This window comes from Nothobranchius furzeri, chromosome 1, assembly GCF_043380555.1.
Source record: "Nothobranchius furzeri strain GRZ-AD chromosome 1, NfurGRZ-RIMD1, whole genome shotgun sequence".
NCBI classification, from domain to species: domain Eukaryota; kingdom Metazoa; phylum Chordata; class Actinopteri; order Cyprinodontiformes; family Nothobranchiidae; genus Nothobranchius; species Nothobranchius furzeri.
The window spans coordinates 97,814,967-97,959,145 of NC_091741.1; the positions used below are offsets into that span (position 1 = coordinate 97,814,967).

The window sequence follows — 144,179 nt, forward strand, 5'->3', positions numbered from 1 at the left end:
TGAACGGCACCAGAATCTGCAGGATGAACTGATCTTACTTTCTTCATCTGAAACAACCACGTTGTTCAGCCCACCAACGCGCCTACAAAGAGAGCATTGCTCCTCTTGTTTTCTTCTGATTTCTCCCTTAAATCATTTCTGTTGAGCACCTCAGGATTACGGCGTTACAGCGCCTATCAAGCCCTTTTGAGGTGAGTTTTCAAGAATCTCCAGCATCACCTACTAGTGATGATTTACGTGAACATTATTTTTATTCAAAGTGATTATTCACTTATGCCACTCAAATACATGTTTCATTTGCTATTTTTAAGCACTTCAACTGGCGGGCCACTTCTTGATGGAGCATATTTATATCTTATTAAAATATGTGTTGAACTTAATAAAAAAACTACTGCATTAAGTAAATTACCTATAATATGGACTCATTTCAGTAAAAAGTGAAACATTATAACCTCACAGTAATGTTGCCTTCATAATATTGCATGGGCAGCTCCTGCACTGTTTACCAGCAGTTTGTCAGGTTTCAAGGCTGAGCTGAAGCGTAGCGGAGATGGAATGTGGTGTTACTGTGTGACCCAGACGCGGAGTGGCTAGCGTTGGGTTGAACAGAGCACGCAGCTTGCGTGCCTGTCGGAGCCCTACGCAAGGACAGATAATGGCGTTGCGTGTCTCCACACTGACGCAGACGGAGAAGCATAAATCAGGCTTTAGTGTGGGACAGAGACTACTTAGTGTGGGACAAAGACTACTTAATGTGAGACAGACTACTTAGTGTGGGACAGAGACTACTGAGTGTGGGACAGAGACTACTTAGTGTGGGACAGACACTACTTAATGTTGGACAACATAAAATTCCAAAGCAACAAAAATGAAGTACAGAAATAAGTGAAAGTTTTTATCCTGCCTTTCAACATCACTGTAACATATATATCATATATCTTCCTCGCACTCGCAGAGTACAGACGCTTCTCTTTTTGCTCCCTTATCTTTTTTTCCCAAGGCTCTTTGTTCTGTCTGCCCACAGAGTGCTTCTCTGCATTTCTTCTGAAAACCCCTATTTTTAACCATGGATTTGATAAATTGGTCTTTCAACACGATTGATAAGATTTTTTCAACATGAGAACGGAGCAGGGGGCTCCCATATGCCCACAGGGGACACACCCGGCGGGGTATATGCTGGATTCCTGGAGGGAATGGAAGATCATATGCCTCTCCCAGCTGTCTATTGAGGATGTCGAAGACGTGTGGATATTCGGCCTGATGATCACTGGATTTCTCCTGATTGGAGTGGGAGGATATCTGGTTTTCTGGAAATTTGGGAAGACGGGAGCAATTGGAGGGCGACCCGCACCCACAGAAAGCACCGTCCGTGTGGAGACCTCACAGACTGGGACGTTACTCGAGGTGAATCGTAAGCTGGACAATGTTCTAGCTGCGATACCGGTATTAGTGCGCAAAATGGATATCATCTCGGAGAGGGTCACCGGACGGTATGACCAAGTTTAAAAACCCAAATTGGCTTCACTGAAGGACTGGAATGATCAGTTTAAAGACTGAAGGCAGAGGGGAAAATTATCTCAGCCTGACCCAAACAAAGTCTTGTTATCTGAATCGGACGCCATGACAGCCTTGAGAGGCTAGCAACAAACCCCCACGAAGGAATGCAGACAGATGCTGTGAACCCCACCACCACCACCACCCACCTTCAGATTGGTGGACTTCAGCCTGGCGAGGTCATCAACCTGCAGGAGTCAATGTGCTCTGCGCTTCTCCCGGGATCTCCCTCCCACCTGTGGCTACAGTGGCTGAGCGCCGTAGATGGCTGCTCTCGCTGGGGTAAACAGGATCCCACTCCTGGTGGGAGGGTAGCTGTGAAGTGCCGTTTTTTTCCCTCCTCCCGAATCAATTCCTCATGTAATCATCTTATCTCTATTAAGGTAGCGCGACTCGGGTTGCGAATGACCACAGTCACCAATTCTTGTCATGTGTCTTGCCCATGTATGTGTGATCTCTGAAATGTGTGTACTGAAACTCTAATTTCCCTCTGGGATTAATAAAGTATCTTTGATTTGATTTGATTGATAAGTTAATAATAATAATAATAATAATAATAATAATAAATAAATAAATAATAATAGTAATTTCATGTCTATATGAATTCAACTTAAACAGCAAACGTTTTAATACTATTTCACAGTTCCACGTTAACTCAGGCTCTTTGGGCCTTCCACTGTGGCTCAGAGTAACTTTAACTATAATCATTTTAAAACATTGAAATCCTTTTTTAAAATGTAAAAAGTCTTAAAAAAAGTCAGCTCTAAGGCTTCTGTTCAATCCTCTCAGCATTTCTGTAATGTGCTTTAACAGAGTTTAGCTTGAACCAGCACAACCCCAGCACCTCATCTATGTTATAATCTTTGGATTTTAGCATGAACCTGTCTAATTACTGGAACACCTGCTTTTGACCAACAAGGATGGATGAGACCTGAGCTATGAGGCTCTGGTTTTCCATAAGTGTTATTGTGTAAATCCCTTTCAGGTCTGGTCAAAAGGTCTGATTCAGGAATGAATAAAACAGGAAGTAAGAAGAAAATAAACCAAGTGGGAAGAGGCTGTCCCAAAGGCAGTGAACGACAGCTGGCTCTGAGGTGTGTGTGTCCTATTTTTAGTTCATCTCAGGCTTAAACAGCTGCTGAAGCTTTTGCACACAGGAAAACTTCTGTGTTGTCTCTGCAGACGGTAATCCACAGAAAAAGGAAGCTTAAATTTCAGCCTGCACTCCACCTCACCTCACCTCACTCGGGCTATGTGTTTTCAGTGGGGCGGAGTTTTCTTTTACACACATGCAGAAACATGGGTCACATGACCACTGATGCACAGCGCCTGCAGCCCGACAGGGAAGATATCTGTAAATAGCTTCCGTACCTGGTAATGTATAGGGGGATGACAGCCAGGCAGAGCCGTCAAAGTAGGTCATTAAAGGCACGAAGGACTCGGATGTCACTCTGCTGTCTTCTGCAGTCAGCCATGCAACAAAACTTCAGATTTCTAGAAGAAATGCTGGGATTTTCTTTGACATTCTTATTGCTACAAAATATTTTATTCAAGAGTAAATCTTAAAACTTCAAATAATAGCTCTAGCACCATTTAGGAAGAAAAAAATATGCAACTGCTAGCAGAATAAATGCATTTGATGCTTTTAAAAACAATAATAATATTAAATGAAAGTGTTCCTGAGCACAGCCTGAACTCCTACTGGAACAAAGTCAGAGCTGAGATGATAAGCTCCAGCATGAAGTAAGAAAAGAGGTTGTTTCATTTATTTATCAAATATAAAATATTCACAAGATTCAATGTGCAGGCAGAAGAGGGCCAGGCAGAACTAACTGTGGGTGGGGAGGAAAACAGTCAGTCTGCTTTATAGAGGTGTTGAGGAAAAAGGGGAGAGAAGACATATGGTGGAAGACTGCCTGGTGCTCTAAGAACATTCTAGTCCTAAATGAAATTCTCAGGCTTTGAGTCAGTGGATCCACGGTGGCAGCAAACTGAGCTATTAGCATACAACTCTGCTGTCATCACAACTTTCCCATGCAGCAAGAGACTCAGCAAAACACAATGCTGTGTTTACATGCACACTAGGAATCTTCAGATGTTCCAGTTCAGCCAGTTTGACCAGATTACTATGAATTTGACCTTCATGGTGCCACCTTACCTTGGCTTTGTGACAAAAAAACAAACAAGCAAGATGAGTCACCTGGGAACTGCTCAGACGATGACAGCTCCTAACTTTTAGGTGGAGGATTAATGCTCTCAGAAAGAGGGAAGTTAATTAAGTTGCTTCGGCGCACCTAATGCAACCGGCTGCCACATTAGTGGATTGTGACTAATCCCCACTGAACTGCAGGAGGATTATGAGTTTTGACTGACACCGTGTTCACATTAAACTGCAGAAACAAGACCTAAAAGTCAAATGATCCAACAAGACAGAGTCCTCACCCCCAAAAAAACAGAGATGTAGAGGTGATGCTGAGGCGGATCCCATTCAGGGGAATTGCAGCTCCCTAAATAAGACAGCCCATTAAATAAAACATGACAGCTGGAGAAGAACACACCCTTCTATGCAAAAAAGTTGTGGAGAGACGAGATATTTCAAGACTGTACAGCTAGCTCAGGCGTACCCCCGGGGAGACCCTTTCCTTTGCGTCTTATAGACTGTGCATCACAGCTATCAGACATGCTTCCTCAACACGCGAGCACAGAGGGCTTCTTGGTGGAGACCGAACTGACCGTGGGGCTGTGAGGAGCTGATAATGTGCTGACTTCCTCCAAACTACACAACAACCACTTTCCCTCCTCTTTATCTCTGAAAGAAAGACAGAAAATCAATTAGCTGCACATAAAACCATTACTGGCATCAGAAAGTCTCAGTGTGAAGAAAGAAAAGCATGTTTTAAAAGTTCAAATCAAGTCTTGCCTTGGCTCTAAAGCAGATTCACGGAGAGAGGCTTGATGCGAATGTCTAAATAAGTCATTGCTGTTGCTCTCAGAGTCGCTGTAAAAGCCGTGTGCACATTTTTAGAATTCCCCCAGTTCTGCTGACGTGAAGAAAGACATGAAAGATTCATGTTTGTTTGAAAAATTCAAACTGATGTTCTGAACCTTCGGTGCACCAATAAATTATTTACCCTTAAGATGCAAGTCTGGAAATTTTGAGATTTGGAATAAAAAAATATCCAGAAAACAAATTAGAACTGATGGGTAATGGCTGCAGCCTGCTCCTACAACAACCCTGGATGACTAAAGTGCTTTCATAAAAAGGTATACATAAGTGAATTATACGAGTTTTGATTTTAGAATTATTTAGGAATTGTGCAGGAGGTGGGAAAACAACAGCAGAACAGAGCCGTGAACGCACCAGCAGGGAGCGCTCGTGCTGTATTTATGTCTAAACGGAAAACGATTTTTCCTCTTTTCACGTTCACTTTTATAAAAGAAATGTATCCATAACCAGGTATAAAATATCAAAATATGTACATTGTCTGAGCAAAATGATGACATGTTTATGCTTTTAAAGTACCGCAGACAAATCCTTCACTTCTAAATTCCTGAGTGATGATGCTGGCCAGATGCACCCAGAACAGCGAAACAGGAAACACTTTTCCTGGTAAATGTTGTTGTTCGGCTGAAGAGGTGCTGAAGGGTTAAAACCAGTTCGTCATGACTGAAATCCGACCCAGTTCCCGAAGAATGAGCCGGACTGTGTTCCCGTACCCTTTTCTACCAGTTTAGCTGCAGCAGAAGCTCCACAGGTGAGGATTTGGATCCCTTCATGTCAACAGGTAGGTTTCGGCACGAGACGAGTCACGTTGGCGTAAATGGAAGAGCTCGCGCGCCCCTTCCGCGAGCCGCGCCGCCTCCTCGGGAGTCCTAATACATGGCGACAAAAACGATGAACTCGCGCATTTTCTAAAATCTGAGTTTATGGGTTATACTCCACCAGGCCGCAGACTGTGTGAGCGTTTTATGGTGTTATGACGTGGTTTGTTCGGTGAATGTGCTAATATCTGCGGAAATGCGCTGTTGTTGACGCACCTGTGCAGCCAGGTGAGCCGAGAAGAAGCCTGAGTTGTAAACAAACAAAACACAAAATAAGTTTTTAAAAGTATTTTTACTGTTTTAAACGCTTCAAATCAGATAATGTATAAATATAGAAAATGAGTTTGGTCAGTGTTATAATAAGCACTTATAACTCCTTTATTACCACTGATTTACTCTCTCTCTCTCTCTCTCTCTCTCTCCATCTCTCTCTCACTGCAGCATGGTGGATTGCAGTATCTCAGATGTGGGAGATGTCTTCTCACAGACAGGTAGTCCTTCTAAAATTGAGGAGCTGGCTCTGGCCACCTTGTTGAAGTGTCCCCTGTGTCTGAAGCAGCTGGACTCCTTAGCCAAGGTGCTGCCCTGCCAGCACACCTTCTGTGTGTCTTGCCTGCGGAGGTGGCAGGAAAAAGTTCACTCCCAGTTGCTCTGCCCGGTATGTCGTCTTCCTGTCCTGGTTAGGTCGGTGGAGGACCTTCCTGAGAACCTCCTGCTGGCGCGGCTGCTGGAGGGGCTCCAGAGCCTCTCAGGGCCTGACACATTCACACAGAGGGGCCGCTATGCCTGGTCCTCACCCATAGAGGAAGATGAGCTGTGGGCGGGTCATGACAGAGAGGAGCCAGGTCACAGTGAGGTCAGCACATACACCCTGTACGCACGTGTTCTACCTGACTTTAAACTAACATCTGTATCTGTAACGGTGCGTTTGATTCCGCTTTCACAGATTTTTTTCTAAGAACTGAGGAGTTAAACTGAGGTTTGCATTAAAGTGTTTACAGTAGTGAAAACATGCACTACATTGTGCAACCTAAAGGCGTGGCATGCTAGTAATTAAGAGTACCTGCACATTTTTAGCTCAACTGTCTTGTATGAATGCTGAAAATTTTCAGAACTAAGCTTTTCATTTTATAAATGTCTTTGTCTTTTTCCTATGAGAATCAGATTAAAAAAACATACTTAAAAAAGCAGCAGAGATGCTTCAAAAACACTCACCGGTGATCCGAATAGATTACTGAGGAATGGCCAAACTGAAACTCAAAAATCTGATTTTTTTAACAGTCCTTGAATGTCAGGCATCAATACAAAAATACAGCAAATTTCCCAGTTCATAAACTGGCCCTCCCTACGCTAAATTCAAGTGAGTAAAAACAGGTTTTTGTTCTTCCAGAATTACAATTTCAATCAGAACGTTTAAAAAAATGTGTTTTGTCAGCCCTCAATACCAGAAATGTGCATCTCTAATTGTAATTTCTTTTTACAATTCAGACACATTTTAGATTTGAGGATAAACTCTGTCACACTATTCAGTAATAAAGTTGGTTAATTACTTTTATAAAAAGATTACTGGTTTTAATAATGACTTGTATCTATGAGGTTTCTCATACCTGACTAGATGGTGTCAGGATTTGTGTCCCACATGGAAACCCACCATTAACCCAGATTCCAACCCCTCTGAGCCCTCTCCTCAAACACAGGAGCGCTCTGAGCCGATACATCTGTAAATACAGGCTGCACACGAGGACCAAAGGTGCTCACAGATGAATGCGCACAGAGATTCAGACTAAAAACAACTAAAACACACACACACACACACAATCATTTTTTACTTCAAAGAAACAAACGTAAATATTAAAAGTCAGACCAAACAAATAAAAGCCTAAAAGAAGAGTCCGGTCATTGTTAGTAGCTCATCATACCTGGTTCCGCTCATACACTTTAGCTCTGAATGTGGCCTTCCTAGTGACTTTGTGCAGCCCCTAATTGCATTTGTGGAGTGGTGACATTTTCACATGATGCCTATTTTTTGACGTTTACAAAAGTTACAAAATATTACATTTGGCCTTTTTTTAAATTGAAGATTGAAGTTCCATTAGTCGTCACACACACTGATGTGTGGTGAAATGTGTTCTCTGCATTTGACCCATCCCCTGGGGGAGCGGTGAGCTGCAGACACGGCTGTGCTCGGGAACCACTTGGTGATTTAACTCCTCAATCCAACTTCCTAATGGTGAGTGTCAAGTGGGGAGGCATTGGGTCCCATTTTTAAAGTCTTGTATGACCCAACCATGGATTTGAACCCACAATCTCCCAGTCTCAGGGCAGACACTCATACCACCAGGCCACTGAGCTGGAATGAATGAAGTCACGTTATTTGGCCTATAGATCCTTTAAACTGACAGTTTTGGTGCTTGTCATGAAAAAGTTGATCTGGTTTGTCCAGTAGAGGATCACACGTGGTTATACGCAGATGTTACTCTTTAACCAATTAAGAGAAAAACATATTAGTTAGTAATATCAAGTTAATAACAGGATTTAGACTCACTGAATTTCCAGATGCATTGTCACTTGTTTATGAAAAATGCACCAAATTGCTGGTACGTTTTGTGCTGCAGTCAATTTCCCTCTGGGATTAATAAAGTATTTTTGAATTCAACTGAATTGAACTGAATTGAATAACGCTGACTACTGCTGGGCAGACATGTCTGCTATCTCTGAGAAAAATTAAACACTAATCCTAAAATAGTTACAGAGAGAAGCTTTTGGTTTTGAAGTCTCAATCAACTCAAAATGTGACACAAAATATTAAATATGTGCTAAATTTGACATAAAAACAATCGTCAGTTTTTATTAAACAAGTTAGGCTGACAGAGAAACACATTTTTTATGATGTTGAAAGTAGAATAACATTTTTCAAATCAAAATGACAAATTTCATGGTAAATAGGATCCAGTTGATGCTTCAAGACTCATTTTTGTCCGTCAGGTTTATTTGAAAGCCTCAAACCAGCGAGCCGATTCGTCAGGAGAGCCAGTTTTCGCACCTACTAATACCGTCAGCCGGAACCTCAAACTGGATGACAGCTGGCACTATGAGGACCTGGCTGAGAGCGGTGGAGGATATGTTAGTGCTCTGCAGGCCGCCAGCCAGACGCCTCAGCTGCAGCCCCTCCAGCAGGCCCAAGTGCCACCTCTTTGCAAAGCGCTGTGTGACTTTAACCCAGCCGAGATGAATCTGGAGGACAGCAAATACTGTCTTGGCTTCCAAAAGGTCTGTCATAGATTTAACATAGCGGTGTGTGTGTGTGCGTGAGTGTGTGTACGTGTGTGTGTGTGTGTGTTCTTGGTTTATTGTGGTTATATTTTTGTTGATCATTTAAATCAGCCGTGATGTAAAAGATGTGGGAGTGCTAGGCTAGCATTTATCTTTAAAGACCAGATTCACCAAGAAACAGTTTTTTACTTGTTACTTTTGAAATATGGTCGGTCACTCTGAGTTTAACATGCTAGCCAAAAGGGAAAATAGTCTACCACCCCTATTTCCTGTTTTAGCTGCCGATGGAAAATAAACAGGAAAACGCTCGGAATAGAAAAACCAGTCAATTACACGTAACACTAAAAATTGGTATTCATGGACTCACCCAACTTGGCACGTGTCAGGGAAGGCTGTTGTTGATTTAGCGTCTAGAAGGTGAATTAGCTAAGATGTTCTAAGGAAGGTCCTGCCTTTTTTGCCTTGATCGGCTCGAGGGGCTCTCCTACAACTGGCTTTTTTTTGGCTGCTAAACATAGGTAATTCAAAAACTGAATCAGACAGAGAAACAACTGGAGTAAGCAGAAAAGTGGCCGCTGTGCTAAGCTAAATAGTTTTCTTGTAAACAAATGCACATGCTAAACTGTCAGAAAACACATAAAAGGTTTCCAGATTTTCTGTCCTACTGGTTGAAAGTGGAATTACAACCATCATGAGCAACCCTTCAGCATCCTGCTGTAGCTAGCACTAACAACAAGCTAACGCTAACATTAGCCAAATTATACTAAATAGGCCACTATGAAAGAAGATCCCCTTCCCGGGGTCACTGGGGCCCCTCACTGGAGCCCGGCCTGGAGTTGGGGCATGTTGGTGAGCGCCTGGTGGCTGGGCTTTCAACCATGGAGCCCAGTGCATGACCACTGATCAGCTGGTTGGTTTGTTTCCAGAAGGTCATGTGTTAAAAGGCCTTGGGCAGAATACTGACCTCTGAAATTTTCCTCTTGAGCTGTACTAACAGGTACACAGGCACACATGTTTAGCCTATTTGCACTGCTTTAATAATATAACCTCATTGCTTGAGAGCCAACAGATATAAATAAAGTCAATCTACCAGTGTGATAAATGAAAAGATTTTTTACAAGTTCACATTTTACATTTTAAAGTTTCTTTGATAAAGAAACAGGACATAATGGTTATTATAGTGCTAAGTTCACTTTTTTTTACACAAAACTTCCCAAAACAGCTGTTCTGTTGGTGGTAGGACAGCCTGTCCTTAGCAGGGGAAAACAGTTAGCTTCTAAATGAAATAGCCAATAGGATGTGAGAAAGGCAGGACCTTCCTAGAGCATCTGTACAAGTAGAAGCTAACCATTAGCATTAGCAACCTCACCACACGGCAGACACTCATACTGTTGAGATAAAAATCAATTTGGATAAGCAAATTGAGTCAGGGGTAGAGTCGTGCTGCTGTTAGCCAATCAGAAGCGAGATGTCCGAATATCAGGAAATTAGACTCCAAATCCTGCCGTCTGCTGCCCCTCCCCTGCTCTGACTAACGTCTTCTTCCTGAAACAGGAGCACCAGAGCATTTTTCCCACAGCGATCAACTATTTACACTTACGACCTTTGCAAATGTGTTGACGAGTGAACTTGGTCTTTAATATTTAAATAAAATTAAGTTTTTCGTCTTTTTACAGTTTCACAAAGTTTGGGCTTCCTGTCAAGTGAGAACGTAGTGTCATCCACTGTCTGATTATCACAGCTTGTAAAAACACTTTTAGCAATCAGCCTTTCAGCTTTTGTTTTCACTCTGGGAGACTCTTAGTGGGAGTTTTTATGAAATCATCTCCACAGATGATGCTTAATGTCAGGGAGGAGACGTTTAAATCCATGGAGGATTTAAAGATTGCATGTTAAAGACAGATTTTCAGGAGAAGCCCACAGATCTGTGATTACTCTGAAACAATCCACCCAACAGTTATAACATCATAAGGATCTGCATTAGGGATGGACAATATATCGGCATCTGTATCGGCCAATGTTTGTCATTTTTAACATATCTGTTCGATAAATAAAACCGGGCCATTATTAACAACCAATATTTTTTCCATCTCGTCTCCATTTGTTTGCCTGTTTCAGAGGGTGAGGGGGGTGATGTGTAATTGTTTAGTCATGTGAACAGTGAATGAAATCATCTCAGAAGCGTAAATGTGTGTGTTGTGTGTACATAATAATGCAAATTCAGCTTTAATAATTTTCATTCTATACAAAATCTGCTTATTTTAGAAGCATTAATGTCAGTATATCGGTATCGGCAAATATCGGTTATCGGCCATAAACGTGATCTTAATATCGGATATCGGTATTGGCCCAAAAATTTCATATCAGTGCATCACTAATCTGCATTCGTCTTTTATCACAGCACTTCTTTCGTTTGTGTAGCTTTTGCTCATTAATTCAGTGTATTTAATCAAATCTGACTCTACAGTAGAGGGCTGCATCAGCCCTTCATGGTTCTGTTTTTTCAACTGAATTTTTTAGGTCGTTGAAAGTTTAGAGAATTCATCATATGAGTGCTCTAACACTCGGTGGAGATTTTGTTTCTAAAATGTCACTATTCAGGTTTTTATCATTTGCATTTTTTTCCTGGTGACTAACTTATCTTACGTTTTAATCGTAAATGCCCAAACCCCTGGCAGCTTATTTCAACACACTGATTTGTGTGAGAAATAAAAAAGCCTTTCTATACACTCAATGTCCTTGACATCTTAACTCATCTTGGGTCAAATGGCACACTTTGACAAAACTTTGTCATATTTTCTGATCATGTGCGGCACAGAAAATTCCCATTTGTCCTGGTATTACATAATGTTCGTCACTTTTTTGTTCACTTGACTGTTTCCAGAGAGCGAAAACAGACTTGTGGAGCTGAGGTTACCAACCTCTGCTGCTGTGGTTGTTATTCACCCTGAAGGATTTCTGATGTAGTTACATAAGGGCCTCAGTTCTTGTCCATTAAAGCACGCTTCAGCTTGCCTTTCTTTTTAATGCAGGTGGTCAAATGTGTGTGTGTGTTCTTTTAAACTGGGTGTAGAAAGCTGAGGGCCTGCAGCCACAAACGGAGCTGATGTCACACGCCAAAGCAGAAACTTCGGCTCTTAGTGCTCAGTCTCCAGGGTTAGACATAACTCCACATCACTCAAGTCCTGCTCCATCGTTGTCTTCTGTAAATCTGTTTCTTCTTTCTGATGAACAGGGAGACATCCTAACTGTCAACAGGCGGGTGGATGAGAAATGGATTGAAGCCGAGCTGGGGGGAAAAGTTGGGGTCTGTCCGGAACAGTTCGTGGAGGTGAGTTGGGATGTTTTTTATGTAGTTTGACTCAGATAGTGCAGCCAGCTGTCGTGTCTGGATGTCGCCGAGCATTCAGGCCAGATTGTCTCGATTTTCATTTAAACCTTTTGATTCATGGGTAAAGGTCACTGTTGTGCTGCAGAGCGCCAAGGCAGAGAGCTCCTCGGTGAAGCTGTGCTGTGTCTGCAGCTGCTCATTAGTGTGTGACTATGTGGCTTACTCAGGTTTGCAGGGCTTGCTTAGCTAGCTGGCTGTCATTTGTTTTCCTCTGCATTTTCTGCCTCAAGGAATTAACATCATCCATGCTGGGGAGAATTAAGTTGCTTCCTATTTCTCATTTTACAGCCATTTATTTATTTATTTATTCTTTTTTCTAATTTAGGAGCTTTTGCTGAACTTCCTCTTCAACTCCTCTTCAACCTGCACCTGCTTTTGTCTCCACGTCTTCTCGTCCTCTTTGATGATGCTTTTTATCCGTGGCTGTCCTCCACTCCTCCCCACCCTCTCTTCCCCTCCCCTCCTCTCCTCTCTCCTAGCCTGTCTCTTTTTGTGTCGTGCAGCCAGGCGTAAAGACACGGTAATGCTTTCTCTGCTTGGGTGACATAACAGCACATCACCGTGCCGAGTGAAAGCATTAACCCTGCCATTCCTGCCTGTCTGCCCGCCCGTCTGTGCAACTCCTTTCTCAGCACCACTCAACTCTTCCTGGCTTATTGGCTGGTGCTTCTCATCTTGCCTCACCAGCATTTCCAACAAGTTGTGGGGAGGTGACGAGTAGTGATAAGTGGGTGTGCTTAGACAGCCGTTTTGCTGATCAGCAGGAGCAGAGGTTGATAAGCGCTAGTAGCAGGTAGCAGCAATTTTGAAAAGAATTTCCTTAAATGAAAATTGGCGATTTTGCATTTGTTTGTTTTATCTTGATTTATTTATTTTTTTTACTTCATGCATTTATCTCAGCCGAACTCTGCTGCTGCCAAACTGCTAAAGGGGAAGAGTCGAAGGGGGAGTGACTCAGCTGAGTTTTACCATCAGGCTGGAAGCGGGAGCAAAGACAAGACCACTGAGACATCAAACCGGACGGCTGCCCATTACGGAGTGCCAGCAAAGACGCCCATCATAAATGATTTGCTACTGCCCAGCCAGAGGAAACAGCCCACAGGTGGCAACAGGAACAGTTCTCGGACGCTCTCCAACCATCGGGGTCAGCATCAGCGCTACTCAGTGCACCCTGGCCTCCCGCGGAGCAACTCCTACCCTTCCAGAGTGAATCTTAGAGTCAGCCGACGCGCCTACTCCGACAGACACCAGCTACAGGTGAGACACTTGCTGCTTCTTCTGTCCTCGTCATCTTAAACTATGTTCATTGTTGTTTGCTTGGCACTGATTTTTTTCTAACAGTAACCACATGGCTGGTTTTCTTTGAGGGAATAGAGGAGTGTTACTTGAGTCACTGGGAGATCAAGTGGGCCTCTAGAGAGCAGGGAGAGGAGGAGTGACACTAGCTGCAGGAAAGCGTGAGAGTGGGCCCGGCTCACCCTAGTGTTGGCTGGAATGTGAGTAAGAGGTGCTGATTAAGAGAACACAGATGTGGAAAAGTACCAGATAAGAAAGATGTAAGTGGACCGTAACTTTGAAAAGATATTTAATCATCTGAGTGTTGGGAAAAAAAAGCCAGGGAGATAAATTTGGAGATAAATTAAAATCCAACAGGGTGTGTGTGTGTGTTTGTGTGTCTCATTCTGTCATCAGCTGAAGCGGGGTGTTCTCAAAAGCAAAATTCATGCAGCAAGAGAGGAAAGAATTTTTCTTAAATGACTTAAATGACAGAATTATGTTTAAAGAGACAATGTGTAGCTTTTACCGTTAATCTCTGGAAATATCAGTCAAAATGTTGTTGGAATAAATTAAATGATGCCCAGTTGTTAAAAAATATTGGCTTCATAACATATAATCATAAAAATCAGATTTAAAATACGTGGCAGTGGGTCTTAGTCTCTGGGCGACGCCATATTAGACGCCATGTTTCCTTCTACGGGAGCCCATGAGGACAAAACACACTTACTGATTTGTAACAAACGGTTACAAAACTTTCACCATTCATAAACACTGTTTTACACATTTACCTCTTCACTCGCTGCCAGTGATGAAAAGGAGTCTGATGTGATTGTCATTTTGCTGGAGGTTGCGATCCCAGAGATTTTTGACCTTAATGGCCATCCGTTGGTAAAGTCTTACTCAAACACAAAAATGCTGCTTACTTGCAATGATTTAGGTATGTACTGCCCCTATCGCCAAGGAAAATAAACATTGTTGCTTTAAGTCAAACAGAAGAGGAATCTAAGTCCTTCTATGACCTTCTAGGACACATGATGTGACAGAAATGTAGGTCTTATATGTTGTAAAGTGGTTATTTGCAGAGGTGGAAAGAGTACTAAAATTTCCTACTTAAGTACGAGTACCAGTACTTTGATAATGTTTTACTCAAGTACAAGTAAAAGTACTTGCTTAAATTTTTACTCAAGTAAAAGTAAAAAGTATCATAAATAAAATGTACTCAAAGTAAAAGTTACTAAGTTACATTTTTGTCAGTGTAAAGATGGTTACATCAGTGCAAAACACAACACCAGTTCACAACACGCTCGTGTGTGCATGCACACACACAGACACACACACAGTTTGATAGAAGGATATCTATCCAGTCAGTGAGAACAGGACGTGCACATTGATTGGACGAGGTTTTTCTAGGATTGTACGCTTCAATTGTGAATTTAAATTATTCTTTATTTTGAAAAAAAAAAAGTTAATTTTTAGATGCCATCAGTATGTGAGGTATCTCAGTGTTCTCATAACAAAACTCTAACATGAGACTGCTCTAACCTGTCACATAACAAGCTAAATGTCAATGTCAAAAGTCAAACATTTCAAATGGACCGTATGACAGCTGCTAGCAGGGTCCGAAATTAACACTTGCCACTCGCCAAATGCAAGCAAATTGCTCCATACAAATGTACGCGAAACGTGAACGCCGCATCCAACGTCATTTCCACCTATCCCATTCAATCAGTTTATCAAGTTAGCAGTTAGCTTCGTGTTAAAATTAGCGGTGAAATGTGGCGGTTTTTAACTGGAGTCAGCCAGCCTTCCAAAAGAAAACTCGTCGAACTGGAAGAAAAACCACCAGGACCAGTGGCAACCAGAAGATTTTGTGAAAAGTAGCGAACTGGAGATGGCGGAGTCGTGAGACAATGGCAACATTATGATGGCCACGTAGCGTTGCTACCTTTCACAGACAAATGTCCCTCGGCATTCTTCAAATATCCAAAAAATGCCCATACTTCCGACTTTGTCTTCTTTGAGGGATAATAAATGTCCCGAGTACTGCCGTCTCCTCCTGCCATTATTTCAGCTTTAGCTTAAAGAAAGTTTTGGTCGTAAACAACAAAGTGCGCACGTGCCGCCGACTACTTCAGCAGATGATACGGTGGCTGGTAAGGGTCACCGTGCCTACACCGCAGCCACGGTAATCCACCGAGATAATATTTTTTTTTTAAAAACAAGACGGTTATTATTATTGTCAACTTTTTTACCGGGGTGTACTGCTACACCGGTTACCGTGACAACCCTAATCCTGACACACTGTCAGATATTCTCATGGTGCAGCAGTGTTCTCCAGAGATCAAGGACTATGACCCAAATGAGGCTGTAATGCTTTGGCACAAAGACGGTGTCAGAAGCAGGAGGCCAGACTTCATGGACAGAGAAAACAAGGAGTCTGACTAGATTTCAATGAAAGAGTTCATAAAAACATCTCTAAAAATAAATAAATAAATAGTAAAAATGACAAAAGAGTTGTTTTTCTTATTAATTTATGTTTTCATTATTTTGTCACTCAGTTTGGAATCAACATAATATAGAATAACATGCTTTAGGTAGATCTAAATCATTTAGAATTTTGGCCGGTAAAAATATGCTTGGCCGGTAGATTTTCATCATCTACCAACCAACTTGGCCGGTGAGTAAAAAATTTAATTTCGGACCCTGGCTGCTAGCGTTGGCCCTGCCCTACTTTACCTGTACATTACAGTTCCTTTATCCATGTCCATCCTAGAGCTCCTCTCTGACCTTCATGCTTATTTAGAGCAGCTGATTTTTAAAGTTAGCAGAGTTCATCCTTGGTAGTGGGTTCACTCACTCAAATTCAATTCAAATTCAAATTCAAAAATACTTTTTTAATCCCAGAGGGAAATTGATTGCTGTAATAGCTCAGGATAATAATAATAATCAAGTCGTCAAAGAGTTGTTGTATATTTAAAGATATCAGCCAGAGGCAAAATTTGTTTGAACAGCATGTGTAAATGTGTATTAAAACCTTAAATGAAAAAGGTTTTTGGGTTTTGACGGCTGGAATTGTAAGAAAATCTGATGTTTGTGACTGGCGCGGGAAAAACAGAAACTAACTTCTGATCTAAGCCCTGGGCAGCTGGTGATGTTTCACATGGAGCTCTGCTGAAACAGCTGTAGTAAACAACGCCTGACTCCGGTGTTTCTGCGTTAGCGTTATAGCAGAGAACAATGTGTCATCAATCAGATGTAGCTTCTGAAGCCTCTACTAGTCGGTCAGATTTGTTTTTTTCTTTGGGGTACGGCGACGAGAACGGATATTGGATTACCGGAGAAGTTCAACTGAACTCCAACCCCGCCAGCTGGATATCACTTCCAGAGGTGCAGACATGTTTTAGACCGTTTGACTCAGAAGACCTGTGACCCAATTTGGACATAGAGGAGGATTCTGTTCATCTTCAGAACCAAAATCTGTACAGTTTGTTTACTTTTCTTAAATATTTCATTTCTGTGCTCCACTTGGAGCTCTAAGTTTTTAGTTGGTCTTAGCTCCATCATGTGTCCCAATTATACCGTATTTTTCGGACTATAAGCCACTATTTCTTTCCCTCGCTTTGAACCATTGTCAGAGTCCAAGCCCCCAGGCCGGGCTCTCCCAGATGACCGGCTTCCGCCTGGGACCATATTACCCAGCATGCCCCTCGCGGGGATTCCCTCCACGTTGCACCTGCGTCAATCCATGTCTATATATGGAAGACGCCACACCGGCTCTTCACTCAGTCATCGTTCCACTGTGATCCATGATCAGAGTATTCCGAAGCTAATACAGCTAAACCTCTACCTTTCCTCCTCAGACCTCATCCAACCGTCAGCCTTTCCAGCATCACTTTCAGCCAGCAGTCTGTAATAAAAGCTCGTACTCCCGAACCCAGTCTTCGAGTCTGGGCTTATAAAGAGGTGCGGCTTTACTGAAGATTTTCCTTCACCTGCCAGGGGGCGCTTTAGCAGAAAGTGAAACAGGTGGAAGTCAAAAGTGGAAATTGAAGAAAGTGCTCATTTTAATTTAGCACATGCAAGCAGCCGGCACGACAAAGATTTTTTTTCAAATCCATACCCCCTCATCATGGTAACTACACATATGAGTTCATATGTTGCCGCATTTAAGTTGAAGGCCATCGATCTGGCAGTAAAGGAGGGAAACAGTGCTGCCGCACGTAAGCTTGGCATGAATGAATCCATGGTTCGGCGTTGGAGACGGAAGCGGGAAGAACTCATTCAAGCCAGCTTCTCCCCGGGATGATGACAGCAACACGGACAGCGACACTGACATTGCCACAGAAAAGGTATGTGACGAAGCTCTTCTGAGGCTGTTCAACTCTGACACTGAAGAAGAGGACTTTAATGATTTCAATGCGCAGGAGGATGATGAATAAACTAATCAATAACTTTTCTGTTTTGTTTGATACTGATCAGTTCAGTTACGTTCAGTTAAACTACGTTTTCAATTCAGTAGATATCCAGTAGATATCGGCGGTTTTTAGCCCGGTGCGGCTTATATAAGTACAGTTCCATGTTTTTCTTTTTTAAACTTAGTAAGTGTGGCTTATATTGAGGTGTGCTCTATAGTTCGGAAATTACGGTAGTTCAGTAATCTACAGTTTTACTGCTGTGTGGATTTATTGATATAACAATGGAAAATATTTAACCGACAATTTACCAGAATAAATCTTCCTGATGCTGGAGTAACTCCTTAGCTCAACTCGTTGTTTGCACTAATCCAGGATGTCATGGATGTTCTAATGTTGAAATATAGAGATCATCTTTTAGATTATATCTGTGTGTGTGTGTGTGTGTGTGTGTGTGTGTGTGTGTGTGTGTGTGTGTGTGTGTGTGTGTGTCATAGCTTTCCCAAAGGACTTGTTCTTTCCTTACTGGAGTGAACACGGTTAGCAGTTTTGCTGAAGTCATGCTAACGGGACTCGTTTGGAGTCCAGAAGTAGCCGTGCGGTTCTAGATGCTCATGCAGGTGTCTCTTTCTGTTCCGATGCTGCTACACGTAATATTTTAATTTATTAGCCTATAATTTATTTTTACTCAGTAACGGATATGATTTAAAATGTAGCGAATTACAATTCTTTTTTAAAAACGTACTCAAGAAAAAGTAAACGTACAGATTTTAAAAACAACTTAAAAAGTATAAATATACAAAAAAGCTACTCAGTTACAGTACTGTGAGTAAATGTAATTCGTTACTTTCCACCTCTGGTTATTTGTCAATTGGTATTAATAAAATACCTCATTATCCACTGGATGGACTTATGTTTTTATGTTTATGACAAATTAACTTTCAAACTCATTCATTATGACCACTGTTTGACTTTAGGAAACACTGAAAGATTAGCCGGGAACTCTAGACAAATAGCAGCAGTCCTCCAAGGAGTGTACACTATTTGAAACTGATAATACCATATTAATAAACTGAAACAATGCATTTCATTTACCTGAAAAACAGGTAAAAGTTAGGTTGTAGGTCAGTGTTTTAGTTTAGTTTAAAGTTTAATGATTGAACCTGCAGCCCTGCCTTCAGAGATAATGATTTCCTTTGATTCAGTTCAAATTCCAAAGCTCTGACCTGTAGTTATACACGTCCGCACAGAAAAATGGAAAAACCTTGAAAGGTTGGAGGAAGTCGTGGGTGGAAGGAGGTGGTGGGGGGGGGGGGGGGGGGGGAATCTAAAGCTTGTGATAAGAAAGAGGAAGGTGGGGGCAATAAGGCAGGGAATCTGAGGAATTACAGGGGAATAAAATATGGTCTGGAGTAGGAAAGGAAAACATCACAGTGGTTGTTTTGTTTGCTGCAAAAAGGCAAAGTGAAGAGGGAGAAAGAAGGAGGTGGACAAATGAGAGATAGATGTATAGAGTGGGAGGACTGGAGAGTCCCTCAATGCGTCTGCATATCTCCCTCATGCTGCTGCTGCTGATGATGAGTCACTTGTGAAGTTGGTTGCATAACGAACCCCACTATCTACTGACTTCAACTCATTCCTCTTCACTAAGTAGGTAAAACTTTCACATCAGCGGGCCAGTAGCAACACGCAGATGTCCCCACGTCCCCGTTTCATAAGGAGCAGAGCAGAGGGTCGGTGTCCCTAAAGCTCAGGCTAGCTATTCTTAGCAAGCGTCCCCTTCGGTCCTCACCTCTGGCTCTGCTTCTTGACTGAGAGCTGCAGCTTCACTCCCACTGTGGATGAAATAATGTGTGTTAGTGTGAATGCTGGTGTGCTTATGTAAAAGCCTGAATAGAAATCAGCCAAAAGTCTAAAACATCAGGCTGAACCAAGACAGCGGCACATTTTTTAAATGTGTGTGTGTGTGTGTGTGTGTGTGTGTGTGTGTGTGTGTGTGTGTGTGTGTGTGTGTGTGTGTGTGTGTGTGTGTGTGTGTGTGTGATGAACATACAGTGGTGTGAAAAACCATTTGCCTCCTTCCTGATTTCTTATTCTTTTGCATGTTTGTCACACAAAATGTTTCTGATCATCAAACACATTTAACCATTAGTCAAAGATAACACAAGTAAACACAACATGCAGTTTTGAAATGATGGTTTTTATTATTTAGGGAGAGAACAAAATCCAAACCTACATTGCCCTGTGTGAAAAAGTAATTGCCCCCCTTGTTAAAAAATAACCCAACTGTGGTGTTTCACAACTGAGTTCAATTTCTGTAGCCACCCCCAAGCCTGATTACTGCCACACCTGTTTCAATCAAGAAATCACTTAAATATGAGCTGCCTGACACAGAGAAGTAGACCAAAAGCACCTCAAAAGCTAGACATCATGCCAAGATCCAAAGAAATTCAAGAACAAATGAGAACAAAAGTAATTGAGATCTATCAGCCTGGTAAAGGTTATAAAGCCATTTCCAAAGCTTTGGGACTGCAGCGAACCACAGTGAGAGCCATTATCCACAAATGGTAACAACATGGAACAGTGGTGAACCTTCCCAGGAGTGGGCGGCCGACCAAAATTACCCCAAGAGCGCAGAGACAACTCATCCGAGAGGTCACAAAAGACCCCAGGACAACTTCTAAAGAACTGCAGGCCTCACTTGCCTCAATTAAGGTCAGTGTTCACGACTGAACCATAAGAAAGAGACCGGGCAAAAATGGCCTGCGTGGCAGATTTCCAAGACGCAAACCACTGTTAAGCAAAAAGAACATTAGGGCTCGTCTCAGTTTTGCCAAGAAACATCTCAATGATTGCCAAGACTTGTGGGAAAATACCTTGTGGACTGATGAGACAAAAGTTCGAACTTTTTGGAAGGCAAATGTCCCGTTACATCTGGCGTAGAAGTAACACAGCATTTCAGACAAAGAACATCATACCAACGGTAAAATATGGTGGTGGTAGTGTGATGGTCTGGGGTTGTTTTGCTGCTTCAGGAACTGGAAGGCTTGCTGTGATAAATGGAACCATGAATTCTACTGTCTATCAAAACATCCTGAAGGAGAATGTCCGGCCGTCTGTTCATCAACTAAAGCTGAAGCGATCTTGGATGCTGCAGCAGGACAATGACCCAAAACACACCAGCAAATCCACCTCTGAATGGCCGAAGAACAATAAAATGAAGACTTTGGAGTGGCCTAGTCAAAGTCCTGACCTGAATCCTATTGAGATGCTATGGCATGACCTTAAAAAGGCGGTTCATGCTAGAAAACTCTCAAATAAAGCAAAATTACAACTATTCTGCAAAGATGAGTGGGGCTAAATTCCTCCAGAGCGCTGTAAAAGACTCGTAGCAAGTTATCGCAAACGCTTGATTGCAGTTATTGCTGCTAAGGGAGGCCCAACCAGTTATTAGGTTCAGGGGGCGATTACTTTTTTCACACAGGGTTAGGGTTTGGATTTTGTTCTCTCCCTAAATAATAAAAACCATCATTTCAAAACTGCATGTTGTGTTTACTTGTGTTATCTTTGACTAATGGTTAAATGTGTTTGATGATCAGAAACATTCTGTGTGACAAACATGCAAAAGAACAAGAAATCAGGAAGGGGGCAAATGGTTTTTCACACCACTGTAGTCCTCTAATTCAAACCCATCTTTCTGCTGCATTTTTAAAATAACTGTATGCAGAAAGAGAAAGTCTAAATGAAAGATGCAGCAAACATTTATTTTAACCCAGGCAGCTCCACTAATGCGCTAATAAAATTTATTTTTTTCATTTCATGTAACAGGAAAACCTGAGAACAACACTTTGAAACCATAGAAATAAAGTGGAGTTTTTTTCTCTTTAATCATGTTTGTAGCAAAAGGTTAAACTGATCAGCTAGTTACCATAACAACACATTATTTTTGTTATTTAATGCCTTGTGCTTAGATGTTTATGTCCATTTTCATCAACAGAACAGTAATAAAAAAATATTAGTGACATTTAAACAGTTTTTGCCCCCTGTTGTTTTAGCTATTTGAGCAGTTGAAGAAGAAGAGGAAGAAGAAAAGATATTTTCTATAGCGCCTCTGAAGATAAAATTCACGAGGCGCTTCACAAAAACAAAAAATTTAAAAATAAAGACATTAGAAAATGATTAAAATATATTTCAAATGAGCAAAAAATAGACAATTGTGATTAAAAATGTAAAGGGAGAGTGAAAAGGAAAGAGGGAAATCAGTGGATCTTGAAGAAGGTGGAATAGGTAGAAAGAGCAGAACAAGGAGAGGGTGATGAAAGTCACACAAAAGCCAGCCTGAACAAGTGAGTTTTCAGCTGCTTTTTAAAGGAGACCACTGAGTAGGCTTTGATCACTGGACCTCAGGGACCTGCTGGGGGTGTAGGGACTGAGAAGATCACCAATGTAAGATGGTGCTTGTCCATGTAGGGCCCTATAGACCAGAACCAGGATCTTGAAATGAACCCTGAAGTTGACAGGCAGCCAGTGAAGCTGGAGGAGAAGCGGGGTGATGTGGGTGTATTTGGAGGACTTGGTCAGAAGCCGAGCATAGGAATTCGGAACCACCTGTAGACGGTTCAGGGAGGTTCTGCTCAGACATGTGAAAAGAGAGTTGCAGTAGTCTAAAACCTAATTTATACATTTCCATCTGCGTCGGGATGGATGGACGCAACACCATTATCCATTCTTTCGAAGGCTCTCCGACAGGCTCGCAAGGATGGACCGATTCGAGCTCTCCTTTCTAAGCGTCCGTCCATCGAGATGGAGAACGCAAGCTTATGACTGATCAGGACGCCGCTGTCGTTTACAGTGCCATCATTGCGCCCTCAAAGACATAAAGAGAGCCAAGGATATTTAGCGGCAGACACAGAGAAGCTTGAAAAATACTTCACGGAAAATCTCTATATGAATGTTTTATTCCCCTGTGACTGGAGGAGTGAAAAGACATGCAGCAAGCGTTTTATTCGTGGATGGAAATGGTGGGAAACGTGGGTTTAGAGGTGGTAAGTGCATGAGGAAGTGGAGGAGGATGAGTGACAAATTTCTCCGTGTTAAAAAGTCTCCTAATTACAAAGAAAAACAATATCTTGGACCGTATCCAGAACAGGATACCACAAAACAGTGCAACTCCCTCTGTTGTCCTGGCGGGGAACTTCTTTGCAACGTCCCAGGAGACGGAGAAGTCTGAAACCTAATTTACACTTCTCCGTCAGCTCCACGAGGGATGAGACACACACGCGTGGACAGAGACAATTTGCCCACATACTTCTCTGTGTCTCATACTGCAATGTGTCTAAGTGATGTCGACAGGATGTCCACAATGATATCTGGGGGTCATAGAAACATCAATACTGGAGGTTCAAAAGACGCTGATGAAAGACGTCATCTGCACCTTCAGTGGCCCAAAGCTGGATGTGCAGAAATTACCTTGCTACAACGTGTCTTTGAGTAGCGAACAATATTTTTTATTTGTTACACCTGTTTTAGACTTGCCCATGACGTCCTAAACAAGTTAACCCAAGATGAAAATGTGTCACGTTATATTGACATCCAAGTGAGTTCATATTTAGAAGTTCAAGTGATGGACCCGGTTTGCACATTCAGTAGACGTCTAGAATTGGTCTAGCCTGACTCAACATATGGGCCATTCCCATCTGTACCGGGTCGGCCTGGACCGGATAGCCCCAGTCGACCCCAGCCTGGCCCGGTTGATTCCACACATCCTTGCCTTAAGCCCATGTGGGCTGATTCTACCCACCAATCAGAGGCTTGCTCTAATGGAAGTGTAACCGGATTACAGGATACAATAAGATAATTAAAAGAAAAAATAAACAAATGGGCCAATAATTAGGTTCGGGGAGAATTGGAGGTTGTTTAAGAATGACTGGAGTCACGGGTATAGCATGAAACGGTTTATATACTAAATTTTAATAATAATGGGAAATATAACACATAAAGATAACACACAAAAACAGATGAAAACAATCGACAATAGTAAAATGCTCGGTATGAGATTTGATCATATGAGTCACAAGTCAGCCGGCGTCAAGTCAAATCCCCACGCTTGGGGTGAAAGTCAGAGTCCGGTGGTGCGATTTTTTCCTACCGCACCGTTGAGATTGTTCACAGAAGAGAGCAGTCTGCTCTTCAGTTACTTGAGATGTCCTGGTTCGTTCAGTGGTTAAGGCTCGCCATCTCCCTCGTCAGGAAGAAATCCAGTTCTCGTTCCAAGTGAGTGATCATAGGAGTCGGGATCAAACCCAAGGAAAAAAAAAAACCCAGCCTGTAAACAACAGGACTGTTAGCGAGTTGGCATCGACCCTTCTCGTCACATCACAGCATAAAGTCTTACAGACTTAAACAAATGCTTCACTCTATTGGCATAGCCAATCATGTTTGGGTTCACAGTTCAACTAACATAACATCAATTTGATTGTCTATTAAAATAATTCTCAGTAGCTCTGGAAATATAATTACATATGACAACAATTGTTCAGCTCAGTAGGCTCAGTTAGATTCTATTACTCTACACTATTCAACAAGAAATACATTCATGACAACAAGGATACATTTAGTTGTGTTTCTATACAGCATTGTGACACCTTGATTATCTGTAACACAATAAATAAATAAATAAATAAATAAATAAATAAATAAATAAATAAATAAATAAATAAATAAATAAAAAAAATGTTCTATAACAAAATTCAACAAAATATAAATTCTGGTCCTTTGGTCCACCTTTGTAAAATAATTCCTCCCTAATCAGTTAGCTTTTATTTATTTTTATTTATCTATTTTTTTTATTATTAAATGTTTGGTTAAGGGACGCATTGCTAATTCTATGGCGTTAGCTATAACGCCCCTGAGGACCTTGTACATCTAGGCCGTACCACCATTAACTGGCGGTTTGAGCCGTTAACTCCTGGGAATCCCATATGCCCTACCACCGTTAACTGGCGGTTTGAGCCGTTAACTCCTATATGCCCTACCACCGTTAACTGGTAGTTTGAGATGTTAACTCCTGGGATCTAACGTCTAGCAGCCCACTGCTGTCACCTCGGTTGCTGTAATTAGCTTTTTGAATTTAATAATTTACTGAATTTAATCTCATTCACTCACCAACGCGCTCCAACGGTTCCCTCCTACAGAGGATTGGTTCACTCTGTCGTCTCCACACAAATCTATAAGAATGGAATTAATTTGATAAGCTATTTAAGTTTCCTTTTTTTTTAAGTTGCATCGTTAGCTTTTTCTCTTCTTTTTTCTTTACTCACCGCGTTGGTTCCAAGTTCCTAGCTCTTATTAGAAGGAGTCAAGTCCGCCTCTCCCTCTATCTATGCGGCACCCAAATCAGGGTTCTTCACGGCCTCGACCGTTGTTTTTTTCTCTCTCTCTCTCTCTAACCGCTCAGTCTTTGCTTTCTGTATCTGCGTGCTGCACAGCCGTTTGTCTCTCCTCTCGCTCAGCTGCGTCGCACGGTTTTATTTCGCGGAGGCGGGACTTATTTCTCTCAGCCAATGAAATTTCAGATTCCCACCTGGACCAATAGTATACAGCTTTCCTCTTCTGTTTCTGTTAGGGATGTTCAAGATTCTTGTTTTAACCGATGTTTAATATTAAACTCGTTATTTTAGTTATTCACCCTTCCAATAATTCATTATGAAATTATCTATTAGTTAATTAGATATCTATTAATTAGTATTGTTAATTTCCTTAATTTATATTTTATATTTTATCTAAATTGAGGATGGATCATATTAGTAAGCCAATTAGTTAATACCTCATTAAGGTTCTAGCTTCTGGGTTACAGAAGGTGTGAATATGCTGTCAGCAGTGGGTGTGTGAAGCAGACCCCCTCGAGAAGAGGGCTGAGAATGAGCCGTGGCTGGCCCGGAAAAATACCAGGCCACCCAGATATGTAAACAACCTACACTACCCGGCCCGGGCCGACCCGGTACAGATGGGAATGGCCCAATAGACTTGATCTGCACATATGCAACGTTGGTTGTTTGGTGGGTATAGTCATGTGGTACGTCTCCTTTTAAAATGAGCCATTCAGCTCCCAGCAACTTAAAGAATTATTATTCTATTTTTGCTTGTTGTTAATATAATTGTTTTTTAACAAAACAAGTTACACCAATATTTAACTTCCCTCTGGGATCAGTAAAGTATTACATTGAATTTGAATGGGAAACAAAATGTTGAAACTAATTTTACTTCTTGGAGCAGGTTTTTACCTTAGGAGAGAGGAGAGTAAATAACTAGAGAACTCAAAGACAGAATACATATTTAAAGGTACAATAAGTAAGTATTCTACAGTAAAATAATGACACAACAGTCTAATGTCACAATCTTGTGGGAAGGAAGGTTACATTGAAACAGATTTCATTCTCAACCCACTGGCATGCTGTTGGGGTTTTTCCTTTCAAAATAGCCAAAGCAGGACATAGCCTGTTTAAAATCTGTGTTCCTGTAGGGTTACTGAGTCTGCGCTGGCTAACGCTGCTGCAACAGCATTTGTAATTATAAATATAAGCAAGTTACTACCCGCTAGCCACCGAAGCTGCAACTAATAAGCAACTAACCAACATAGATAACTTCTTTGAATCTAAAAAAAGTTTTAAATTAGTTGGCATACATTTAAACTTCAAATTTGCCCTCGAAGTAGCTGCTGGCTTCAGAAGACACTTTGGGGGGAAATTTCAAGTTTAAATGTAAGTCAACTAATTGTAGCTATCAGGCTGATATCTGAAATTTTTTTATAGATCCAAAGAAGTTGGATATGGTTGGTTAGATGCTAGTAGTTGCAGCCTGGGTGGCTAGCAGGTAGTAACTCACTTACATATTTAGTTTAATAAATATATGCACAATTTAAAAAGTGAAAGGCTCATTATACACTCACCTAAAGGATTATTAGGAACACCTTTTTAACTTCTTCCTAATGCAATTATCTAATCAACCAACCACATGGCCGTAGAGGTGCGAATCTTCACTTGTCTCCCGATTCGATTCGATTACGATTATTGGGTCAACAATTCAATTCGATTCGATATCCCGATGCATCACGATTATTTCATATTGATTTGTTTGCATCGATAAATAGAAGATGTCAGATAATTGCTTTTTATTTTTTTATTTATTTTTTTATCAAAAACGTAATTGACACAACCTGCCATCCCTCAAAAGCTCTCCATTCACATCAGGTTAGGACAAAACATTTTAAACATTTAAGAAGATTTAACAAAGTAAAACAATCTGTTTCCTCGTTCAACACCACGCCTCAGGCTGAGAAAAACATGCTTTGCCAAAACTCACAAAATCTAAAAAAGTACTGAAAACCAACAGGACACATAATGTAATAATAAAATACACAATGGGTTCATATATGAGTGTTTAATGTCTCTGAGAAGCTTTAGAGTCAAATATTTATGTCACAGTTGAAGGGTGTCAGAAATAACACCAAATGAAATGTTTGACTTTGTTATTTTATGTGAACCCAGTGGTTCATTTCTGAAATGTTGGAGAATGAATCAAGTTCTGTTTGATGCAGAAAATAATAAAACATAAAACAAATTCTACACTTCCAATAATATTTAAGATGTGTGTTTTATTCTTCCTGATAATAACACCAGCAGAAGGCTGTGGGCTGGATTAGGATTAAATTACCCAGCTGATGGAGCTCCTTCACTAACCAGCTAACTACAAACCTTTCCACTAACCTGTCCTGTGGGACCCTCACCATGTAACCCTCGTGTCCATGCTGTCTCTGGAGGGGCAGATAGGAGACAGATCTCCTGTAACTTAAAATGGACCAAAGCTTCCTCCCAGCTTCTCTTTCAGCTGAATTTAACATCAGTTTATCATCATGAAACAAAAGAATAAGTGGAACAAGAAGTTCTATTTCTCTCTCCTTTTAACTTCTCTGTGTCCCTTAATAAAAGAGACAGATGATCACGCTGCAGCCGCCGTCATTGACCCCGCCCCCTCCCCCAAGACCGGATCTCCCAGCATCACAACACTCGGTCCGACTGAGCGCTTCCAGGAGAAATAATAATTAAACTATGAAAATAATAATGCGTGTTTGGAGCATCGGTTTGGAGGAGCGTCCTCTGATCCTCTCTCTTGTGTGAGCAGACAGTGTCTCTCTCTCTCTCTCTCAGTTGCTGTGCGAGCGAGGGGAGCGCGCCGCATGACGACCTGCTCAATTAACATAATTCACGGCCCAAATCCAGCAGAACCGGTCGGGCTGATTCGGTTCCGGTTCGGTCTCCGGTTACAACTCTAGCGCTCAGCCACATTAAGGCGGAACCACTTTGTAATTGTGGAGGACACTCACTCTGACAGATTTGGATGCTGCGCTGGTGCCGCCGATAAAAAAAACAAAACTACATTCCACTATAATCGATTATGGCATACTCTTCTACGATGCAGAATTGTTTATGTCCGCATCCCGATGCATCGATTATTTGATTTCCTCAGCTCAAGTTGCTTCAGTGCATCTAGGGGTGTGGTCCTGGTCAAGACAATCTCCTGAACTCCAAACTGAATGTCAGAATGGGAAAGAAAGATGATTTAAGTCATTTTCAGCGTGGCATGGTTGTTGGTGCTAGACGGGTCGGTCTGAGTATTTCACAGTCTGCTCAGTTACTGGGATTTTCACACACAACCATTTCTAGGGTTTACAAAGAATGGTGTGAAACGGGAAAAACATCCAGTATGCAGCAGTCCTGTGGGCAAAAATGCCTTGTTGATGCTAGAGGTCAGAGGAGAATGGGCCGACTGATTCAAGCTGATAGAAGAGCAACTTTGACTGGAATAACCACTCGTTACAACAACAAAGCATTTGTGAAGCCATAACACGCACAACCTTGAGATGGGTGGGCTGCAACAGCAGAAGACCCCACCGGGTACCACTCTTCTCCACTACAAATAGGAAAAAGAGGCTACAATTCACACAAGCTCACCCAAATTGGACAGTTGAAGACTGGAAAAATGTTGCCTGGTCTGATGAGTCTCCATTTCTCTTGAGACATTCAAATGGTAGAGTCACAGTTTGGCGTAAACAGAATGAGAACATGGATCCATCATGCCTTGTTATCATTGTGCAGGCTGGTGGTGTAATGGTGTGGGTGACGTTCTCCTGGCACACTTTAGGCCCCTTAGTTCCAACTAGGCATGGTTTAAATGCCACGGGCTACCTGAGCATTGTTTCTGACCATATCCATCCCTTCATGACCACCACGTACTAGTGGTGTCACGGTACCAAAATTTTAGTATTCGGTAAACACAAAACATCCTAACTGAACAACACACTTTTTATTAAAGTTAAACAATGTCATTCTTTATATTTCTTTAAAAAATTGGTACAAGTAGTGTTGTTAAGTGTTTAAAAAGAAATTACAAACCTGAAAAAATACAATTTTTATACATTAGGCTAAATATGCCATGCCTGAACAACAAGTAAAAGTAAAATATAAATGTAAACAACAATCAATGGCATTTCAAGCCGACAAGGATTGTAAACATTTGCGTTGTTAAATAACTAGATAAATAAGAAAACAGTAAGCCATAACTGAACACTCTTGTTATTTACAAACTTCGACATTTTTATAGAAGAACATATGCCCTGATGACCGAACAACAAGGTACTAAATAAAAATGTAAACAAAACAACAATGGCTTAATTTATTTCAAGCCGACAAGGATTGTAAACATTTGAGTCATTTCAAGCATTTTTTTCAAACAAGTTTCACTTACTCTATGCCTAAAAGTTTCTCCCAAAACAATAATGGCCTGTGGCCTACAGTTGTTTCTTTGCCATTTCCAGATTTTCAGAAAGAAACACCAACATATCAACATGTTCTTGACTCAATCGAGCGTCTTGTGCTAACAATGTACCCTGCAGTACTGAACACACTTTCTGATGAACAGCTTGATGCAGCAATGCAAAGATACTTCCTGGCAGAGGTGTGGATTTGAGTCACATGACTTGGACTCGAGCCAGACTCGAGTCATTATGTAGTGACTTCTGACTTGACTTGATAAAATCTAGAAAGACTTACTACTTGACTCAGACTTGAACGCCAGTGACTTGCGACTTGAATCGACTTGCATCTGTTGACTTGATGACGACTTCAAATCAAATCAAAGAAACTTTATTAATCCCAGAGGGAAATTAGAGTTTCAGTACACACAATTCAGAGATCAACATACATGGGCAAGACACATGACAAGAATTGGTGACTGTGGTCATTCGCAACCCTGAGTCGCGCTACCTTAATAGAAATAAGAGGGGTTACATGAGGATTGGTTCAGGTGGAGGGAAAAAATGGCACTTCAGAGTTACCCTCCACCGGGAGGGCAGCTTTGCTCTGCAAAAAAACACCTCAGACAGATATGCAACAGACTTCAGACATCATACAACATAAGTGTCCACTAGGTGGGGTGGTGGGTTGGGACTATCCCCACTTCAGCTCCTGCAGCCACGATAAGCAGCGCATGTCACCTCAGTGTGGATAGGGGGAGGAGCATTGAGGGTTGGAGGGTTGCAGTGACCCTGGAACGTTTCAGCGGCCTTCAGCCCCTCCCAGGCTGGGAAAGGATACAGAGTTGAGTTGCCATAGCGACTGCACATTCCACATATCTTCTGAGGGGGGAGTTTTCGTTGGAGCCTTGCAGGCTCAAGGACGCCAGATTCCGATTAGAAATTTTTTTGGGGCCAGACAGAGATGATTTCCTCTCTGTCTTACAGTTTGTTTGTCCTCAACCTCTCAAAATCCCAATAATGGACATTAATCTATCCCAATCTGTGCTGATTCGTCCACTCTCTCCTTGATGGCATCCATCTTTTGTGCCTGTGAAGGAATCTCGGCCAAAGTTCCAAGCTTACGATTCACGTCGACAATAATGTGAGTCTGTGAATTCACAGCGCGGTGCAAACCATCTCTGAGCTCTGGGATCAGGCCAATATCCCTTGACAGCTCGTTAATTTTCCGGTAAGCCAGGTAGCCTCCAAGGCCAATGAGCAGGAAACCTGACACCAACACCACGAATATCCACACATCTTCAGAGTCCTCCACAGACAGCTGAGATAGACAGATCAAGTTCCACTGTTTCCAGGAGTCCATGATGTGTCCAACTGGGTCTGTACCGGCGGGGCATCCGGGAGCCCCTTCTCCCGTTCTCATCGTTGAAAAAATGTTATCAATCGCGTTGAGAGACCAGCTGACGAGATCCATTTTAGTGAATTTCAGTTTCCAGTTTCCAGAAAAAATGCAGAAGCAGTACACAGCACCCAGCACACAGAGACAGACAAAGGCCTTGAGGATAAGATATAGAGGAGAGGAGGACAAAAGTGTCTGCACCCTCCAAGAGCCGGAAGAAAAGCATATTTGATATTTTAGCACAAAAGTGGCACGACATGGACAAAAATCATAAATCATTCTTCGTTCTGGGTGTGATCTTGTACTGCTAAATGCAGCAGCACTTTGTTTTTAATCAGTTTCAGTTGCACTTTCTGCTTGTTGGAGCAAATAAATGAAGCTTTATGTTGGGTATTTTCTATATGTTCCTTTTTGAGTCTTAAAGAATGTTTGCTCCTGTAAGCTCATTGTTATCTCTGTTATCTCTGGAATGTGGTGTCCTGGGAGATGAAGAGCCTGTAAGTCTGTAACTTGAGAAGGCCCGCCTTCTCTGTCCTGGATGTCAATAAAACCCCTGTGAAACTGAGGAGTGACAGAGAGACGTGGGGGCAGCTCCAGAGGGGGTTGACCCAGCGTCTTCTCTCCGCTGTGTGGCAACACAGTGCGGAATGAAATCCTCTTTGTGTGTGTGTGTGTTTGTTTCAGGGTAAAGGGTCATGGAAAAATGTGAATAATCAATCTAATTCCTCTGCGTGTGTCATCCTTTCAGGTAATATGGGACTAATAAAAAATTACCTATCACTTTAAGAAGCTTTATTTCTGGAATTTATTTATTATCATTGTCATTAAACTGAAGTTGGACAGATGACTTGAATATGACTTGAAAATTTAAAGTTAAGGACTTTGAGTTGACTTGGATTTCCACATCATTCACTTTGGACTCGACTTGGACTTGGTTGCCTTCGACTCGGACTTGACTCAAGACTTAATTGGAAAGACTTGTGCCTTGCAAAGCAGTGACTTGGTCACACCTCTGCTTCCTGGCAAACTCTGATAGTTGAGGTAGCGTACCCATGTTTGTTTTCCACCAGGAAAGTGGATCCTCCTCAGCACTGAAATGTTCCGGACTCTGTCCGTAAGACCTTTGTGTCTGAATACAAACATCCGGATAACGTTTTCCATAATTAAACCGGACGACGCCCCTAGTAACAGGTCCGGACTTGTTACGGACAAGGTGGCTGCTTCAGACTGGTGAGGTCGAGTTCCGGACAGGGAGGAGGGGGAGGAGGAGGGGACCAGGGGACGCTGTGCGCACCTAGATAGCCCGCTGCTGTAGCATGCGGCGAACCATGGCAGCTCGCCTCCTACGGTACCGTCTAGATGCGCGACGGAGCGCTTCACACCGCTTCAGTGATTCCTTTAACCATTGAGCTTCATCATCCAGGTCTCTCATGCATCTTCGTGTGCGCAGAATTATGCTTAACATAAGTCCGACCCCCCCCCCCACACACACACACACACACACACACACACACACACACACACCTCAGACATCTGGAACTTTTCCCTGCTGTGTGAAGGCAGCCAAAAGGACAAGTTCCGGTACAAAAGTGGTGTGTCTGAAAACACCGTTCCGGTTAAAAACCAGATTGAATTGTCCACACATATTCCAGAATGTCTATCTGAAAAGGGCTTGACTGTGCACCAAGACTTCACCATTTATTTAATCACTTGCAGAAAGAGACAGTTGACTTGAGGGTCTTGGTTCTCCTTTTTCTTTCTTTTCCCCTTGTATGGTGGAAAGCAGATAAACTCAGGTCGTTTTTGGTTTTCTTTGATGGCCGGACTTCATGACTTGACTCTACACCAAGCACCCTAGATGCAGATCATTTTCATTGTCCATTTTCCTTACCTCATCCAAGAGACTTTGCTTCACATCATCTTTTAGAGAGACAAAGCTGTTCTTAAATCATCGATCAAGGTAGGTTGTAGTGTTCAAAAGAATCTGCAGCCATGAATCATCAGATCGATTCTGAAGATACTCTTGAATCTTCTCCTTCATCTCTTGGGCTAAAGCAGTGTCACTTTGATCATAACTGAGACTCTCAAATATCTTCCAGAGTAATGGCAACAGTGCATCAGTAAAAGGACTGAGTGGCTCAAGAACTTCTTTTACAGTTTCTAAAACTGTAATGTCTGAGTCTTCTGGCATCAAATACCATTTTTTTCTATCTTCGGCCAGGACAGCACAGACAGCCTGCTGCTGCTCCAACAAGCGTTCCACCATATCGTATGAAGAATTCCAGCGAGTGAGTTCATCATGAATGAGTTTGTGGTCTGGAACAGGCAGATCCTGTTGTTTCTTGGTCAGCTGGTGTGAAAGTTTTGGTAATCTTCCAAAGGCAGAAATAGTTTTTCGAAGCCTTGACAGCAGCCGACCCCCGCTTTATGTCTAATGCCTTATTTACAGCAAGGTGGAGTTTATGTCCAAAACAAGGAATCCAGGTGCAGTCCTCAAAGGCTTTCTTGTTTGTGGCACTGTCTGTTGTGATGCCTGACATTTTTGCAATATCCAATTTCCAGTCTTCAAGTTTTTTTTCAAAGGCCTCCTTCAAACTTTCAGCAGTGTGATCGGTGTTGAGACAAGAACAGCCAAGACACAAGGATTGCACTTCCCACGGTTTAGTAATGCACTGCAGAGTTACAGACATGAAAGGGTCTTCAGCTCTACTTGTCCAAAGATCTGTCACGCAGCTGTAAAATGGGTTCTCTGTGAGATTCTGCATTATGACCTCTCTAGTATCATTGTAGATGCAGGGAATCTCAGTGGACACAAGAAAGTTTTGACTTGGAAGCTGGTATTTTGGGTTGAACTGATGGAGCATTTGATGGTCCACACTTTTGAACTGTATAAATGGGCATTTGATCCATACGTATGAATTCAGCAAAAGCTTGGTTCAACTTTCTTGCCTCCAGTGAGTTTATTTAATATTTTTGCTGCGGCTGAAAAGCTTATCTAACTGTTGACTGTTTATGAGTTTGCTGCTAGGCTCTATGGTCTTCCTCGGCTTGTTGCAGCTGTAAAAGGAAAATATAACAAATATTCTTAAAGAATAAAAGTCAAACAATGGACTGAGTCTGAACAAATGAAACATTAGTTTTTCTCTAAATATCTAACCTCAGCTTTTATAATAAATCTACATAAATTCAAAAATAATTTAGAAATGAAACATTTCAAAATTTACTCAGACAGTCATAAAATCATACGATTTGATCTGGGAAGCTAATTTAATGCACATTGAATGAATTGGAATGATCAAGTGTAAGTATAAAATAACATCTGCATGAGCAATAATTAGGGTTGGAAAATATATTCACACTGTAAGCTGATGCATGAGGTAGCATGCTAATGAATGGTACTATTCCTTTGTAGTAATAATAATAATAATAATAATAATCAATTCTATTCCTTCATAATAAACTTTTAAACTGAATGTAATTTGACATTAATGTTCCTGTAAAGTACTTTGAGATGACATCTTTTGTAAATCGGTTCTATATATAAGAAAAATGAATTGAATTACTATCGTACTACTATCATAACATGTTTTTAATGCACTTTTATTGCATCAAAATGTGTTTTTGTTCATACATTCTTGTAAGCCTGCTGCTAGTTATCCAGACAAAAACCTCTAGTTAGAACAGCTTTTTGGACAGACTGATTTTAGGGACGTAAACACTGACTGAGTCATACATTGTTGTTGTCATACATTGTTCAGGGTTTTTCCTGGCTCAAATTGAGGCAGAGGTGGTAAAATCCAGACCATGCGCCAGCACATGCATACTCTGTGCGTTCAACTGCTTCAGTTTTTTAAAGACAAAATATTATAAAAGGCTCAATAATATGCATTAGATTAGTGTTTAGTTCCCTTTTTCCCATCTGATATTTATAGTTAAAAATATTTTTAAATATTTGACCTACATTTCATTAACATTTTAGGTTTGTATTAATAACGCTCATCTTAGTCAACATAACACATAAATATATCCAGTAAAATATAATGAATTTCGTTAACATGCATTTGTATTTGAAATGGTAATAACATTGAATTTATATTTATATTTGTATTGGTGCCATGTCTGTTATGTACGGGTTTGGGTTGGGGGGGTGTTCCGTTTTGCCTTGGCCCCTAAAAAGCCTTGAACCTGTCAGGTTCATTGGCAGATCAGAAGCGTGACTGAGAGTTCGGTTGCCCAGACGCGGAGAGACGGAGATAACCGGCGTGGTTGTCTCCTGAAGGTGTAGTTTGGAAGGTTTTGAGGGCTGGTAAGCCTGGAGACTCGATACAAAGTCTGGTGAGAACGATGACTGAGCAATGAATGAAACGCCGGCACTTCCTTAAGTAGTGTCGGCGTGATGACGTCAGTCGCCACGTTGGTGGCAGGAATGAATGGAATGCAGTCAGCTGGAGGAGTTCGTGACAGGACCCCCCCCCTCTAGGGACGGCACCCGAAGTCCCAGGACGGCGGGCCCAGAAGTCAGTCAGCAGGGTAGGGTCGACAAACGAGCTCGTGGGCTCCCAAGAGCGTTCCTCAGGCCCGTACCCCTCCCAGTCCACGAGATACTGCCAACCTCGTCCCCAGCGGCGAGCGTCCAGAATCCTGCGGACCGTGTAGGTGCGATCCGCCTCAACACCGCGGGGCGGAGGCACCCGGACCGGCGGAGGGTGGAGAGGGGAGGAGACCACCGGCTTAAGCTGGGAGACGTGAAAGACCGGGTGGATCCGGAGAAAAGCCGGGAGGCGCAGATGGCAGGTGACTGGATTAATGACCTTGAGGACAGGGAACGGACCCAGGAAGCGAGGAGTGAGCTTCCGGGAGCCCGCCGGCATCCTCAGGTTAGCGGAGGAGAGCCACACCTGGTCGCCAGACCGGAAGACGGGGCCAGGCCGGTGGCGGCGGCGATGCTGACGGGCATACTCCGTGTTGGCCCGGGTGATGGCCGCACGGGCCCGGATCCAGGCGAGCCGACAGCGGCGGACCAGCGTCTGGGCAGCAGGGACTTCCACCTCGGGCACCTGATGGTCAAACAGAGGAGGCTGGTACCCGTAACAGGTCTCGAAGGGAGACAGACTCGTGGCAGAGGAGGTCTGGAGGTTGTGTGACAGCTCCGCCCACAGGAGGAAGCGGGGCCAGGTGATCGGCTGGGACGAAGCGAAGCAGCGCAGGTAGCGTCCAAGCTGCTGGTTAGCTCTCTCTGTCTGATCGTTTGTCTGCGGATGGTACCCAGAGGACAGACTGGTGGAAGCACCGACCAGGCGACAGAACGCTTTCCAGAAGCGTGAGACGAACTGGGGTCCTCGGTCGGAAACCACGTCCTGAGGGAAACCATGGAGTCGCACCACCTGTTCCAGGAGCAGTTCGGCCGTCCTCTTGGCAGTGGGGAGGCCGGCCAGGGCCACTAAGTGCACGGCCTTGGAGAAACGGTCCGTGATAGTCAATATAGTGTCCAGGTGGTCGACCGCCGGCAGTCCCGTGACAAAGTCCAGCCCGATGTGTGACCACGGCCGCTTGGGCACAGGGAGAGGCTGCAACTCTCCAGCGCCGGGTCGGTTGGAGGACTTGGAGCGAGCACACACATCACAAGCAGCCGTGAACTCGCGGACGTCCTTCCTCATGGACGGCCACCAGAGAGCCCGACGGAGGAACTGGAGGGTACGGGCTTGTCCTTGATGTCCTGTGAGCCGCGAACAATGCCCCCACGTGAGCGCCTCTTGCCGGCAGGAGGCGGGAACGTAGAGACGGTTCGATGGGGTCTCCGGCGGTGCTGGATCGCCAGGAAGTGCCGCCTGTATGGACTGCTCCAACGGCCATTGGAGGGAGGCCAGGAAGCGTTGAGTCGGTAGAATGGTCCGAGGCTCCGGGGGGGCGGCATCTGGTGCGAAACGCCGAGAGAGAGCGTCCGCCTTGAGGTTCTTGGAGCCGGGCCGGTAGGCGATATGGAAGTGGTACGGCTCGAAAAAGAGGGCCCACCAAGCCTGACGAGGGTTGAGCTGGCGGGCAGTCTGTAGATGAATGAGATTCTGGTGGTCGGTCCAGATCAGAAAGGGATCGGTGGTTCCCAGGAGCCACTGCCTCCATTCCTCCAGCGCCCATTTTATTGCCAGCAGCTCTCTGTCGCCGACCCGTAGTTCTGCTGTGTGGGGGAAAACTTCCGGGAGAAGTAGGCACATGGGTGGAGCTTAGAGTCTGGACCCCGTTGCGAGAGAACGGCCCCCGCTCCCACATCCGAGGCGTCCACCTCCATGACGAAGGGCCGGGTCTGGTCCGGGTGGAGGAGGATGGGTTCTTTAGTGAAACGTCCGACCAGCTCATGGAAAGCACGGACAGCCTCTGGAGTAAGGCGAAAAGGGCGAGGCTGATTGGTGGTTTTGGTGAGTGAGGTCAGAGGCGCTGCGAGGGAACTGAAGTTGCGTATAAACCTCCGGTAAAAGTTCGAGAAACCCAGGAAGCTTTGCAGCTGCTTCAGGGTCGTGGGTAGAGGCCACTGAGCTACTGCCTGAACCTTCTGGGGGTCCATCTTCAGGCCCTGGGAGGAGATGGTAAAACCCAGGAAGGAGGTGGACTCCTGGTGAAACGCACACTTCTCCAGTTTGCAGTAAAGTCCATGGTCCAGGAGGCGGGACAGAACAGCTCGAACATGCCTGATGTGCTCTTCAGCCGTGCGGGAGTAGATGAGGATGTCATCTAGATACACAAAGACCCAGCGACCCAACATGTCTCTCAGCACATCTGTAATGAACCGCTGGAAGACGGCGGGGCTGTTGCAGAGTCCAAAAGGCATCACCAGATATTCATAGTGGCCAGTGGGCGTGATAAAAGCGGTCTTCCACTCCTCACCTTCCTTAATACGGATGAGGTTATAGGCGCTGCGCAGATCCAGTTTAGTAAACACAGCGGCTTGTGTGATGGCGTCCAGAGCGGTGCCCATGAGAGGGAGAGGGTGACGGTCCCGGATCGTTATTTTATTTAACCCTCGATAGTCTATGCAGGGCCGGAGATCCCCCTCCTTCTTCTTAACAAAGAAAAACCCCGCGGCCCCGGGGGATGTTGAGGGACGGATGAATCCCTTCTGCAGGGCATCAGTTATATAATTGTCCATAGCCCGGGTTTCCGCCGGAGAGAGGGAGAACAGGCGACCCCGAGGGGGGGTGGTGCCGGGCTGGAGCCTGATCTCCAGGTCGTAGGGTCGGTGAGGAGGTAACCTGGTAGTGGGTTCTTTAGCGAAGACCTGAGTGAGGTCGTGGTAGTGAGGAGGGATGAGCGTCAGGTCTACGTCTGTGGGAGGGGCTGCTCCAGTCCGAGGTGCAGGGGAGTCCCGGTGGTTATGGCAACCCGTGCCCCAGGCCAGGACTTTACTGGTGGACCAGGAGATGTGAGGCTCATGGCGGCAGAACCAGGAATGACCCAGGATGAGAGGCGTAGCCGGAGCCTGGATGACCAGGAAGTGGAGGGTCTCCCAGTGTTTGTCAATAGTCATGTGGAGACCCTGAGTTCGGTGGGTGAGAGGGTACGGCATGATGGGCCGGCCGTCCACAGAGGTCACGGGAATGGGTCGGTCGAGGGCGGTGAGGGGTATCTTGAGCCGAGTAACCAGTCCGTGATCGATAAAACACTCCGCAGCCCCAGTGTCTAAAAGTGCCTCCAGTCTGGTCGGGCCTTGGTCAAGGTGGAGGGAGACCGGGAGAGTGGTTCGGTGTGGAGCCGGAAAAGTGGAGACTCCGGGCGGGACAGCTCCTACTCCGACCCGGAGGGACCTTTTCCCGGTCGTTTTGGGCACGTGCCACGGTGGTGACCCAAATCCCCACAGTAAGCGCATCTTCCCTCCTGGTAGCGCTGTGCCCGTTCCTCAGGGGGAAGATGTCCCAGCTGCATCGGCTCCTCCGTCGGTTGGTGAGCCGGCCGGCGGGGTGACGTCCTGGTGTGTACGGGGGCTGACATGGTGCTCGGCCGGTTCAGGATGCAGCGGTCCAGTTGGAGAGCCAGATCCACTGCCAGGTCCAGGGAGGTTGGGGCCTCGTGTCCAATCATGCCCTCCCGGATTCTAGGTGACAACCCCTCCAGGTAAACGGCCTTTAGGGCGGCGTCATCCCACCTCAACCGAGCTGCTGTTGTCCGGAAGCGAGAGGTGTACTGAGCCGCCGTCTGGGAGCCCTGGCGGAGCTGAAGCAGCCGAGTCTCGTCCGAGACCTCGCTGCTGGGGTGCACAAAAGTCTTTTTCATCTCCTTTACAAAAGTCTCATAGTCATTGCAGGCAGGAGATTTCTGATTGTAAAGAGCCGCCGCCCATTCACCGGCTCGACCTGTCAGCAGTGAGGTCAGCAGGGTGACACGAGAGCAGGATGTGGGGTAGCGTGCTGGCTGGCACTCAAAAGTCATGGCCAGGGTCGCCAACATGCCCTCCGGGGACCCCCTGGTTCCGTCCCACTTATCTGGAAGGCTGAGGCGTGGTTCCATTCTGTCAGGAACAGCTGCGGTCTGACGTTGCAGAGCGGTGGTCAGCTGGAGTACTAGATCGGTGAGTGACTCTATCTTGGTGGCTTGGCGATCAGCTATGGCACGGAGCTGGTTCATTTCTGCCGTATGCTGATCCAAGGTTGCGCGCTGTTGAGCCACTTCGGCACGCAGACGCGCGAACTCCGCTGGGTCAATTCGGGGCTCAGTCATCCTGTCAGGTTCGTTGGCAGATCAGAAGCGTGACTCAGAGTTCGGTTCCCCAGACGCGGAGAGACGGAGATAACCGGCGTGGTTGTCTCCTGAAGGTGTAGTTTGGAAGGTTTTGAGGGCTGGTAAGCCTGGAGACTCGATACAAAGTCTGGTGAGAACGATGACTGAGCAATGAATGAAACGCCGGCACTTCCTTAAGTAGTGTCGGCGTGATGACGTCAGTCGCCACGTTGGTGGCAGGAATGAATGGAATGCAGTCAGCTGGAGGAGTTCGTGACAGAAACGGCCCTGGGTGTGTGACTGAGTTTTGAAGGTGATCTGAATTGTATCAGATGTAGAAATATTACATGTACATAACGTATTGTGTTATACAGGTAAAAACGTGTAGTGGAGATAAATCCACCTACATTTTACTTTCAAGCTTTGTTTTCTTGTTTTTATTTAACTATCTTACTGTCCTGTCTGTCTCTCATCTTCCTGCATCTCCTCTAAACTCTCCAGAAAAACTGCTGCCTGGATTCTTACTTTTTTACCTCATTAGTTACTTTTAAGCAGATCAAAGGGATCTCCTGACCGCAAAGCGGAGAGCGCGTTTCGATGCTGCGTCAGTGAGGTGAAATCACCACAGCACACGATGAGTGGAGTGTGTCAGAAACGATTAAAGACAGAGTACCAGAGGATTTAAACAGATATGAATGATCATGTGTTAATAATAATGTTTTGTTGCGCCACCTTGAGAATGTGTCGTGGGCCGGACGCAGCGGGCGCACCAACGATCAGCGCTCTGCGTCCTCTCCGCTCAACAGAATCCCGCTACGCTGAGAGTCCATAAATATTGTAATATAGACAGAAGCTGGATCTGCCCCTGAAAGATATTTAGCCCCTATAATTCGATCCCTGCTCCTGGATGAAAACCCGGACATTTTGATCAGCGTAGGAATCGCTGGGACACGTGGCTCCGCTGGCGTCTTTGTTTGACGTGCGCTGTCACACGGATATTATTCAACTATTTAACCTTCCCCTCACCCCAATCCTAACCTTAAGGTCCATAAACTGTGACCTTAAGGTTAGGATTGGGGTGACGGGAAAGTTAAGTAGTTCACAAGTAGTTCTAATGTCTGGCTCACCACCGGTGTCGGATACCGACGCTCTGGTATGCTGCGTCACCAGTTTGTCCCTGATCGTTGTCTCCTGACGCGGTGGGGCATCCCGAATCGTCATATATTGAGGCTTGGTCACACGCGTCATATTTTGATGCCTTGGGTGTGAGAATGTGTTGCCTCTTTCACTCACAAAGGATGCAGAGGTACTAGTTTGCGACGGGCGACGTTACCTCAGTGAGACGCTGTAATTGACGCACAGGGGAACAGCGCCAAAAGACAAGCTAAAGCTAGCGTTACTTTTTCGTGGCTGGATTTTGTTGCTTTGAAGCTTGGAAAACAGCAAAAGTCAAATATGATTATATGTAACTCATAACAGAGGCTGTAAGTTTGTTTGAAACGTACCTGCTTGAACTCTCTCATCAGGTCCAGATGTTGGTCTTTAACTCACTCACTGCCAGCCGTTTCCTGATCACTAACGCCTTCGCTGCCAGCGTTTCTCACCGTTTTTACTGTTTTTTTAAGAGTCACAGAACGTTGCGCGCTAGCATAATGTCGATGCTAAAACAACCAAAACAAAGAGGAGACTCACCTCTTACATCAGGAAGAAGCCGCGTGTTTCGAGCGTTATCCGTTCTTTCATAATCCGTTGTCGAATTGTGATCGGCAGACGCTTTTCCGGTTCGCGCCTCTTTTTTTTTACAGGAACGGCCCAAAATGATCTCCAAACACATGGATGTGTTGCTTCCTGATCATGTGATCTGGGAAGTATGCGGATGAAGATCGGCTTCAGGGCTGAGATGTTTGTTCTCTCAGCGCGGGGGCTCGTTGCGATGCTCAAACAGTAAAAAAATGCAAATGACGACTTTAGTCGTCAATGGCAGTGAATGAGTTAAGGTGTTTTATTAAGTTAGATGTGTTTCCTTTCATTGAGATAAAACTTCGATGATATCGTTTGCAAATGGGATTCTGCTTGTCAGTAAGGTTCCCCTCTTCATCGGCCTCAAATCCAAAGTACTTCCACACATTGCTCTTTGCTCCTTTTTTGTCAACAAGTGGATTTACCATATCAGCTGGTCCATCGCTTGCCATAACTGCGTTCTGAAGTGTTGCTTTGGAAGTGACTGCATGCGCTGAGTGAATGCACGAGTCATGCGCATCAAGGACCCGGGTTAAGACGGGTCCTCGGTACTACCGGTACCTTGGAAATCTTGGTGCCTTGACGTTAGCATTTTTTTAGTATCGGGTTGGCACCGAAGTACCGGTTTTTTGACAACACTACCATGTACCCATCCTGTGATGGCTACTTCCAGCAGGAGCATGCACCATGTCATAAATCTCCAATCATTTCAAACTAATTTCTTGAACATGACAATGAGTTCACTGTACTACAACGACCCCCACAGTCACCAGATCTCAACCCGATAAAGCATCTTTGGTATGTGGTGGAACGGGAGCTTCGTGCCCTGGACGTGCTTCCCACAAAACTGCATCAACTGCAAAATGCTATCCTATCAGTATGGGCCAACATTTCTAAAGAGTCCTTTCAGCACCTTGTTGAATCAATGCCACGTAGAATTAAGGCAGTTCTGAAGGCGAAAGAGGGTCAAACACCGTATTAGTATGGTGTTCCTAATAATCCTTTAGTTGAGTGTATATTTATATTGAAAGTTATACGTACAAAATATAACGTTATCTCCTGTGTCACATGATGTTACGTCACCGCTGTGGTCACGTGACACAAGTCTGTTCTATTTAACCTTTTTTTTTTTTTTTACTAAGGAAGAACAGTGACATACAAAACAATGCTGACATACGACAATGGACCGACAAAACATTGAGATGCAGACAGGGTTATATAAACAGGGCTGGGTGATTAGGAGACGAGGAGCAGGTGCGTGGGAGAGAGAACTAAGGAGAGAACGGGGAGATCAGTTAACTAAGGCCTAGTCCACACGTAGCCGGGTTTTAAAAAAAAAAAAACGAATATCCGCCCCTCCAAAAACTTGCATCCACACCACCTCGTTTTAAAAAAAACTGTCCACACGTACCCGGATAAATACGTTGTTAAGGACATGCCAGACCTGTAGGCGGCAGTACTTCCCCCGTTCTTAACCTCGTCCTTCGTCTGTGGTCTTCCGCAAGGAGCAGTAATTCCGCTTGCAAAAACAAACAAGCAAAAAGCACTTGGACAATTGATAAAGCGAGCGCAGCTCTGAGGGCATCCATGCTGTCGGCTAGTGTAAACACAGGTCGCACATGTGATGTCAGCATTTTTTTGTCGCAGAAAGTGACGTTGCGGACCTTAAAACTCCGGTTTTGTCTGTCCACACACAGACACCCAAGACGGAGAAAACGCAGATCTTCACTTTGGCCGGAGTTTTTAAAAAGATCAGTTTTCGTGTGAAAAAACTCCGTTTTCGTGTGATGACAGGCCAAAACGTAGAAAAATATCTACGTTTTGGCAGATCCCCGGCTACGTGTGGACAGGGCCTAAATGGGAAGGGAAAACCAAGCAGAGGAGGGGAGTGTGAACCAAAGTGACCAGGAGAGACTAATTAACTAAGTGGGAGAGAAACATATTGTACAAAAGGAAGATACTGACTGAATAAGATAAATGTACAGAAAACTAAAGATAAGCAAACTAATAAACCTGAAACTAGAGACACCTGGGGGGGAAACCAGGAGGGAGCTGGTGACCAAAAGAGAGAGAGGAACCTGGAGGAGAACCTGGAGGGGGCTGGGGACCACAAGGGCACAGAACATGACACACAGATTTACTCATGTAAATGATGGTGCCTTCAATGACAAATGGTAAATCAGAACTTCCACTGAGGAAAATGGATTGCAAGGAAAGACACAGATTTATAGTCAATATAGAAGAAACTTACCAAAGTGGTGATAGATATATTATTACCCAATAAGTTATAACTACAGTTTTTATTTAGTGATTAATCATTGTCTGGAGTCTTTATTTTAGTATTTCATTCTTATGTCTGGTTTTGTTCTTGTTATTCTTATGACCACTAGATGTCCTCAGTCACCCTTGTTCTATCTCCTTTCTCTCCCGTTTCTAATTAGCACACCTGTTTCCATTTTCTCATCAGTTCACCCAATTTGCTCCATGTTTCCCACCATCCACAGTCACAGCCTCCTGTTATCCCCAGTATTTCATCATGCTAACTTTTCATGGATTGGCCTTGAGTTTTTGTGTTTTAAGAATCCTGTCTTGGTGCTGATGCTGCTCCTTGTTTGTCTACATTTGAATCCTACTTTAACAACTTTCCTGAGCAGAGGTAAAGATAAGGAAACTAGTTCTACTCTAAGATTAAAAGCTCGACAGCAGTAAATAATAAATTTTTTGGGCACATGAATATATTTTAGAAATATAAAATAAAAGCTTCTGTCTGTTTTAATCTTAAATAAAATGTGTACTTTAGATAACAGACTCAGCATCTTAGCACACACCAACCTGAAGAGCCAGTATGTGTACCACAAAAAGATCATGGTTTGACTCGACATCAGTTTAATCTGACTTGTCTTCCTCACATCCTGTTTCTTCCCAGCAGCTTTGGGTTTCGCGGCAGTGATAACGTAAGGTCACAGCAGGCTTCTTTTAGTCTGAACTTCTATGGTGAATCTTTCGTGCATAAAGAGAAACATTCATTGTTTTTATGAAAAGCAGTGAATGTAAATAATAAAGTCAAAATACTAACAATAAAACTCATGTTTCTGCACAGCCTTTTAGCTGTAATAAATAAGGCTTATTATTGCTGGTTATTTGCTTTAACCCAATCAGAAGATGGGATTGTGCTTTCCCATCGTCCCCTGAGGGTGTAAGGAGAGACGAGACTAAAAAATGCTGAAACGTACGTAGCAGCTGTGACCTTAATGTTGATAAGTTCAGCCTTGCTGTTTCAGTAAATGATGGATGAAGTTGTTATAAACATCGCTAATATCAGCAGCAAGCGCAGCACTACAGAGGTGCTGAACATGAAGCCCAGTTAGCCATGCAAGTGGAAGCAGCTGCAGCTGAGCAGGAGTCTTACATCACTTCTGGGCACGTTTTCCTCCTATCAGTGTCACGGGTTTAGTAACAAACACATAAGCTAATCTTCTATCTGCTCATGCTCATGTTGGGAAAAACAGCCTCCTCATGCACTAGTTTTCAAGCCTGATGCTAAAATGTTAACAAAAAACACACAATAGCTTTGAATAGAAGTCTTTCTTGCATTAATCCATTTTACCAACTTATATTTATTTATGTATATAAACTTTTTTTAACTGCAGAGCCAAAACTCCCGGTTGTTGCGTTACTCGAGCGGCTCACCGAAGCATCAAGGAAGGGCAGAGAGCTTTGAAAGGAGATGAATAATTAAATACATGAAAAAGTGTATTGTTCAGTTTTACGGGATGTCACAACCTCGCCGATAAAAGTTTGTGATTAATTGGACGTAAAAAGACTAGTTTGTTCTTGCATGAGGGGTGACACGCTATACTTGTTTGGTTTAATTATGTGTAATCTATAACACATGCTGAAGATTAAATACGACATGTTTTCGCCTACATGAAGGCTGACTCACGCGCCTGCAGGACATGATGCATGTGTCCTAACTTTCTCCTTTCACAGCCTTTGACAAATGACACTAGAGTTCTTGCACCGGCAACGACTTAATCATTACTTTGTGATTTTGAATTACAGTGTAAACTCAGTGTGGTGTAATAGAGCGAGAGATCCAGACACAGCAAACTGGGAACATCGTGCCCACAGGCCAGCGTTAATGCTTGAAGTAGAAGTTGAGTGGTGATGCTATAAATAGCAGCGATGAACGTCATGACGAGGATGAAGAGCAGAAGGGAAGGCTTTTTTTCTTGCTTCTTTAAAATGACTGGACTCTAAGAACAATATGTCTGTTTGTTGCACAGAGGAAGTGGCACGTTCTCAAGGCTCATTAAATCACTCCTCAGTGATTAGAGGGATCAATCTCCTGACTGGATTTTTGACGGTTGAAAGACTCACCTTTTGTGGTGCTCCCTGTCACTCTCTGTCTCTCTCACTCACAGTCTGCTGACTTCAGCCCTGTCAAACGTTTGCTAGTTATCTTCCTCCTGTCGACAAGCCTTGATGGCAAAAATAAAACACCAGAGGAGAGTGTTTATCTATTTTTCATGCTTATCTAAATCACTTTGACTGTGTACATCATCTTTGCATCAGCCAGTTGAAAGCAACACACTTCTGCACTTCAGAGAGTAAAACCAACTAATGATAACTATAGAGATGTAAGTAAAGGAAGAGGAGGCTAGAGGTTTCACTGGAAGAGGAAAGGTTTTTCATGTGTGAATGCGTCTGTGGTACGCTGTTGCTTCTCTGATCTCAGATCACACAACATGCTGGTACAATATTAAAAGATTCAAGTGAGTAGGGATAAATTATTATTTCGTTTTTGTCCCATTGTATTGTTTATATCACCTCCTGTAACTTTGGAAAAACCCATAGAAAAAAGGACATTATTACTCATGTAAAATTTGCAGCTTCGCTCAGATGGAGGAGATAAAATCCCATTAAAAGCAAAAGTTACCCCACACAGACCAGTAGTTTTGGTGAAAGGGGTGAGGACACCCAGCTCTCTTTGGAGAGTTAACTTGTCATATACATAAAACCCCTAAACTACTTTTGTATTGCAACTTATAGTTTTCACACATATTTTCATTTCTATGGCCACCATGGTTACCCTATTGAGGCATTTGCAGCAGCTTTAACATTTCTGTTGTTTTCAAATTTAGTCATAGTTTAGATTATTACTAAATAAATTGTCAACTCTTTGTTGGGCTTCATAGAAGAAAACTGATTCATGTTGGAATTTCCCTTTTTATTTAAATGACGTTGAGAGAAGATTTCCCTGGCATCATCCACATTCCTAAAGTACACAAACATTCTCAGACTTTTTTCTTGCTGTAGTGCCTCCTTGTTCATATGAGTCATGAAGACCTCAAACCCCCCTGCAGTTGATCTCACCCCTCGAACCCCTTTGTGAGACGATTCTTATATAAATAAACTGAACTGAATTGAATCGAACTTATTCTGAAGTTTATTTCAAACGAAAAGAAGATGCTGTAGCAAGATCTAAAGCTGATGTTGATTATATTTTGTTTGCTTTTTTCTGAGCCTGAACTAAAAGGAAAAGAGCATCTAATTTATCAAAATGTTCTTGGTTTCTAAACTTAAATTTCCTCTGAAAAAGGAAAATCACTTGTATCTAGTCTTGATTTAGTTTACAGATTAGTGCATTTCCAGGACAATGATGTAACTTCTTAGCTGATTGTCTTCTTCAGAAGTAGAATTTTAGATTAAAGAGATAATTTGTAGTTTTTACCATTAATTTCTGGAAATATCCATAAAAATGTTGTTGAAAATGAATTAAATGATGCCCAGTTGTTGGAAAATATTGGCAATGTCTTAACATATAACCATAAAAATCAGGTCTAAAATACACGGAAGCAGGTCTAAGGGTGTTTCTCAATGTCAAGGCGCCTGGCCTTGCGAGGACACTGCCCTTCCTTGGTCAAAGAAAAGGGTTAAATGGAACAGACTTGCATCACGTGACCGCGGCTTCTACGGAGTTCACGTAATGTCACGTGATACGGGAGATAACGTTATATTTTTTACGTATTAGTTTCAATATAAATATATAACGAGCGTTTTACTTTTTAAATTGTGTATATGTTAAATTAAATATATAGTTGAGTTTCTACCTGCTAGCCACCGAAGCTGCAACTAATAAGCATTTAACCAACCATAGCTAACTTCTTTGGTTCTAAAAAAATGTTAAAAATTAGTTAACTTTCTTTTAAACTTGAAATTTGCCCCCGAAGTAGCTGCCAGGTTCTGATCCGCCATCCTTTTGAAAATACAGCGGTGTATTCTGGGAAATTTTTGACCAAGGCTAGGTTACAAGACACCTCCCGTGTATCCTTGCTCAGCTAGCTAAATGGCTAACAAACGGAGAACAGATGCCTCTGATGACATATCTCCTAAGCAACCGGGGCAGGACCAAGACATCAAGGCAAGGTTCCTTGTTGTGATGCACCGATATGAGGTTTTTGGGCCGATACCGATATTCGATACTAAGATCACTGTTATGGCCGATGACCGATGTTTGCCGATACCGATATACTGACATTATTGCTTCTAAAATCAGCAGATTTTGTATAGAATGAAAATTATTAAAGCTGAATTTACGTTATTATGTACACACAACACACACATGTATGGTTCTGAGATGATTTCATTCACTGTTCACATGACTAAACAAACACACATCACCCCCCTCATCTTCTGAAACAGGCAAACAAATGAAGACGAGATGGAAAAAATATATTGGTTGTTAATATCGGCCCGGTTTTATTTATCAAACCGATACCGATATGTTAAAAAATGACTAACATTGGCTGATACCGATATTGATGCCGATATATTGTCCATAGTTCTGTGACATTGAGAAACACCCATCTACGGGAATCCATGAGGACAAAATGCATTAACTGATTTATAACAAACGGTTACAAAACTTTCGTCATTCTTAACTGTTGTTTTACACATTTACCTCTTCACTTGTTGCCAGTGATGGAAGGGAATCTGAATTGCTTGTTATTTTGCTGAAGTTTGCACTCCTCAGGGCTTTTTGAACCTAATGGGCATCCGTTGGTAAGGTCTTACTCCAACACAAAAATACTGCTTGCTTGCAACGATTTAGCTATCTGCTGCCCCCTATGGCCAGAAAAAAATCACACTGTCACTTTAACACTTATCTTAATTTAAAAATCTACTCTTCGTTTTGAAACGAGTTCCTATCGTGCATTCAGTAGGAACATAATTTTTTGGACCTGGTTTCATTTAAAAATACAAACACAACATTGTGCCAAAGTTTCAAATCTTTTTTGTTTGCTTCCAAAAAGTCAAACTTTTTTTTTTTTTTAGATAATCTGTCAAAGTGGTATTGAGCAATAGCTCTTCAGACTTTCTGAAGGTTTGGTTGCTTTTTATAGCATGTTGTGCGATTTGTGCTCTAAAAATATAATAAAAAATCATATTTGCTAATTCATCTGTTATGTGTTGACACACCTCTGATTCATCCTCATAGTTTAGAAACATTTTTACATGAACGATTCAAAGACAACGAGTGAAAAAACAGTCGTATTTCAAAAGGGAACTTCAGAAGATCTTCAGAAAGTCAGAAGAACTATTTATATACTTTTATATTACTTTAAAATATAAACAATTTTATAGACCCTTGTAACAGATTACATAAAAATCTAAGGAAAATGAGTATGCCAACCATTGTGAAAAAATAATGATGTCATGGGTTGGTGTAGGAGGATGTTTAGGACCCAAAATGCACAGAACCAGATGAACCAGGAGGTAGATGATGAAAATAAATCCTTTATTTAGGAGTAATCCAAAGGCAGGGAGCCAAAAACCAAAAATTAAAAATCCAATAATCTAAACTGAGTCATAAAAAACACTAGAGGACTAGAGACACTGGAAACACTAGATGCTATAGGAACAAGACTGACAAGAACAACAAACAAACAACCAATGGACCAACACAAGACAGAGACAAGACCAGGCTTATATAGACTGGGAAGATGAGGGAGATGAATTGCAGGTGCGCGGGGAGAGGGACCAGGTGAATACAATTACCAAATCAGGGAGGAGGAAGAAAACACTGGTGGGGGGAAAACTCACTAAAAACTGAAAGGCTGTAACAAAGACAAATGACCTAAGGGAAAAAAACAAAAGACCAGAAGGCATGAACCATAACTAAAATACTAAGGGGAAGCTGACACTAAAGGAAGACACTACAGCAAGAAAACTACAGGGGCGTGGCTAAGAGGGGGCCAAGAGAGCACAGGACCTGGGAGGGGCATGTCTGAGGGAAGGGTTCACACAGACACACACACACACACATTCACACCGAACTGGGCAAGATACACACACACATACACGCGCGCGCACACACACACACACACACACACACACACACACACACACACACACACACACACACACACACATATACTGAGCTGGGGGAACAAGAGGCTGGAGCTAATATTGGAGGGGCTGAGGATGACCAAATGAACTCCGAACCAGAGGGAAGGAAACGAAGGCCTAAAAACAGGAAACACATAAATGAGACGCAGACAAAGGACACATGAGGGCGCTATGAAACACAAAAGGAGGACCTGGAGTGGGAACTGGAGGGGTTGGGGAACAAAGGAACACAGAACATGACATATGAGCAATCTGAGCTGGAGATCTTAAATACCAAGTAGACATATTTAGCACATAATCCCCCACATTTCTATTACAAAGATTAACATTATTTTCTCTAAATAAGTCATCAAACTCATTGGATGAATGTTAATGATGCCATCTGCACTTCTTAACTGGTCAGTTTCTTGTCGACTCATTAGGAAACAGAAATGTGATTCCCCCCAGAGCAGACGTGCACTCGTGTTATTGGCTGTTTGCTTTCATAATGTTCCATGCATCATTCTCTTGCACATGATAATAATAACACAGTAATTAAACATGATATAAATTTCAGGGTGAGAAGAAGATGACCAGCGAGACGCCGCCCACTCCCTCCATGACTGTGCCCTCAGCCTCTGCAGACAGCCGAAACTCCTCCACACAGCAGCTCTCCATCAGCGTGTGAGTCACAGCTGAACCTTAATGGCATAATGATGAGGGACTAAAACTTCTTTTTAAAAATGCCATATTTGAATATGTATTATAAGAAGTGTGGTGATGATAACTTTAAAAATGACTCCAGGTGTGCTGTCCTGTACTCCTACAATCCTCGACGGCCAGAGGAGCTGGAGTTAAGGAAAGGAGAGATGGTGGGAGTGTATGCAAAGTTCAAAGAGGGCTGGCTGCGTGGGTTATCGCTCAGAACGGGCAAAGTGGGCATTCTTCCCAGCAACTACATCACCCCTGTCCTCAGGTGAGAGGTTGTGACCTCCATGTGTAGAAAGTGGGAGGTAAATGATACTTGGATTCAGACACAGACGGTTATTTAATACGGGTGAGAAGACTCGCTGTCCCTGACTCACATGAAAAATGTATGAATCAGAAAGAGAAAGCAGTGCTGCAGCAGCTGGTGCCTGATTGATACGTACATGAAAGGCACTCCTGATGCATCAAAAGATGAATGCTATTTTTATTATAATAACTTGTCTCTTTGCTTAAATACAGAACCTCAGCCAGAATTGTGGAGACCAAAGCAGCTAACCAGCCCTTACTTCATAACATCATAGCTGGAAAGAAAACCACAGCTCCAAAGAACCCTGCTGTGGTCCTTGCACTTGATAGGGTGAATGATGATGGAGCGATTTACTCAACAGGACAAGTCTTGTCTGTGCCAAATGAAGCACAGCACTCAATGTCATTCACTGGTGCTGCAAAACCGTCCTTCCATGGGAGTACACAAGGTTGGGACACTGTGAGACGTGCTTTCAACCCACATAGAAGTGAGTGTAGGACAGCTGATGAATCATGGCTTGATTCAGTTAGAGGGTGAAGAATAAAAATGTTTTCTTTGACATCTTTTCCAGGCTCAAACCGTTCCTTACATGTGCACTCCTTCAACATGGCGTCCAACTCACAGCCTTTTGCACAAGTGCAGGCGTCGGGTTACTCACCTGCCCTGCAGAGAAAGAAAAGCAGCAGCATCCCATCCAGCTCCAGCAAAGTACACAGCTGGCTGACTGAGTCAGCAGCACCCTCTGCTGTAGCAATGAAGGAAAGGGACTTCACTACATCACATAAAACCACATTTCACTATCCCAGACAGCCCACCAACACACCACAGTCAATTCTGGTCAAACCCGATGTGCATAAAAACACCACAGAGAAGGTAGTGTTACACCTAACAAAGCCTGTAGTCATCTATACGTTAATGTGTTTAAACCTTTCTCGTGGTTAAGTGTGAACTTTGTTCTTCCACAGCCTCAGAAATCGGTGCGGTTCTTAACAGATGAGGATTCCCCTCCTCCACGTTATCGCACCTCCTCCTGGTCAGCAGGAACTAAGTTTCACCCCAACTGCCATCCTGGGCCCCCTCCTTTAGAGGTGTGGGCCCCATCGCTCACCATGGGAAGAGACGGTCCAGGGATTATTCTCAAAGAAGGAAAGGGTCTAGTTCTGAGGAAAGACCTTGAAACAGCTATCTCAGATCTATCACTTAACCCTCAGAAGTCACCACACTCACAGCCATCACTAGCAGCCCTGTCGGCTCAGTTCAGCCCCATCAGGTACGCTGGGTGTTCAGACTCCCAAACAAAAAGCAATGATGGATTTTAAGGTATAAAATACTGAGATGACTGACTCACTGGTATTTTATGCTTTTTTTTTAGATACAGAGTAAGTACGACACATTTAGCACAGACGGACTCGGAGCTCACTCTGCTTCAAGGAGAGCTGGTCCTCGTCCACAAGCCCCGCCCTGATGGACGGGTTCTTGTTACACAGGAAAGCAGCGGACAGACAGGATTATTCCACAGCAGTATTCTTCAAGCCCTTGACAGGCTCAGCTGACTGTGAATTTCTGCTGTAGTAAATGTATACTTCTGTATTCAATCTACCAAATGAACCAATGGACCAATGTGTGTTGGAGTCCAAGAGTTCACTTTGACAGAAGGCAATCCAATGAAAGACGTTTATTTTGGTTCTGGGTGTACATGATCTAGAGATATATTTTGTGTTTGTTAATGTGTGCACATGTTTATGACACTTAATATAAATACTTTGCACTTCAACCCACTTCTTGACTGTTTGTTGTTTAAAACCCATGTTTCACACGATGGTGAGTGCCTTCTCAAAACCCACCAAGACACCTAATATGAGACTAATAATCTATTCAGTCTGCTTGTTAATAAAATATAAGTCATGAACATGTAATACTTTGTGTTGTCTATATGTTGTCAACTTAAAGCATTGATTAACATAAATGCATCATTCTGCAACCTTTAATTGTTCTACAAGACTAGAATCACTGGGGTGCAGTGGCAGAGGAGTTAGGAACCTGGCCTGTAACTGGAGGGTTGCAACGTTGAGCCTTAGTCTATCCCAATCGTGTCCTTGGGCAAGGCACTTAACCCTCCTTACCCCCTGGTGGTGATCGGTAGGACAGGTGTAAAGCACCTCCACTGGGAGGGGGATTGTAGGGTACTAAATGATGCTTTATAAATACAGGGCATTTACCTACAGTTAAGAAAGAAAACAATATTTTATATAGCACCTCTCAAGATAAAATTCACAAGGCGCTTGGTTCTGGTTTCACAGACTCAGTCTGTCACACAGAATATGGCACTCTCCTAATAGTATGGTTAGTGCTAAAAGTCAAGTCAACTCTTATAAGGGATGATTTTTATCTCTGGCCCCACTCCCACCATGGGCAGAGGAATTGGCCGTTTTAGCAGACTTTTATCACTTGGCTTTCCTCTGCCACTGTGATCCATAATGTTGGTTTTATAGACAATTTTAATATTTTCTGGGGCAGAAGACACCTGTTAAGAGCGGACGGGCTTCACCTAAATAAACAGGGGACCCGTACTCTTAACAATGAGCCTGGCCTGCCCACGACCCCCCTTCTACTCCACTGGCCCCATCTGGTCCTACATCCTGATGTGTAGCTGGTCCCTGCTCCTACCTACTAAGCCCTGATTTTAACAGTAAATCACGTATCAGACTTGGACCTTGCCATACTTCATGCATACCTGTTGTTATCAGCAGAGAGCGGACAAACAACAATAAACCAAACAAAAGCAACCCCATTAATCTAAAACAGTTACCAACGTCCAATCTTCAGTTAATACAGTCACTCCTTCACCAGTTACTATTGATATGGCTCTTTTAAATGTTCGCTCTCTGCTGAACAAAACGTTTTTAATAAATGACCTGATTTTAGATCATAATCTTCACTGTCTGCTTTTAACAGAAACGTGGCTGAGTTCAGATGCACCTGTTGTTCTCACAGAGGCCTCTCCGCCAGATTTTTATTTTTATTTTTCAATGAGTAGCAAAAGGGGAGGCGGTACTGCTTTTGAAAGTTCATCAATACTTTCTGTCAAACCTGTTTTATTTGATCGTTTTACCACTTTTGAATATACAGCAGCAGTTTTTAGCTCTCCTCAGATTTTATGTGTCACAGTTTATCGGCCTCCTAAGCAGAGTGCCATTTTTATTCAAGAATTTTCAGAGTTTTTTCAATCCTGCACAAGTCCTTTGAAAGGATCATTTTAGCCAGTGATTTTAATCTACATATAGATAATCCTTCTGATCCTTTTTCAAAGGAGTTTTTAAATATTCTGAATTACATGGATTTTAGTCAACATGTCATGCAGCTGACTAACAATAGTGGACACACCCAGGACTTGGTCATCACCCATGACCTGCCCACCACTGTGCCCCCTGTTGTTGACTTGGCTGTCTCTGACCACTACTGTGTTTTCTCCAGCTGGAACCCTCTGTGACAACTGTAAGGAAGCATCATCTCACCCCTGAAGTGACTGCTGGTTTTCCTGAAGTTTTTAGAAAGATCCCTCACACTCCGCTAACTGCCTCTTGTGATTTTACTGTCAATGATTTTAACAGTAGTCTGAAATCCGCTCTCAACCTGCTCACTCCACTTAGAATCAAAAATCTATGTTCAAAACGTGCTTCACCGTGGAGAAATGATAATCTAAAGAAACTAAAGAGAAATTGCAGGGTTGCAGAGCGGAGATGGAGAAAGAACAAAATAACTATAAATTATCAAATATATGCAGAGCCACTTAAATCATATAATAACGCAGTGAGAAATTCAAGAAATGCATACCTTTCCAAACTCATTCTAGACCATAAACACAATCCCAGAATACTTTTTTCCACCATAAACAACATTTTAAACCGTACATCCAATTCACTTCAGAAAAACCCCGCAATTGCACTCTGTGAGGAGTTTGCAGTCCACTTCAGAGGGAAGGTAGACACCATCAGAAGGAATATTTTGTCCTCCCTAAGTAATAAGCTTTAGATAAATCTGAATGTGTGTCTATACCAGAGGAAACACTCTGCAGTTTTGTCCTGGTAGAAGCTAAGACTCTTGATAAAGTTTTCTCCTCAGTGAGACCCACCACACGTGTCCTGGACCCAATTCCAACTTCGTTTTTTAAACAATTTTATGGATCTTTTAGTGATGAGATTTTAACCCTGAAGAATTGCTCCCTTCAGACGGGGGTCTTTCCTGCTGCCTTTAAAGGGGCGGTGGTGAGGCCCCTGTTGAAGAAGAGCAATTTAGATTTTAATTATTTAAACAATTATCAACTGGCATCTAACTTACCATTTTTAATCAAAAATTTTGAAAAGTTGGTTTTAAATCAACTAAATTATTTTATAAACACTCATAATGTCCTAGAGAAAGTTCAGTCTGGTTTTAGGGTGAATCACAGCACAGAGACGGCCCTTTTGAAGATTTCAAATGATTTTAGACTGAATGATGATAAACGGAAGGTGACTGTGTTGGCTCTACTTAATCTAATGGGCCATTCCCATCTGTACCGGGTCGGCCCGGGCCAGGTAGCATAGGTTGTTTACATATCTGGGTGGCCTGGTATTTTTCCGGGCCAACCAAGGCTCATTCTCAGCCCTCTTCTCGAGGGTGTCTGCTTCAGGCCGACCAGGGCCAACACACCCACTGCTGACAGCAAATTCACACCTTCCATTAGAGCAAGCCTCTGATTGGTGGGTAGAATCAGCCCACATGGGCCTAAGACAAGGATGTGTGGAATCAACCGGGCCAGGCTGGGGCCGACTGGGGCTACCCGGCCCGGGCCGACCCGGTACAGATGGGAATGGCCCATTAGTGCTGCCTTTGACACAGTAGACCACACTATTCTTTTAACTCGTTTAAAACAGATCAGTCTCTCTGGTGCTGTCCACAAATGGATCACAATCACATCTCACAGACAGGACTTTTATGGTGAGTTTAGATACCTGTTCCTCGAAGGTCCATGGGATTACATGTGGTGTGCACCAGGGTTCAATTTTTGGCCCAGTGCTTTTTAACCTTTGTATGGTCCCTCTTGGCGGAGTCATCAGGAGACATGGAGTCAACTTTCACAGTTACGCTGATGATACACAGTTGGACATCTCCGTGTTTCCTGATGACTGTCGGCCAATGGATGCACTTTTTAACTGCATTTTAGACATCAAATCCTGGATGGCAGAGAACTTTCTCCAGCTCAACCAGGATAAAACTGAAATTTTAGTCATCAGTCCTGAAGCCCAGAGAGAGAAACTTTTACCAAAATTACAATCTTTGTCTTTTTAATCCTTCTGAACAAGTGAAGAACCTGGGTGTCATCTTTGACTCTGAGTTGACTTTTATCCTGCACATTAAAAAAATCACAAAAATAGTTTTTTATCATCTAAAGAATGTTGCCAGAGTCCGCTCTATTCTCTCTCGGGCCAATACGGAGATGCTGATGCATGCTTGTATCACCAGTAGACTAGACTACTGTAATACCCTGCTTTTTGGTCTTCCCAAAAAGAGCATCTCGGGTTTACAACTTCTACAAAATTCGGCGGTACGTGTCCTGATGAAGACCAGGAGGCGGGGGCACATTACACCAGTTTTAGAATCATTGCATTGGCCCCCTGTATGTTTCAGGATCAATTTTAAGGTTCTTTTAATGGTTTTTAAGTGTCTTAATGGTCTTGGGCTTTCTTATCTCTCAGAATTGCATTTACCATATGAACCCTCACGGCCTATGCGCTCCTCTGGCAGGTGTCTCCTGGTTATCCCTAAAGTCAGGACACATACTCATGGCGAGGCTTCCTTGGAGTATTACGGCCCTTGCCTCTGGAACGTTCTGCCGGAGGACCTCAGGGCCGCAGAGAGCGTTCATGTTTTTAAGTCCAGGCTCAAGGCCCACCTATTTAGGTTAGCATTCATCTAATTACTTATTATAGTTTTATTTTACATGATTTTATTTTTCTTGCCGGGGATTGGACCGCCAAGGCTCCCGCCTTGGTCTGCCACCCGATTCGCATTGCACCGGACCCTTCATGTTCCTCCTGCGGGTGGTGGGTCCACAGTTGGACGAGCCCATGTATCCGGTTCGGGCTGGGCCCAGCCGGGCCCCATGGGCGAAAGCCCGGCCACTAGGCGCTCGCTCACGGGCCCCAACCCCAGGCCTGGCTCCAGGGTGGGACCCCGGTAACCCTCCGGGCCGGGTACTCTGACTCTTCGTTTTAACCGCCATGAAAGATCCTTCGAACCGTTCTTTGTCTCACCCTTCACCTAAGACCAATTTGTCATGGGAGACCCTACCAGGGGCACTAAGTGCCCCAGACAACATAGCTCCTAGGATCATTAGGGCACTCAAACTCCTCCACCACGATAAGGTGACGGTTCAAGGGTGATGGAGGGGGCATGGAAGTTTGCCCAACCAATCCACATGTGCTTTGTGGATTTGGAGAAGGCTTATGACCGTGTCCCCAGGGGCACCCTGTGGGGGACGCTCCAGGAGTATGGGGTGGGTGGCTTTCTGTTAAAGGCCATTCAGTCCCTTTACCAGAGGAGCGTGAGTTTGGTCCGCATAGCCGGTAGTAAGTCGGACCTGTTCCCAGTGAGGGTTGGACTCCGCCAGGGCTGCCCTTTGTCACCGGTTCTGTTCATCACTTTTATGGACAGAATTTCTAGACGCAGCCGTGGTGTGGAGTGTGTCGAGTTTGGTGGCAGGAGAATCTCGTCTCTGCTTTTTGCGGATGATGTGGTCCTCCTAGCTTCATCCAGCTCTAACCTTCAGCTCTTGCTGGGTAGGTTCGCGGCCGAATGTGAAGCGGCTGGGATGAGGATCAGCACCTCCAAATCTGAGACCATGGTTCTCGACCGGAAAAGGGTGGCTTGCCACCTCCGGGTCGGGGGAGAGGTCCTACCTCAAGTGGAGGAGTTTAAGTATCTCGGGGTCTTGTTCACGAGTGAGGGTAGGAGGGATCGGGAGATCGACAGGCGGATTGGTTCGGCGTCTGCAGTGATGCGGACGCTGAGCCGATCTGTCGTGGGGAAGAGGGAGCTGAGCCAGAAAGCCAGGCTCTCGATTTACCGGTCGATCTACGTCCCAATCCTCACCTATGGTCATGAGCTTTGGATAATGACCGAAAGAACGAGATCGCGGATACAAGCGGCCAAAATGAGTTTCCTCCGTAGGGTGGCCGGGCTCAGCCTTAGAGATAGGGTGAGGAGCTCGGACATTCGGGAGGGACTCGGAGTAGAACCGCTGCTCCTCCGGATCGAAAGGAGCCAGTTGAGGTGGTTTGGGCATCTGGTCAGGATGCCTCCTGGACGCCTCCCCGGGGAGGTGTTTCAGGCATGTCCTGCCGGCAGAAGGCCCCCGAGTCGAACCAGGACACGTTGGAGAGGTTACATCTCCAATCTGGTCCGGGAACGCCTTGGGGTCCTGCCGGAGGAGCTGGTGGACAAGGCCGGGGAGAGGACGGCCTGGAGCTCCCTAGTTGGGATGCTGCCCCCGCGACCCGGACCCGGATAAGCGGAGGAAGACGAAGACGAAGACGAAGATGATTTTATTTTTATACTTGCTTTGCCTGTGTTATATGACTATATTTTAGCACAGTTTCATTATTTAATCATAGTATTATTTTACTGTCCATATGATTTTGTTCATTATTTAATTTCTTACTTAAGTTATTTATATTAGCTCTTTTATTTTCATATTTTTACTCATTTTAATCCAGTGTTTTCTCTGTGGGGGCCCTCTGCCCCATGGGTGGTGGTCGACTGTTGCTGCCTGGGTGCTCAACAGGTAGTGTTTGAGTGGAGGTCTATGCTCTCCCTCCTCTGAGTGCCCTGACTTGGTTGCTGTGGAATACCTGATGCTACCGGGGCAGATGGCTCCTCTGATGCCGTTTCCTTGCCTTACCTTACTTGGCTCATCTGGACTCAGCCAAATATACATTTTTACTGATGTGATTGTGTTAGTGTGTGCACATATGTGTTAATGCTTTTAAACTATTATAGAAATGTGGGGTAATTTTACTTCTGTAAAGCACTTTGAGTCCCACTTTGCTTGAAAGCGCTTTATAAATAAAATCTGATTGATTGATTGATTGATTGATTGATTGATTGATTGATTGATTGATTGATTGATTGATTGATTGATTGATTGATTGAAAGGAGAAAATAATTGGCCACCGTATTAGCAGAGGTCACAAACTGAGAAATGACAAGGTCATTTACAGAAAGGTCAAGATGTCTGTGCGCAAACCCTTCAAATGGTAAGACGGCCACGTTTGGAGGCCACAAATGCTTCACGGTGGCTGATGCTTTCATCGCGCCCCGAGAAACAAGTTGGTTTGTGTATGATGCGGACCGACGATTAAAGCAGACCTCTGACTGAAGCGGTGGGTCACAGCTTGAGAAATTCACACCCATGCTGGAGAGATGGTCAGCCCCTAACATAGTGGAAAGAGAAAATACATCGGGAACCAAAGGGTTAAGCACAACCTGTTTGTCAGAGAGGTTAACCATAGGTTCAAGAGATTTATTTAGCATTAAATTAGCAGAGAAAGTGTCGTTAATTCCAAACCTTGATGTTATTGATGGGTTTTTGACCCCCTGGAAGGAACAAAGGCTAAGAAATAGCAATGTGACTGTAAACATCATGTTGCTTGAATTCACTTCAGGAAGTGCAAAACAGAACCACCCCCGACCCAGTTTAGCTTGTGCCCTTTTGCCAACACTCGTCCCTCGCTCCGGTCCGTTGGGTTCCAAAAGCAACTTCCCCACCGCGTTCCGGCGCCCGACTAATGCGGGTTGGCCGTTCTGAAACACGGCAGGACCAAGTGGTTTTATCGGCTGGCGAACAGCATCCTGTGTCTGGGTGTGTTCTGAAAGCAGAACGTTTGAGAACCTTACATCAGGTGTAACAGTGCAAGAAAGATTTTGTCATGTCTCGTCCATCTCTCATTAAGTTCAGAGCAACTCGCGTTTTTACCTTCTGAGTCGACGTAAAACTCCGGGCAAATTCCTTAATTCATCTCACAATCAAGGACTGTCCGTAGCGTAACTTAACTTTATGACACAGGGTAAAACAAGGAGCTGTTGATAGAGAAATGAATGCACACAACTTCACAAGATGGAAGAAAAAGGCATGGATCCGAGCAACGGAGGCTGTGAAAGCCGACCCGTACAGCGGTCCAAAATAAAAATAAAAAAAATAATAAAACCTACGCTGCCGTGTTGGTATCAGACGGACAAACGTAGCAAAATGTAGATTCTACACACCGTAGTGATTTACAGGAACCACCGCCAATGCGGGTTTTGTGAGGACACTGAACTTATTGTGTCAGAAATGGTTTGACAATTTAATGGGACGCGTTCCCGTTTTGTCTAACTGTGGCTCGCTAGCTTAGCTCTCCGGCTAGGTCTAGCTTTTCGTCTGTAGCGACCAGACTTAAATTTGCCCGATTACCCAAGCAGGCATCTCGCTCCGCGGCTAAAACGGACTTTAAAGCGTACGCAATCTGGATGCAGTAACGCCTCCGGCATATATAACCCGAATTACAGCGGTTACCTAGCAAGTGAAGCTAACGGTAGTTGCTAACGAGTCGTCCGGGAAAGATTCGGCGTTGATCAGTCGCCTATGTAACGGAAGTATCTTCCACAATAGCTCGCCCACAGTGTCAACACACTGAGACGAAGGGTGTCCGAGAATTCGGAGAATTTAGTCTTAATTTTAGGATTGAGGATAAGCTGCTCACGGTAGCTCACCCAGCAATTTTCAGAGCGGAAATGTAGCTTTCCGACCTGAAGAGATTAGAGGCGCGGCGTCGCGTCAAAATGGGCAGAATTTAGTCAAAAGCACAATTCACACGTTTGCTCCGAAGGCGAAGATGGGATAAATCAAAGTACTGTCTGTAATTTGCGGACAATTTGAGATCGGAGATCTTCCACCGTCAAGTTTCCACCAGGACGTCTCCCGGAAGAGTGGCTTCAGCGGAATAATTTCCGGTTTTTTTCAAAATAAGACATCAAAGTGAAACACAGAGAAAAGGCGTAATTTGTGAAAAATTAGCTTTTAGATGTTTGAAATCAGATATAGCGCAGATATAAAACTCCTGGCTGGCTCGCCATATTGTAACGTTGTGGTTTTAGGCTCTTTTATGAAAGAGGAACCATGCTACGTATTAATTCGGAATATTAATTTTTAATAAATCAATAACCAAATTTTATATTGTTAAGAAGACTCAAAGGTTGTTTTCATCGATAAACTGACGATAATATCTGTGTTTCTGTGTTTCAGTTCAATGAACAAACAAGTTTGGAAATTAAAAGTTTTAATTCTTCAAACTAGACTAATGATTTTGAAATTGACAAACATGGGTATAACAATCAGCATTGGCAACTTGTGGGACAATCGTTAACAGTTGATATGATCAAATAGACCTTGTGGTGAATTTATGAAGATTGAGAATATTGTGATATGAACGCGTGTGTGAGTCTGATTTTGCTTCAGGAAGAAACAGGTGTCTGAGTGAAGTGATGGTTTGGATAAACTTAGGTCTTATCAGAGAACTGCATCAAACGCTAAATACCGTGTTCTGTCTCACCGAACTCTTGTGGACCCTCTTTCGGATCCGGGCCGTGGAGGATGGTGATGGTTCATCCAGATGACACGAGCGGCTGACAGGGGAGACGTAGGTGTCGAATGGAACCGGTCCAGAGTTGCCCTCGGTACACGTCGATGGAAAAGCGTTTTGTCGATGCGCTTGTTAAGTTTAGTTCACTCAGAAATCAAAAGACTCGGGATGAGTCTGCGTTAGAAGTTGCGATTCAGCTATTCTGTCTGGCTTGGCAGGAACAGCGTGAGGGGGGGGGGGGGAGAAACGAGCCGACCGGCTCTGTCCCCCCTTTAGCGTTTATTCAGGTCCTCTCTCTTTCGTTGTCAAGCACGAACTGAATCAATAATGGAAAAGCTTAACAAGAAACTCTTTCTTTCTCAAAGCAAAAACGTGTACGTCAGCAAATGTGTTTGGAAGTTAACTGTGAGCAGATGTGCGTGGGCGTGTTTGGGTGTGTGAAGAAGCAGGAGTGTGAAGGTCGTTACCAAACATTCTCAACATCAACATTTAATTAAGAATGGATTAATTAAATCTCTTATAATTACCCAAAGCATAATAATCATTCATTTGATTAAAACACATTTATAATGAGCAAATTGATTATTAAACTTTTAACATTCAAAACAAGAAAAGGAAGTTTAAACTTTATGTTTTGACTTGTTCTGGGTACAACTCATGGAAACACGTCTTCTGGACGCTGCAGGTGGCTGATGTTATGGCTTCTTCCAGACTCTCGCAGACTTCATGTCTGCAAAGGTCCCAATCTGTGTGTTAAAGTTCTGAGCGACCCAGTCGGGTCAAACACCAGCTTTGTGACAGAAAACCCACACTTCCTCACGTTACAATGATAAATGTTGACTTTTAAGTAAAGGCATACAATGAAACATTTTTCATATTTTTTAATAATTTTCTTGAGCCAGCATGTGCTAAAATGACATTTAACAGGGTTAATGAAAAGTCACTCAGAATCCCACCACCCTCTGTAGCCAGAATATTGCACTTCCAACTTCAAAGTGCCGGTCCGGTCCCTGTAGGACTTAGTAAAGATTTAGTTGACATGCCAGTGCTGCAGTCTGCTTCCAGCCTGTTTCCTGCATGTTTCAGATCGTAAACACAGCTGATTTGTTTCAGTTAGAGATGAATCACTCCTGTAGACAGTAATGATGAGATATGCGAAGGTTCTCAGTCATCCAGGTCATGGTAATACAAAAGGGTTCAAATGAAGGCAACTGGTTTCTTGAAGACATTTTGCTTCTCATCCGGGGAGTTTTGTCCATTCTAACTGGAAAATGGGAGAGTCAATTTATAAGCTGTTGCTGTCTATTGCTGTTTAACGTTTGACATAGAGAAAGAGAGGAGTAAAGGAAGCTATCTATGTCAAATGTGAAAACCCTACTTTAAATAGGGCAGGGGGGCTTACTTTTAATCAACCAATGCAGCCCAACAACATCCAGAGACTTAAGGAACTCCGGGTGGTTCTCATCCACCCCCGAGGCCTTGCCACTGAGGAGTTTTATGACCACCTTAGTAACCTCGGCCCCAGAGATTGGAGAGAGTCCAACTCAAAGTCCCCAGCCTCTGCTTCCTCACTGTCAGGCTTGCCGGTGGGATTGAGGAGGTCTTCTAAGTATTCCGTCCACCGATCCTCAATGTCCTGAGTAGAGGTCAGCAGCACACCGTCACCACTGTAAACAGTGTTGGTAATGCACTGCTTTCCGTCCTGAGATGCCGGATGGTTGACCAGAATCTCCACAAAACCATATGGAAGTCTTGGTCCATTGTCTCACCGAACTCACCTTGGTCAGTTGACAGCTCCTCCCATCTCTTCACCTGAGTGTTCAAGACATGCGGCCACAGATCAGATGAAATGACAACAAAGTCAATCATCGAACTGCGACCTAAGCTATCCTGGTGCCAAGAACACATATGGACACTTTTATGCTTGAACATGGTGTTCGTTATGGACAATCCATTACGAGCACAGAAGTCCAATAACAAAACACTGCTCCAATTCAGATGGGGGGGGGGGGGGGGGGGGAGCATTCCTCCCAACCAAACCTCCCCAGGTCTCACTGTTGTTGCCCACATGAGCTTTAAAGTCCCCCAGCAGAACGAGGGAGTCACTTGAAGGAGCGCTCTCCAGTACCCCTCCAAGGACTCCAAAAAGGGTGGGTAGTCTGAGCTGCAGTTTGGTTCATAAGCACATTAAGGCGGAGGGAGGTTTCCCTCTCATTCACCGGGGTAAACCCCAACGTACAGGCACCAAGATGTGGGGCAACATGTATGCCGACCCCTGCTTGGCACCTCTCAGTGGGAGCAACTCCAGAGTGGTAGAAAGTCCAACCCCTTTCAAGGAAACTCGTTCTGGAGTTTTCCCCTTTTAAGAGTTCTCTATGAATTTTCAGAAATCCATATAAGTCAAATTACTGTGATTAAATGTAGGCAATACATCTTTTTTTTGTTTATTGCTAAGCCCACCCCCTGTCCTGTAGATCTCCATTCAATATGAACTGAATGCTAGTCAGCACTAACCAATAGCGTTAGACTATTGGTTACGTACAGACATCAATCACAGAGCATGCTCTAGCACAGTAAAGGACGAACCTCAGTTGATACAGAGTTAGTGACCTTTCTCATGGACAAGTAAGTCTTTAAAATATAAATATATGAAAACACAACATAACATGAGCATGAAAATTGTAAAACAATGTGTTTTGGCTCTGTTTTGTCGACTAGAGGAGCACGTTCATGAAAGGGAGGCATTGCTTTCAGGCAACGGTAGCACAGAAGTTAAGTGCTCACCCCGTAATCAAAAGGTTGCAGGTTTGAGCCCCAGCTCAGTCTGTCACTGTTGTCGTGTCCTTGGGCAAGACACTTAACCCACCTTGCCTGGTGGTGTTTGGAGGGACGGGTGGCACCTGTGTACAGCAGACTCGTCTCTGCCATTTTGCCCTGTGCAACTGTGACTACACACCAGGGTGTGAATGTGTGTGTGAATGGGTGAATGACTGATTGTGTTGTGAAGCGCTTTGGGGGTTCCAGAATTCTAGAAGGATGTCATTTACCATAAATACAGAATTAAAACGTCTTGGTGTGATACGCTTGTCAGCCACTAGATGTTGCCATCAGATACAAGATGCACAGTGTTGAGATGAGTTTAACTTTTGCTTTCACTAATGGAACACTAGGAGTGCTAAAATCGAGCCAAAATTGCCTAGTATCACTTTAATTGACAAATGTGTGCATGTTTTCAACATTTAATATGCATTTAATTTGTCTCAAAAACAAAGCACAAGTGAAAGGACAAAATACTGCTAAGCATCTACAAAAAGTGTACTTACGTTTCTGACTAAGTCTTTAAGTGAGAAAAAATATCAAAACTGCACAACAATCCTCTGTTTTCTGATTAAAACAGAGGAGGCATCTAATGCTAAATCCCAATACAGGGAGTCTAAAAGTTTTCACAGTCAACATTTGATGTATTTGTTCAATGCATGGAATAATTTTAAGATTTTGTAAATCTAATGTATTCCAGTGTGTGTCAATAATAGTAGGGCCCTACGTTGCCTTCGCGTTATGTTCAACTCTGCAAGGCAAGAATTTGGTCTAGTTCACAAGTCTTTGTAACATTTGTAACGCGTAAATAATTATCTGATTTCTTGTCAGCCAGCGCCTTTCATCAGCATGACATTTATTATTCATCATGATTTTTTCAGTTGTACCATAAGATTTATGCATATTTATCTTAATATTAAAATATGACAGTGATGCCATGAAGCGTTAGCCTGGCAAGCCAGACTGAATACATTTTTATTTAAACTTTGCAATGCAAGAATATGATCTACTTCGCTAGGTTAATGAAGCGTGCCCTGTCACAGCTTCTCCACGGTGCGCATGCGCAGACGGACAGACAAACCTGACAACAAGCCGTAGGATGTGAGCAGCAGAAGCGGCCACATCGCTTCAATTCTTCAAATAACCGAGAGTCAAATGAACAAAGCATCCCCATCATTTCATCTTCATCTCACGTAAAATATAACCGGCTTTCTACGTTGTCATTATGCCGGTAAGTCGCCACATCTGTTATTTTTTTGCTCGTAAATATGGTTCCTCCCTTCTTCAGTTGATGTGATGCTAACCGGGGTTAGCTCCGCTAGCATAACTGTTTTCGTTCATTAAGCATACAACGCAAATGCAACCGTCACTAAAGTAGAGGTTGTTTAGCTAGCCACCGTACGTTAGCGTTATCACCGTGATATACGAAAGTGGATGTTTTTTTAAGTGACTGTCACTGTTAGCCTTCCTAGAGCATCTTCGTTTTGTGAACCTTTTTTGTTTCCAGTTTCTCATATTTTTAAGTGCTGGCTCCGCCTCTATCAATATCCACCGTCATTCACCTTAAACGACACATGAATTGTATTCTGACATTTGTATGTTCTGTCCTATTTCAGAGCAGTAAGCCTGAAAAACAGGAGGCCAGCGATAATGTCAAAGTTGTGGTGCGATGCCGTCCCCTCAATCAGAAAGAAAAGGTGATGGGCAGCAAGCAGGCCGTCGTAGTGGACGAGATCCGTGGGACCATCACGGTGAACAAGCTGGAGACTCCCCATGAGCTTCCTAAAACCTTCACTTTCGACACTGTGTTTGGCCCTGACAGCAAACAGTTGGATGTGTACAATCTCACTGCCCGCCCTATCATTGACTCAGTGCTGGAGGGCTATAATGGTACAGATTATAGCATTAGGCACAACAAAACAAACACCCTCACCTCATCACACTTAATTACATTTTATACGATATATGCATTTTATTTGTAATGGTCATTTTCAGTTTGATAACCTTTATTTTTTTTTACTGCTACTGCTTTCAGGCACAATCTTTGCCTACGGACAAACTGGCACAGGAAAAACATTCACCATGGAAGGAGTGAGAGCCGTGCCTGAACTCAGAGGGATAATCCCAAATTCCTTTGCTCATATTTTTGGTCACATAGCCAAGGCAGAGGGTGACACCAGGTATGTGATCAACCTGTCTGCAGACACAAATGTAATAAATTTAAGTTAAGAACTTACTTTGTGTGATTTAAATCATCTTCTCACACCCAATCCCTTATTGGTTAGTGAGCTCTGAAAATACATCAGTTTTGTTGTCAGCCATACTTAAAATTGTTAGAACTACATATTTATAGTATTTAGGGATGCACCGATGGATCGGCATTTGATCCCAATCGGCCAATAGCGCCCCTATCGGTTTTGATCGGAGTTTTCAAAATAGATCAAAGCAGACCGATCAGGTAGGGTTGTCACTGTAACCGGGTAGCGGTAAATCCCGGTAAAAAAGTTGACAATAATAATAACCGCCTTGTTTTAAAAAAAAACTATATTATCTCGGTGGGTTTACCGTGGCTGCGGTGTAGGCGCGGTGACCCTTACCAGCCACCGTATCATCTGCTGAAGTTGCCGGTGTTCTGAGAAAACGTCCTACTTTGGCAAAACGTCCTACCCGTAGGAGAATTTTACGGTGTTTTACATGACACAACCCCTATCCTTCACCCTAACCCTAACCAAAGAAAAAAAGTACTAATACTTACAACGTATCTATTTTCCTGCAAATATGACAGCGGAGTAGCATTCCCCTTTTGCGTTGTGCGCAAGCGCGCACATGCTCAGTAACAACGGGTAGGACGGCTTACCGGGTAGGAGAAATTGCGTGCTTTGTTGTTTACAGCCAAAACTTTCTTGAAGCTAAAGCTGAAATAATGACCAAAGGAGGAGATGGCAGCGCTCAGGAGGACATTTTTTACCCCTCAAAGAAGACAAAGTCGGAAGTACGGGCATCTTTTAGATATTTGAAGAATGCCGAGGGACAGTTGATAGAAGACGGCTATCCTGTTTGCAGCACGTGCAGAAAAAGTGTCTGTGAAAGGCAGCAACGCTTCAAATCTCATGACACATCTGCGTGACCGTCACCCACAACTCTACAGTCAACGCAAGGCAAGCTAACGTTAGCGTTTTAGCTAAAATGTGTGATCCGAGGATTTGGGTTGAGGGAGAATGCAACGAGTCGCTATATAAAGCAGCCGCAGCGCCGCTACTTGCATATAAACCGTGTCGCGGACACCCCCATGTTGAAATGACGCTATGCATTACGGGGCTCCCAGGGGCAGATAAGAGTTGGTCTCTCTCCGAGAATAATTATGAATTTAACAATGATTACTGCCTGATGACATTTTCCAAAACCTGCAAAGCTCACTGGAACACAAACTGAGGACAATAGGGTTTATTACTCAAGTAAAGGTAAAATAAAGTATCTGATTAGAAGGCTACTTGAGTATTGAGTATCATCTGGTCTAATATTCTTAAAATGATGACATCAAACAGACATAAAATAAGAAGTTATGGGCAAATATTGGTATTTTAAAGACTAAAGGGAAAAAATGTAAACAAACAACATAATTACAAAATAACACATTTTAGGCAAAATTTAGACACAAACTGAGGACAATATTTCCTGACATACAGGGCTTATTTATTTGTGTGAAAATGTAGCACATTTAAAAAAAATACCGTGATAATACCGAAAACCGTGGTAATTTTGGTCACAATAACCGTGAGGTTAAATTTCCACACCGTGACAACCCTAATACAGACCATTTTAGATTAGGTTACATTTCTATGGCGTCAGAGGCGTGCCACAACCCGTGCACGCGGATTGGGTCCACATCGCGCGTGTGAACGGGACTCTCGAGTGAAAATATACATAGCGAGAGGTCATTTGTGCACTGAGAGGGAGCAAACTGTGTCTGTGAGCGCACAAGGACGTGCACAAGTGACAAACCTGCGTGCGCGCGTTGCCAACGAGCACACGGCAGAGGAAAACGTGCGCGCGCGGCAGCCCCTCTGCGCGCTCGGCAGCCTCTCTGCGCGCTCGGTTTCTGACTCCGCTCGCTCGGCTGTAAGGGGTTTTGGCACTCTGGAGGCGTGGCCTGTGGCAGATCTTCTCTGTCCTCTGATTGGTTAGTTTACCCCGCACTTTACCCTCTACCTATCTATATAAAAGAATCTGGTATTCAGTAGTTGCTGTCATAGCTCAGCTGGGAGAGCGGGTGACTCTCCCCCTGGAGGATCCAGGTTCGAGTCCAGGCAAGGCAAATAGAGTAGATGTTGTGTTATTTTTTTCCTAATTCCTGTGATATTATTTTACAGTTGTGACCGTTCAACTGTCATTAAACGTCCGAATGTTTGCTGGGCAGTGTTTTAAAAAGTGCACATAAGCTAGATGATTTTAACCATATAAAATTATATTTTTTGTGATATTGGAAAAATACATACTGAAATAAAACTACTGATTGAAAACTTTATGACTGTGGTTGTACAATATATGACTCACTAATACACTGCAAACGCCCTTAGAGTGGGGCTTCCAGAGAGAGAGAGAGAGGGAATTTGTATTCTGTCAAAGTTGTAATATTACTTCAGCCACTCATATAAATAATTTAAATGTTAATTTAATGAAATATTTCTATTTTTTCATTACCTCACCCTTGTTTTGACAAAAACGGGACCTTGCTGAATAATATCATGGAGAAACTATTTGTTCACAGTACTTGGCTCAGTGAGGATCTGTATACCAGAAATCTGTCTGCAGATTGTTACAACCCAGACTGGAAGTGGTGGGCTGTAATAAGAAAGGAGACCAAACAGAGGAGTGGGGGGTTCAACAACTGATTTATTTAACCAAAGTAAGGATTTACTAAAGCAAGTTAGTAAACAGAAAATGGCCAGTGAGGACTCTCCACCACACAGGAGAGACCTAGTGAAAGCAGAAAAACAGTAGGCTTTGTAGGCAGCACCACACCCTGAGCCCAGGTGCCTCCAAGGCTGCTTAACGAGCTGCCTACAACAGAAGAAAAACACAATTAAACACAAATGAAAACCCAATGAGACGGTGGGGGCATCACAACACGTTCAGGACTACCCAAACACCAGTAATTCTTGACTGCACTGATTTGAGGTGTCAATGGCCATATTCCCCTCTCTTCCAGAGTCATATATTTTCCTCAAGTTCAACTGCACTCTGAAGAGGCTCATTTGGATTGTGCCACATAGGCCAGTGACCTTTGTCTCAGCACTGTATGCTGGAACTATCAGCGACCAACCTGGGAATCTGGTGTGTTGAACATGCTACAACTAGAGATGGTCATCATGGTAGACAGGGGTTTCTTCATTGATGACATTGTGCCCTGCAAAGTGTACAGGCCAGCTTTTCTTTCTGGCAAACCTCAAATGTCTGCATGTGAAGTTATAGAAACAGAAGCCATAACATCTCTGAGTGCATGTGGAGCGCTCCATTCATCTGGTCCACGAACACAAGCTTTTTGATTGTTATTCCCCTCCTTGCATTTGTAAACAATCAGCTATATGCTGTGGTTTTTCTCCTTACCAACTTTTAAAATAGCCCACTAGTGAAGGCCTGGGCAAAGAAGCCTGATGTCTGAGAACCTCAACATATGTACGGCAACCACACTGTATATTTACACACTTTCATAAAGAAACTGCATATCAAGCTTTCATTCAGATGACCTTCAACAGTGCTGCACCCTGCTGAGGGACATCCGAGTAAAACCTTGAGATGGCCATTTTCTGTTCACTAACTTGCTTTAGTAAATCCTTACTTTGGTTAAATAAATCAGTTGTTGAACCCCCACTCCTCTGTTTGGTCTCCTTTCTTATTACAGCCCACCACTTCCAGTCTGGGTTGTAACAATCTGCAGACAGATTTCTGGTATACAGATCCTCACTGAGCCAAGTACTGTGAACAAATAGTTTCTCCATGATATTATCCAGCAAGGTCCCGTTTCTGTCAAAACAAGGGTGAGGTAATGAAAAAATAGAAATATTTCATTAAATTAACATTTAAATTATTTATATGAGTGGCTGAAGTAATATTACAACTTTGACAGAATACAAATTCCCTCTCTCTCTCTCTCTGGAAGCCCCACTCTAAGGGCGTTTGCAGTGTATTAGTGAGTCATATATTGTACAACCACAGTCATAAAGTTTTCAATCAGTAGTTTTATTTCAGTATGTATTTTTCCAATATCACAAAAAATATAATTTTATATGGTTAAAATCATCTAGCTTATGTGCACTTTTTAAAACACTGCCCAGCAAACATTCGGACGTTTAATGACAGTTGAACGGTCACAACTGTAAAATAATATCACAGGAATTAGGAAAAAAATAACACAACATCTACTCTATTTGCCTTGCCTGGACTCGAACCTGGATCCTCCAGGGGAAGAGTCACCCGCTCTCCCAGCTGAGCTATGACAGCAACTACTGAATACCAGATTCTTTTATATAGATAGGTAGAGGGTAAAGTGCGGGGTAAACTAACCAATCAGAGGACAGAGAAGATCTGCCACAGGCCACGCCTCCAGAGTGCCAAAACCCCTTACAGCCGAGCGAGCGGAGTCAGAAACCGAGCGCGCAGAGAGGCTGCCGAGCGCGCACGTTTTCCTCTGCCGTGTGCTCGTTGGCAACGCGCGCACGCAGGTTTGTCACTTGTGCACGTCCTTGTGCGCTCACAGACACAGTTTGCTCCCTCTCAGTGCACAAATGACCTCTCACTATGTATATTTTCACTCGCGAGTCCCGTTCACACGCGCGATGTGGACCCAATCCGCGTGCACGGGTTGTGGCACGCCTCTGACGCTATACATTTCCTTTATTCCCAGATTATGTAGTTTGTACCACTCATTATAATGTTGTAGAAAATTTCTGGCCAATCCACGTGATCTGTATCGGTGGTCGGTATCGGTGATCAGCATTCTTTGATATCGGTATGGGTGATCGGCAGCAAAAAACCTGATCGGTGCATCCCTAATAGTATTATGTATCGTATCTGAGCTGTTATGAGCTAAACTCTCCTGGTGTCAGGAATGAGTAAAATTCATATAGTTTGTCAGTAGCAGTGAACAATACTTTTAAGTTTTACAGATTTTTACAGTGGAAAGACATTTTTGGTTTTCTCCATGGACTTAAATTAGGAAATTGAATTGTTTTTGTTAAAACCCAGCTGACATGAATGTGATTGAGATTTTGGGAGCAACGTAAAAAAAAAATCTTATGAGCCACGATTAAAACATATAATAATACGTTTTGTTTTTGACAGAAATCTAATTTTCTTTCTTCGTTTGCCTTCCAACAGATTTTTGGTACGGGTTTCGTACCTGGAGATTTACAACGAAGAAGTGCGGGACTTGTTGGGCAAAGATCAGATGCAGAGGCTTGAGGTAACAGGATGTTTAAATGTAGTGACTTATAACAGAACTGATGACTTGTTTTAAACGGCCCTGTAATCATTTTGTGAGCTGGAAAGTTGCAGAAGTAGCACAACTTTGTTTTCAGCAGCTCTTTTTCTCAGAATGATTTCAGATCTCTGCTGTGATATCTGTGACAGGTCAAAGAAAGACCAGATGTAGGCGTGTACATCAAGGACCTCTCTGGTTACGTTGTGAACAATGCTGATGACATGGACAGGATCATGACTCTTGGTCATAAAAACCGTAAGCACTACAGCTGACAAAATACACAAATATAACCAAAAAGACGAAGTTCAGTGAGGAACCTTTTTTACTTGTTGGTTAAAAACATGATGCAGGCTGAATGGGAAAAGTATCTTCTACCACTGTTTCCTGCGTTAGCCACAGATAGAAAATAGACAGGGAAAGGCTCAGATTAGAAAAGCCACACAGATCTATGTTAGGCTGTAAATTAACATTCATGGACTCACCCATCTTGGCTCACCATGGACAAGGCTGTTTTTGACCTAAGCCATTTTTCAACAACATCCATAAACAGATTGGTACAGCTTGGCTTGGGTTAACTCAGCTCACCTCAGAATAGTTTCTTTTCTCTGTCAGGTCCGGTGTGCCCCTAACCTTGTGCTGCAAGATGAATTCTCGCGAGATTTGGAGTTTTCCAAACTCAGGAAAATCCATCTTGTATCGCTCCAGTTCAAACCGTCTGACCTCCGGCCTAAAATAGGTCGGACCAATCGTGTGTTAGTACTGTGCTGTAGGGTGGGAGTTAGTTTTGACGATAGTATCAAGCGCCTGGCTAAGCATAACAAACATGGCTGTGATGTATGACGCTAACAGCAAACAACAGTCACGACAGAAGTGCGGGGTCCACGGCCAAAAATTGTCACGGTCTGAGGTCTTAAATTTGTTAAAACATATGTAACAGAAAATTCCCTAAAAATCTATTCAGATATATTTGCACGTGTCTACAGCTACATGTATAATTATTATTTTGACAACTAGTTACGCGTTGTTTAACATACAAGTAAGTAAAATTTATTTATATAGCACTCATTACAGACATAGAATCACTAAGTGCTTCATGTAGATCAAAACAAAATAAATGATAAAGCCATAAAATCATAATGTCATTGATTAACATCAGAAAAATTAAAGTCCTAAAATGATAACATTTCATAAACAGATGAATGATTTCAGCCATTACAGAACGTCTCGGTTTGACATTGATTGGACAGTGATTAAACGTCTGAATGTTTGCTGCATCTCTTTAGCAGGTTTGAATAACATAACTCCGTGACTTAAAACACCTTATGGGTTTTCCGCAGAAAACTTGATAAACCTTGCGGTAGGGCTGCACAATACTGGGAAAACCTGCGATATTCGATAAGTGATTAATGTTGCGATGACGATATTACTTGCGAAAAATAAAAACTCTGTGTGTGTGGGGGTGGGGGGGTTGCTGTGCTCTGATACCGTTTCTCGTCAGTATCAGTGGAGGGGAGGCCCGCGGTTTGTTTTGCTGCCGTGCGTCGTTCATGTCAGCGGAGAAGGTAGGGCTGCAGAGGAGGGGTAGGAGGACCATGCTTAGCCTGGAGTGATGCACTGCGTCCGCCAGGCTTGCAAAACGCTGTGGGAAGCCCTGCCCTTTATGCACATATTCTTCTCACAAAACCGGCATAAATCACCTGAAGGCATGGTAATTGCCGTGTGAGTGAATGAAGCTTGAGCGAGTCGTTGTTTTCCCAGCTCACATGGTATACACCATTTGAGTTGTTACTGTGATATGCTAAAGGTAAAATATGGTAGCCAGTGCCAGCTGGGCACTACCTTGCACATCCTCCAATCAGCTAAAAATATTCTACCAGATGGCCCTCCCTCTTTCAGACGGTTTCTGCTGCAGAGATTCCAGATCGAAATGTGTTGACTCGACACAGGGCGGGGCTACACATAGAGATCTGGCTGCTGCCAGGTTATTGTGCACCCTCATAGCGCATACGGGTGGGGAGGGGGACCCACAACACTTGCGGGGGGAGGGGGTTGTGATCTTTGGTGTGTTCTTACTGTCTAATTTCTAATTCCATTTTTAGTTATTTTTTATAACACAGATAAGGTTTTTTTTACCTTGCTGACAATTTCGTTTGCCGACTGCAAAAGTTCTTCAGAGCTGACGCTGATGGTGGCGTCACTTCCTACTCCGTTTATCTACGGGCAGCAGAGGGCGACAACGTCCTCTGCTGCCCGCTGTCCCCTCCCCTTTGATGCAGTCCCATGCACGATCCAATGTGTAAACTAGGGATGAGCCGGATACTCGTTTCAGACGAGTATCCGGTACGGATAAAGCATTTTTGACGAGTACGAGCATGACACGAGTAAAACTGGTAAATATCTGTAATCATGCTGAAGGAAAATCCTCATTGGGTAACTGACTGTCTTCACGCTCTGTGATTGGCCAGTCACATAGAGTGCCCGCCCCTCCCTACACACAAAACTCTCTAGCCGGCCGGGAGCGCAGTCCGTCCGGCTCATCCAGGCACACACAGACAGTTAAGGATCTCACTGTGATTGCTTCACTGTTGCTCACGTTTCTTCAGTTTTACCTAGGTTTTCTTCAGCTCGCCTCTTTTTCGGTTGAATATTTAAAGTTACTTTTTTCGTAACTTACATGGTGCAATTGACAAGACAGAGCTGACGTGCTGCATCAGTCACTCACTACCTCCGCTCCGGTCGGGTTTTTTATTTATTTTTTACTCCCTCTCTCTCCCTCTCTATCTCTCTCAGACACACACACCTCAATCAACATTGTTTTGTTTAACTTTGTGTGGGGCAAAATGCCAAGAACGTTAAGAAAAAAATCAGTTTAATCAAATTAAAATTAAAAAATATATATAAAGTTGTGTCTGGTTCTAGCATTTCATATTTCCTAGTTCCTACTGCATGAGTTCAGATGTATTAATCCATGCACTTAAATATTAATGTTCTAATTTTATTGAAAAACTTGTTCTGTAATAGTTTCTTTACTATTATGATCAAATATTTAATCTCAATTCTGAGGCTGCTCTGTAAATAGTTTTCAAATAAACAATAGACATATCAACTTCTGATCAATCCATATCAATTTCAGACTTCAAATAATGTACTGATGTAAACCACACCCACTTCCGGGTTAAACCACGCCCATTCCGAGTACAGATACAGATACAGATAATTTAGTTGGTTGAACAGATACAGATACAGATATTGGTGTACTCGCTCATCCCTAGTGTAAACCCAATCGTCTCTGTTCATGGTCCCGCATCCACGTCTCCTTATCTCTACGGCTTCCTTTATCCATCTTTTGTATTTCTGTTGTTCAGCGTCAGCTCTGAGAAAGTTTTGCAGTCTGCAAACGAAACTGTCAGCAAGGTAAAAAAAAAACCTTTTCTGTGCTATAAGAAAGAACTAAAAAGGGGGTTGTGATCTTTACTTGAGACAAAAATAGCAAGAGGTGATCAGTAAACAGTGTGATTTGATCTGTACGCTACACAGAAAAAACTCAGCACAAAAATGGTCGTGATGTTGAACATTCTGCTCAGTTTTATGGCTTTTTATATTTACATATTTTTATGGCACTCTGAACCAGGAAATGGCAGTAGCCAGAAAGCGCTGAAGCAACAAGTGACTCCAAACCCTAGTCAATTAGAGGCCGACATTTGTTCTGGCCTGGGTCAGCGTGCAAGGAACGACAAAGTAGGGACTGAAACGTAGAGGCAAAGCAGGGGCAAAATACCGTGCTGTTGGAAAACGCGGCCGGACCGAACCTCGCTCACCTCAGTCACGCTTAGTTGTACTGCTGGAAAAGATGTTACTTTTTTCTGTAGATAAAACATCAATGTTGCAGAATATCAGGAAATGAGACCCCAAATCCTGCCATCTTCTGCTCATCTCATCTATGGCTCACTTCTAGTTCCTGAAACAGGAGCACCAGAGTTTTTCTTCCCTCAGAGATTGACTCACAAGGCATCCATTTATACTAGAGACCACTGCAAATGTCTTGAAAAAACAAGTGAATTTGGACTTTTAAAACACATAACAACAGACTTTATTTTGCTCTGTCGTTGTTAAAAGTATAAATATGAATACATTTAACAAGCATTAAACCCAGTAATAACATTGCAAAATCTTTTATTAGCATTTAAAACTTTCTTTTTGATCATGACTTGATGTTTTATTTGTTGTGTTTAGGATCTGTTGGTGCTACAAACATGAATGAGCACAGCTCTCGTTCTCATGCTATCTTCACCATCACTATTGAGTGCAGTGAGAAGGGTGTAGATGGGAACCAGCATGTTCGAATGGGGAAGTTGCACCTGGTTGATCTGGCAGTACGTATGAGCACAAAATACTACTTTCTAAATAAAATGGAAATAGATTACACTAATATATTCTCTTTTTTAGCGTTATTAGCACACAACTTTACAAATAATGACAATCTTTTTCATTTATCATCTCGCAGGGTTCAGAGAGACAGGGAAAGACCGGAGCCACAGGGCAACGTTTGAAGGAAGCAACAAAGATCAATCTTTCCCTCAGCACACTGGGGAATGTCATCTCTGCCCTGGTGGATGGCAAGAGCACCCATGTTCCATACAGAAATTCAAAGCTGACCCGTCTGCTGCAGGATTCACTTGGAGGAAACTCAAAGACGATGATGGTACAGCTGAAGTTTGAAGACAGGGCTGGAAGCTTTTGTGCTGATTCCATAGAGTAGCATGTCTTTAATACCATGGCTTAAGCAGTTCATAAGGAAGAATTTTAAAAAGTGTTGCAAGTGAAGATGTTTTATTATTCTTTATTAATGGAAAGCTCCTTGAGGTGTAGCATCTCATTTTCAAAGTGGTTCATAAAACAAAAGTTACAAAGTAACAGAAACAAGCACATACAGAAAATTTACCGAGATCAGCGTTTAAATTAGACAAGTCTGATGTTGACACCTACTCAGCAGCGCATTCATTAACAACAGGCGTGTTCCCACTATTGGAACTTAAGGGTAATTTTACCATGATGCGTCTCCGGTTCACCAACTTTTGGAGTAACTAAACGGGTAGGGACTAGAAAAGGCCCAAGAGAGAGGCTGAGCTGAACCTTTGGTTAACTCATTCTGATTGGTTGTAATTCAGTAGGACATGACATCAGCAGACTTCCAAAACACCTGGCATAAATAAAACTAGAAGAGTTGCTTGTGCAGCAGAATGGAAGCACAAGCAAATAAGCGGCATACGGTATGTGCTGCTAGAAAATAGTTGTAACTAAACTCCCAAATGAAGCGTAAATCGGTATCGGATGTTAAGCACTATTTGTCTCTTCCCCGTCCCAGAAATCACCCCCTAAGTTCTGACGGAATACCAGCCTATTGTGCACTGCATGTATAATTGCACATTTATTACTAAAAGACCTGCAGCAAGTTCATTAAGCAAATAGTGCTAAATATATAATGGTACCGATATGCATCTCAGCATCGGCAAGATTGAGCAATTTTCTTTCGTTGAGCATCTGATGATGCTGCAGAGTCTTAAGATGGAAACCACAAAGACAAAAGCTGAAGAGAAAAGAGGCGTTCTCTGTAAAGATAATGAAATATATCGGTTGACAAAATTAAAACTTCTTGGTGTCAAGGCTCCGGGGTGGGGGTTGAGAGAGAGATCCGCCCGGAGTTCCTTAAGGCTCTGGATGTGGTAGGGCTGTGTTGGCTTACACCCACTGCAATATCTCATGGGCAGTTCCACTGGACTGGAGGACCGGGGTGGCGGTCCCCCTGTTTAAAAGGTGTTAGACTGCTTCCCTCGGGGGACCCTGGTGGAGGGTACTCCGGGAGTATGGGGTACCAGGCCCTCTGATACGGGCTGTTAGGTCCCTGCATGACCGGTGTCAGAGCTTGGTCTGCATTGCTGGCAGTAAGTCGGGCTCATTCCCAGTGAGAGTTGGACTCCGCCAAGGCTTCCCTTTGTCACAGATTCTGTTCATAACCTTTATGGACAGGATTTCTAGGCGCAGCCAAGGTGTGGAGGGCATCTGTTTTGGTGGCCTGAGGATCAGGTCTCTGCTTTTTGCAGATGATGTGGTCCTGTTGGCTTCATCAGAACGTGATCTTCAGCTTTCGCTGGAGCGGTTTGCAGCTGAGTGTGAAGCAGCTGGGATGAGAATCTGCTCCTCTAAATCTGAGACCATGGTCTTGATTCGGTAAAGTGTAGAATGCCTTCTCCGGGTCAGGGATGAGGTCCTGCCCCAAGTGGAGGAGTTTAAGTATTTTGGGGTCTTGTTCACGAGTGAGGGAAAACTGGAGCGTGAGATCGATAGGCGGATTGGTGCTGCATCTGCAGTGATGCAGGCGTTGTACCGGTCTGTCGTGGTGAAGAGAGAGCTGAGCCAGAAGGCAAAGCTCTTTATTTACCGGTCGATCTACGTTCCTACCCTCTCCTATGGTCACGAGCTTTGGGTAGTGACTGAAAGAAAAAGATTATGGACACAAGCGGCCAAAATGAGTGTTCTCCTTAGGGTGGCTGGGCTCTCCCTTAGTGATAGGGTGAGAAGCTCGGTCATCTGGGAGGGGCTCGGAGTAGACCCGCTGCTCCTCCACATCAATAGGAGCTAGTTGAGGTGGCTCTGGCATCTGATTAAGATGCCTCCTGGACGCCTCCCTGATGAGCTTTTCTGGGCACATCCCACTGGGAGGAGAAATTAAGGAAGACCCAGGACACACTGGAAGGACTATGTCTCTCGCCTGGCCAGGCAATGCCTTGGGATTTCCCCGGAGGAGTTGATCCATGTGACCGGGAAGAGGGAAGTCTGGACCTCTCAACTTAGGCTGTTTGCCCCGCAACAGCCTAAGTTTCAAATAAGTCACACATTCATTTACATATTGGTGTCATCATCTGTGGCCATATATTTGCATTAGTCGTCATGTGAGTGAACAGAGCTGGTAGCAAATAGAAGTAAGACCCAAAGTACTTTTCAATGGTGAAACCGTCTCTGCTCTAACAGAAGAACCTAAACTAATATTCACCATCGGATGTAAAGCACTACTGAATAATTTTTAATGTCATTCTTATTAATTGAACAAAGTCTGACACTCATCACTGGAAGAGAAGAAGAATATTTCTCTCCACAAACCTTTTGTGCAGTACAGCAGAAGCTGAGACACAGATATCACCAGCTCTCAGGAGACTAAATATGTATTTAAATATTTACCCTCGGATGCTTTTTACTGCATAAACAAATGCGGAATACCACAGTGCTGTTTAGCTGGCAGCACAGTTTATGGAGCAGATTTCAGGGTTGAGAATTTGACAGAAAAGATGAAAGTGCTCATCAGCTGACACCTGACCCTGTTGTAATTCATGCTCCTGTGTTGATGTGGTCGGGTCAAGCCTCATTTTATGTGACATACTTTCCTCTGTCAGTGTGCAAATATCGGCCCTGCTGACTACAACTACGATGAGACCATCAGCACCCTGCGCTATGCTAACAGAGCTAAGAACATCAAGAATAAAGCCAGAATCAACGAAGATCCAAAGGATGCTTTACTACGGCAGTTTCAGAAGGAGATCGAGGAGCTGAAAAAGAAACTGGAAGAAGGTAAAAAAAAATGTTAAACTAGTGACCAAAAAGTTTGCTGTGCAGTTGTTTTAAGGCTCATGTGTATCTTTGTTAAATTTGGACAATCCAAGGTGAAGAGATCTCTGGTTCTGACGGCAGTGGGTCAGAGGAAATTGATGAAGGTGATGAGGAAGTGAGCGATGTAGGAGGACGCAGGAGGAGGAGGGGTAAGACTTTGCAATGAAATTAATCTTTGGAGCAAAATGAGCAGTGTGTGGACAAAAATCAGTTGTTGCAGTTTAATGTCTGGTTTCGACTCAGGGTGTGATAACCATCTGCTTTAATTGTGATCTGAGTCATTATTTAGTTGCTTCAGTGAAATCCTGTAGAAGATTTCTTGAGGTTTCTCACATGCCTTCTATTAAGCATTTATTTATCAGAGTGTTCTCATTTAGGAGTTCCCCTGCTCTTCTCACCTACTACTCTTTCCTGCAAACAGGAAGTCTTATAAATGAGCAAGATCCTTCATCTCTGTTGCTGTGCTGACTCTAGTATTCCACATCATGCAGTGTTTTAAATTTGTGTCTTCATTTAAATCTTTTCACTTGTTCGGATTCTTTTATTAACCAGCTACTCTGACCAGCTTGGCCTGCATGCTTTGGTGATCTGCAGCGTACATGCCTGCTCCCAAAGTAGCCTTTTTTAACACCCACATATCATCTTTGCATTTCCCCAAAACCACAACCAAATAATTTCTACAGCTGTTCATTTCTCACCTTTAGTTTTTCATTTTATGTTTTTGGGGTTTGCTGCCTTTCGTGCTTCAGCACAATTATAATACACACAAATTAATTTTAGATTTAAGGATAAAACAAGAGACAAAGTTAAAGGGTGAACAGTTACAATACAGAAGGTTCAGTATAAAAAACAACAAAAAACAGAAATAACTTCTGGGTTGCTCTGGTTTACTGGCTTCAGTTCTTTAAACAACTTCGGAGCTTTTTGCTTGCCAGTGTCGAATTACAAATGCCTGCGCTGCAGCGTGAAACATAATTTATACATCTCCGTCAGCTCCGTGAGGTAGAGGCGCACACACATTGACATTGTCGTGACATTTGCTCTCAGACTTATCCATCAGCTGGGGATTGTTGCAGAATTATTCCCCACCAGGACAACAGAGGGCATAGCGCCGTTCTGAGATATCCAGCCACAATTACAGTCATGCATCTGGTCCACGACTATGTTTACATTGTTTTAATGTATTTCAGAGACTTTTGAACATGTACAAATTTGTTCCTCATTCCCCTCCACCTCTTCATGCAATCGGCATGTCTAAACCCACGTTTGTCATCTTTTCTGTCCATGAATAAAACACTTGCTGCATATCTTTGTACTTCGTCAGTCATGGGTGAATAAACGTTCATATTTTCAGACTTTTTCCGCGATGCATTCTTCAATCTGTTCCATGCCTGCCGCTAAATATCTCTATTTTTGAAGCGGCAAAGACTGTGCTGATGACGAATGAAAAAATGAAGCCACGTCCTGATTGTTAACAGTGGCTACGTTAACAATCGTAACAAACAGTGGCTATGTTAACTGTGTGCGTCTTTAGTGTTTTGAAAGGAGAAAAATGGACACCCACCCTCTGACCGGTTCTGTTTCAATGTAACCTCCTTCCAACATGATATATTATTTTTTTGTTTTAGTTTCTGTCAGTGACTTGCGTTAGGGGTTTCCCTAATGTGTTAATGCTAAATCTACAGCTTGACTCATTCATAAGTTGTCCTTTTTTGACGGTATTCAGTTCCTTGATGATGACAGAGTGTAAAAATGAACAAAGTGAATCACAAGATCTAAAGTGTAGGAGATTATGGGTTTAATAAACCTTTTATCAGGAAGCTTGATTTTAATTTTAAATGGAGCTATTACAGTCATAGTGGCTAAAGGAGACCTGGATAGTTTTGGGTGCAGATTAAGAAGCAGATTTTCAGTTTGTCGAACAATCACTTAATAACCGATCAGTACATATTTTAAATCAGTGTTTTTTGCCTGTTTGTTAGATTCATCTCCTTGGTTATCTACTAACAGTGTCTTACTATAAAATCCAATCTAAATGTAGATTACATCTCAGACATGTCTGTTTTACATTCAAATAGATTACTACTAATAAAAATAGCAATCAAAGGCTTAGGATTCTTTGAATGAATGAGCATCACCCACCTGCTGCCTTCCAACTCTTAGTTTCAGCGAGAGATCATCTTGTGCTGAGACATGAGGAAATTATATTCACTTTGGAAAAATCTTGAACATTACTTACAATTGTACAAAATGATTTGAAGTCTGTTAGCACACATCAGTGTGAGATGTTAAAGCTGTGGTTCACAGAAAAAACATTTTTTAATGATTATTTCTGATAATAATCTGTCACTCTGAGTTTTTCATGCAGGCTGACATGAAAGCAGTTTCCTACACTTATCTCCTGCATTAGCTTCTGATAGAAAATAGACAATGAAACTCTGGGATTTGATAATCCTGATAGATCTACATCAAACTGTCACTTAACATTCATGGACTCACCTATCTTGACTCATGACAGGGAAGGCTGTTTTTGGTTCTCTTTCTTAACATTCGTTTCAATGTCTCACTATGGGATACGCCCCTCCGCGGATTCCTCAGAAGCACTTATCTCAATACGCCAATCCTGATTGGCCAGTGACCGTGACGTACGCGTCCCCCTGCTACTATAAGTAGCAAGCGTCCCAACGTACGCACTATTCAATCACCTCTTCTCGCTTCGGTGGTCGCTTATCTCTGAGGTAAGTTAGCTCAACTGTTCACAGACGGAGCCTTCTAATATTCTCTCCGTCGCCGAACGTTAACTTACCGTCCTTCTGTCCTGACCTTCACCATAGGCTCGGGGCATAACGAGCAGCTTCACACTCCAGTGCATCTGTTCGTTCTATGCTAACACACCAGTTAGCCAACATGGAAGCCGCTCCTCCCACCAGAGGAGTCGACGGCGCAGGAGCTCGCTTCTGTACCTGTGGGAACAAAATCTCAAGCAAAGACCCGCACAGGGTCTGCTCGAGCTGCCTCGGGCTGGAACACGCCCAGCTGGCATTGGAAGTCCCCGGGTCATGTGAGAGCTGTGCTTGCTTCACCCTTCGCCGGCGGCTAGCGCGCCAAGCTAGCCTGTCGGGGAAGGACCCTTGCCTGCCGGCCCCTGGGCCACCGCCTGGGGACGCCAGCGAACATGTCCTCCCGGAGCCGGAACCGTGTGCCGAACTCAGCTGGGGCTCACAGCTCGAACCGGCCGGTCCGAGCCACCCCGCCGAGGACGTGTTGGAGTTGGACTACGGAGACGACGAGGACACCTCGGAACTCCTCATTTCAGAGGAGGACGACGTCTTTCTCCCCATCGCTCAGGCCTCCATGCCTAGCTTTCCGTCCTCTCCCAGGGATGGAGCGGCTTCTCCGGCCGCCCACCTGGACATGCAGTCAGTCTGCCGACGCGCTGCGACCAGGCTCAACATCCCTTGGCCCACCGGGGTCACTGAGGCTGTCAGATCCCGCTACGAGGGAAAGAAGCTGCCTCAGGCCACGAGGGCGGCAAAGCCCCTCCTTCCCGCCTTCCCGGAGCTACTCCAAGAAGTGAGGTCCTCCTGGGACAAACACCCGTTCAGCTCCAGGTCTCCTGTCCAAGGAGCCTCCTCGCTGGACTTCGAAGGGATGGAGAAGGCTGGCATGCTTCGCATGCCGCCGATGGAACCGCTGGTTGCAGCCCACCTGCACCCACGGCTCTCGGCGACTTCCTCCAGGCCTCCAGCTCTCCCTGCGAAGGCGGACCGCTTCCAGTCGGCGCTGAACGAAAGGGCGTACAAGGCTGCCGCCATCTCGGTCCGAGCTTTGAATGTCTCCTCCATGCTCTCGGCGTACCAAGCCGAGCTCTGTGAGGACATGAATACGAAGCCGGACCCGGAGGTGTGGGAGGAAATCACCGTACTGACCGACATCTGCCTGCGTGTGCAGCGCTGCGCGGTCCATGCTACGGCTAAAGCTATGGGCAAGATGGTGCTTCAAGAACGTGCACAATGGCTGAACCTCACCAACCTCTCTGAGAGAGAGAAGGAGGACATTTTGGACATGCCAATCGTGCCTGAAGGCATTTTTGGCTCTGCCCTGGCATCAATGCAGCAACGGTGTGCGGCCAAAAAGAAAGAGGATGAAGCCCTTCATCTCTACCTTCCCCGTAAACCCTCACCGGCGCTGCCGGCTCGGCCGAACCTGCCTCAGGCAGCTGCCCGAGCCCAGCCTCAGTTCCGGATCCCAAAGCGCCCGAAGCCTCAAGCTGTCCAACCAGCTCCTTCGGGCTCAGCGCCTCGACCAGTTTGGCCTCAGGGATCCGGCAACCAAGCTGCTCCGCCGCCGGGACAATCCACCAGACACGGCGGTCAGCAGGTGAGGAGGAAGTGGGCAGCCTGTCGGAGTTCTTCCCTCCCGACGCTGCAGCTGGCGGTTCCCCGTTCGCCAGCTCCTCCTGTTCGATGTTGCCATGGTGCTTTCTCCCCCCCCCCCCCCCCCTCACGGAACCCCTCCGGCAGAGTTCCCGAGCGGTCCAGGGTGGGGCCAGGACGTGCAGCCGGCGGTGCCGGCTCAAAACACACGTCACAAGCACTCACATTGTTTTTCACAAACATGTCACGCTCAAGGAGCATTAAAAGGTTCGCTGTCGCATCCAGACAAGATGTCAAGGGCGCAGCAAAAATCAATAAAAATGTCACCCATGAGCGGTTCCAGGTGGGGGCGGCCCCTGGCGGACTTTCCCGCCAGTCACGGGTCGTCCCCGTAAGCCTGGGCCGTCAAAGCACAAAGCCCCCGCGCATGCGCAGTGGCTGCCACGAGCACCGCTGCCCCACAACCTCTGGAGGAAGCTGCTGCTCCGTGTGTCATGGCTGTGTCACCGCTCTCCACTCACATGGAGGAATGGACAGCGGTTTCTGCTTCACGTTGGGTGCTGAGAACTATTTCGAGGGGTTACAGGCTCCAATTCGCTTCTGTTCCTCCTCGATTCTCCGGCGTAGTGTTCTCCCACGCCCAGGGGACGTCAGCTCACATCCTTCAGGGAGAAATCTCCTCCCTGCTGGAGAAAGGAGCGATATGCATTGTGCTTCCCGATCGGTCTCAGAGCAGTTTCTACTCCAGGTACTTCCTGGTCCCGAAGCGGGGAGGGACCGGGATTCGCTCGATCCTGGATCTGAGGGCCCTGAACCGATGCCTCAGAAAGTACAGATTCAAAATGCTCACGCTCTCATCCCTTTTGCGTCTGATTCACCAGAGCAACTGGTTCACCTCAATCGACCTGAGGGACGCATACTTTCATATTCCCGTGTACCCTCCACACAGGAAATTTGCGAGGTTTGCCTTTCAGGGAGTGTGTTACGAATACACCGTGCTCCCATTCGGCCTCTCGCTGAGCCCGAGGGTGTTTGTCAGGTGTACGGAGGTGGCGATCGCCCCTCTGAGAGGGAGGGGCATTCGGCTGGCCACGTATTTAGACGACTGGCTCCTGCTGGCACGGTCCAGAGAGGAGGCAGCGTCAAACACGCTGGTTGTGATCCCTCACTTGTGTGGTCTAGGTTTCAGAATAAACTGGCAGAAAAGCGCTTTACTCCCCTCCCAGAAAATAACCTTTCTAGGTCTGAATCTGGACTCAGGGGCGTTCACGGCCCGTCTCTCGGCACCGCGCGTGAACGCGCTCTCGTTCTGCCTGGCGCGCTTCCGCCTACACAGTTCGGTGCGGTTTGCGTTATGCCTCAGGCTTTTGGGTCTCATGGCGTCGGCTATTTCAGTGGTACCACTCGGCCGTCTACACATGAGAGATTCTCAACGCTGGGTGGCTTCTCTGGGTCTCTCTCCAGTGCGCCACAGAGCGCGCAGGGTGACGGTCTCTGCAGCGTGCGTCGCGGCGCTCCGCTGTTGGCGTCACCCCTCCCTCTTGGCACAGGGAGTGCCTTTGGGGTTGAGTAGCCCCTGGCTGCATCCCGGAGATCGGGGCGGGGCTAAATGTGGGCGGGGTTAAACGTTTAGAGGTGGGTGGAGACAACTATTTGACTCCTGCCCCTCTCTCAATGGAACCAGGAAACCGCGAGTAGCCCCTTTCTAAGGATTAGAAAGCCCTAAAAACCCACAAAACCCATGTAAAGCATAACATTGGTAATCAAATGACTTGTTTGCTGGATGTCATGATAATTTTAAAGAGCAGATAATTGCAGGCGCCATTTTTGATCCAATCTGTTCTGATATTTTTATTCTTTTTTCTACTTTTGTATGGTATGTGTATTTATAGCACATAGGTATTTGTGTCTTTTAGCTATACTTTTGGTACCTATATAAAAGGTTCAGGCATTTGACAGACTATTCTTTAAACCTGTCAAAACCATTTTAATAGTTGATTTTATCAATGCCGCCTTTATTTTAATAGTCATTTCCCAAGTGAGTGTAAAACAGTACAGACACGGGTACATTTGTTGTACACTCAGTTATATCAGCTACATTAAGAGGACCAGAGACTTAAATTGTGCTGATACTTCTTAAAACATGCCAGGGTTTGAGGCGGGGTGGTGAGACATTGTGTGAGACACCCAAGAATGCAGACTAAATTTTTCAAAAAAGGTAAATTTAATAGAGCAAACAACAGCCAACACAGGAATAAAAAAAAGTACAAACAAATGAACCAAAAAGCACACAAAAAACAAGAGAACCTCCAAAAAAACAATGTGAGGAGGAAAAAGAATGCAAAAACTGTGACACCGCTGTACTATGGCATTTCAAAGCCAGAAAACACCCTGATCTTCCTTTTTTCCTCAATTTCTCTGCAGAACTCCTCATAGTCTGACTGAAAACTAAACATGAACAGGAACGGTTCCCTGCAATCGTTCATCTCCTCTTCATCTAGGCCATCACAGAAGCATAACCTCTCCACTGCCCTCCGGCAAGCTTCCCTGTCCATGGTGATGACCTGGGGAAGGGAAAGGCTTCTTTTGAAGGACCTTGTGGTACACCACCTTGCTGCCTCAAAGGTGTCCTCAAGCAGAGACTTCTCCTAATCAAAAATAAAGACAATATTAAAATTACTGCTGTCAAGAGATTAAAAACATATTTTACATTAATTATGTATGATCTGAAAGTAATCTAATCTTTTAATTTAATCTAATAACTGTACATAATATAAGCCTTATTTTCAATGCTAACAGCTAACCAAACAGCTGATGCTGTGGTCTTTCCAAACTGCAGCACGGATGTGCGTCTGATACAGGAGAGAAGCTGTCAGCAGCCTTGATGCTCAGTGACACACCCGTTACATCCAAATGGTAACAATAACTTTGGAAAAAGTTGCAAGAAGGGTGAAAAAAACAGAGTAAAGATAACAAGGTCGCTGAAATAAACACTGCTGCAGCTAATCTCTCACCGGTCTTGTCACTGTAACGTCAACCCTTCAACTTATGAGTTTACATCAACCCTTCAAGAACACCAGCAAGAAGCGTAAAAGAAAAGAAATTGGTTTATTTAAAAGTCCCATAAAGAAGCAGTAGATTAAAAATGATTAACATAATTAAAATATATAACATGTTAATCATGGCTGTAAAAAATTAATTGCAAGTAATGGAATTATTTGACACCTCTAATTAAAATAGAGGTTGGAGAAGAAACAATGACACAAGAAAAGCCAACAATATAAAACATACTCTGTTCCCTGTGTCCAGTTCCAGCAAGTTCTCAGCCTCTGCTAGAAAGGAAAAAGATTGTGGTTCATAAAAAGCATATTAACAGTGAAAGTTGTAAAAAAGATCAGTTGCTTAGTATTCTGGTTTAATGAAAATAGAGAAATGACTGAAAAACTTGCTTTGAAAAAAAAAGTGCTCGTCTGGAACGGTCTTAATTTTCTAATCTTGGCAAAGTAAGAATTTCATTGTGCAGAAAGCGTGTTTTTCTAGCTGTACATATGACAAAAAGTTGAATCTTGATTCTTCCCACATCCCATTTCGACAACCTAGGGGGCTGTGTACAATAATACTTGTTTGAACAATACCTGATGCTGCACAGACTCATTCAGTATGGCAGGACTTCTTAGGAGGGACCACTTCCAGGCCCTGAAATAAGTGAAGGAATTATGCTTTAGTCTGCAAGCAACAGTTAAACTACAAGAATTAATCAAATTGTCTCTCACCTGTTTTACTCTTTCCTCTCTCCGTCTTTTTCGTGCCTGCACCCTGTCTTCCTCAGACCTTGGTGATACAATGACAACATTCATTCACTATGAAAACATTAATGTTATTCTGTTGACACTTGACTGAGCAAAACATTTATATAATTACACGTATCAGATTAGCACTCTAACCATAATAATAAAGCCCATCAGGTGTAGAACTCAGATACAAACATAAAAAGCTTAAAAAACTAACATTTCCCCCTGTAAAATATATTTTCCACCAAAAAGTAATCACGACCACACAACATATCTCCCCAAAGCTATAAAAGTGTTCCTACAGGTTTCTTCAACTTAAAATTAAGTCTGTTTAAGATCTTTCTAAAGCCATATAGAAAATTAATACCTATTTCACAGCACTATCAGCAAAAAAGTAAATAAATAAAATAAAATTCTTGAACTAGTTTTCATTTATTTATCTATACAACTTTACCAATATATTTTGACAAAACACTGGGTGGGCACTTGGTAGAAGATCGGTGATATTTTTAAACAAATGGTTAAAAATATAACCGGATCTCTGGTTTTACATTAGAACCTTAACAATAATTTTTGTTGCCTATATTTTAGTTTAATTTTAAGACGTTTTTTTTATTATTGTTAATTTTATTACCCTAATTTCTTGCAGTATTTCTATTGTATAAAAGCAACAGTGCAAACAGTAAAGACACAAAATTGAAATAAATGTCTAAAAATAGCCTTTATTAATACTAGTGCTTCTCTTCATGTCATCACTTGTTTGGAATATTTTGATGAACTTCAGAAGAAAAATGCAGTACAGAAAACTTACATCCAACACAAATTTTAAGACCCAGATGCCAAAATTGAAGGGTTTCTCTAGTCTTTTAAAGGTATTACTTTCAAATTCATAAATTCAATGCTTTTAAGACTCCGCGGGAACCCTGTAAACATTTCTCCTCAAAAGTAAGTCACCCCGCATGTGTAAAATAGGCTATATGTATCATCTAAAACTCATAATGGGGAAAAAACCTTTAATTTCCAAGTTCATAAAACGTTCGCCCAACATTGGTCCTCGATATTGTTAAAACAGAGAAAGAAAAATCCTGGCTTACCTTGATTTTGGCAGCTACTTCCCTTTGTCCCGGCTACAGCATTGCACACACACAGCGGTTTCCTGGTTCCATTGAGAGAGGGGCAGGACGCAGGAGTCAAATAGTTGTCTCCACCCACCTCTAAACGTTTGACCCCGCCCACATTTAGCCCCGCCCCAATCTCCGGGATGCAGTCAGGGGTAGTTGTTGGGGTTGGTTCTCGTGAGGAAAGTGGTCACGACAGATGCGAGCCTGTCAGGTTGGTGGGGGGGGGGCGCTCCTGGAGGGTCGCTCTGTCAGGGGTGTGTGGAGCAGAGAGCTCTGGGGGACACACATAAATTATCTGACTCCTCGCCGTCTTTCTAGCCCTGAGGCGCTTCCTGCCTTTTCTCTCCGGCCATCATGTCCTAGGGAGAACAGACACCATGACTGTGGCTTATATAAACCACCAGGGGGGGCTGCGCTCCATGCGGTTACACACGCTGGCACGCAGACTGATCCTATGGTGCAGCAGGCATCTCCTCTCAATCAGAGCCACCCATGTCCCGGGTGTTCTGAATCGGGGGGCGTATCTGTTGTCCAGAGGGACACCCCTGTACGGGGATTGGAGCCTGCATCCAGCAGTGTTGGAACAGATTTGGATCCGGTTCGGCAGAGCCGTAGTGGATCTTTTTGCCTCCAAGGAGAATGCTCACTGTCCTCTGCGCGACCGAGACGCTCCACTCGGCGTGGACGCGCTGGCGCACGACTGGCCACGGGGACTGCTTTACGCTTTTCCCCCAGTGGCCCTGATACCACCCACCTTGCTGAGGGTACGAACCCAGCTCCACACTCTCATTCTGGTGGCCCCATACTGGCCAGCCATGCATTGGGTGGCGGACATTTTCCAGCTCCTGGAGGGCCAACCTTGGAAACTTCCGCTTCGCAGGGACCTGGTGTCCCAAGCGGGAGGCTCGATCTTCCACCCTCATCCAGAACGGCTGGCCCTGTGGGCCTGGCCCCTGAGGGGTGCGGGCTAGTGTCAGCAGAGCTGCCCCAGGCAGTCATTCGAACCATTCAGAATGCTAGGGCCCCCTCCACTAGGTCCCTATATGACTGTAAATGGAGGGTGTTTGAAGCCTGGTGTCAGGGCAGGGAGGTCTCACCCTTCCAATGCCCGGTGAACGTCATTCTGTCTTTCCTGCAAGACTTGTTGGATGGGAAGAAGGCTTTCTCCACCATTAAAATGTACCTAGCAGCCATTTCCGCCCGACACTTGGGTTTTGGGAAGAAATTGGCAGGTCAACACCCCCTGGTGTGTAGCTTCATGAGGGGCGAGCTGGCTTCTCCCTGTGTCTCGACCCCTGGTGCCCTCATGGGATCTGTCCTTGGTGCTGTCGGCCCTCTCCGGGCCTCCATTTGAACCTATGGACGGCCTGGACCTTAAAATCCTGTCTTTTAAGGTGGTGCTACTCCTGGCTTTGGTATCTGCAAAGCGAGTTAGTGACTTACAGGCTCTCTCTGTGCACCCATCCTGCACCCAGTTTGCACCCGGTGACATGAAGGTGTCCTTGAAGCCCAACCCTGCCTTTGTGCCTAAGGTGGTGGGCTCCTTTTCTCCTATTATCCTCACAGCTTTCTACCCGCCACCCTTCTCCTCTCCTGAGGAGGAGCGGTGGCACAAGCTGTGTCCGATTCGCACGCTCAAGGAGTATGTGAATCGGACGGAGAACCTTTGCAGGGGGGACCAGCTTTTTGTGTTATGGGGTGGGCCTCGTAAGGGGAAACCCGTCACAAAGCAGAGGCTTTCCCACTGGATTGTGGAGGCTATTTCTATGGCTTACTCCTGTCAGGGCATTCAGGCTCCTGTTGGGCTCAGGGCCCATTCTACTAGGGGCCTGTCTGCTTCTTGGGCCCTTTTTCGGGGGCAGTCAATCCAGGAGATTTGTGCTGCAGCAAGTTGGGCTTCTCCACTTGCATTTGCACGCTTCTATAAGCTTGATGTTTCGGTCCCTGCAATGACTCACACGATTCTGAGTGTGGGGTCTTTGGCGGGCCAAGACGTATCCCTGTAGGTTGGTGATCGCTGGATAAGCTGTCTGGCAATACGGGAGTCTCCATATCCCATAGTGAGACATCGAAACGAATGTTAAGAAAGAGAACTTTAGGTTACTGTCGTAACCCCGGTTCTCTGAGTAACATGAGTGAGATGTCTCACCAGACAACCCTTCTTGCTGGGCGAAGCGAGAAGAGGTGTTTATCTTGAATAGTGCGTACGTTGGGACGCTTGCTACTTATAGTAGCAGGGGGACGCGTACGTCACGGTCACTGGCCAATCAGGATTGGCGTATTGAGATAAGTGCTTCTGAGAAATCCGCGGAGGGGCGTATCCCATAGTGAGACATCTCACTCATGTTACTCAGAGAACCGGGGTTACGACAGTAACCTAAAGTTTCGCATCCAGGAAACGGCAGAGAACGTCTCTGCTGGTAAAAGCTAACCATTAGCATTGTAACTACCATATGGCATAAATCCTCCAGTCTTTTGTTATTTGGGAAGATAAAACATCAAAGTTGCAAAGTAAACAAAGTCAGTGGTAGAGTCACGTTTCTGTTAGCCAATCAGAGGTGAGATGTCTAAATATCAGGAAATAAGATCCCAAATCCTGTCTACTGATGCCCTCGAACAGGCCCACCAGAGCTGTTTGTACTCAGAGCACAACTTACAAGGCCTTCATTCCTACTAGAGACCACTGCAAATGTATTGATGAAACAAGTGAACCACATCTTTAATGATTCTCAGGTTGATGTGCAGCTACAGACGTTCCTTACTATTATGGAACAAAGAGCGTTTTATTTCTTCTTATAGGTGGTTTTCCAGACCACCCAAGTCATTCATTGATGGCACCACGTGTGTGAAAAGTATTTTTGATGTCTTTGACACCCCTGTGGTCCCACAGTAAAGCCCCCTCACACACACGCACACACTGATCTATCTGAAGAGATCCCTTGTTGATCCGTGATCAAATATCTACTCAATTATTATTTTAAAGATATCAAGGAGCTCCCATTCTGAAATGCCTTTCCTAGAAATACTTGTGTAACACTTTTGACGTCATGTCACTTCCTTTGTGTCTTTCTGTGTCTGACATATATTCTGTCTGGCGCATCAGCTGAACATCAAAGACTCAGTTCAACCACCAAATCTCATTGTGAGAAATTGTTTTCTCTGCTTGTCTCTGTCTGATTTCTGCTGGCTGTTGTTTTGTTGTTTTTATTTTTGGTAGTTTTCTTTCTTTCTCACACTCCAAGGTCCTCGGTTATCAACCATACTTACGGACAGATTTGTAAGGAGGAACAATTTTACATGTTGTGTGGTATTTTCCATTTTCTGCTTGTGTGTAGAAATGTTCCTAAATATAAGAACAGCTCTGACCATGTGTACAAACTGCATCTAGTGGTAGAACGAGGGAACTGCAATGCTGAAGATCTCAGTCATCCACATGTGCTCCTCACCCACAAATTGTTTAAGTAATTGTATCTGTTGAGAAACGTTTTATTTATTTTTTCACATGCTGATCTGCTCGGGTTTGCCAAGGCAACCAAACTGGCTGACAGCTTTGTAGTCGTCAGAAAAGGCTGGAGTGCACTCAGGCAACAAATGTTTCCAAACAGAACTAAACTAACTCCGAACAGAAAATTCATGCAACTCTTTAAAGGTGCAATTTGTAAAAATTCTACTGTGAAATAATCACAAAAAATCTAATCTCTCAATTAAGTTGGAAGGAAGGTTACACTGAAATATGTCATTCTCAGCCAGCTGAGTGTTCAGTTTTCTCTCCTTTTAAAAGAAAAATGAAAGCAGGAAGTAGTTACCATTTAAACAGAGTTTGTGTGGTATTTTCCATTTTCTGCTTGTGTGTAGAAATGTTCCTAAATATAAGAACAGCTCTGACCATGTGTACAAACTGCATCTAGTGGTGTTAGCTCACTGCCGATTCAGCAACCTCGCAAACTCACAATGTGTAAACAAGTACACAACCTGAGTTTCAGTCTGCAACAAAACAGTGAGGTAGGTTGGTGCCAAAGAGTTAAAGCTTTAAAAACAAATAAAATAATTTCTATTTTCATCTTAAGTGATGAGTAGCCAGTGAAGTGATCCCAGCTCTGGAGTAGTCAACAAACACGAAGGTGGCTGCTGTCTGCTTCAGTCGCTCTGATATAAGCATGATCTCGGTTCTCTCTTCAATTTTTCTAAATCGTGAGAAGACATTTTTGAACATTTTGTATTTTTTGTCATTTTCTTCAATCAGGAAAGAAGAAGGTTTCTCCAGGCAAGATGGTGGAGATGCAGGCAAAGATAGAAGAAGAGAGAAAAGCGTTAGAGGCCAAGTTGGACATGGAGGAGGAGGAGAGGAACAAGGCCAGAGCAGAGCTGGAGAAAAGGGAGAAGGACCTCTTTAAAGCCCAGTGAGTTGACAAAAATAAACCAACATGTTGTTGAATACTTGTGGAAGTTACTCATTAATAATCTAAACTTCTCAGGCAGGAGCATCAGCTTCTCTTAGAGAAATTATCTGCCTTAGAGAAGAAGGTGATAGTGGGAGGAGTGGACCTTCTGGCCAAGGCTGAGGAGCAGGAGAGGCTCCTGGATGAATCGAACAATGAACTCGAAGAACGTCGCAAGAGAGCCGAGCAGCTGCGTAAGGAGCTTGAAGAGAAGGAGGTATGAAACCAGCTGTCTGCTCGGTAAATGCAAATTCATTTACACAATAATCTACAGATTAGAAATCTGAGCAGGTGACCAAATAGTCATTTATTAATAACGCCAACTTTAAGCTGCATTTTACAGTAAAGCTTATTAAAACGTTGACTTGTTTACCGGTAATAATTATCTTGCTAAATCTAGACAAACCCATGTCTTCTACCATAAGCCTGCTGCCTCACCACCATCCTGCACAGGAGCAGACAGGATGTGATACCATGCTGCCACAGACCACACAGTTCAGTCAAATTGCTTTCACATTTTGGTTAGAAAAGGGGTTAAAACCTTTGTTTCATTTAATAACGATGGAGAATGGTGCAGTGGTGCAAGGTTGTAATAGTTTGTAATGGAATCTTGTTTTTGGTGTGATCTGTGACTTTTGTTCCTCTTAAAACAGCAAGAACGTTTAGACATAGAAGAGAAGTACACCAGCCTGCAGGAGGAGGCTCAAGGGAAGACCAAGAAGCTGAAGAAAGTCTGGACCATGCTTATGGCTGCTAAATCAGAAGTAAGCAAAACAGATAAAACCTCATTTCATGTAGCTTAACTTTCACCTCATCATCTTCAAATCAACACCTCAGCTGGGATACCACTCAATGTCAGCCCCTACCAGCTCTAAATGCTCACGCCAGACCATAACTGTGCTACATTATAAAACACAGAGGAACCAAATGTGCTCAGACTCAGTGGCGCAAAAAGTGGGTGTTCAACGTATGTGATGCATAGGGGACCCAGGCTGGAGGGGGTGCCAAAGCAATGATGCTAAAAATATTTTTAGTCTGCATGTCCTGTGCTTAATAACAAGTGTGTACTTGTTCCTTTTGGTGTGTGTGTGTGGGGGGGGGGGTCAGACCTTCTCCCCAGTGGACAGACTGGGACCGAGGCGACACTACCGACTGATTGGCAGGCTGAAATTACACCCATGGGGGGGGGTTCCCATGCGCGATTCATTTTCATGCTGGATGCTGTTGAGTAAACCTCTCTCTCTCTCTCTCTCTCTCCCTCCCTCTCCCTCTCTCTCCTCTGTGTGTGTGTGTGTGTGTGTGTGTGTGTGTGTCACAAGATTATGAGGACACACAGCAAATAATGTGGTTCCGAGTTTCCAAAAGCAACGCAGCTCATGCCTGCCTTTGTTTAACTTATAATGGCGGGTATCGTGGACTTTCCCGCGTGTATTAAATGTCGCCCGCAGGCATTCCTGAGAAGTCCCTCAGATTTATATGTGAATACCACACCGCCCGTTCAAGACCGCACTCATGCCATCTAGCCAGACCAAACCCCGACCGTGCCAACGCTAATGTGTAAGAGCCATAGGTTCCTCAGTACCAGAGAGCAGTGCTGACCTTTTTATTATGTATAGTTTTGATTGATCAGGGATGAATTCATGTGGATTCATCGATAACTTAATTTATGTTATCTATTATTTGTTTGTCAGATGGCAGATCTGCGACAAGAGAACAGCAGAGAGATCGAGGGCCTCCTGGAAAACATCCGCCAGCTGAGCCGAGAGCTGCGGCTCCAGATGCTCGTCATAGACAACTTTACCCCCCAGGAATACCAGGTGTGTGTGTTTTCCTGACGTGCACTTTTTGAAATGCCTGAATGACTTTAGTTTGCAACAGGAACGCATCTAAAGTATTTAGCATTGTTGCTATTAAAACACCATTACTAGCTGGTGGAAAACCACATAGAGGGTGATTAAGGCCGACAAATATGAAGGCGACCAGAGGCAAAATTCCTTTGAGTGGCATGTGTAAAACCGTATTAAAGTGGCAGGGTGTAGTTTCCTGCCACTAGGATGCAGTAATACAAACAGTTCAGGGTAATATTACACCATATCTTCCCAACTGTCACTAGTTTAAAAAACATTCCAGTTGAATGTTACCTGTGGAGCAGAAAGCATGCAACGTTGGCGTGACTCCTCAGACTTTGATAGTCCTTCAGTTAAGTCCATAAAGCTGGGCGGACACTGTGCAACTTTTTCACTCGTAGCACTCAGCTTCAGCTCAAACTGTACGACTTCCTCGCAGAGCAGATCTCACGAGTCATGTGCTCACACTGCACGACCCACTTCTCGGTTGCGACCTGACTGCTCACACTGTACGTCTGGAAGCAACACGTCGGCCCTAAAAATGTGCTAAAAATAGCAGTTTTTACTCAACACGTCAGACTTTTTTGTCTTGTTTTGCCTGTTGTCCTTCAGGAGTGCTGCAGGAGGACACACAGGGATTTATGGGGTTGGATGACGAAAACGAAATAAAGAAAGTAAATCTGTGTTATGTGATCAGTTTAATTTGACATGAACACGACAAACACGCTTTCTTGACAATCTTTGTGAGTAAAAAAACGTGTAGAAATAAAAACAAACAGCGTGTGTTATTAGGGAAATAGCGGGTGAGCGGTGTTGATGCAGGATTGCGCATTCGCCATGAGCGGTTCTGATACTTTTTGGGTCGCAGCTGCTCGCAGCACCGCTTCAACAGTGCGATGCCCTCACGAGGGACGAGCAAAATTTCAAACACGCCAGAAGTTTGTGCGAGCTCACGACTGCTGGTTGGTAGCTGGTCACGTGGTGTTAATCGCCTCTCGTTACCCCCTGTACACTACACGACGCTCGGCGCAAAACTCGCCCCGATCTCGTGGATTCTCGCACGACTGGAAAATCGGCTCAAAAAAGTGAAAAAGTCGCACAGTGTACGCCCAGCTTTAGAGATTGCAGTGCAATTGTAGTCTATTGCATCTCTTTTTCAATTCTATTTTATGTATGTTTTGGAATGAGTTTAGCAGTTTTGTTATTAAATTCATGTTTCTTAGTACTTCAATGGTTTTGAACATGGTAAAATAACTTCCGTAAGTCGCATGTCCATCCAATCAGCTAGTGTGATGTCATCGACAGGCGCAGGACCCAAGCTGGCCAGAAGAAAACATTGACAGGTGACGCTAGACCTGCACCCTATGCACTTTAGGCCCGATTTTTATAGTTAAATGGTATGGTTTTGGGGGGGGGGGTGCTGCTGCTGTTTGGATCGCTGGCTGTAATGCACATAACACACAAGCTTGCAATATAAAGGACAACACCGGTCCCCCTCCAGCTCGGCTGTGTGACTGCACTAACCTTCACCATGTAACCCTCATGTCCATGCTGTCTCTGGAGGAGCAGGTAGGAGACAGATCTCCTGTAACTTAAAATGAACCAAAGCTTCCTCCCAGTTTCTATTTAAACTGAATTTAACATCAGTTTATTTGTCTCTCCTTTTAACTTCTCCGTGTCCCTAAATAAAAGAGACAGATGATCACGCTGCAGCCGCCGTCACTGACCCCGCTTCCTCCCCAAGACCGGATCTCCCGACATCACAGCATTTGGTCTGACTGAGCGCTTCGTGGAGAAATAATAATGAAATTATGATAATAATAATGAGTGTTTGGAGGAGCGTCCTCTGATCCGCTCTCTTGTGTGAGCAGAAAATCCCTCTCTCTCTCTCTCTCTCTCTCTCTCTCTCTCTCTCTCTCTCTCTCTCTCTCTCGCTCTCTCTCACTCACTCACTCATTCACAGTCGCTGATCGAGCGAGCAGAGAGTGCTTCGCGACAACCCGCTCAATTCACAGCCCAAATCCAACAGAACCGATCGGGCTGAATCGGTTCGGTCTCAGGTTATAACTCCAGCGCTCAGCCCTGCAGTACCACATAAAGGCAGACCAAAATTTCCTACCCGGTAAATGTGGAGAACACCGCTCTGACGGATGTGGATGCTACGCTGGTGCCGCCGTTAAAATAGCAAAACTACATTCCACTATAATTGATTATGGTACACTTATATGATGCAAAATCGTTTATGCCCGCATCTCGATGCATTGATTATTGATTATTTTCCTCAGCTCTATCCTACACTTCCCAGTCGGCCTTCGGGGGTGGGGGTGGGGGGTGCACGCGGGGTTTGGGGGCCACAAAGAGAGGACTCGCGGGCTGTACGTGGCCCACGGGACCCCATTTGCGGACCACTGCAGTAGAGGATCTCCAGTGTTTTTGCTTCAGCATTATAGCAGACAACAATGTGTCATCAGTCAGACGTAGCTTCTGAAACCTCTGCTAGTCGGTCAGATAATTTTCCTCTGGAATACAGCGAGGAGAACGAATATCTGAGACTTCCGGAGGAGTGCAGCTGGGTCACCCAACTTTCATTATCCGCAAGCCCGCTAGCCGATGAGGTGAACACACAGCTGGACAGACAACATGCAAGTCAATCGGATTTTCTGATGGTAAATCCAGCGTGGAAGAATGGTGAACATTTCCAGAACCAAAATCTGCATCATTTATTTACTTTAATTGTGTGTTTCATTTCTGTGCTCGCACATATAGCTTACCAAAATAATCTCTGCTGATTGTAGTTGCCCTGTAGCCGGCTATTGTTGTTCAGGAGGACTTTGGTCAAGTGAGCCAACGCTTAAAAGCCAGTCCACGCTGGAGCTCCGTTCAGTGTCTCTGCAGGCTCCACAGTAGCAACGACAGCCAGCTGGTTTGATCCATTGATCAGAATTTGCAGATCACATTTTTTAAAAGGAGATTGGGCGTGTGCAGTGTAGTGAACCTGATTAGGCTCTGTCAATTATGTAGAGTAATGGTTTATGCTCTTTTATGAAAGAGGAACCATTCTACATATTAATTTGATAGAAGACTCAAAGGTTGTTTTCATCGATAAACTGTCGATAATATCCGTGGGTCTGTGTTTCAGTTCAATGAAGAGACAAGTTTGAAAGTTAAAAGATTTAATTCTTCAAATCAAACTAATGATTTTGAAATGACAAGCATAGGAAACAACAATCAACATTGGCAACTTTGTTGAACAATCTTTAACAGTTGATATTGTAAACTTGCTCAAATAGACCTTGTGTTGGATGTGCTGAAGATTCAGAGTGATGTGATTATGGATGCGTGTGTGCAAAATGTAGTGAAAATTGAGAATAAGGTGAGATGAATGCGTGTGTGCGTCTGATTTTGCTTCAGGAAGAAACAGGTGTCTGAGTGAAAAGTGATGGTTTGAATAAACTTAGGTTTTGTTGGAAAAGATGCATCAGACGCTATCTCTCGTGGACTGCCTCACCGTATTCGGACCCTCTTTTAGACCCGGGACGTCAAAGGACGATGTTTCATCCAGGGCACCTTGGCTGACAGAGAAGACGAAGGTGTGCTCCGACCCGGTCCAGAGATGACCTCGGTACACGTGATGATAAAGCGTTTGCAGATGCGCTTTCTTAAGTTTAATTTACTCAGAAAATCAAAGACTCTGGACGAGTCTGCGTTAGCGGTTGCAATTCAGCTATTCCTGTCTGGCTTGACAAGAATAGCGTGGGGACAGGAGGCTCCGCAGGCTCCCTTCCCCGGGTGCGTGTTCAACACGTCCGAACTCTCTCGTTGACAAACTCGAACTGAATCATGAGACTGAAACTTACCAAACCCAGTTCTCTTCTCAAAGCAAAACTTGTGCGTCAGCAAATGTGTTTGGAGTTTACTGTGAGAGTTTGTGTGTGTGTGAGTGTTTGAGTGAGTGTTTGAGTGTGTGAAGGTCACCACTAAAACATCTTCAAACATTATTTAATTAAGCATTGATTCATTAGTTATTATGATTACCCAAAGCATAATAATCATTCATTTGATTAAAACACATTTATAATGAGCAAAGTGATCAAATGATTATTTAACATTTAAAATAAAGGAAAGGAAGTTTTAAGACTTTGTTATGTTATGACTAGCTTTTCCATGAGAACACATCTTCTGGCACTGCAGGTGTTCAGATGTTATGGTTTCTCCCAGACTCGCTGGCGTTCAGGTCTTAATCTGTGGGTGAAAGTTCTCAGCGACCCAGCTCTTGACCCAGCCGGGCAAAGTATAACCTTTTGCACAGAAAACCCATATTTCCTCACGTTACAGCAGCCATCATGCGTCATTCAACACAGCGTCTGTGCGAAAACTTATTTTCCAGTTTCACTTGTTTGTATTAGTGGGTGTTTTTATTAGCATTTCTATTACGCATAATGTAGTAAAAAAATATATATATATTATATATATATATATTAAAAATGACAGAACAGACACAAATATGATTTGTGTCAATATTAACTTATTGAAGTAAAGTGTACCAATCCTGCTTATGGATCACCTCAGAGATGGCTTGTCGATGTGAATATTTATTTATTTGTTTATTTATTTACCGAGAACAAGAGATTAAATTATTATTAAAAGCAAAAAAAGACACACCAGATGAAGCTGAAGTTAGTTTCCTATTTTAGTTTCAGAGTCAGAGAGGGCAATTCCAACAAATATTTCCTCTCCCTGAGCATCTTTGCTCGGCTCTCATTAAAAATTTACCAAACTTAGACTGGACTGGGTTTTTCTGCACTAATAACAGAATCCTTAAGACATTTTCTGTTTTCTAAAACCTTTATTTCGTTTGTGAAAGTTCAAAGCAAGCAGATTTCATCACATTTCTTCGCCACATTAAAACTGGCTCAGCTCAAAATCTACAACATCTAGACTCTTCAGACTTTAACTAGATTATTTAAAACTAATAGTCATTAAAACCTAGTTTGTCCTTTGTGAAACTTTTGATTTGTTACAATTCACAAAATACACAAGTTTCATCTGGTCCACCTTAGATCTGGTCCAGCTCAAAACTACAACCTTTAGACTCATCAAACCTGGACTAGTTTATACTACGTTACCAGCAAAATCCATAAAAGACAGTTGGTAAATTGTGAAACCTTTAGTAGATTTGTGAAACAGAGTTGAAAATATCTGCAAATAAACGCAGCGCATTTGGTACTCAAAATATCTTGACATGGTTGGCAGGTCTGTAGCATGTTTGAAAAAATTCTTGTCTTAATGGAAACTAGTCACTGTGGTAAATAGAATGGAGTTTCACTTTCAGTCAGTTCTCATCATTGTTTCTATTTTTATTTCTGGTATTTTCTTTTTAGGAAATGATCGAAAATTATGTCCACTGGAATGAAGATATTGGCGAATGGCAGCTGGTGAGCTCGTTTTGCACCTTTAATCCACTCAGTGGTGTTCACTTTATTTCTTTGTGATTGAAGGACTTTCTTTTTTTCTTTTAGAAATGTGTGGCTTACACTGGAAACAACATGAGAAAACAGACCCCCGCGCCAGACAAAAAGGAAAAAGACGTGAGTGGCAGAGGGATGTTTTCATCCAATCATTTTTATTTACAGGATTCATTTTCTTTTATGACAATGCTAACACATTTTCTTCTTCTGGTCCTTTAACTTGTAGCCCTTTGAGGTGGATCTGTCCTACGTGTATCTAGCATATACAGAGGAGAGCATGCGGCAGTCACTGATGAAACTAGAGAGGCCCAGAACCTCAAAAAGTAGCAAGAGTGGCAGACCTAAAACAGGAAGAAGGTATGTTACTTTATACAAAAATGGCAGAAAGTCTGCCTTTTGGGTCTTTTTGGCCTGTGGGACTCCAGAGGCAGCTGATGGGTACCGGCAGCGGAATTTGGCTCGGGTGGTGGCAGAGACAAAAACCCGGGCGTGGAAGGAGTTCAGTGAGATCATGGAACAAGACTTTTGTACGACTTGGAAGAGATTCTGGTCCACCGTCCGGCGCCTCAAAGCAGTGCGCCACCAACACTGTTTATAGTGAGGACGATGTGCTGTTGACCTCAACTCGGGACGTTGTGGATCAGTGGGCAGAGTACTTCAAAGACCTTCTCAATCCCACCGGCCTGTCATCCAGTGAGGAAGCAGAGTCTGGGGAATTTGGGTTGAGCTTTCTAATCTCTGGTGCTGAGGTCACTGAGGTGGTAAGCGCCTTGGTGGCAAGGCTTCAGGTGTGGATGCGATCCACCCAGAGTTCCTTAGGGTTGTGGATGTTGTAGGGGCGTGCTGGTTGACGTGGTTCTACAATATCTCGTGGAAATTGGGGGTAGTTCCACTGGATTGGCAGACTGGGGACCACAGGATGTGTTCCAAATACAGGGGGATCACACTGCTGAGCCTCCCTGGTAATGTGTATTCAGGGGTTCTGGAGAGGAGGGTCCGTCGGATTGTCGAACCTCAGATTCAGGAGGAGCAATGTGGTTTTTGTCCTAGCCGTGGAGCACTGGACCAGCTCTATACCCTTAGGGGGGTCCTGGAGGTTGCCCAACCAAGCGACATGTGTTTGGTGGATTTGGAGAAGGTGTTCAACCTCGTGCTGAGGGGGGTACTCCGGGAGTATGGGGTACCAGACCCTCTGATACAGGCTGTTAGGTCCCTGTATGACCGGTGTCAGAACTTGGTCCGCATTGCCTGCAGCAAGTCGGGCTCGCTCCCACTGAGAGTTGGACTCCGCCAAGGCTGCCCTTTGTCACAGATTCTGTTCATAACTTTTATGGACAGGATTTCTAGGTGCAGCCAAGGTGTGGAGGGCATCTGTTTTGATAGACTAAGGATCAGGTCTCTGCTTTTTGCAGATGATGTGGTCCTGTTGGCTTCATCAGACCGTGATCTTCAGCTTTCGCTGGAGCGGTTCGCAGCCGAGTGTGAAGCATCTGGGATGAGAATCAGCTCCTCTAAATCAGAGTACATGGTCGAGAGTCGGAAAAGGGTAGAATGCCTTCTCCGGGTCAGGGATGAGGTCCTGCACCAAGTGGAGGAGTTTAAGTATCTCTGGGTCTTGTTCACAGGTGAGGGAGAGGGAGCGTGAGACAGACAGGCAGATTGATGCTGCGTCTGCAGTGATGTGGGGGTTGTACCAATCTGTCTTGGTGGAAAAAGAGCTGAGCTTGAAGGCAAAGCTCTTGATTTACCGGCCGATCTACGTTCCTACCCTCACCTATGGTTACAAGCTTTGGTTTGTGACTGAAAGAATGAGATCGCAGATACAAGCGGCCGAAATGAGTTTTCACCACAGAGTGGCTGGTCTCTCCCTTAGAGATAGGGTGAGAAGCTCGTTCATCTGGGAGGGGCTCGGAGCAGACCCGCTGCTCTTCCACATCAAGAGAAGCCAGTTGAGGTGGCTCGAGCATCTGTTCAGGGTGCCTCATGGATGCCTCTCTGGTGAGGTTTTCCGGGCACGTACCACCGGGAGAAGATCTAAAGGAAGACCCAGGACACGCTGGAGAAACCATGTCTCTCGGCTGGTATGTGAACGTCAGGGTTCCACGGAGAAGCTGACCCAAGTGGCTGGGGAGAGGGAAGTCTGAGCCTCCCTGCTTAGGCTACTGCCCCAGTGACCTGACCCTGGATAAGCAGCCGAGGATGGATGGCATAAAATCTGAAGCTGACCTTTTTCTTTACAGATCTGTCCACAATAATAGTCTTATGTTGGTCATTTAATGTATTTAGTTATTGGAAATGGACAGCCCTAGTAACTCTTTATTTTCATTACATTTTATTAGGAAGCTGAAGACCAATACAGCACATTAAACAGTCAACAATAATCTTCTTGTTTATGACACGTTATTCAGTCCATCCCACTCTAGTCAGCAAGGACACTCCTAAGGTTTCCTATTGAGTTCATCCTATATGGCGTGGTATCTGAAGTTCCATTATTCATCCTTGCTGATGATGGTTCTACATACATAGGCAATGTCCAGATATGCTGAACTGAACCTCCATTTTAGAATCAATTTTTGCATCATTTTTGTATCAGTTAGTCATTTTGTTAAGAATAACAAAACTTTATATAATCTTGCACTAGATAAATAACAGAAAATCTCTCATAAACCAAACCCAGCTTTGATGGTTAGGGTTTGATCATTCCTGCAGCACAAAGTTCATGTGTTGATCGATCATCATCATTTTTTATTATACCAGAATTTAATGTTCATTTACTCCTGTTGTTTGCGGAGTAAACTTTGAGTAAATATGACTTTTGTACAGTAAAGTGATGTTTTTGTTTAGTTCTCTTCCTCAGTCTTTAAAGCTCCAAGTTTCTCAAACTTGTGTTTTTGTGGAAAAGACAGAACTGTCCAATAAAACATTCATCTAAGATCCTCCGTCTGAACTTAAAACCACTAACACAAAATAAAAAGACATTTTTGTGTTGTTCCCCTTTCAGTTGGTCCTTGTTTAATGCACACAACACACCTGAGAATTATTCATGTCCACTAGTTTTGTGAAATGTTTGTGTATTTAAATAACATTTAAGCTGAGTTGATATGAATCAGTTGCGAGCTGAATGAGCTGTTAGCTGATCTGTGCTTCTGAGAAGTGAGGATATTAAAAGCATCTCACAGTTGTTGATAACTGTTATCTGTCATCCATCTTCTGACAGGAAAAGATCAGCAAAGCCAGACGCAGCGAATGAGTCCCTTCTGCAGTGATGAAGTGGTCCACGTTTCACAGCAGCATTCATGTTAACCCAAACGGAACGTATTTAGTCTCACTTCTGGGTGACCAGTAGAGCATTTCTGTGTACACTGTAACAAGGTTTTAAATGTGAAAGAGGCACACCTTTAGTATGGTGGCGGGGGCGTCACGTGCAGAGGAACACTACTTTGACCATTCTTTGGAGCACTTTTCAGAGTACAGCTTCATGAAAATCACAATAAATATGAAGGAACTGATGAAGACGAGCTTGTTTGTCTACAAACTTCAAAGTGTTTTTCTGAGATGTGGTGGGCTGCATTAACACACGGTTAAACGTTCACAAAGAATGACTAATGTTCTCTTCATTTCCTGCAGCCTGACAGATTCGAGTCTAAGGAAACACTAAATACATGCAATTAAATTCCACTAATTATTCTCTAAATTACAAAGCTCTATTGATGGGTTCAGTTGGCATCTAAAAAACAGGAGAAAAGGAAACGTAATGTAACTCTGTAAATAAAAAAACGTGCTTTCCTTTAAGTCAGAAAGCAGAAGCATGCTGTCCAGCTCGTCCATCGGTGCCATTTGTTACTCTGAGCAGGTCATCTTTATTTTTAAGTGTTAACACGCTTGTGGGAATGCATTTTCATTTGATGGTGTTCTGTAGTGGTTGCAAACTGAATTCATGTTCTGTCAAATGTTTACACCAACAAACCTCTGGATTTTATTTATTAAATTATTATATCTGTCTATCAGACTTTCTAGTTGCTCATTTTTTGAAAAGAATAAAAAAATGTGAATAATGATTATATATACACTGACTTTGATGCTGTAGGAGTTACCCAAGCTCATCATTAACCCTTCCCTGCATATTAGTTACCACAGTGGACACCAAACTATATTCTTGAAGATTAACAAGCCATGTCAGCCACCAGCAGTAATGGTTAAACTCAGATTTCTGTCACATTTTCATTTATTGCAGTTGCAAATGCAAAAGAAGCACACACAAATTCACAAATTAATGCAAAACCTGAAATAAATACTGAAATAAAAAAATAAATATAATAAATAACTAATATATTAGTTGTGTTTGATCCATTCATGTTCTGTGGTTTTGGTGTGGTCCACACACCACACTGTCTATTTCAGAAGATCTGGTAGTGGATACTCAGACTAGGATTTGAATTTGTGGAGTCTGAGAAAGTCCTTTTGAGCCTAAACATTTAGCTTTGTCAGAATTCAGCACAAATATTTCTGAACAAAAGTTAATTTGCTATACCACAGATGTATTTAGGATCACACATCGTTCAATGTTTTAGTTCAAAGCAACAAACTACAAATGACCTCCTCTGTATGTTGGGTTGGTCCAAAATGGGGTGTGTTTAAGCATCCTACGTTTTTGTTTTATTGATGTAGAAGCCATCAGATGCCAAATAAAATAAATACAATGGAAACATAGAATAAATAATGTTTACATATTAGATGTGTTTTACTTTTTTCTTCATGTTCAGCCTTGTGCTGGTTTTGTTGTTTATGGCGTAATCGACACACGTCGTCACCTCTCCCAGAAACTTTTCTATTGGATACCAAAGGTCCCGTGTATCCTTACAGTGGGCATCGTGAGCCTGTAACACAATCATTTGCAAAATTATATTTGAACCTGATAAAACGCTTGTTAAAGCCCATCTGTTTAAACATATACTTAACGAAGCTGAAGTTCACCCAAGACAACGGAATAAAGAAGAAAAGCAATACCAGACAGAAACTGCTGATCTACTGGAATTTTCACCCACAACCCTCTCTAGGATTTACAGAAAATGGTCCAAAATTGGTTCTCAGCGACTGAAGGCTCTCAAATAACCACTGGACCAACCCAACGTGATAAACCTTGAAGCAGATGGACTTGAGCAGATCAGACCACACTGGTTCAAATCCACACTTGGGTCAAACCAAAGACTTGGATCCAATGCCTCCCAGCTTGATATGCATTAAGGGGTTTATATTGGGGGTTAAACCACTAAATAGTATTGGAGCGTGGCCGTGTCTGCAGCTCACTGCTCCACCAGGGGATGGGTCAAATGCAGAGAACAAATTTCACCAGTGTGACAAGTAAAGGTACTTTAAACTAACGTCTACTGACTCTTGATCTCAGCTGTAACATCAAGACTCAAGGACAGTAGTGTCAATAATTATGACAGTACAAGAACATTAGAGGACCCAAGATGTAGACTGCCCCTGAGAAAGTCCAGCACACAGCAGCAGGATGTAGGACACAAGCAGCCAATTGCGTCTGTATGTTTTAAAAAGGAAAGAAGAGTTCTGTACCTGCTTGTTGTATTGAATCATAAGTCTGTGAAGTTTATCCAGCCCAAAGTTCTCTGGTTTGGCATTTTCCAGTTCCAACAGAGCCTTCTCAGCCAAACAGAAGAAGTGCCGCTATGAGGAGATGTTGACAGTTAATGGCATCCTGCTGCATTAGTCATTCATGGTTATTACATCTCTAAACTCATTCAGAGTTCAAAGGCTTTAAAATAACAAGTCTCTCTGTTCGATCAGGTCTGAATGAGCTGACCCAAAACATAAATAAATAAAGTTTCCAACGTACCACACACTTGGTTGGACCTGGTGAAATCCACTTCACTTGCATCTCCAACTATGATGACATCATTTGGTTATTGGAAACCAAACCAGCAACAAATAAAACCAACCAGTGAAGTAAGTTTCTGCTTTTCTTACCTTTTCATTTAACACATCCAAAGCTTCCTGTTTAATTAGTTTCAGCATCCGTTTGCATTCATTTTCATTTGGGCATCTTTTTGCAGGAGCTGAGTTCACTGAGACGCCCATCACCACCACCATTATGAGTGTAAACCACTGGCTTCTGAAGTTCCACATCTCTTAATGAGAGGCTCTTTGACACAGCGACTTCACACTTTCTACTGTCACTTATGTAGGTGCACATCGACATCATCACCACAGACACGTCACTGCTGGGGGGTTACGCTCCAAATTAGGAAAGTGTGATGTATGGAAGTTTATCTGCTTCACTATCAAATGTTCCAGGATGCAGGTACCTATTTTCTTTTTCTAATAAAAAAGTCTTAACATTTTACAGGCAATGTTTCCTGCAGGAAATGTGGTCATTTGATCTGTAGTTACATCTGTGTGTATTTGTTTACATTTTCACAGGTTGAGTGCATGTTTCTTCACATGAAATATTTCAACTTATAAAAATGAACTCAATAAACACACTTTGACTGATAAATTATCAGCAAGGAAGTTGACCTAATTTAGGAATATTAGTTGATGAGGAATCCCTGAAGTAGCTTGTATGATTTTCCCATGTGACATGGAGGTGACTGGTGTGCGTGGGCACATGGGAAACCGTTAGTCAAGATTTGAACTCAGAGGAGGAAGATGTGGCCTAAAAATAAAGGATTTACTGTCAGCTTCAGTTTGTTTTTTAACCCCGAACAGCTGATTTAATGAAATACATCACTAAAGAGAAAACACTGAAACGTTCAGTCATTTCCACACAACGCTTCTCAAAGTTGGTGCCAATTTTTACTTGATGCAACAAATTTTTGTGTGATTTGCTGACTTTCAAAAAGCAAAAGATGACTCGCACACAGCCGTGAAATGATGAAACCAACATTTTGACGCCTTATCTTTGCGGGCTCTAACACTTCTTTTTTGTCTTTGCATCTTAGTCCTTTTTGATCTGTGAGCACTTTTGCACCACCAAGTGAAGAAGAAGAAATCATCTTTTCTATAGCACCTCTCAAGAAAACAAACAAGAGGCACTTAAAATTTTTTAAAATATGTATATAAATAAAGGAACAAAAACATAAAAATAAGAAAAGTTAAAAATTGTCATTAAATGTGAGGAAAGTGAAAAAGAAAATGAATGAGAAAGAGGTAATCAGTGGATCCAGAGAAAGGCAGAACTGGTAGAAAAAGCAGAATAAGGAGAGGGTGGTGATGAAAGTCACACCAAAGCCTGAACAGGTGAGTTTTCAGCTGCTTCTTAAAGGAGACCACTGAGTCCACTGATCTCAGGCTCAGGGGGAGAATTCCAGAGTCTGGGGGCCACAGCAGCAGATCATCTGTCACCTTTGGTCTTTAGCCTGGTGCGCTGCACAACCAGAAGGCTTTGGTTACTGGACCTGCTGGGGGTGTAGGGACTGAGAAGATCACCAATGTATAATGGTGTTGTTTGTAATACAGTACCATAAAGGCCTGTTTTGCTTGTACTGATTTGTGATAATTTGTGGTGCATTTACAGTGGGGCAAAAAAGTATTTAGTCAGCCACCGATTGTGCAAGTTCTCCCACTTAAAATAATGACAGAGGTCAGTAATTTACATCATAGGTACACTTCAACTGTGAGAGACAGAATGTGAAAAAAAATCCATGAATTCACATGGCAGGATTTTTAAAGAATTTATTTGTAAATCAGGGTGGAAAATAAGTATTTGGTCAATAACAAAAATTCAACTCAGTACTTTGTAACATAACCTTTGTTGGCAATAACAGAGGTCAAACGATTACTATAGGTCTTTACCAGGTTTGCACACACAGTAGCTGGTATTTTGGCCCATTCCTCCATGCAGATCTTCTCGAGAGCAGTGATGTTTTGGGGCTGTCGCCGAGCAACACGGACTTTCAACTCCCTCCACAGATTTTCTATGGGGTTGAGGTCTGGAGACTGGCTAGGCCACTCCAGGACTTTCAAATGCTTCTTACGGAGCCACTCCTTTGTTGCCCGGGCGGTGTGTTTGGGATCATTGTCGTGTTGGAAGACCCAGCCACGTTTCATCTTCAAAGCTCTCACTGATGGAAGGAGGTTTTGGCTCAGAATCTCACGATACATGGCCCCATTCATTCTGTCCTTAACACGGATCAGTCGTCCTGTCCCCTAAGCAGAAAAACAGCCCCAACGCATGATGTTCCCACCCCCATGCTTCACAGTAGGTATGGTGTTCTTGGGATGCAACTCAGTATTCTTCTCCCTCTAAACACGACGAGTTGAGTTTATAGCAAAAAGTTCTACTTTGGTTTCATCTGACCACATGACCTTCTCCCAATCCTCTGCTGTATCATCCATGTGCTCTCTGGCAAATTTCAGACGGGCCTGGACATGCACTGGCTTCAGCAGCGGAACACGTCTGGCACTGCAGGATTTGATTCCCTGCCGTTGTAGTGTGTTACTGATGGTGAACTTTGTTACTGTGGTCCCAGCTCTCTGCAGGTCATTCACCAGGTCCCCCCGTGTGGTTCTGGGATTCTTGCTCACCGTTCTCATGATCATTTTGACCCCACGGGATGAGATCTTGCGTGGAGCCCCAGATCGAGGGAGATTATCAGTGGTCTTGTATGTCTTCCATTTTCTGATAATTGCTCCCACAGTTGATTTTTTCACACCAAGCTGCTTGCCTATTGTAGATTCACTCTTCCCAGTCTGGTGCAGGTCTACAATTCTTTTCCTGGTGTCCTTCGAAAGCTCTTTGGTCTTGGCCATAGTGGAGTTTGGAGTCTGCTTGTTTGAAGCTGTGGACAGGTGTCTTTTATACAGATAATGAGTTCAAACAGGTGCCATTGATACAGGTAACGAGTGGAGAACAGAAAAGCTTCTTAAAGAAGATGTTACAGGTCTGTGAGAGCCAGAGATTGTCCTTGTTTGAAGTGACCAAATACTTATTTTCCACCCTGATTTACAAATAAATTCTTTAAAAATCCTGCCATGTGAATTCATGGATTTTTTTTCACATTCTGTCTTTTACAGTTGAAGTGTACCTATGATGTAAATTACTGACCTCTGTCATCATTTTAAGTGGGAGAACTTGCACAATCGGTGGCTGACTAAATGCTTTTTTGCCCCACTGTATAAATACTCTAATGTATGGTGGTTCAACTGTAGTTTGCCAAGATGAGGAACAGCATCGCCCCCACAAAGCTAAAAATGACTCTGATTCCACCCAAAATCGAAATCTGGTCTGTTCACATATTTCCCAGCATTAGATAAACCCTAACCCTTTAGCCAGCCCAGTCATTCTCCTGACTCAGCTATACTCCTGTTGCTTTAGCTTAGCATAAAACACAGTAAGCCAATGGATCCAACTAGTAAAGAAGTCCTTAAAATCACTCCGTAGGCATTCCAATTCTGCTTGGTGACTTAATCAGACTGACTGCAAGTGAAATAATTAGTGACATAAAGGAATAATTTTATTTAGACTTGGGACTACTTTCTGACAAAGTACAGCTGTAAGTCTCTGCTAAAAAGTGCAAGGCAGCCCCAAAGACACCGGCATAAAACACACATACACTGAACTAAAGGATTATTAGGAACACCATACTAATACGGTGTTTGACCCCCTTTCGCCTTCAGAACTGCCTTAATTCTATGTGGCATTGATTAAACAAGGTGCTGAAAGCATTCTTTAGAAATGTTGGCCCATACTGATAGGATAGCATCTTGCAGTTGATGGAGATTTGTGGGATGCACGTCCAGGGCACGAAGCTCCCGTTCCACCACATCCCAAAGAAGCTCTATCAGGTTGATATCTGGTGACTGTGGGGGTCGTTGTAGTACAGTGAACTCATTGTCATGTTCAAGAAACCAATTTAAAAGGATTGGAGCTTTATGACATGATGCATTATCCTGCTGGAAGTAGCCATCAAATGTCAAGAATTAGACCACTATGGGTACATGGTGGTCATGAAGGGATGGACATGGTCAGAAACAATGCTCAGGTAGCTCGTGGCATTTAAACGATGCCCAATTGGCATCAAGGGGCCTAAAGTGTGCCAAAAAAAAAAAACCCACACCATTACACCCCCACCACCACTAGCCTGCACAATGGTAACAAGGCATGATGGATCCATGTTCTCATTCTGTTTACACCAAATTCTGACTACCATTTGAATGTCTCAACAGAAATCAATATTCATCAGACAAGGCAACATTTTTCCAGTCTTCAACTGTCCAATTGTGGTGAGCTGGTGCACATTGTAGCCTCTTTTTCCTATTTGTAGTGGAGAAGAGTGGTACCTGGGGTCTTCTGCTGTTGTAGCCCATCTGCCTCAAGGTTGCGCGTGTTGTGGCTTCACAAATGCTTTGTTGTTGTAACGAGTGGTTATTCCAGTCAAAATTGCTCTTCTATCAGCTTGAATCAGTCGGCCCATTCTCCTCTGACCTCTAGCATCAACAAGGCATTTTCGCCCAGAGGACTGCCGCATACTGGATGTTTTTTCCCATTTCACACCATTCTTTGTAAACCCCAGAGATGGCTGTGTGTGAAAATCCCAGTAACTGAGCAGATTGTGAAATACTCAGACCGGCCCGTCTGGCACCAACATCAATGCCACGCTCTTGACCAGGACCACATCCCTAAAAGCACTGAAGCAACTGCCATGTGGCTGGTTGATTAGATAATTGCATTAAGGAGAAGTTGAACAGGTGTTCCCAATAATCATTTAGGTGACTGTACAGTGGTAGTGGTTCTCTCTCTCTCTCTCTCTCTCTCTCTCTCTCTCTCTCTCTCTCTCTCTCTCTCTCTCTCTCTCTCTCTCTCTCTCTCTCTCTCTCTCTCTCTCTCTCTCTCTCTCTCTCTCTCTCTCTCCCTCTCTCTCTCTCTCTGGATCAGGGACTTGGTGTGGTGTTCTGTGATGGAGCAGGCACCCAATAGCTGGGCTGTACTTTTACCCCTCAAGGCTCTGGTTATCTCCATAAACTAACCTCCTGGTTTGTTTATGGAGTGTCCTCTTCATCGTGTTAACTGGACAAGGCTGGATTCATGTGGCGTTGTGCTCACAGCGTTCTCCATCCGCTGTTTGACTCTACAGCTCAAGTCTCCATGGTAACTAGCACTCAGGAACATTAGCAAGGAGAGGTGAACACCTATTGCCAATATCCAGCCTGGCGTTGGGTGTGGACATGACAGCTTCACTGATGGCGGACAGCATATACCAGCCAGCATCGGACTACATCGGTCTCTCAAACAGAAGACACTGTCTACCCAAGCCGTCCTGCTGCAGGCTGGAGAGACACAGAGAAACACAACAGAGTTCTTTTATAAAGATTCATGAGGATTAGAGCAAACAGCTCTGAGACGGCCGGTTTGCTGTGTTTTAACTCTACTAAATGAAGTGAAGTGTTTAGCTTCTGTTTTTGATCCTTGAAAAGCAGCAGAGACTTAATTTAAAAAGAAGTATATGGTACCAAATGGACCTATTTCCTCCTCACAGATAAACCTATTACGCACTGGACTTGTGGACTGAATAATGACATCATCATTGATCCAGTTTTAAACACTGATGGTCGGTGTTGGGCAAGTTACTTCAAAACTGTAATGCATTATTTATTACTTGTTACCCTCATTTTAAAGTAATTCATTACATTACAATATTACTGATTTTAAAATGTAAGGCATTACACTACTTTTGCATTACTTTAAGTTACTTTCATCAAAACAACTTCAATATGAATCTGGTAATGTGACGCTCAGTGAGCTCATGACATATATGTGGAAGGTGATGTGGTGTCTGAGCTAGGGTTGCTGTTAAAAACAGTCAGATATACTAACAGTGCTTTAAAATGATTGCTTATTAAATAAAAGCAACAACAATCCGTACTCTCAGCACGCTGCCATCTTATATTACCTGAGCAGTGAGTGAGGTGGTGGGGGCTCCAAGCCTATATTTGCTTTGGTCCCCAAATGCCTTATACGGCCCTGGATGTGGGACTGACTTCTGGGGTGATCTGATTCTATCACATGTATAAATATTAAATGCTTATATATTATTGCTTTTCACTGGTAAAAATGTGTATTGGGGATAAATCTACCTACTTTTTTCTTTTCAAGCACTTTGTTTTGTTTTCTTGATTTTATTAGAATAATTTCCTGCCCTTTCTCTCTCTAACCTTCCTGCATGCTGCATGTTTTCTCCACCTTCCAGAAAAACTGTTTCCTAGATTTCCTAACTAATCAGCCAAAGGGATCTACCGAACGCAAAAAAAAAAAAAAAACCTAAATAAAAAAAGCTTAATATGCACTGCGCTCCAGAGTTGAAATCACCGGGGCACAGATTATGAACTCAGCTGACAAGTACATGAAGTACCAGAGAGTATGGGCTGATATAAACGATCACAAACAAATGACTTTGTTTTGGTGGAGCGATTTTGTGAATATAACAGCGGCCACGCGCAGGACGCAGCTGGAGTATTTGAGCCATCACCACTGCGTCCTCTCTGCTCATAGAATGCCCACAAAGCTGAGTCCATAAATGATGTAATATATGTGGATACTGGATCTTTTTTCAGGCTTCCCGCAATTTGAATTTTTAGGAAACCCACATCTTGATTCTGGGTTTAAAAATGCATTGTAATTACCGCGTTACTGACAATTGTACCGAGTAAATATTACCATTTACTTTCCCTGTAATGCCTTACATTACCACATTACAGCAAAAAGCAATGCATTACAGTAATTAATTACTTTTGTACCGCGTTACTCCCAACATTGCTGATGGTGACTGAATCTAATGGCTTCAACTCTAGATTGTATTCAGCCGCACAGAAAAGTGATGTTTGATGTGTTTCTGTAAATCCTATAAACTTTGTTTCACTTCTCAAATATCACTGTGTGTGTCTCCTATATGATATATTTAACTGAATTTTTATCGTAACAACCAACGATTTATACAGGAAAATCATGACGATTAACAAGGTTGCCCAAAACGTTTGCATCCCTCTTTAGTTAGGGTTCGACATAGTAAAGTCACAAAAATGAATGCAAGTCAATGAAAGGTCCTGACAAGTACAGATATACCACACACAAAAACACAGATACACCACAAACACACACACACACGGGACAACATGTTCTCACTCCGTACTCGTCACACATCAACACATCTGGACCCCCTTTCTCAACTTAAATCTGAAAGCAAACTACCAGAAAAAGGCACTTTTCCACAGCTGAGGTGGAGTTTGTCTCCCCCTGCTGGTTGATAGTGTCAGAACTGATGAGGAAAAGAAGCTTTCCAGATGCCTGCAGCTTGATCCAAGTCTGCGTCTGTAACTGCAGAAAATAATTCCTCCTGACCAGCTGATGATTTATATTTAAATACAGAAACAACTGGAGTAAGTGTGAAATTTTCTCTTTCAGAATAGACTTTACTGATCCCACAGAGAGAAAATTCACTTGTTACAGCAGCACACTCAGAGAATAATACAAAGACAAAAATAGTAAGTATATACACATAGGCAGTAAGCTAGTATTGTAACCTTTGACAACTAAAAAAAAGAAACGGGTTCCAGAACTATGCAGCGTACTGTAGGAGACACAAACATACATAAATGAACCCCTCCACTGCCTGCAGCAAACTGAAAGCTATATGAAAACAAAACAACTGTCTGAGTAACATCTAAACATAGCAGAGTCAGATCCACTCAACCACAGGACACCTGCTTTAAAACTGGGGGCATCCTTGACAAAAGTCAGTAGACTGACTTTACCGTGGCCCTCTCTCAGAAATGCTCCTGATTCTTCCTCCTTCTGGAAACCTTTGATGAGGTACAAAGTATAACCGACATCATTTTGCAGAAACCATGAAGGACTTGCATTTGTATATGCTAAACTGTAGGACCTTGTCCCCCAATAACACACTAAGATCAGCGGCTTCCCCTCCTTTTTGACGGACAAGAGCCAAAGATTTTGAAAGAGGTTGAATTTCTTCAACTGCCTCAGGAAGTACATCCTCTTCTGGGCCTTTTTCATGATGGAGGTGATGGTGGCATCCCACTTGAGGTCTTGGGTGACGGTGGTGCCCAGGAAGTGACATGAGTCCACCATCGTGATGAGTCTCAGACAGGGTTATGGGGGAGTGGTGCTGTGTGCTTCCTAAAGTCCACAAAAACCTCCACTGTCTTCTGGGTGTTTAGCACCAGGTTGTTGTGGCTGCACCAGGACACCAGCCATTCAACCTCTATTCTGTAGGCAGACTCATCATCCTCGTCAGAGATGTGTCCGATGATGGTGGTGTCATCTGCAAACTTGATAAGCTTGACAGACTTGTAGTTGGATGTCAGCTGTTGGTGTTTACAGGGAGAAGAGCAGAGGGGAGACAACACAACGTTGAGGGGAACCGGTGCTGATGGTCTGCAGGTCTGAGAAATTTTTCCCCAGCCTGACTTGTTGTTTCCTGTCCATCAGGAAGTCGGTGATCCACCTGCAGATGGGGTCAGGCACATTCATCTGGGACAGTTTATCTTGGAGGAAGTCTGGCAGGATTGTGTTGAAGGGAGAGCTGAAATTCACAAACAGGATCCTGTCAGAGGTACCCGGCGAGTCCAGATGCTGCAGGATGAAGTGTAGAGCTCTAAAGTTTTAGCCTAGTGAACTAGACCAAATACTTGCTTTGCAAAGTTTGGTCTAGGCATGCTCCATAGAGCTCCGGACCCCACGTGACTCTCAGTTAGTGGACGCCATTTTGGCATGCAAAAAAGGTAAACAAACACGGATGTAACCATGAACATGAACGGGATCCGCTTGGATTTTACTTCGTCGGAGTTTACTTCACACTTTAAAACAGAAGAAATCGTTTTATATAGTCAGAAATTAAATAGACTAAACATCTCCGACCCTTACCGAGCCCCTGGGATACTTTTTAAAAACGCCAGAAGTTGTCGGAGCGGACTTCTTACCGGCACAACACCGGACCTGGTCGGGGGAACCCCTTGGGATTCCCCCGGCCGGAGGAGCTGGGGAGAAGGTCTGGGACTCTCGACTCTACTGCCCGCTCCGACGCCAGAAGCTGTCGGAGCGGTCTTCTTACCGGCACAACACCGGACCTGACCGGGGAACCCCTTGGGATTTACCCGGAGGAGCTGGCTCCGGCGGCTGGGGAGAGGGAAGTCACGCTACTGCCCCCGCAACCCGACTCCGGATACGCGGATGAAAATGGACGGACAAATAACAGATTTACACGTAAGTAGTCTCGGTGTGTGATCTGACAATTGATCAACCATTGCTTAAAAATTAAATACAGCTTAGCCGGTTAGTTGCTGTGATCATAAAACACGGAAACGGCAGCACGCAGAACTCACGAGGCAACGTTTTACGTGATGTTTACTTGTTGCTATGAGTAATAAGACAGAAAAAGCCACGCCAAAATAAGTTTAGGAAGCCCACTAAGAATCATAATAAAAGCATTTAAAATAAATACCACACACAGTTGAGGAAACGTTGGTTTAAGTACCTGATATGAAGCGGTCGCTGCATAAGCGAAAACCTTTACTCTCGGGATCCCACAGCTTCATTTTCGCCCGGTCACTAACGCGTTTTATTACAATAATCCAACGTTTGCGGCGCTCCGGATCTTGGGGAATCCTGTAGATCGCTCATTCCTTATGTCGTCCGCGTCTGTTCTGCATCCTGGGGCACAACAGGAATCTACCATATTTCCCGTTTGATTGAGTTTTCTGACAATTACAAATAGTCCAGCTGCCGGCTTCTACCTGCCAAGATGGCGCCGTTTCGATTTGAACTGTTGCATGCCGGGAAAAGTGACGTCAACTCCCGGAGCTCTATCCTCAGCAGCTCCTACCAGGACTCTGGCTAGCCAATCACAGCTCTCTAGAGGGGTTTCAAACACATAAAGAGCTGTGATTGGTCCATAATGGTGGGCCAATCATAGTGCTCTATCTGCTTAGTGAACAAATCACAGAGCTTTATCCGCTTTGTGGGCCAATCAGGGCACTCTATATGCCTGGTGGGTGGGATAATGCAACAGAGTGAAACAAGAGTATGTCACATTCATTGTCCAGTAGCATGCGGAGATCATTTGAAAGACAACGGTAGAACCCGCCCCACAAACGAGAGCCGTCAATGGAGCGTGGCCAGACTAAATAATACATTTATTTAGTCTGGCTTGCCAGGCTACTAAAGTTTGGCTTCACTTTACTAAATGCGACGGGTGATTGGGTGAAGATGAAACCAGCGACAACGATTTAAGTGTGAGGCATCATCGTTTTAATCTGCTCCAGCAGTAAAATAAACTGTTTAGATAACGTTAGCTTGATATGTTAGCTTCCTATGCCACCATTGTTATCATCTAATGGTGCGTTCGCTTTCTCCTGGGAAATTCTAACTTCCCAGTAGGAAAAATCAATTGAAAAAGGACGGCAAAAGGAATGAAGATACACAGTAAATTTAGTTCACAGTAAGGATGTTTGCTTCAGTTTAATTATCAGCTTATAAAACTACAAGGACGATGTTAATACAAACAGTTGAATGTTGTTTATCGTGATATATATCAAATATTGTTGAATATTGAGAAAATATATATTTAATTATAAAAGAGAATTAAAGTAATAAACACTCAAAAGTATCAAAAATTGGTACCGTTAAGTACCGGTATCGATTCGTAGGTACCGGGAATTAGTACCGGATCGATTCAAATGTCAAAGGTACCCATCCCTAGTCCAGGAGGAAGGCTGTGAGGGTCTTTTTGGTGAGGGAGAACCAGGTACTCAAATGACTTCATGACCACTGGATCATAGGATCTCTCCTATGATCGCCAGACTCTTTTGTCCTTCCGTTCCTTCACGATCACCAAAGATGCACCGAGGACGTACCTCCCTATTTGTTTATCTAAGTGGCGCACTGGCCTGGAGCCAAACGTCGATTCCAACCGTGGCGCTTCCAGCGATGTTTATCCGGTCCCGGGAAAACGTCGGAGGAAAAGAGGTAAACGAGCAGGAATCCAGGTGAGAATAAGACTTCTCTTAAAGCGTGGTTTATCTGGTAAACATCGGTGTGATCTTCTAGCTTCTTGTCCTTTGTTTGGCGACCTGAGCGCCACTTCCGCATTCCCGCCAGGCCGCGTTGCGGCGCGGTTTCTCCGTCCAAGTTTTTTAAGGTCGGTTTATCCTCATTCCTCTGTGGTTTCTCCTCCTGTTCCCTCCATAAGTGGTTTTTATAAACACCATGGATCTAACCCTGCTAACTTACGTCCACTAACTCTAGCAGTTTCTGATTCCTCCACCTCACTCAGCGTGGCCCTATTGAACACCCGCTCTGTTAACAATAAGAACTTCCTGCTCAATGATTTAATTCTCTCTAAAAACCTGGATTTTCTGTTTCTGACTGAAGTTTGGCAGCACACATGTGATTATTCTGCTCTGATTGAACTCTGCCCGAGTGGTTATTCTTTTCTTAGCCAGCCCCGGGGTTCTGGTCGTGGTGGAGGCCTAGCTGTTGTTTTCAGAGACCATCTTCTATGTAGCTCTACAACCTCTGGTCACTTTGCTTCCTTTGAACTGCCGCTGATTAAAGTCGGGCGTAAGGACCCGTTCTACTGTGTTGTGGTCTATCGTCCACCTGGTCCAAACAGTTCTTTCCTTCAGGAGTTTAGTGACTTTCTATCCTCCACTGTGAAGCTGTCCAGATTGGTGATTGTTGGTGACTTTAACATCCATGTTGATGATCCCTCTGATCACTTTTCCATGAATTTCTCCAGCCTTATGGACACCTTCAGCTTTACCCAGCATGTTTCTGGCCCCACACACACCAGGGGGCACACTCTAGACCTTGTTTTTACCCTGAGTCTAAATGCTGACAGTGTTTGTCTTGAGAACGTTTATATTTCAGATCACCACTGCATTTTCTTTAACTTGTCAGTTTCTGCGTCCCCACCTCCTGCTCGCCGTATGGTTAGTTCTCGTTTTCTTAATGAGAGCACAGATAGCAATTTTTCTGCTGCTTTTGATCCACCCTGTTCTTCTGATAACGACCCAGATTCCTTAACTTCTCAATTTAACGAGCACTGCCTCTCCATTCTGGACAACATCTGTCCTGTCAGAACCAGATCAGTTCCTGCAGTGATCCCTACTCCCTGGTTTACTGACAGCCTGAAGCACCAATGCAGAAAAATTGAGCGTTTGTGGAAGAAAACCCGTCTCCACGTCCATCTGCTGCACCTAAAGGATCTTCTGACATCCTTTAACTTTGCAGTCAGAGATGCTAGGGTTTCCTATTTCTCCAACCTGGTGTCCCAAAGCAAAGGGAACCCCAAGGTGCTGTTTAACACCATCAGCAGCATCGTCTCTCCTGCCTCTCCTACAGCCTCCATCCACTCTGTTGCAGACGGTGAGAACTTTCTGTCTTTCTTTGTGGACAAAGTCAATAAGGTTAGATCTAGCATCTCTCCTTCAGCCTTATCGCTGCCTCTCCCGACTCCAACAAGGCCCATCATCCTAGATAACTTTGCTCCTGTTTCTTTGCCTGAGTTAACCAAACTAGTTAACTCTATGAAGACCTCTGCATGTCCCCTCGACATCTTACCCTCATCTTTGTTTAAAAGTGCTTTTCAGTCCATCGGTCCCAGCGTGCTCTCTATAATTAATGCTTCTCTGGTCTCTGGTCAGGTCCCTGCTTACTTTAAGAACGCTGTAATCCACCCGCTTCTTAAAAACCGAGTCTCGACCCCTCTCTCCATAGCAGCTTCAGACCCATCTCTAAACTTCCGTTCATCTCCAAGATCTTGGAAAAGGTTGTGGCTAAACAACTCACAGCTGCTCTTGATGAACATAACATCTATGATAGCTTCCAGTCAGGTTTTCGTAGAGCTCATTCTACTGAAACAGCTCTTCTTAAGCCGGGTGTACACTGTGCGACTTTTTCACTCGTAGCACTCAGCTTCAGCTCAAACTGTACGACTTCCTCGCAGGGCAGATCTCACGAGTCATGTGCTCACACTGCACGACCCAGTTCTTGCATGCGACCTGACTGCTCACACTGTACATCTGGTAGCAACACGTCGGCCCTAAAAATATGCTAAAAATAGCAGTTTTTACTCAACACGTCAGACTTTTTTGTCTTGTCTTGCCTGTTGTCCTTCGGGAGTGCTGCAGGAGGACACACATGGATTTATGGGGGTTGGATGACGAAAACGAAATAAAGAAAGTAAATCTGTGTTTTGTGATCAGTTTAATTTGACATGAACACGACAAACACACTTTCTTGACAATCTTTGTGAGTAAAACAACCGTGTAGAAATAAAAACGAACAGCGTGTGTTATTAGGGAAATAGAGAGCGAGCGGCGTTGATGCTGGATTGCGCATGTGCCGTGAGTGGTTCTGATACTTTTTGGGTCGCAGCTGCTCGCAGCGCCGCTTCAACAGTGCGTTACCCTCACGAGGAACGAGCAAAATTTTAAACACGCCAGAAGTCCGTGCGACCTCACGACTGCTGATCGGCAGCTGGTCACGTGGTGTTAATCGCCTCTCGTAACCCCCTGTACACTAAACGACCGCTCGGCGCAAAACTCGCCCCGATGTTATGGATTCTCGCACGACTGGAAAATCGGCTCAAAAAAGTGAAAAAGTCGCACAGTGTACGCCTGGCTTTAGGGTCTCTAATGACCTTCTGACTCACAGTGATGCAGGGGACTGTTCTGTTCTGGTCCTGTTGGACCTGACTGCAGCCTTTGACACTGTTGACCATCACCTGCTACTGGAGAGGCTGAGAGACTGGGTAGGCCTATCAGGATCTGCTCTGGAGTGGTTCTCCTCTTATCTCTCTGAGCGCTCCTTTTCTGTGGCTGTCTCCAAGTTTAGGTCCCCCACCACCTCTCTTACCCATGGTTTCCCACAAGGTTCTGTGCTGGGGCCTCTGCTCTTCCTCCTCTATCTGCTTCCTCTTCAGCACATCCTGAGCTCCTTCAAAGGAATCTCCTACCATCTTTATGCAGATGACATCCAACTGTACATCTCCTTTAAGCCCCATGAGATGTCTAAGCTGCAGCTGTTACACACCTGCTTAGACTCTATTAAAACCTGGATGGCTGGGAGCTTTCTTCAGCTGAATGAAGATAAGACTGAGATCCTCATCTGTGCCCCAGACAAGCTGGTTCCCAAAGTCAGAGACTCTCTTGGTCAGCTTGCTTCTCAACCCAAACCTTCTGTCAGGAATCTTGGCGTGACCTTTGACCCAGCTCCCTGGATTCTCATGTCAGTTCTCTTGTTCGCTCTTCCTTCTTCCATCTCAGGAACATTGCTAAGCTGAGTCCCATTCTGTCTCGCTCTGAACTTGAGACAGTTCTCCACTCCCTCATCTCCTCACGCTTAGACTACTGTAACTCTCTTTTCACGTGTCTGAGAAGAACCTCCCTGAACCGTCTACAGGTGGTTCAGAATGCCTGTGCTCGGCTTCTGACCAAGTCCTCCAAACACACCCACATCACCCCACTTCTCCTCCAGCTTCACTGGCTGCCAGTCAGCTTCAGGGTTCATTTCAAGATCCTGGTTCTGGTCTATAGGGCCTTACATGGACAAGCACCATCTTACATTGGTGATCTTCTTAGTCCCTACACCCCCCAGCAGGTCCCTGAGGTCCAGTGATCAAAGTCTACTGGTTGTGCAGCACCAGGCTAAAGACCAAAGGTGACAGATCATTTGCTGCTGTGGCCCCCAGACTCTGGAACTCTCTCTCCCTGAGCCTGAGATCAGTGGACTCAGTGGTCTCCTTTAAAAAGCAGCTGAAGACTCACCTGTTCAAGCTGGCTTTTGTATGACTTTCTTCAACCCCTCTCTCTTTATTCTGTTCTCCCCACCTATTCCACCTTCCTCAGGATCCACTGATTTCCCTCTTTCCTATTCACTCTCTCTCTTTCTTAACATTTTTTCTTTTAAATCCCAATTGCCTATTTTTGCTCATTTTAAATATATTTTTAAACATTTTCTAAATGCTTTTTTATATTTTAACATTGTTTTTGTTATTGTGAAGCGCCTCGTGATTTTTATCTTGAGAGGCGCTATAGAAATGATACTTTCTTCTTCTTCTTCTTCACATAACTAATAACTAACTAGGGACCATTTCTAGTCTCCAATGAACCTAACGTTCATGTTTTTGGTGTGTGGGGGGAACCCGAGCACCGGGAGTAAACCCACGTATGCATGGGGAGAACATGCTAACTCCAAGCAAGAAGGATTCAGTTCAGATTTGAACCTGCAACCTTTTCCAGCCAAGGAACAGTGCTATCCACTGTTCCACCACGCAACCCCACTTTTTTCCTAGTTTATTTTCTGGGTTTCTTTAGATTTGAGGTAGGAGATTTGAAGGACAGTGAATTTAGTCACTTGTTGGATTAGTCCTTCTTTTTCCACCTCTGGGGTTTTCTCAGTCCCAGAAAGTGTCTCATTCTTTTCCAGATGGAAGATTTTTGTTTTGTATCTGTGTTTTCAGAAATTGTTGCAGCAGATTCTGCATCTGGGCCGTTTGGTGGTAACGGGAGTTCAGCCGCTCTTTCCAGGTCGAGCTTAACAGGAGTTGGCTCCTGGCTTGGCAACGCTCGGCGAGCAAGCTTTCTTTTAGGAGGTCCAAATCCATCCCTGTCTGTCAGCTCGGCGATGAGATCGTGGTTCAGTTGGACCTGATTTTGGAGCTGAGTTTCTATTTGTTTAACATCAGCTTTCAAACATTCCTCTTTGTCGGAGGACGTTTCTGTAATAAAAGCGATTTCCTGATGAAAAGCACTGTTTTCATCTCTTAAATTGTAAATTTCTGCCTCCGCTTTAAGCCATGTTTGATAATGAGCAGCTCTCTCCTGGTGAAGAGTCTTCTCTAAAGCTTCTGCTTGTTGCTTTAACTCAACAACCTTAGACTCGGAGATATTTTTGAGTTCCTGGTAAGACGCCTGAATCTTCTCTAGATCTGCAAGGAGTTGCTCTTCCTTCTGCTGAGAACTTTTTTGCAGGTCTGTGAAAGTCTGATAGACTTCCTCTTTCTCGGTTCCCAGCTGGAAAATAAGTTGCTGTTTCTGCTCCATTTTCTCTGTGAGGACCTGGATTTCTCTGCTTGCCTTATCTTGCTGAGAAGATGCAGTCTTTTGGCTTGCAGACAAATCTCATTCATATTTCAGGCTCATGTCCTGAATCTGGCTTTTAAGCTTGTTAAGCTCTTCCTGTAGACTCTGGCTTTTCTCCTTCTCCATCTGAAGCTCAGATAAAAGCTTCTCTTGGTTGGTAATGTGAGAAACCTTTAACTCTTCGTAATCCTGCTGAAGAGCCTTTTTCTTGTGTCTTTTAATGGTGCTTTGCACCTGAGAAGCGATTTTGGTTGCGCTGAGAGTCTCTGCATTGCTATATTTCTGCAGTCGCTCCAGCTCTCTCTTGGTCTCTTTGCCCTTATTGATGTACATTTCTTTAAGACGCTTTTGTTTTTCCAAATTCGCCTTAGTTTGGTCGAGCTCTTGCTCCAGTTGAGAAGCTCTTTGGTTTTCGTGAGACCATTTAGCTCTCTCGGTGTTTAAAAGAGCGTTCAGCCTGTGGACTTCGTTCAGAAGTGTAACTTGGTCCATGGAGGCCTGTTGGGCAGTCGCCGTGGTTTTCTGTTGTGCCATTGGATTAATGGTTTATAGAAACACAGCAATAATACTGACTGTAAAACACACTTGCTAAAACGCTACAAAGAAACAAAGTGTTGAAGACAGGAGAAAAAATTCTCTGCTGAGAGCAAGTCACAATGTCTCGGAATGGTAGCTGAGTGTGGTGTAGTCTGTGATGAAGTCACAAAGTGACGTCATCAAAGCTGCAACGTAACAACGTTCTAGAGCGTCACGTGCATTCATGCAAGTATCGCGGGACTAGCCAGCGTCTGCGTCAGCATCCGCGTGAGCGTCAACTTGTTTCAGCCACCCTACACCAGGTACAGGAACAGTATTATGTAAATGTGCAAATCTCTGTGGTCAACAAAATTGTTATGCCCGGTCAGAGGTGGAAATTAACGAATTACATTTACTCACGTTATTGTAATTGAGTAGTTTTTTGTGTATTCATACTTTTTTAGTCGTTTTGAAAATCTGTACTTTTACTTTTTCTTAAGTATTTTATAAAAAAAACTATTGTAATTCGCTACATTTTAAATCATATCCGTTACTGAGTAAAAATAAATTGTAGACTTAATAAATTAAAAATATTGCATGTCGCAGCGTCGGAACAGAAAGAGACACCTGCACGAGCGCAGCGTCTAAACCCGGGGGGGGGGGGGGGGGGGGTTAACACTTGATAATGAGAACAAAGCCATTTTTACCGCAGTTTTGCTCAAAAACCTCAGTTCTGTCCTTGTGATCCACACTCACTGTTTACCTCCTGTCTCCCTCCTCTGCTGTGGGTTGGAACTCGCACCTTCGCGCACCGGTGTGACGTCATCAGAATTCTGCTCGGTTCGGTAGCCGGACTCGGTTCCGTGTTTGAAATGTTTCCTTACCGCTCCGCACGGCAGCGTCAAAATAACGTTTAGCGCTCATTACGAGCGGATTATCATAGCTTTGCTCATAAAACAGAAGACCTGCAGGCCTCCGTGAGTTAAAACATCCGGGTACTCTTTGAACATCTTAGGTGTGTTCTTGCTGTGTCGGCGAAACTGTAGCTACAAAACAGGTAAACAAAACTGTTTCCGTGTTTAAAAAGAACGAAAGCATGGAATCCTGATACTATTTCAGGTGTAAACATTGTGCTCCATCCCTGTGTTTGAACTCACAAGATGCTTCTTGATGCCACAGATATGTGATGATTTAGCTTGTTTCTTTATTTTACTCCAGAATAAGAGATTAAATTATTACAAAAGCAGTTCAGTGTAGTTAAATTAGTCATTCAAATGATTCTAACATGCTGCAGTGTGTGTGTGTGTGTGTGTGTGTGTGTGTGTGTGTGTGTGTGTGTGTGTGTGTGTGTGTGTGTGTGTGTGTTACACATATAGGACTGCATGACACCACGTGGTTTCATCAAATCCATACATCTTATTTCTTGGTTGAAGTTATGGTGAACAAAAATAACTTCTATTTAAATAATGACGTCTCAATAGTGTCTACGATAATGTTTTACCTTATATTGTACCGATCTTTGGTCTGGGAGGTGTAACATATCATGATACAAGCCTTTTAAAACATGTTAAAGTGTTACAAGAGGAGATAAATGCATGAATTTAAAGTTCATGTTTGGAGACCAACCTTCACAGTTTGGAGGCTCACGCTGGTGAGGAGACACCATTAGTTCTAGTAACACCTGGGCTCCCAAGGCCTGTTCTGACAGGATGGACGTTACGGGACCCTTAAGGATTCCAGCTGGATGATTGGAGGATTATTTAGGAGGATTGGAATGAACAAACTGATTTCAGTGGTGAAGGGTTACATGAGTGAGTGAACCCACTACCAAGGATGAACTCTGCTAACTTTAAAAGTCAGAGAGGAGCTCTAGGATGGACACGGATAAAGGAACTGTAATGTAGAGGTAAAGTAGGGCAGGGCCATCGTTAGAAGGCTGTCATACGGTCCGTTTGAAATGTTTGAATTTAATTTGGCTTGTTATGTTATGTGACAGGTTAGAGCACAGTCTCATGTTAGTTTTGTCATGAAAACATTGATAGCTCACATACTGATGACATCTAAAAAAGTATATATTTTTCTCAACATAAAAAATAATTTTAATCACAATTGAAACGTACAACCCTAGAAAAAACTCATCCGATCATTGTGCACTGTGTGTGTGTGTGTGTGTGTGTGTGTGTGTGTGTGTGTGTGTGTGTGTGTGTGTGTGCGCACACGAGCAGGGGCACAGATAGGATTTTCAAACTGGGGGGGGGGGGGGGGGGGGACAAAGTTCCAATGTACCCTCCCCCAAACACACACACACACAAACTATTGCAAGCGCCTTAACTAGAGCTCAGTCAGTTTGTGTAATTTCATCCAATGGTTTACGTAAAAACTAACATTTATCTACGTGTTTGAAGCCATTATGCAGTGGAACGCTGGCAACAAAGCTCTGCCTGATCAACACTATAAATGATAAATGATCCGTACTTGTATAGCGCCTCTCAGAGTAAGGACTCCAAAGCGCTTTACACTACAGTGTGTCATTCATCCATTCACACACACATTCACACAATGATGGTGATGAGCTACGATGTAGCCACAGCTGCCCTGGGGCGCACTGACAGACGCGCCCCACTATTTAATTCAGTCATTTGTTGTTCTTCCAATCAATTACTAACCAAAACCTCATGCTTTATGCTAAACATTAAATGATTTTCAGCATACCAATCTTTACAGAAAACATAAAAGCCCTAAAAAAAACTGCACATAAAATATATTTTAAAAACGAGATTCACCTATCACTTAGAGCAGTTGTTCCCAAACTTTTCAGCCTGACCAACAAATGTTCCTTCGTATTTTTACATTATATATATAAATCTCTTAAAATTTTATATTTTACTTTTTTTATTGATTATGTGGCACTCTTGACTTCCATATATAACGCATTTGCCTCTGCCTCTATTTTACGACTTTTTTTTTTACATTGTCGCTACTTCTGTCACGTTAGCGGTGTTTTACCATCATTTCTACATACATCACGTCCCAGAGAAGGTTAAACCAACATCAAACCCAACGTTTGGAGCTTGTAAACTCCACACACCTCTCGTGCAGCACCAGCTGTCTGATGCTGCAGCAGCATCAATCGTCCCGGCTGGATGAGTGAATTTCTTCATCAGAGTCAATATTCTGCTTCACAATCAGAGTCAGTCATTACCAGACAAAGTGATCAGTCAACAAAGACCAGACCTGCCGGCAATTATACGTTTTATCTAATATTTACGCTCTTCATGCTGCGCGCATCTCCTCCTCTCCCTGACTGGGAGCCTCTCGGCGGGAGACGTTTTTCAAACTCTAAAAACTTTGGTGCTTAAAACGAGTAAGCCCCAACACTGACAACAATGTACTGAAACTAGAACCAACATGCATAAACAGACAGATCGGTCCCGCCTACTTACACTGTTGGTCTTTTTTAAATACGCAGTAATCGTTGCTTGTCTTTTTCGCTTCATCCTGCATCCTAGCAACAACTCCTTTGGCGCCTCTGTAGTCTGTTTGTTTATGTCATGCTGCATTCAGTGTAATTGAAAAAGGAGCTTCAAGCGCTTAACCTCCGATTTTGTTTTCTTTGTAGCCTTAGTTGGGGGGGGACGGATCAGGGTCGATCTGAATCTGAGGGGGACAGATCCCCCCCACCCCCACCCTATCTGCGTGCCTTTACACGAGCGAACTGTGACCTGGCGTTGTGATTTTGCACTACTTAGATGTAGCCATCCTTACGCTGACAAAAATGTAAGTAACTTTTACTTTGAGTACATTTTATTTATGATACTTTTTACTTTTACTTGAGTAAAAATTTAGGCAAGTACTTTTACCTGTACTTGAGTAAAAAATGGTCAAAGTATTGGTACTCGTACTTAATTAGGAAATTTTAGTACTCTTTCCACCTCTGCTACTAGCAGAGCAGATGTACGGTTGAATTATTCATGATTGAGCTTTTCAAAATAAATCTAGAGAAAATCTGATTTACTTGCCTTGAGCTATGCATTTGCCAAAATAAAACACCTTTGCTGATATTTTATTTAATTTAAAAGAAAACGAACCCGTGATTTTTTGAGGCGACACCGGAAACAAGCAACGTTTTGATTGTATATTTCTGACCACACGGGGGCAGCAAAGCATCCTATTTAAACAGAATTGACCTAAAACCTGATATTTCTAACAAAACATTTAAGTTAAAATGAGATATCTTTCTATAACTAAACCAAACCCACCTGCAGTTTTAACCACTCAAGGTAAACAACTAGCTGGGTAAACAAATTAAGATTCTGGCCCAAATATAAAAACGATTATTACAACAATTATCATAATTGGACTAAAATGTGTGTTTATGTTGCTTAAACCCATCAGAGCACATTTTAGCTAATTATCAGTAACAAGACTGATGTAAACTCTAAACCTGCAGAATATCTGAGATATCTTCTTTGTTTGCCCTCCAGCTAGAAGAGAATCCAAGGAACATGCAGAGATGCCAGAGGTTTCTAGAAGAGAATCCAAGGAACATGCAGAGATGCCAGAGGTTTGGCCTTTGCATGATGAAGTCTAGAACTTCAGGGTACATGCATGACATGAGTGCCATTGGTTTTTATTTTTGTTTGCTTTTGACTGTGTTGTCAGAAATCTGACTAACAGACTGACATTTTTGCAACTAAACACCACTTTCCATGGTTTTTCTTACAAGCACGCTGAGATCTGATCAAGTACGTATTTTTGACAAACATATTTCACAAATCAGGATGACATAACGCCTTCAGCGTTAGCTATGCTTTCTAACAACGTATAATTTTGTTGCTTGCATAAATGTCACTGCTTTCTGACCTATTCCCACCGGCTGCATGCAGTCCACCAAGGGTTAAATTGCCGCTAATCCCTTCTGAGTATTTTCTCTTCTTTCATTAGAGGAACAGCGGAGTACTGCTGTCGATATTCTAAGACTTATACATGGTAAGAAATCGCTCGTGATCACATAAAATCTGATTTAGGTGAGAAATGTTAACCCTTTGAGTGTTGTGCTTCAGCGCTAACGCTAGCTTTGTAAACTGTCAGCACTGAATGTTTGTTTTTAATGAGTTTAAATGTGTTTTGCAGACCCGCTGACCAGCCACATGGAGATGGTGACCGAGATCGTTGTTCCCACCGTGTGCACACTCTGTATTCTGCTCAGCACCATCTTCCTTATGTTCCTGCTGAGAAGAAGAAACTAGAAAGTGTGTGTGTGTGTGTGTGTGTGTGTGTGTGTGTGTGTGTGTGTGTGTGTGTGTGTGTGTGTGTGTGTGTGTGTGTGTGTGTGTGTGTGTGTGTGTGTGTGTGTGTGTGTGTGTGTGTGTGTGTGTGTGTGTGTGTGTGTGTCCTTTGCCAGTCAGGTCTGGTGTCCTCCCCTGCTCCTCCTCACAGTTATTGTTTTCACCTGTGCCAGTTCTCCACACACCTGCTCCTCGTCTCCTATCACTCCAGCCCCAGTGTATAAAACCCTCTCCTTGTCTCAGTGTTGTGTCGGTCCATTGTGCTTCTGTCACTCTCTTCTCGCGTTATCTCTAGTGCTTCCAGTGTCTCTTAGTCTCTTGTGTTTTTGGATCTCCAGCTCAGCTTTTTGGATATTTTGCAGTTTTGGCTGCAGCCCTTTTGGATTTATTTTTGTTTTCATTCATCCTAAATAAAAGGATTTTACTTTATCTCCACTTCTCCCTCGTGTCATCCTGGGTTCTGCATTTTTGGGTCCTAACCACCTCCTAGCTCGTATCGTGACACCATCTGAGGGCATGTCAAGCAGCCCAGCTCAGAGGCTGATGTCTCGCAGATTGAGGACCCCACTTCCAAAGGCTGATGCGCTCCTGGAGCCAAGTGTGATCACTGGGGTTCTAGACAGACTGCGGGTCAAACATCAAAGCTCTGGTACGACAGGTCAGCCAGAGATCTGCCTGAGTTGAACATCGGACATAATATGATGAAGCCTTTGCCCCGACACAGGACAGGCAAGTGGAGAAGAGGAGTCTGTATGCAGCTAGTGGGTCCCAGATTGTACCTGGTGGATGTGGAAGGAACATACTACAGGCAAAACCACGTCGATCTACGGCCAGCAGAGGTTGGAGGGACAGCTATGCCACAAGCAGCACAGTGAACAGCGGGTGCCAAAAAAACTGAACCTATAGCAAGGACTGTAGACAGTATCTGTTGTTAAAAAAATGGAATATTGTTCATTTATATGAGTTCATGTTGTAATGCTGTGAAATACTAAAATGCACTTGAGATGTTACCTAATAACACACAAAAAAAGGGGTGGATGGGGGTGTTATGGGATGATGTTCAGTTAATGGTAGCACCCTCCTCCCTCCTGTGTTGTGTTATAGAATGATATGGCCCAAGTGAGGAAGGGAAGTGCTATTGTATTGGTGCAAGCTCTCTAAATGAGCTCTTTGATTAAACATGCTTCATGCCTCCATTGTTTATCACACAATCTCCAGCCCCCCAGGTAGGTCCAAAATAAACTGGATCAGTCACATTTTTTAGTGCTACTTTTGTGTTTTAAAGAACAAACTCTGGGCAGTGTGAGGTGAATTTGGTTCACTGTAGAAATAAAACACACTGAGCATCAACAGTCAAACACAGCCACTCACCAATACTTGCCTATGTGAGCGTAACTGTCGGAAGAAGACGATCTTTTATATAGCACCTTTCAAGATAAAAATCTCAAAAATAAAGTATAAAACGATTTCAAAAATATGTTTAAAATGACCTGAGCTTGGATGTAGGACCCATGAGGACACTGAACACAGTAAGACGTTTAAAATGTTTATTAAAACAATTCAGGAGTTTGTCAACAACACTGCAGAGAGACATGGCTGGGTTTTAGTGAGGTGGAAGCGTGGTCAGAACCAGAGATGACGGCGAGAGATCCGAGGAGGCAGGCGAGAGCTCGAAGTCAGGGGACAGATCCTTTGCCGATAATCCAGGAAATCTAATAGCGTGGTAGGGAACGAGGCAGAGGTCCAAAGCAGGGGCGAGGCGAGAATCCGGGAGACAGAACCAGGTCGAGATACGTGAGACAGACGATGGATGGAAGGCTGGAGAATTTACTAGCTGTGGCGTTCAATGATCTGGCGCTGGTTGGAGAGCAGGCTGGGTGTTACATAGCAGAGGAGGCAGGTGTGCGGCATGAGCTGATGACAGGGCGCAGGTGATAAGTGGCTTAGGGCTTGGTTGAGGAGGTAGTCTGGGAGTCATGACATAAAAGGGAGAAGAAAAAAAGTGTAAGGAAAGATACAAAGAAAATGAATAGGAAAGAGGGAAATCAACGAATCCCGGGGAAGCCGGAATAAGATCAGAATAAGGAGAGGGTGGTGAAGAAGGTCACGCAAAAGCCAGCAATAGCCTGTAGAATAAAGTCTTCATGCTACAGCAGCCTTTCTCTGTGAAGACCTCTTCCTGCTTCTGTTCTCTGGACTTGTGGCTCCTCCCTGACTGTCCTGTCTTTTGTGGCATAAAGATTTATTTCAAACGTGCAAAAAGCTACAATGAGGACATGCACCCCAGTTGTGTTTCATTAGCGAACACACTGAACATACCTTGAATGAATATTAATGCATTACGTGTTTGAATTGAGATGCATCCTCATCTTTATTTTTGCACGGCTAGCCGGCCGGCTGGAGAAACAACCTCCAGTGGTACCACAGGCTCAATATTGATGACTGATTTTCCTGTGCATTGGCCAAGACTTTTGACTGCTAGTGTGTGCACCTTCAAATTGTGACAAAAGGACCAGTGCAAATCACATCCATTGCATTTTATATCTCATCTGACTTTTTTTTTTTTTTTTGCAGTTTGCAATTTCTTTATATGCTTGTTGCTATGGGATGGTGGAGGGTTTTTGCAAATGTAAACATTACTATGCATGCAGTATCGTGCAAGATACGTAAACCATTTTGCATTATACTAAAGGTACCGTAAATCCTCAAATATTAGCCTGTATTTAATTAACTGCCGGGTATCATATTTTGGCCGGTGTTGGAGTTGGCAGAGGTGAATAATGGCCGGTTTTTTATTGTGGCCGGGTGGAATGTGGTAACAAGCAAGTACAGGGGGGCAGTTGTGTCATCCGTCTCACTTTTGATTTGCCAGTGATGATCTGGCACTGGTTGGTCCGCGAGGGTGACTTTAACCGTGCGGAGACGAAGAGGAGGCGAAAATTTGATATCAAGTTCAAAGAGAACGTGCTGATTATGCTGCAGAACACTCTGGGGAGCAGTAGCAGGGGTTGTATGAACTAGTCACTAGTCGACTTCACCGCTCTATAGTGACTTTTTATGCCTGTCATCGACTAGTCGCTGTCACGTGATAATGACCGGCAAGATGCAGTTCACGGAAAAGACAGCAGCCTGCTGTCAGCAGGTGACAAGCTCCTGTGCGTCGGGGGGGGGGGGCAACGCGCTGTGCCAGAGCGTCGGTACTGACACCCGCCGTAAGACGGACTTTTAACCAAATTGTGACCTTTACCCTCTTGTTTAACATTCCCCTCACCCCATCCTAACCTTAACCAGCTTGCGCATGCAAAGCTCTGATTGTTGACGCGCTCCAGACATCTGCGTCCTGAGCACGGCCACAGTAACATTATCAAATCAGGTGTCGCCACCTCAAAAACTAATTTAACACGACGTTCATGTCGGCTCATTTCCTTTTAAGTGTTCTGTCTTTCATTTGTGCCTGATGCGTTTCGCTGCTGTGGATCGGGGCGCATCACCTGTTTTGTCCTCGGTGACGCATCTAACTGATGTGGCCGGCAAGCAGTGCACACTCCGCTGTTTTTGCGGTCGGTAGATCTTTTAGAACTGCAGTTCAAAGGTAACTCATAAGGTGAATATATATGAACCCAGGTAGCAGTTTCTCTTTAGGACTTAGAGGAGATGCAGGAAGATAATAAACAGGCAGGACAGAAAAATAGTCAAATTAAAACAAGTTAGTTTTTGTACCTGGTTGCAACAAACAGACACCATTGAAGGTAATCAGAAGTGAGGAACATAAAATGAAATAATTATTTTAATGTTTAGAGCAGCAGGAACTCCGAGAGGCTGCAGGCGCATCAGTGAGTTTGCCGCCGCTGCGCAGGGGGAGGGGGGAGAGGGCTGAAGCAGAAACTACCGTTGTTAAAAGAAATGTGTTTAACTTTGAAAATGTGGGCGCAATTTTAACTGTCAAAAACTCCAGCGAACCATTAGTTCATTTTGCTCAAATAGAAATTGAGGCCTGCCTCTAATTCTGGCCCTCCTTCCAATAAAGGCCTGGAGCTTGATGAGCTTGAGTCAAATACAGGCCCGGGCCTGTATAAGAGGATTTACGGCATTTAGTTCATAAAACGTTAATACAATCATAAACAGTGTGCCCATATTTTGGCTCTCTTTTGGGGTGGGGGGAGGGTTGGTGTTAAGGTTAATTTTGACAGGTGGGGGGGTTGAAGTCCATTTGCCTTGGGCCCCCAAATACCTTGAAACAGCCCTGCTGCCTAGGGCAGATGTGGCTACAGTGTAGCTCAACACCACCAGGGTGTGAATGTGTGTGTGTGAATTGGGTAATGACTGATTGTGTTGTGAAGTGCCTTGGGGGGTTTTAGGACTCTAGAAGACGCCATATCAAATACAGGCCATTCGGTTGCACAACTACTCTAATGTTCTTCACCATAAACCCATGATCTGAGCTATTTTCACACCCCTAAATGCCGACCTCTGGTTGACAGTTTCAGTACCACTAACACAGCAGGGTGGAATTAGTTGTTACTGCGATCTGCAGCATTTGTGAGAAATGACAAAGATGAAAACTCCTCAAAGCTGCTGATGGCTGTTATCAGGCTTTCATCTCCACAGGAAATGATCAGAGAAGCCACAGAGATTGAATTCCTCTTGCAGTAACGAGGCACGCAGCAACTTTCATGTTATTTAAAACAAATTTAACAAATGTTTAAACTGCTATACGGGTTTAAATATTAAAGTGCTGCATCTTTAGTTAGAAAGAAAAGAACACTTGCAAAAGAGGAGCTGTTTAAACTCTGATGGCTCTTCTTACCTAACGTTACAAATCAGTTAAGAGGCACACTGCTGCTGGCAGAGACATCATTTGTAAATAATTACTTTCTCCTCATTAACAACTTTAAAGTTTACCATCATCAATGCTGAATTTATGCACTCCAACTTGGTGTCACATTTTCTTTTATTCATGTTATAATTCACAGAAGTAAACTGATACAAAACCAGATATAATAAATATTAAATAAACAAATAACTTCTACATCTCTGATTGGTTTTAATTTTCTTCACATCACGTTGCGGTAATCCACACACATGCTCATGACCTTCAGATACCATAGCGGATTTGAGTCGGCCAGCTTCAGCTCACAGTGGGTGTCCTGAGTCTGCAACACAATCACTTAGAAAATTACACCTGAGCCTCCGGTAAACTCTTAAAGCCACACAAGTCTCTCTCTCTCTCTCTCTCTCTCTCTCTCTCTCTCTCTCTCTCTCTCTCTCTCTCACACACACACACACACAAGCACACGCATGCACAAACACACACATGCACGCACGCACACACATACACACACACGCATGCACAAACACACACATGCACGCACACACACACACGCACACGCATGCACAAACACACACATGCACGCACACACACACACACACACACACACGCATGCATGCACGTACGCACACACACACACACACACACACACACACACACACACACACACACACACACACACACACACACACACACAAACATGTGTGTATAAATCTAAGTGCAATGAGAACGATTTTTAAAAATTCAATCTGGATGTTAGAATAAGGAAGAGGTGACCCGGAGACGGTCCAGTACACAACAACAGCATACAAGGGAGGGGTCCAAGGTGTGGTTCAAGGGCCACTTGTGGCCACCTGAGTGATTCTGAATGACACTCAACAGCATTTCAAGAATAGCAGAGCATTGTATGTCCAGCAGGCTGTTGATGAAGACTGCATTTTTATGTTCCAGAGGACAGAAATCTTTTTTTTTGTAAAGTGAATGATTAAGTCTAATTAAAAGTGTTAATATTTTATTAACCGCTCTTTTAATTATTTTATTTTTCAACCGCAAACCCTTACTGATTTTTACTACAAAGCTGATATGTGAGTCATTCACAAATTTAAACAAATTTAAACTAAATCCAGCAAACAGAACTGCAGAAAGCATGACCCAAATCCCTGCCCTTGTAGCTGATAATAGATAAAATTTTACTTTTAACCCTCCCACTGTCTTTGTGGGTGACCCCGCGAGGAAAGTTGACCATTGAGCAGGATTGATGGTCCACATGGCAGGGGTGAGGTGTGAGCACCACCTCACCCCTGCCACATGGACCCAAGGGATAAACCATCAACCCTGTTCAATGGTCAACTTTCCTCGCGGGGTCACACCCATTAGGACAGTGGGAGGGTTAAGGCCAAAAACAAACAAAACAAACCAACTAGAAAACCATTAAACATGATATGAAACCCTTTTTATGCCTCCTAACTATAAAGTTTTACAGATGACATTTTTTTAAAACAAATGACAAATAGTTACTTTTACTAAATGTTGGTTGTAATGTTGGAGAGAAACAGAGGAAACACAAGTAAAAGTGGGAGAAAGGTGTCGATCTGGAATAATGTGGGACACTTGGAGTCACTAAAGGCTTTGGAATTTTTGGTTTACAGAAACAAAACTAACTAAACTCATCGGTACCTTATTGTTGTATTGGCTCAGGAGCCTGTGCAGTCTCTCCAGCTTGCTGCTCCTGAGTGTGGTGTTTGTCAGTTCCTGCAGAGCCTTCTCAGCCAAACAGAAGAAGTGTGGCTATAAGGAGAGACTAGCAACATTAGCGGCTTACAAAACACATTTTTCATGTTGGATCAGGTCTGAATGACCACCAAACTGAGATGTTTCTACCATACCTTGCACTTGATACCATCTTGGGTAATCTTTGGCTTTGACATCATCTCAAACTGAGAAAGGTTACATTATTAGTTTACTATAACCACACCAGCAACAACAAAAAAACCAAGCTGATGAATGAAGTTTGTGGGTTTCTTACCTCTTCATGTGACACGTTTAAAGCTTTCTGTATAGTCTCCTGCAAAACCGAAGCTACTTTTTGTATTTCTTTCCGCAGTATGAAATCAGGATCCTTCGTGCCAGTGTGTACTGGAGTTGAATACACAGAGACAACCACCATCATCATGAACACCGCACATTGGATCTTGAAAGTTCTCATGTCGCTGTCTTTGAATGACAGACACCCTGACACTGCTCTGACCGACTGAGCAGAAAATCTGAACTTCTCACCTAATACAGTTCGTTTTATCTGCACCATGTTGCTACTGTGGCCATTGACACGTCACCAACATAGGGAAACACCAAATTGAGAGATAATGTAACATTTTGTTTGGTTTAATTTGACATTCTCCATGATGCAGAGAATTTTAGTCATCTATAACTAAGAAAATAATCTTACATGTCATCTCCAAAGCCACCTCCACAGGATGTGAAATGAAAATGTCAACCAGAAGTCCTTGTTAAGGTAAAATTCAGTTTGCTCAATGTAAATTTCTTCATCCAGTTTGCTTCCATCAGGCTCCATGAAGACCAAATCCCCCGTCCTCAGCACGGTTCCAAGTCCGACACTGACTGCTTTTTGTAGACCGAGAAGCATTATGCGTCCTCCAGCTAGAATACCAACACAATCAGAAGCCTTTTGTTCTACCTGCATCAAGTTAAACAACATAAAATAAAATTTAATAAAATAATTTTGGAGACAAAACTAATTATATGGTCATTGGTTTTGTTTAAATAACACAACCCCCAAGTCATTTTCAGCTTATTAATAAAGATCTTCGATATTATCGACCCACCCTTTTCATTGGCTGGTATGGGCATTAAAACCTAATATCCAAAATTACAGGTATTGGTTTTTACTTTAATAATGACACTGCTTTTACATACCAGGTGGATATCATACAACAAACTTTTCAGCTCTCAAAATGTAAAATACCTAAAATCTAGTCAGACAGTAACTGAAGCAAAAGGATTTAGCATGTCGGTCCAGCTACGCTTCACAGGAGGCTCAGCAGGCCTGACCAGTCTAGCGTCTTGCCAATCACACTTGCTCTATCTGTTTGTTGGTCAGAATAATGCAATGGAGTGGAAAAACTAAGATGGCAGCAGCTTGTTACAAATGGCTTTGGCATCAATTTTGGACTTTTGGACTTTTACTTTTCTTTGAGTCAAGAGCAGATAGAGGGCCTTTAATTAGAAAAAGGATGTTTTTGTGTCTTCAACTGCCTTGTTGATTGACTTACATAGCATTGAGTATGTCATGTTGCATGTGGAGACAGTTTGAAAGTCAACTGTAGATTCACCCGACGACAGCTTTGTCCATGGGTTGTGGCCAGATTTTATATTCACATACAGTCAGGTCCATAAATATTGGGACATCGACACAATGCTAACATTTTTGGCTCTATACACCACCACAATGGATGTCAAATGAAACGAACAAGACGTGCTTTAACTGCAGACTGTCAGCTTTTATTTGAGGGTATTTACATCCAAATCAGGTGAACGGTGTAGGAATTACAACAGTTTGCATATGTGCCTCCCACTTGTTAAGGGACCAAAAGTAATGGGACAATTGGCTTTTCAGCAGTTCCATGGCCAGCTGTGTGTTATTCCCTCATTATCCCAATTACAATGAACAGATAAAAGGTCCAGAGTTCATTTCAAGCGTGCTATTTGCATTTGGAATCTGTTGCTGTCAACTGTCAAGATGAGATCCAAAAAGCTGTCACTATCAGTGAAGCAAGCCATCATTAGGCCTAAAAAAACAAAAGTAACCTATCAGAGAGATAGCAAAAACATTAGGCGTGGCCAAAACAACAGTTTGGAACATTCTCAAAAAGAAGGAACACACCGGTGAGCTCAGCAACACCAAAAGACCCAGAAGACCACGGAAAACAACTGCGGTGGATGACCAAAGAATCCTTTCCCTGGTGAAGAAAACACCCTTCACAACAGTTGGCCAGATCAAGAACACTCTCCAGGAGGTAGGTGTATGTGTGTCAAAGTCAACAATCAAGAGAAGACTCCACCAGTGTGAATACAGAGGGTTCACCACAAGACATGAATCATTGGTGAGCCCCAAAAACAGGAAGACCAGATTAGAGTTTGCCAAACATCTAAAAAAGCCTTCACAGTTCTGGAACAACATCCTATGGACAGATGAGACCAAGATCAACTTGTACCAGAGTGATGGGAAGAGAAGAGTATGGAGACGGAAAGGAACTGCTCATGATCCTAAGCATACCAACTTATCAGTGAAGCATGGTGCTGGAAGTGTCATGGCGTGGGCATGTATGGCTGCCAGTGGAACTGGTTCTCTTGTATTTATTGATGATGTGACTGCTGACAGAAGCAGCACGATGAATTCTGAAGTGTTTCAGGCAATATTATCTGCTCATTCAGCCAAATGCCTCAGAACTCATTGGACGGCGCTTCACAGTGCAGATGGACAATGACCCAAAGCATACTGCAAAAGCAACCAAAGAGTTTTTGAAGGGAATGAAGTGGAATGTTTTGCAATGGCCAAGTCAATCACCTGACCAGAATCCGATTGAGCATGTATTTCACTTGCTGAAGACAAAACTGAAGGGAAAATGCCCCAGGAACAAGCAGGAACTGAAGACTTTTGCAGTAGAGGCCTGGCAGAGCATCACCAGGGATGAAACCCAACGTCTGGTGATGTCTATGTGTTCCAGACTTCAGGCTGTAATTAACTGCAAAGGATTTGCAACCAAGTATTGAAATGTATAAGTTTGATTTATGGTTCTTATTCTGTCCCATTACTTTTGGTCCCTTAACAAGTGGGAGGCACATATGCAAACTGTTGTAATTCCAACACCGTTCACCTGATTTGGATGAAAATACCCTCAAATAAAAGCTGACAGTCTGCAGTTAAAGCACATCTTGTTCGTTTCATTTGATATCCATTGTGGTGGTGTATAGAGCCAAAAATGTTAGCATTGTGTCAATGTCCTAATATTTATGGACCTGACTGTAGGACTTACCAAACTATCAAAATATGACAGTTCTGAAACATTTTTTGGGAATATTTTTGTTTGGCACAACCTGTGGAGCAGCAGAAACGTATCCTTGGTAAAGGGTGTTTTCCAGGACTATCTCTGGGATGATGAGATTCAGCTGCTGTGGCACTTTTTCTATTGCCTAACTTAGATTTAAGTAGTTGTCATATTTTACACAGATAATATTTAAAGTTGAGTTGTGGGGACTTGAGAAAGAGCTCTGCTGTGTCATTTGGGAAGTCCTGTGGGGTACCAGGTCCCTTGATATGGGCTGTTAGGTCCTTGTATGAGTTTAGTCCACTTTAGTACTGTAGGTCAGGCTCATTCCTGGTGAGGGTTAGTCTCCTCCAACTCTCTTCCCCTGAGCCTGAGATCAGTGGACTCAGTGATCTCCTTTAAAAAGCAGCTGAAAACTCACCTGTTCAAAATGGCTTTTGTATGACCTTCTTCACCTCTCTCTCCTTGTTCTGCTCTCCCTACCTATTCCACCTTCCTCAGGATCCACTGATTTCCCTCTTTCCTAGTCATTCTCTCTTTCTTTACATTTTTTAAATCACAATTGTCTATTTTTGCTCATTTTAAATATATTTTAATCATTTTCTAAATTGTTTTTTATATTTAACATTTTTTATTTGTGTGAAGCGCCTCGTGATTTTTATCCTGAGAGGAGCTATTGAAAAGACCTTTTCTTCTTCTTCTTCTAAGAGTTAGACTATACCGCGGTGTTTCAGATATTGATGAAAAAAGCCTAAATCAAACATCCCTACTTATTAACCTTCTGGAGGCAGGCGTTGCAGATTTCTAACAGTTTAAACCTACCTACCTGGTTACTCCATATTTCATGAGCATTTTTTAACTCAGAAGTACCCCTGAAGCACTTTGTTGTTCGTCCGTTTATCAAAACTTATTTTTAGTCTTAGAGGGTTAACCAAAGTGCAAAGATTAATAAAGTTTTGCTTTTCTAATTATTTTATTCTTTTTCATAATCCCAGAGTTTACTGACACCAGTGACTGTTGTGCATGATTGGTATCTAGAGTCTAATGTGAACCACTCATAAATGGTGATGCATTCAAAAGATTTATAAGGTTTTTCAGATGAGCACACAGTAAAATGAATTTTATTTGAGTGTTAGGTGTGTTTGGAAGTGATGCATGTGCCTTGGTAAAATTTTACCAGGAATAATTGCATTAAATGGCTATATTAAACTTAATAAGCAATGTAATCACAAGTAGTAATTTCATTAAAATAAAGCCTGGATGATAAAAATTTACCAAAAACATATAAACTCAGAATGAAACGGTTGTGGATTTCACACCTTTTCTTGTTTTATTAGGATAGAGTTCAGATAAATGTTTATTTGCAGTTTTTTTTCCAACTAGTGGAAGCCAACATTACCACATTTAACTGAAGGAAAGTTTTACAGATTAAAAATAAATACAGTTTGTGGATTACTCAATAGTTTGATAATGTACTTTGTTAGCTTATCTAGCCTTTATTATCAGTAGAGTAGCATGCATGCCTTTTCAATCTGACATGATAGGCAGAAGGGAAACATGTAGTCAAAATCTGACCCTAACAAAATAAATTCCCTTCAGTTTCAGTCTTAGTTTTGAAGCCCAAACAGCTGATTTAATCAAATAAAGCATGTATTTGCGGTAAGGTGTTTTTGCATCATTTCCTGTGTAGCGTAATGGTTTTTGGCTCTTTTATGAAAGAGGAACCATTCTACATAATAATCTGGAATATTAATTTTTAACAAATTAATAACCAAATGTTATAGAGATAAGAAGACTCAAAGGTTGTTTTCATCGATAAACTGACGATCATATCTGTTTGTCTGTGTTTCAGTTCAATGAAAAGACAAGTTTAAATGTTAAGAGTTTTAATTATTCAATTTAAACTAACGATTTGAAATGACAATCATAGGAAAAACAATCAACATTGGCACCCTTGTTGGACAATCTTTAACAGTTGTTATTTTAAGCTTGCACAAATAGACCTTGTGTTGGATGTGCTAAAATTGTGGATGATGGAATTATGAATGCGTGCGTGCAGGTGTCTGAGATTGCTTCAGGGAGAGAAAAGGTGAATCTGAGTGAAAAATGATGTTTTGCAATTAAACTTTAGTTCTTATTAGAAAAACAGCATCAGAACGCTATATGGTCGTGTTCTGCCTCACCGCACTTAGGACCCTCTTTTAGATCCGGACCTCGAAGGAGGATGTTTCTCCAAGTCACACCTTGGCTGACAGAGAAGACGAAGGTGTGCGACGGTCCAGTCCAGAGTTGACCTCGGTACACGTTGCTGAAGCGTTAGGCAGATGCGCTTTCTCAAGTTTAAATTAACTCAGAAATCAAAGACTCTGGGACGAGTCTGCGTAAGCTGGTTGCATTTCAGCTATTCTGTCTGGCTTGACAGAAATAGCGTGGGGGGGGGAGAAAAGAGCCTGCAGGGCTCCTTTCCCCGTGGCGTTGGTTCCACACTTCTTTTCTCTTTCGTTCTCTCTCTCGAACTGACTAACTTACCAAAACCACTTCTCTTCCCAAAGCAAACTTGTTGTGCGTCAGAGCAAATGTGTTTTGAGTTACTGTGAATACAGACCTGTGTGAGCGAGTGTGAAGGTCATCGCTAAACATCTTCAAAAACATTATTTAATTAAGTATACTGATTCATTATAGTTCATTATGATTACCCAAAGCATAATAATCATTCATTTGATTAAAATACATTTATAATGAGCAAAGTGATCAAATGATTATTTAACATTAATAAACAAAGAAAGCGTAAGACTCTTTTATTATGACTAGATTGTGTGAGAAGTCCTTCTTCTGAAGCTGCAGGTGTTCTCGATGTTGTGGAGTCCTTCAGACTTGCTGTCGGCTCAAGTCTTAATCTGTGGGTGAAAGTGCTGCGTGACCCAGCTCTGATCCAGCCGGGCAAATACGACCTTTGGCACAGAAAACCCATACTTCCTCACGTTACACCTGTTTTCAGTGTTGCACTAGGTGTAGCTGTTCGGTGTGTGTGGGTCGCTAAAATTGATAAAATTTTCTGTACTTAGAAATCTCTGAGTTACTGCAGCACATAAGCATGCTAAAACACACATTTTCTGTTGTTCCACCTAGATTTTACGGAACCATTTGAGTTCGCACACAGTTTATTTGGTGTTGAACGGGTTGCTCGCCCAGTTAGCTTAGCCTCAGCATGGCTACTTCTGTCTCTGCTTCTCCGTCTCCTATCTCTTGCTCTCTGTGTCAGATGTTCAGATACTCCTCTGCCTCCTTTAGTGATAATGGTACGTGTAATAAATGTAGCATTTTTGTAGCTTTGGAGGCGAGAGTGTCGGCATTGGAGACCTGCCTCCACACTGTTGAAAAGCCTGTAGATAGCCGTAGCTACTTAGCTAGCGCAGGGCTAACTAGATCAGAACCACCCTGTAGCAGTCCTCCAGTAGAACCCAAGCAGCCGGGACCTCAGGCCGGCTGGGTGATAGTATGTAGGAAGTGGGACACCACCAACCTGTCCACGTTTCTAACAGATTTTCCCCACACTCACTGACAAGCCGACTCTGATCATTGGCAGCTCCCGTAGTCAGAAACATGGCATTAGAGACTCCAGCAACCATATTTAAATGTTTACCTGGAGCCAGAGTGGGCAACATTAAATCTTATCTGAAACTGCTGGCTAAGGATAAGCGTAAATACAGTAAGATTTTTATTCACGCTGGCGGTAACGACACGCGGTTGCGCCAATCGGAGGTAACTAAAATTAATGTTGCTTCAGTGTGTACTTGCCAAAACAATGTCGGACTCGGTAATTTTCTCTGGCCCCCTGCCTGATCGGACCAGTGATGACATGTTTAGCCGCACTGTCTTTCAACAGCTGGTTGTCTAGGTGGTGTCCTGAAAACAATGTGGGATACATTGATAATTGGAAAACTTTTGGGGGAAAACCTGGTCTGATGCAAAGAGACGGCACCCATCTCTCTTTAGATGAAGCAGCTCTTCTTTCTAGGAACATGGCCAATTTTATTAGTCCTCCATGTCAACCCAGGGTCCAGACCGGGAAGCTGAGTTGTAGTTTAACACACCCCTTTTCAGCTTCAGTACTGTTACCCACCCACTACCCCATTGAGACAGTGTCCTGCCCACGGCCAAAATCACACAGATTAAATATCAGACTTAATAAAGCAAATCATGGAAATCTCATAAATATTAGAACAAATTCAACTGAGCAGAAAACTAGAAAATTTAAATGTGGGTTATTGAACATTAGGTCTATTCTTTCTAAGATTTTGTTAGTTAATGACTTGATTTGTGATAATCAGATTTATTTGTTCTCTCTCACAGAATCCTGGCTGCAGCAAGAGGACTATGTTAGTTTAAACGAGTTGACTCCTTCTAATTATTTAAATCATCATATTGCTCTAAGTACAGTGCGAGGAAGAGAAGTATCAACCATTTTTTATTCAGACCTAATAATCAATCCCTTCCCAAATAATAGTTACAGTTATTTTGAACATCTTATTCTTAGTTTTCCTAATCCAGATCGCAAAACTGTAAAACCACTTGTTTGTAGTTTTATATCGTCCACCAGGCCCTTACTCTGAGTTTTTGGATCAGAACTCTGATTTTTTTTATCTGATTTGGTGCTATACTGATAAGGTCATTGTAGTGGGGGATTTTAACATTCATGTGGACATTGAAAATGATAGCCTCAGTGTAGCCTTTAGCAATATCTTAGACTGAATTGGTTTCACCCAGAGAATACATAGCTCCACACATTCCTGCCATCATACATTGGACTTTGTGCTGTCTTATGGCATAGAGTGTGAGGAAATAACAATATTTCCACATAATCCAGTCCTCTTTGACCACTTGTTGATAAACTTTGTTTTACATAACTGAGTTCTTGAGACATGAAAGTAAATTTCACTATAGTTTATCTCTATCTGACAACGCTGTTGGATCTTTTCAATCAACTGTTCCATCTTTACTGTCCTCAGCATCTCGGAGGAATGTAGAAGACGGCAATATTTTTATTTCTAGCCCTTCACAAATTGATGATTTAGTTCATAATGTTAATTCTTCTTTACGTGTGGCATTAGATGATGTTGTCCCTTTAAAAAAGAAGGTAATTAGGCACAGGAAGTTGGCACCCTGGTTTAATTCTCATTTACGAACTTTAAAACAAAACTCTAGAAAATTGGAGAGAACATGGCACTCAACACACCAGGAGGAGGAATACTTATCCTGGAAAAATAGTCTTGTGCTTTATAAAAATAAGCTTCAACAAGCTAGAACTGCTTATTTTTCATCGCTAATTGAGGAGAATAAGAATAATCCAAAATTTCTTTTCAGCACAGTTGCCAAACTTACACAGAATCATAGCTCTGAACCATCTATTCCCTTTGCCCTCAGCAGCAACGACTTAATGGGATTTTTCACAAGTAAAATTACTTGTATTTGAAACAAAATAATTAGCATCCTCCTTAGTGCGATGTCTTCTTCCTCAGTAAGTGAGGTAGTATCAGAGGTAACTGTAGAACCTCATCTGTCTTTGAACCATTTTAATACAGTTGAGCTTTCAGAGTTATCAAAAATATTAGCTTCATCTAAACCTTTAACTTGCATTTTAGATCCAATCCCAACCAAATTATGTAAAGATGCATTTCCTTTGGTTACTGCCCCCATTCTAGATATAATCAATCTATCCTTAGTAAATGGATACGTACCACAGGATTTTAAGGTTGCTGTAATCAAACCTTTACGTAAGAAGCCTTCTCTGGATCCAGATGACCCAATAAATTATAGACCAATATCTAACCTTCAATTTTTATCCAAAGTCCTTGAGAAAATAGAGTATATGAGCATTTAAACACTAATGATCTGTTTGAGGAATTTCAG

The 144,179-nt window shown here is 43.4% G+C and overlaps 2 protein-coding genes and 1 long non-coding RNA gene across 8 annotated transcripts; all 3 read left to right on the plus strand.

The window, feature by feature from the left end:
* The first annotated feature begins 4,995 nt into the window (after positions 1-4,995).
* sh3rf2 (SH3 domain containing ring finger 2) lies at positions 4,996-54,981 on the plus strand. Of its 3 annotated transcripts, none has more exons than XM_015943366.3 (11): positions 4,996-5,339; positions 5,818-6,232; positions 8,362-8,646; positions 11,885-11,980; positions 12,941-13,297; positions 50,353-50,459; positions 50,581-50,751; positions 51,003-51,277; positions 51,362-51,663; positions 51,756-52,060; positions 52,163-54,981. In XM_015943366.3, the coding sequence occupies exons 2-11, from the start codon at positions 5,819-5,821 to the stop codon at positions 52,341-52,343; spliced, it is 2,493 nt and encodes an 830-aa protein (XP_015798852.3). In that variant the 5' UTR covers positions 4,996-5,339; position 5,818; the 3' UTR covers positions 52,344-54,981. The 3 variants fall into 3 exon arrangements, with proteins under 3 accessions (XP_015798852.3, XP_015798859.3, XP_015798867.3); XM_015943373.3 differs by having other exon boundaries at positions 4,996-5,309; XM_015943381.3 differs by lacking the exon at positions 8,362-8,646.
* A 10,332-nt stretch (positions 54,982-65,313) lies between these two features.
* Positions 65,314-104,458, plus strand: kif3a (kinesin family member 3A). The gene is made up of 17 exons (XM_015943357.3): positions 65,314-65,496; positions 65,882-66,155; positions 66,301-66,445; positions 71,643-71,727; positions 71,895-72,000; positions 75,979-76,118; positions 76,250-76,447; positions 79,194-79,368; positions 79,461-79,556; positions 92,939-93,095; positions 93,171-93,351; positions 93,788-93,898; positions 94,826-94,951; positions 100,363-100,416; positions 100,501-100,569; positions 100,676-100,806; positions 103,667-104,458. Exons 1-17 carry the CDS (start codon positions 65,491-65,493, stop codon positions 103,713-103,715), a joined length of 2,103 nt encoding a protein of 700 aa, XP_015798843.1. The 5' UTR covers positions 65,314-65,490; the 3' UTR covers positions 103,716-104,458.
* Positions 104,459-123,331: 18,873 nt separating this feature from the next.
* LOC107375010 (uncharacterized) lies at positions 123,332-129,631 on the plus strand. 4 transcript variants are annotated; one of them, XR_011520884.1, is made up of 5 exons: positions 123,333-123,410; positions 126,707-126,864; positions 127,572-127,832; positions 128,032-128,076; positions 128,221-129,631. It is a non-coding gene; the product is annotated as an uncharacterized lncRNA (long non-coding RNA). The 4 variants fall into 4 exon arrangements; XR_011520885.1 differs by having other exon boundaries at positions 123,336-123,410; positions 127,572-127,687; XR_011520882.1 differs by having other exon boundaries at positions 123,332-123,410; positions 127,572-128,076.
* Positions 129,632-144,179: the final 14,548 nt, after the last annotated feature.

Excerpts from the sequence above, each read along its gene's own strand:
- sh3rf2 (XM_015943366.3), top strand. The coding sequence starts at position 5,819 with ATGGTGGATTGCAGTATCTCAGATGTGGGAGATGTCTTCTCACAGACA. Across the intron at positions 50,460-50,580 it reads CAGCAGCTCTCCATCAGCGT|GTGTGCTGTCCTGTACTCCT; the intron begins GTGAGTCACAGC and ends AAATGACTCCAG. Across the intron at positions 52,061-52,162 it reads GCTCAGTTCAGCCCCATCAG|ATACAGAGTAAGTACGACAC; the intron begins GTACGCTGGGTG and ends CTTTTTTTTTAG.
- kif3a (XM_015943357.3), top strand. Across the intron at positions 66,446-71,642 it reads AAGGCAGAGGGTGACACCAG|ATTTTTGGTACGGGTTTCGT; the intron begins GTATGTGATCAA and ends GCCTTCCAACAG. Across the intron at positions 100,807-103,666 it reads AGACCTAAAACAGGAAGAAG|GAAAAGATCAGCAAAGCCAG; the intron begins GTATGTTACTTT and ends ATCTTCTGACAG.